The 144,179-nt window shown below is 43.9% G+C and overlaps 5 protein-coding genes and 2 long non-coding RNA genes across 15 annotated transcripts in view; 3 read left to right on the top strand and 4 right to left on the bottom strand.

Moving 5' to 3' along the window:
- The window catches only part of pcbp4 (poly(rC) binding protein 4), a 195,710-nt gene extending 165,217 nt beyond the window's left edge, over positions 1–30,493 (top strand). For all 7 annotated transcript variants that reach the window (XM_076884382.1, XM_076884386.1, XM_076884381.1 and 4 more), the window contains 5 exons: positions 72–113; positions 195–273; positions 3,304–3,359; positions 15,707–15,876; positions 21,693–30,493. In XM_076884382.1, the coding sequence (XP_076740497.1) occupies positions 72–113; positions 195–273; positions 3,304–3,359; positions 15,707–15,876; positions 21,693–22,134 (789 nt within the window). In that variant the 3' untranslated portion in view covers positions 22,135–30,493. The remainder of the gene's footprint in view (positions 1–71; positions 114–194; positions 274–3,303; positions 3,360–15,706; positions 15,877–21,692) is intronic.
- Positions 30,494–50,990: 20,497 nt separating this feature from the next.
- On the bottom strand, positions 50,991–55,858 carry rbm15b (RNA binding motif protein 15B). Its single transcript, XM_004558982.6, has one exon. The coding sequence runs from the start codon at positions 55,577–55,579 to the stop codon at positions 53,039–53,041; it is 2,541 nt and encodes an 846-aa protein (XP_004559039.3). The 5' UTR covers positions 55,580–55,858; the 3' UTR covers positions 50,991–53,038.
- A 568-nt stretch (positions 55,859–56,426) lies between these two features.
- manf (mesencephalic astrocyte-derived neurotrophic factor) lies at positions 56,427–62,952 on the bottom strand. The gene is made up of 4 exons (XM_004558984.4): positions 62,742–62,952; positions 61,086–61,213; positions 58,597–58,738; positions 56,427–58,199 (listed from the first exon to the last, which is right to left on the bottom strand). The coding sequence occupies exons 1-4, from the start codon at positions 62,827–62,829 to the stop codon at positions 58,015–58,017; spliced, it is 543 nt and encodes a 180-aa protein (XP_004559041.1). The 5' UTR covers positions 62,830–62,952; the 3' UTR covers positions 56,427–58,014.
- LOC143418685 (uncharacterized) lies at positions 59,108–60,416 on the top strand. Its single transcript, XR_013098726.1, has 2 exons — positions 59,108–59,873; positions 59,992–60,416. It is a non-coding gene; the product is annotated as an uncharacterized LOC143418685 (long non-coding RNA).
- Positions 62,953–64,555: 1,603 nt separating the features above from the next.
- Positions 64,556–69,568, bottom strand: oser1 (oxidative stress responsive serine-rich 1). The gene is made up of 4 exons (XM_004558983.3): positions 69,201–69,568; positions 68,014–68,123; positions 67,744–67,860; positions 64,556–66,830 (listed from the first exon to the last, which is right to left on the bottom strand). The coding sequence occupies exons 2-4, from the start codon at positions 68,088–68,090 to the stop codon at positions 65,951–65,953; spliced, it is 1,074 nt and encodes a 357-aa protein (XP_004559040.2). The 5' UTR covers positions 68,091–68,123; positions 69,201–69,568; the 3' UTR covers positions 64,556–65,950.
- Positions 69,569–85,114: 15,546 nt separating this feature from the next.
- On the top strand, positions 85,115–88,244 carry LOC101470733 (uncharacterized). 2 transcript variants are annotated; one of them, XR_013098784.1, is made up of 4 exons: positions 85,115–85,501; positions 85,744–85,981; positions 86,934–87,096; positions 87,263–88,244. It is a non-coding gene; the product is annotated as an uncharacterized LOC101470733 (long non-coding RNA). The 2 variants fall into 2 exon arrangements; XR_191379.6 differs by lacking the exon at positions 85,744–85,981 and having other exon boundaries at positions 85,117–85,501.
- A 16,488-nt stretch (positions 88,245–104,732) lies between these two features.
- On the bottom strand, positions 104,733–119,481 carry sdc4 (syndecan 4). 2 transcript variants are annotated; one of them, XM_004558985.3, is made up of 5 exons: positions 119,177–119,481; positions 108,137–108,329; positions 108,008–108,045; positions 107,723–107,915; positions 104,733–107,397 (listed from the first exon to the last, which is right to left on the bottom strand). In XM_004558985.3, the coding sequence occupies exons 1-5, from the start codon at positions 119,231–119,233 to the stop codon at positions 107,246–107,248; spliced, it is 633 nt and encodes a 210-aa protein (XP_004559042.2). In that variant the 5' UTR covers positions 119,234–119,481; the 3' UTR covers positions 104,733–107,245. The 2 variants fall into 2 exon arrangements, with proteins under 2 accessions (XP_004559042.2, XP_004559043.2); XM_004558986.4 differs by having other exon boundaries at positions 108,137–108,326; positions 119,177–119,479.
- Positions 119,482–144,179: the final 24,698 nt, after the last annotated feature.

Below are 144,179 nucleotides of genomic sequence, written 5' to 3'. Positions count from 1 at the left end.
CCTCATGATGAACTCCAGGCTGGATGGATAATGAGGTGATAACATCAACCTTCTGTATTTTTCTGTTTCAGACGTATGCAGTACAGAGCCACTACGGCATTCCTCACTCAGAGGTAAACAGCTGCTTTATTCACTCTGCTCATCTTTGATATCGTCGCTTGTTTCTGTCTGATTTCCATCTCTGTTCCTGTCAGTTAGCAAAGCTGCACCAGCTGTCGATGCAGCAGCAAGGCCTGGCCCCCATCAGCCAATCAGCTACACAAGTACTGCCTGGTATGTGCACGCACACACACACACACACACACACACACACACACACACACACACACACACACACACACACACAAGGAATTACAGGTAACCTCTTATTTCCAGCTCAATATTTGGATTCTTAGATTCTGCTCAAGCAGCTTTGCATGAGTCCCAGTTCAAAATAATCCTTCTTTATCTGACACTGGGGCTTCCCCCTCCATCCTTAGCCCGACTCTCTTCTGATCGGAGTCTACCACAAACTAATCTACTGATCAAACACATTCCAAGAGTCATTAACTTCTGATATAAGAGCTTTTCTCCCACACACTGATGGAGCTGCTTTAGCAGATGTTCTCTGGGTGAATCTGACAGCTGGATTTATTACAAAGAAGTACGACCTGTGTAAACCTGATATCTGTGTTAGATAAACATATACCTGTAGTAAATATTTAGCCTCAGAGCGATCTGCTCGTTAACATCTCTTTTCCCCCGCATGTCTGAATCTGCAGGTGTTTACAAGTCAAGACAAAGAGCGACTCACAGTCTCGGTGTCCGGCTCGGATTAATAGTTCAATATGTCGTATAATAAATCAGACTCCACAGAGAGGTTAACAAAATAAGTTTGTGTTGCCACAGAGCGGTTTGTGATCTGTGAAATAAAAGAGCCACAGAGGCTTTTGTGCTCACTGTAGTTTCATTATTGACTGATCTCCTCAGTGAAACCTGAAACCCTGCAAACCACTGTGCTTCCTGGAAAACGTCCATTTAACAGGAACTGCCTTTAATCTATACGCCTCCATGTGTCCTGTGTTGCCAGACGATTCCCACCTCCCTCTGACGCGATAACGTCTGCTCTCTGAGGCTGAGCGCTAAAGACTCAGGAGTCAGAGTGTGATAATGGTTCCCTCTGTCATTCCAAAGGAAATTAAGAGCCCAGCTCACTGATGCAGTCACACAAAGCGTACAATAAAACCATAACACTGCTGCAAACCTGAGCCTAAAACCTCAAACAGCCACTCGAGATTCTGGGAACTCTGAGCGATTTGACCGTCGTGTGCATGCAGCACATGTTGGTGACGTGCACGTGAGCGCGAGAGAGACGAGCTGTCAGCAGACGCATACGTGTTCAGTCTGCACACATTCGACTTTGAATCAAAGGACTAAAAACAGACGTCAAAGTCTGCAGCCTCTTAAAAAAAACAGACGGATTTATTCAAAAACCTTATTTTCATTTTGGAAAAGTCATTACGTCGAGTTTCATCATTCTCTTTATCAAAAACAACAGAGATGTTTGTAAAAATGTGTGAATGTTATCAGACATCCTCCGAGTTCAGCCTTTAAAATGCACAATGCTCTCTCTCCTGTCTGCGTCTCTGTTTGTGGGACAACTTTTCAAGTACATAATGAGGTAATGAATGCTGCACGAGCTTCATTCTGCAGCGCGGCTCTGAATTAGAATCTGTGCCTGGTGGCTTTGATTTGGAGCATCCAGCTGAACTTACAGGCCGACTGCAGAGCAGCTCTCTGTACTCGAACCTGGCCGGCAGATTTCTGGCTGCATCGGTGAGGCTCCACGCCGCTCTGCAGAACGGCTCCGCTAATCGACTAAAAGGTGGAAATCAAAGGTGTGACTGAGCAAACAGCTGATTGTGTTGGCCTCGTTAATAATAAGACCGCAGAGATGGCATCGTTAAAACAATTCAATTCAGGAAATTGAATAATTTGTCACAGATGCGGTTTTTGTAGCAAGGGAGAGAACTCCACCTCCACCTCTTCAGAGGAGCCAATCAGGTTCTGACGTTCCTCAAGGAGGGAAAGCAGCAACTATATAAGAGGACAAGGGACCAGAGGACAGAAGTGAAAGACAGAAAAGAGGTAGGAGAAAAAAGACAAAAGGACAGAGAAGAAGAATAGAATAGAATAAAATAGCCAGTTTTTTGTCAGTGTACATGTACAACGAAGATAAAGAAAAGGAGAAAATGGAAAGAAGGAAATGAGAGAAAGAACAGAAGAACCAGAGAGGAAACAGATGGAAAACATGAGTGCGTGAGGCATGGGGAACAAGGAAAATGAAAGAGATTTAAGAATGAAAACTAAGGCAGGGAGGGAGGAAAAGATGAGAAAGGATGAAGAAAAAGGAAAGAAAGAAAAGCGGAAGCAGCAAAAAGAACCATCGACGAGAGAGTCGTCACGTGGGGGCGACTGATTATTTCAACCCAGTCCAGGTAGAAAACTTATCAGACGTGGTTGGACGGGTGTCTCACACACTCACACTCACACACAGAGTTTCAGAGCGATCAAACCTTTCTGCAGCAAAGGACGTAAACGAGGGGAAGGTCCGGGTAAAGCGTATCAGTTTTTTGGCTCCTCGTTAGCCGGTTGGATAGAATCATCCAGGGCACAAATATATCGGTACTGCAAACCGTGGTCAGCGAGTCCTGATCGCAGGGACGATAAACTGGACAACAGGAAGTTTTAACCCTGACAGAAACTTTCCTTCTGAAAGTCATGAAAGCAGCAGGAAGAAAGGAGAGTATGTATGTACAGTAAGTAACGCTGACCACCCATCCTGACTCCAGCTGTGCTCACCAAATCAGAAACAGTGTTATTAAAGCGCAAACAGAGATTCCTTCATTTTCTATTAATGGGGTAAAATAAAAATATGATTTGTTGAAACGTTTTTCCTTCTTTGTTCTAGCTTTGTTCTCCTTTGTCCCACACGCCATCAGACTGTTTAACTCCTCTCTGGAGGGGAGAGGGAGGGGAAACAGGAGGACAAAGGAGGGGGGAACAACTAAGCTGTAGTGCCTCTTCACCTCACTGTGAATCCCGAGGGATTAATAAAGTTCTATCTAATCTAATCTAATCTAGCTTTGCCCTTCTTTCAGTTTTCCTCCCACTTTGCTCTTATCAAAGTCAAACTAAGTCCCCGTTTGTGGAGGACGGTGATGAAAAAGAAGCCATTGGGGGTTTGTTGTGTTTTGATCCCTGATGATTTGGACGTTTTCTAATCATTCAAAATGAATTTTCTCTTTCTTCTCTCTCTCCCAGGAGGGATGGAGGCTAATTCCCAAACCACGTCTCAGGAGTTGCTCATTCCCAACGATGTGAGTAAGAGAGAGCTCAGCTCCAGAGGAGGCGTGTTTGCTGTTCTAAGTTTGTGAGTGAAAGTGTAGCGTGACTCCGGCCGCTAATCTCCTTCTACCTACACAAAAACACATGCCTACAGGTCAGCTCGTGCTCACTCCTACACGAGCGTCCTCATCCTCTTCAGCGTTTCTCCTCCTCTCAGCCCACTCCGGCTTTCTGTGGTTTTGAACTGCTGATCTTATCGAGAGCAGCTCCTCCTCCTCCTTTATTGAGCTAGAACAGCAGCTTTACAGTGTGTAACGATGTTAGCGCGAACGTGATGCTGAAGTCGGTCGGTGTGTTTGCATTCCCCGTTTGTCTCTCCGAACATTCAAACTCCACGCCAACCTCCAGCCGCGGAGATGAAGCTTCGTCTGAAAAATGAAATCAATGCTGCTCCTCTGCCTCTTCATACATTTATATTTCTGCTGCTTTGTCAGATGTAAACATGCAGCTCCAAACTTTTCAGAGATTTGAGTCTGAAATTGTGCGGCTGCAGTTTTTGGTTGCTGTGAAGTGCTGCAGATAACACAGAGTGCAAATGAATGGTTTTAGTGGTTTCAGTGGGCAGATGTGTGGCACACGCTGGCTTCAGTCACAGCTTCTTCTCAGCTTTAATTAAGCTAACGAGTTGATATTTTCCCATCATTAGAAAACGTGTGTTCAGTTCAAGGTTGCGTTTAGATTTTATATCATGTTTTGTGAGTGTAATCAGCACCTGGACCTGGAGGGGTGTTGCAGTATATCATCAGCTGTGTTCTCCCACAACCCCCACCCCCCCGACTGCTGGCCCCGCCCCCGCCCGGTTCCTCTCTGTGAGCAGCCCTGCAGAGCTCCCAGTGGCTTTTTTTCAGACACTTAACAGTTCAGTATCGTGCTCAAGGACGTGTGACGTTTGATGGACGTGTCGACTGTTTCGAGGTCAAAGCGGCGACCTTTTGTTCCTGTGACAGCTTCTGGCCACCCAGCCTCCCCCCCTCCCCCCTCAGCCTAAGCTCAGCCGTTTGATGCTTCGCCCTCTCTTTGGTTTGGCTGTGTTTACACACCATGATCCAGCTCATTAAGCTGTTTACATGCTTCTGTAATAGGACTCCATGCCCGATCATTGGCTTACAGCTGACATGTACTTTGTGTGAGTGTTCAAACTCGCATGATAAAAGGAAAATTATGACAACATAACGTGACTCACACTGAGCTGTGGAGCTCTCTCTGTGGTTAGCAGGTCAGGATTAACTTACTCAAACACAGTGTTTTAAGCACCTGGATGAAATGTCTGTCCGTCTGTCTCAGCAATGAGCTCATTAGAATTTGGTGCTCAAAGGTCAGAGTCGTCTAAGGAGCTTGCAAAGAAAAGCGTCTGGACTTGTTTGAGTTGCTTGAAGACGTTTCACCTTCATCTGAGAAGCTTCTTCAGTTCTAAGGTCAAATGGTGGAGAGTCCCAGATTTAAACCCAGTGGGAGTTTCCCCCCAAAGAGGGACAAAGGACCCCCTGATGATCCTCTACCTAATCACATGAGCCAAGATCAGAGTCTGTGACCTCAGACATTAACGTTGCTCATTTAGTCCGATCACGACAGTTTTCTGACTGCTGTTTGCATCTCTTATATTTGGTGGCACGGGTCTGTTTCTGCGACCTCACTGCCTTTTCTATGCACATCGAGGTGGGTTGCAAAGAGGCTTGCAGCTAGAGCATACCTGTAGGGAGGCTAAAGCCTCGAATGTAACCTGTTGTGGAAACTGGAGAACCAACGGCTGACTAGTTATTCCTGTTAAATCCTTTGAAGTCTGCTGCCTGAGATGAAGTTGGTGCCTCATAATGGACGTTTTCTGAAAACGTGAAGCCAGGCTGTATATTAATATTAAGCTTTTAAAATATTTGCATTGTTTTTAATCAATATTGATGTTTTATAGACCATGTGAGATTGTCCATGATTTTGGACAATCACGGTAACAATGTATGCTGAAGAGACTGAATGAACAGAAGTGATGGACGTGTCTACAGACACTTTCCTGCTACTCTCCGAGTTGTAGGGAAACTGTGAAAAATGCAACACAAACGGGAAATGGGGACATGTTGGTTTTACTTTGAAATGTCTTTATTTCCATTTTTTAACTATTAGTTTTTGGACTTTTCTACTCAAATCTGAGGACACACAAGATGTTTTTGTTCTTCCGTGACCTACGTCCCCCAGGATTGAGCCACTGCCCTTCTGATTGGTAGATGACCTGCTCTACCTCCTGACCTGCGAGCTACCTTCACTTTACTCTTGTCCACTTCACGGGTTTAAGGCTGTTGACCAGCAGCAACAAGCTGACTGTGTGTGCTCAGCATGAACGTTCATAAAAAGCACCAAACGCTGGTTTAGATGTGGTTCACTGACTATCTGCACGTACACGGTGCTAAATAGGAGAATGTGAGCGGGAGGAGCCCGAGCACAGCCAGACAGTGTGTTTTTCCCATTGACACAGTGAGAGTATATATATTCCCTCTTTCTGCCTCACTTGACTCTTCCTCCACTTTGCCTCTCTCGGCATCCATCAGCGAGTGTTAGCCAGTCATTCAGTCTGTCACACATCAGCTGCTTAGAGCTGCCGTCGGCTCTGTCTGCACACACACACACACACACACACACACACACACACACACACACACACACTAATATGAGGACAACAAATTCAAGCGAACCCTTTACATCCACTGGGTGTCAGGGATGATTAACAGGAAACAGGCTCTGGGTCTTCACAGTGCTTCACTTTAAATGTCTGACATCCTGTCAGCAGCTGGATCACTTTAAATAACTTTATTAACTTCAGTTTAAAAAGTGATTTTTTTTAAACAAGTGAATGCATCACTGTTCAAACGAACTCCAGTTTACATTTCCCTGCACGAATCATTCATATTCATAGTGTGCATACTGAGACGGCAACGTTCACATGGCCGGACGGACGTTTCTGGACCGTCACTAACACGTCAGCTTTTTGGAGCCATGAATGACCTGATATCTGCCAATCAGTATTCAGCAACATCCAAATGAAATCCTTGAATCTCACTCCCTGAAACTGGAGCTCAGACTTCTGAGATTGTCTCTTAGTACCGTTAACTCCACAGCAGCCATATTATTGATCAGATAATTGGATTAAAAATGCTCCAGAAGGTCCAGAGGTCCAGCTCAGGGACTCCAGTAACTGAGGGAGGCTAGCAGCTACTGCCGCCTGTGTCTGCTCTGAAGTTCAGGGTTTTAACGCAGGAGACTTTGGGCACTGACTCACTGCTGGAGCCTCGAGTGGACGTTAGAGGAACTGCAGTTTTTGGCACTAGTGCCTTGGCTCAGTTTTGCAGCTCTAGAGGTTGCTCCTTGGCCGGTGACTGAGAGGTCGAGCAAACTACAGTATAAACCTGCAGATGGCACTTCGCTCTCTCGATATTTTTGTCCTCGTCAGTGCTTCTGAAAAAGGCTGATGTGTAGCTGCTATCAGCCTGCTGTGATCTGTTTATCAAGAGAAGATCTTTAATATCTGCTTGTGAATACAAAGATGTGCCAAAGGAGCAAAGGAGCAGCAGGTTCATTCAAAGCAGTAATTATTAGTGAGGAGGGTTAAAGATGAGATGTTTCTGCACCTGGATAATAGTCTGTGATGAGGGCCGGCGTTAGTAAAGAAATAACACTATCTTTATCCATGCCTCATTGCCTAACAGGAGACTTGATTTCTCCTGAGGAATTCACACAGTCGTGTTCAGTCACACTGGCCTCTCTGTGGCTTCAGCTCGAGAAAAGAAAAACAGCAGCGCGAGGTCATTTCTTTCCCGGAAACTCTCCATCTCCATTCTGACAAGATAATCAACACCTCCGCAGGTGCCGTCACCTTCCAGGTTTAAATGAAGTCGCAGTTTCGAGGCCTCTCGGGGCCTCCATTCATGCCTTTGTGTGCCGTTAGCGTGGACAGACTCGTGCAGAGAAACGCATCAGACGTGCAGCCCCGCTCGTGTGCGTTGACGACTGGCCGGAGAGAATAAGACGCACAAAAGCACACAGCAGAGAGGAGCTTAAGACCCGGCGCATGCAAGTGTGTGATATGTTTGTGAGTCACTGAGCAGAGCCAAGCAGAGCAGCTTAATGACATCCTATAGCTCACAGTTAGCGATTTAACAACAGCAGTCTCCCCCCTCTCTCCTTCAGTAAACCTCTCCAAATTACAGGGGCAGCAGGGAATCGCCCAAAAATAGCCCTCGCCCTGTCCTCGTCCTCCCCTGCGCTTCGGCTTCAAGCTGATTTTACCCACCAGCTCTTACACAAAGCTGCTCGCTGGGGAACACGGCATCCTGTGAAAACCACACATTTCCAGAGCAACCAACCTTGGAGACGGAGCAAAAAACAAACCTCGTCTCCCCAGTCGCCCCGCGCTCATCCTTCCCGTCACGTCATTTTTATTTACATTGAAGATCAAATATGAGCAATATTTTAAGTACTTAGTTCGTGAGTTAGGTGTCATCAGTGGTTCGGGCACCGTACCAGACAGGAGGCTTTCCACTCCCCAATCATTCGACGTCTTCATTTAGTCCAGAGTTTTGGCATGAAAGAAGGAAATCCCAGGATCATCTCATTCCTGAAAATAACAGCAGGTCTTTAGCCACCAGTATACTCACCGTGCTGGTCACCTCATCACTGCCACATTCATTAAGGTTCGGCATTATGGCGCAGGTAGTATTCGCCTGAACGACAGGCATCGTCAACACTTTCACATCAAGGTTCAAGGTTCTTCATCAGTGCAGATATAAGAGGAGGAGACGTCAAAGCCACATGCAAAGAAATTGCTTTGTTTCAAGTTAGAATAGAATAGAATTCAACTTTATTGTCATTGCACATGCACAGGTACAGGGCAACGAAATGCAGTTTGCATCCATCCAGAAGTGCTTTAGTGATATAGATATATTACAATATATATTAGCAATAATATAGATATGTGAGTATATTACAGAAATGGGTCTATTATGGTATGTTATAATGTACACGGTATGAAGTATGTTGTGAATATTCTATAACTATAAGTATGTACAGGCTGTAGTGAGTACAAGCTATGTACAGGATATGAACAGGATATAAATATGAAAAACTATACAGAATATGAAATAAATAACTTTACAGAATCTGGGATATACAGCTATACAGAAATGGGAACTATGCAAGTTGTAAACAGTTGTAGGATTAAAGATTATCGAATGTACAGAATGATTATTTACACAGAGCTATACAGTAGTGCAGTTAAGATAAGTGAGGGTGTAGATAGTTTCTACAGAGGCTATATAAAGTGCTAGTGGTTGTGAGTGGTGGTTCAGTCCATGTTATTATTGTGTTTGAGGGTACAGTTGTCCATTGTGGGTGTGTGTATGTTCAGTCCATGAGTTTAACGTGGGTCAGATGTCAGGAGGCAGAGTTCAGGAGTCTGACAGCTGTGGGGAAGAAGCTGTTCCGGTACCTGGTGGTCTTAGTCCGGAGGCTCCTGTGGCGCCTCCCAGAGGGCAGTTGTTGAGGCGTGCGTGACCGCCAGAACCATGGTTTGCATCCACTTTGTTGTTCACTGCTTCTACCAGGAGCTGCATGAGCTGCTTGGCGGGCTGTCGGCGAGCTGAAGCATTCATGTAAATTCTCCATGTTATCCATAATGCCAGAATTCTTGGATTTACTTTTGGCATGGAAGACATGACCAAAGAGCCTCGCAGGATGAAGGCCAAGTAATGACAAACATGAAAATAACACAAACCAAACAGAAAACATAAGGTGTATTATCCAGTGTGAAAAGCCGTCTCCGAATCTGACGAGGAGGTTTATGTAATAGACACGGGCGTCTCCGTCACCTTCAGACGAGCAGATGGTCTCGAGTTTCTGGTGTGAAGAGCTAGACTTTAATCTAGACGAAGCTAAGCAGCTGGTTTTTAGGTCCAAGTCTACAAGTGCTGAAAGCTACAAAGAACAAAATGCAGTGATTTTAGTTCTTACTAAGTGAGTCATCACATCACTGAAGGCTGTCACAGAGCGTGCGAGTGTAGAAGTGTGAGCCTGGCTCCACTCGAGGTTGTTAAAAGGGGGTTTTTCCTTCCCACTGTCGCCAAGTGCTTGTTCATAACCATAGTCTGATGGTTGGGGTTTTCTCTGCATTATTGTCTTTACCTCACAGTGTAAAGCACCATAGGCCAACTATCTGGTCGTTAAGTGATGACGCGACGAATCCTACTTCCGGGTCTAAAGTAGTCTGCGTTTAATATGGCTTTTGTGTTGTTAACATGTTTAATGTTTTGTATTTTCTTCTATTTAATCTCAAAAAGCTCCTAAAACAGTCAGTGATCACTGTTGACCTCCCTCGGCTTTTATTACCGCTAATCATTTATTTAAGCTCAGTTTTTAAAACCTTAGGGTGTAACTACAGCCCAGCCCATGCAGCAGTATATGAATGACTAACCTCGTATTGTGGATGGATTATCTCAGTTGTTCTCCTGGCTGAAGTTTGGTCCTTTTACAGTATCCTGCCATGCGATTACATTTGTTCCTGACCACCGAGAACACTCACCTTAACTTTTATCCAGTGGAAAAAAAGTTAGCTTGTTTATATTATGCTAACATAGCTGTGTCGCTAGTGATCACGTAGCACATCGTTATATACCAGCTAGCCCAACTTCAGTAACCCTACAAACGTCACTGCTGTTTAGTTTTCTGTCTTCATTTATGCTGGAAGTGATAACAGAGCTGTACGTTTTAATTTGTTTCCAAAACCCCGCAGCCAGGACATGCTATATTGCAGAGGTGGGACCAAGTCATTGTTTTGCAAGTCTCAAGTAAGTCTCAAGTCTTTATCCTCAAGTCTCAAGTCAAGTCTCAAGTAATGTCAGGCAAGTCAGAGTCGAGTCTCAAGTCACTGGTGTAAAAGTCCAAGTAAAGTCACAAGTCTGAAATTTTGAATTTCAAGTCCTTTCGAGTCTTTAAAAAAAAAAACGAAAAAAAGCATGTTGCAGTTTTATGCTAAATGTAAATATTAGACCATGTAATTTTTAAATCTGTGTTTTTCTCAACACATGACAAAATAGTGAACTTAGAAAATATACACAAATTGTGAAATTGCACCTCTTTAAAATGCAGCTCAATTAAACCTAGCTCCAAGAATAATTTTCACCGACAGTTCTGAGATAAGCTGCATGTTATTCTTGGATGCGCTTGTAGGACCGGCTTTAAAATCGCATGACAAAAATATCATACATAAATAAATGATATTTTAAAAAAAATATAATTTAAAAAAAAACTGCATCACCAACGTAGCCTGGAAAACATTTGCTAGTTAGATGAAGTCAGCTATCTCATCGTAGCATATTTATATGCATATTTATAATCATACGGTTCTTGTGAGTGCATACACTCATGAAGTTTAGTAACTTCCGGTCACTGCAACAAGCCCAGGTACAGTTTACCGACGGATGGGTGCAGGACCTTGAAATGCACCGTGTAGAACGAAAGACCATCGTACGTATCATAAGTTTACCAGTCTCACAAATCGTCGTCATAAATACACATTCGTTAACCGTTTATTAATAGGACCTTTGAGCTCAACGGTAGTTAATTAGCAGTGGAAATAATTTCTGGTAGCATCACAGAAATGTAGCAGTGACAATAATATTGTATGCTGTAATCGCACTGGACAATTAGTGATACAAAACAACTGTTTTATCCTGTGAATAAAAGTATATGTTTTTGTCAATGTACCATAATAACAGAAGCGAAACGCAATATTGTGTCAGGACAATTCACTATTTATGCACAATAAATAAAGGAGCATAGCGCGACAATTTCTGTTCAGCGCCAGACTTGCTTGTAACCTATATCACCAATTATGTTAAGAAAAATGACGCATTAACTACAACAGCAGACTGACCTTCGTGTAAATGCTTGGAGCAGACTAACCTGTGAGCTGGAGTGTTCTGGGACGTTATAATTGGTCTTTGAATGGCTGCAATCCAGTCGCGTCTTTGTTACTTCGGAAACATGGCTCGAACAATTTCTCTTCAACGACGTAATCCGATAACAACCGATCTCTTTACCCGTCGGCTTCCCGTGGCTGTCATGCGACCGGCTATTGCAGTTAATAATACAACAGCTTCTTGACATTTTTGTGTTTCTTTTTATCGCTGTGTGACTGGTTTCAATTGAAAGCCTGCGTGCGCTAGTACCGCTTGCCACGAGTTCCCAGAATCCTTTGCGGTTCTACCCGTGAATGACGTCACATTTTCAATCTCTATATAATATGCATGTTAAATTTTATATTTGGGGTGAAATATCAAGTCTTTTCAAGTAAACCGGTTCAAGTCCAATTCAAGTCCCAAGTCATTGGTGTAAAAGTCCAAGTCAAGTCACAAGTCTTAGAACATTTTTTCAAGTCAAGTCTAAAGTCATAAAATTAATGACTCGAGTCCAAGTCATGTGACTCGAGTCCACACCTCTGCTATATTGTATTTAGATAGAAGCTAGCGAGCTAACTCCCTGCTAACTTCTAACTCCGTTAAATGTCATAAATTCCGTTTTCATGGATGCCTGGATGTTAAACTCAATTGTTACACCTGGTAGAGCAGAACGCTGATCATTTTATTAAAGATGAAAGACTTTAGACAGTTTTCAACTCTCAGTAATGCCATAGTGATCGTTTGATATATGGACCTGCAGCGGAGTTTAGGCCCAGACACGGCTAGTGACGTCAGACTGAACGACCGGATTGTTGTTGGTGCTATATAATCAGTGTTGAGGAGTAACGGAATACATGTACCGCCGTTACGTATTCAGAATACAAAATATGAGTAACTGTATTCCGTTACAGTTACCGTTTAAAAAGGTGGTATTCAGAATACAGTTACTTAGTTGAAATAAATGGATTACACTGCGGTACTTTCCTGTTTCATATTGTCGCGGGTCAGGACTGTTTGGGTTTTGTTTGACAGCTACGTTCTTTCGTTCCAGGCGGCAGCGTTACGGTTGCCATGGTTACAGGGCGACGCTCTCTCTCTCTTTCTGCGACTGTGTGTTTCCTGGGTGAGAGAGCGCCTTTTCGTTGTTGTTGTTGTTGTGCTAAGCTAACAGGCAGAATGCTACAAGCATAGCTCTAAAGAATGTAGCATCATGGGCAGTGTAGCCCGTGTTGCAGGGAGAATGGACTGCCACACACATTATGTGTCTGTGAGCGCGAGGAGGGAGAAAAAGGGGAGTGGAAAGGTACGAGTTGTCGTCGAGGAAAAACGGGAGCTGGAAACATGTAAATATAATAATAACCACTGCAGCCAAGAAGAGTGCCTGACGAGCCCAGTTGTAAGTAAGCTATTAAGACTCGACTGTACGCCGTGTTCGTGTTTTCCTCCGAAACAATAAGTTCCGTTGGAGCAGCCTTTCAACGCCTCTCTCTGTCTCTCGCAAGAAAAATTGACCCACACAACAAAGTAAAGCTATTTTTCGGCTACGAGCCGACAGGGACCCCGCCGTATTAGTCAGAGGTCCCTTTACTACAGTTCGGAGTCGCGGACCTTCAGTAATAGTAATAAATCACACAGCAATAGTACATTCACGTTGTTGTAAAAAGCACGATAATATATTAAGTAATCCAAAGTATTCAGAATACGTTACTCTCATTGAGTAACGTAACACGTTACAGAATACATTTTGGGGCATGTATTCTGTATTCTGTAACGGAATACATTTTAAAAGTAACCTTCCCAACACTGTATATAATAAAAACTGAATTTAAGCTAAACTCAAGGGAAGCAGGCTGATAGCAACTCTCAGGTTAGCCAGCAAAATAAAAAAACCCTGAGCTAGAAAAAGTGCTACAGTCTCACCAATAAGAAACTTTTTGCAGTTTTTCAAAATAAAAGTGAAAATTTTCTGCGTGTCTTCATGCTGACTGATGACCCCTGATGTACGAACATATTTAACCAGTATTCAGTGAGTCTGTGCACAGACGTCTTCATCCACAGGTAGTCACGCACCTGTATGACTTTAAACTGTGTTAATACTTGTTCAGCAATCAGAGATGGAGACATTTAAAGGTTAGTGTGTGTGTACATCTTTGTTTCCCTGGATATCTGCCAGTCTGCTGGTGGTGACTCACAGGAGGACGGTAATTATTCAATGAGCACGTTTGTGAGGTCAAACAGCAGCTAAGAGGGATCTCATGCAAATGGTTGTAACCCGGTTGTCATTGGCCAGCACTTTATTTGTCAGTGTCTCTAATGCGCACGCACACAGACACACACTTAAATTATCAAAGACCTTTCTGAGAATACCTCTCTACAGTGCAGATCTACTCACTCTTTCGTGCACAGAGGAACAGAAAGAGGCCGTTACAGGGAGGCAATAAAGCAACGAATGAGATGAAGGCAAAAAGTGACTAAAGGGAAGCTCGGGGTCGTTAGTGGATTAAAGTGAGAAGCCGAGAGCAGCGATGAGTCATGCTTTAAAAAGAAGAGGATGGTGGTGGCTCAGCAGAGAGAGGAGCTTCTGTCCACATGTCAAACAGAGGGCTGCTTTAATCCGAGGCATTAAAGGAGATGCTCCTGATGGTTCATCAGTGCTTCAAGTAATAACCCAAACTTTAAATTACATAGAAATGCATCCCATATCAATTCTGCCCATTTTCAGTGAGCTGATACAAGTGATGCTTTTAAAGAATAATTGTTCCCAGTTGAGTCTGCAGCAACAACAGAGCTTATTTTTCAGACAGCATTTCTCCATTTCATAGATTGACCAGAATCGCGTCTTATGGCTTTAGCTGGTTTTGAAGATGCGCTCTGGAACGGAAGGAACACGACAGGAAACGCTCCTTCGCGTGCCGCCGTCGTTCCCGTCAAAACGAGTTCGCTGAAGTCAGGACTTCAGAAGAAACTTCCTGTCATAACAAGTCATTAACCTGAAATGACACATATACATAATCTGTAATATATGAGCAAACAATTCACTGCAGATGATAAAGTTAATCAATTATACATCTTCTGCTGTGATCAATTTCAGGCCAATCAGCTGTGCCGAGGGTTAATTGGCTCATTCTTTACCAGTTTCCACAGTGGGCATCATATTGGTGTTATGTTTTTAATTGGATGACACCAACAGCCTGCACGCTGACATTAGTCTTCATTATCTCCTTTGCATAACTTTTATATCCTCCAAATACGCCTGACCTCGTCTGCTCCTCATTTTTAGAGCTGAAAGAGAAAATATCAGCAGGAAGAACAAGTCTTTAAAATGCTTTGTCTAAAAATATTCAGAGCCAGGCTTTGGTTTGATCTTTTTTATCTGTTCCTTAAAAGGAAGCAGGTGATCTGGGATTGTCACAGGTCCGGGGAGCTTCTGTTTAATGGCTCAGAGGAACTTTATAGATACTTTACACGAGAGTTGAAGAAAGAAGTGATGGCAAAGTTTTCACAGTTGTGAAATGTGAGTCCTCTTTACTTACTGAGGGTAGCGCTCGTTGTTCATCTGTTCAGAGCTGCACTTTTACCTCCTCTGGAACAAACTTTTATAGCTGGAAACCCCCCCCCCGTCTGTTCCAGCCCTGACCTCTCAGTCCTCGTCTTATAATTAGGATAAACAAGTCTTGTAATTACAAAATCTTTCAGTTACCTCCCAACTTTTTTTGCCTTCTTAACTGCAAAAATGCATCAGACAGAACAGTTTCATTTCTTATAAATTTAGCTCCAGATGCATAGCTGGCACCGTGCAGACATGCTGCCACCTGACAAGCCTGCCGTCTTAAAAAAAAATAATGACACACATTTACTGACACAGAGGTGAGCTCAGTAACTACCTGTCTGTGGTTGCTGTGACACCTACTGTGTGACAAACCCCCGCTGAGACCAGGATAGCTCACACCGGGACCCTCGCCCAGCTCACGGCAGGCAGATGAGTCAGAGTTCACCGCCTGGTGCTGTCCCATATTATTAGACACCAGCAGATAACAAGATGGAAGGATGGAAAATAAACTGAAGGCAGAGAACGAAGGCTGGAGGTTCATGTGGGGAAGTTAGAAGGTCTACGAGCCGTGAGTTTTTTAACCCGTCACACCAGATGTAAAGGCAGACTGAGGGTCTGACAGCAAGTGCAGGGAAACAAAAAACAGACCTCAAACTGGTAAGTAAGCTGAGCTTCCAGTTACATGCTGTCAACAAGTGAGAAAATCATCACATTAAGGCTCACAGACAACCAAGTGCTTTGAAAGTCTTTGCATTTGCCACCGTCAGAGTTCACTGAAGCCACGGTCCACCTGTAAAAGCCTCTAATCCTCTCCGTGTCTCCCTCCTCACAGCTGATTGGCTCAATCATCGGCCGCCAGGGCACCAAGATAAACGAGATCCGGCAGGTATCGGGGGCTCAGATCAAGATCGGCAGTCAGATCGACAGCACCAGCGACCGCCACGTCACCATCAGCGGCACGCCGATCGCCATCAACCTGGCTCAGTATTTAATCACTTCATGGTAAGCATCCGGAGGAAGAGGCGGGTATGAGAAGCAACGAGTGCTGCAGGAGAGCACGAGGCTGTAGACAAACGCCTCACATTAGACCGCTCCTTCTTCCCCAAATCAGCACTTTGATTCGCTGCTTTATTAACAGCAGCTGTAGGTACAAGAGTCAGGCTGTTGTCACGCCACAGAGAGAGGTGTGTCATTATATACCTTAATGTTTGGTGGGTAAATGGCAAAAGGCGAGCAGCACTCTCACAGGAAGTGCAGCAGTCGAGCAAATGTAAATGAGTTTGATCCTCTCGCCAGTTAGAGCAGCGTCGCAGTGTTCTCTCCTCCTCTGCCGTGCATGCACCGTCAGGTACATCTGCAGGATGCATCACATGACAATTACTGCCTGATAAGAAAGAAATCGAGCTCTATATCGAACGCAGCGGACACGTCGGTCTCGCCTTCTCCTCGCCATTTAATCAGAAATATAAGCGACATGTGGTACGCACCGCCAGCTCGCTTTAATACAAGTAACCACCAGCATGAATATGCAAATTGGTCATTGGACTCTGGATGAAATTGATATTTGACTTACCACTCAGCCTGCCACCGACAGCGGGGAGAATAGGCAAGTGACACACACATAAATACTGACAGCTCACGCACACGCGCACACACACACACACACACACACACACACACACACACACACACACACACACACACACACGGGTCAGCCTCGGTCAGTCTGAAATGTCAGGTCAGAGAAGGTGAGAGCAGCCGCTGGAGAATCCCTGACAAATTTGCTCTTTTCTATTATTTCTTTAATCGGTTACACACGGACACGGCGATCTGCCCGAGCTCATCCAATCTCCGTCCTCCTTCAGCGGGTCGCTCGCAGGTTGACGGGAAAAAGATGGAACTCAGACTCCGGCTTCTCTGTGGAGCTTTTCTTCCAACACAACCCGCACCTTTATAAGCCGTCGTCTCCCACCTGAGCAGTTCCTGCGCTTCTTTTTTGGAGTTTTCTTCTGTAGAAGAATTCTGAAGCTTTATGGTAAACCTGAGTTTCTCCAGTCTGTGGGAGAAACGCATCTTTGTGCTTTCACGGGACAGGGAGGGGGGGATGTGAGCTCCTTGAACAGTTAACCAGGTCAGGATCACGTTCACCTCCTGCGTTTACTTAAATTGCTGCATCACATGGAAAAGCTGTAGATTGCACTGCGCGACGCGGTCACGGCGCTCCACCCTACGTCTTTGTTTTGTGCTGAACGGAGGATGATCGCTCTGATGTGAACGGGACTCGATCGCTCACGCCTTGGAGCGCGCTCCCTATGGACCTCTTATGCAATCAGAAAACCCGCCGAACATGAACCCAACGAGACACAACAAGTGTTTCCGTCCCTATGTTCAGTCAGCTGATGCTTTCAAGATGGCTGCCAGCAAATAATGAAGCCTTATTCAAATATTAACAAACGCAGAGATACAAACTTTGATGCTTACATTACAGTATATCTGAATATTGTCTTTATGAGCAGTAAAACCTTGGCAGGAGGGAGAACAAAATATTTCATATCCTCCAAGGTTCCTTAGATATGAAATGGATTCTTTAAAAAAACCAAAGTAGTTAAACTGACAGATATTGTGGAACGTCCCATAAACTAAAAGACAGTACACATGAACTCAAAAGGAGTCCAAACCGCAAAAGAAGCGCGTATTCTCGGAAAAGTGGTTGCAGGAGGTGAGCTGGCTTCAAACAAATGATGAACGCACAGAGATGTGGTGCAGAATGTGCCGTGAAAATCCCACTCTAGCGGACAAAAACAGTGCCTTTTATATGTACTCAAACATGCTTCTTATCTGGTGCGTGTCTTTTATTTTGACACCTGTGGATCACTTATGTGCACCCCTGTCTATACAGATAGCCGGCTGCATCCCAGAAACATCAGCCTGTCAGACTGTGTGAATCCAGCAATATAGACATATATGTCTATATATACACTGTATTTTCCGCACTATAAGGCGCACTTAAAATCCTTTAATTTTCTCAAAAATCGACAGTGTGCCTTATAATCCGGTGTGCCTTATGTATGAACTCTGGTTGTACTTACTGACCTTGAAACCGATTTTATGTGCTACACGGCGCTCAGAAATCTGTCAAAAATGTTTTAGTACGACTTTGGTAAGCTACGAAGCCGCACCGCTTGATGGATTGTTGGAGCATTACAGAGTTAAAAACTGTCTAAATTCTTTCATCTTTAATAAAATGATCAGCGTTGCTGCTTTACCAGGTGTAACAATGAAGTTTAACATCCAGGCATCCATGAAAACAGGATTTATTACATTTAACAGAGTTAGAAGTTAACAGGAAGTTAGCTCGCTAGCTTCCACCTAAACATGATGTAGCATGTTCTGACTGAGAGATTTCTGAAACATTAAAACGTACAGCTCTGCTGTCACTTCCAACATAAATGAAGACAGAAAACTAAACAGCAGTGACGTTTGTAGGGTTACTGAAGTTGGACTAGCTGGTATATAATGATATGCTACGTGGTGGCTAGCTAACAGCTAAGTTAGCATAAACACAGTAAAGCTGGAGGATGAACGCTAACTTTTTTCCACTCGATAAAAGTTAACGTGAAGGTTCCTGATGGTTGGGGACAAATGCAATCGCATGGCAGGATGCTGTAAATGGCCCAACCTTCAGTCAGGAGAACAACTGAGATAATCCATCCACAATACCAGGTTAGTCATTAATATACTGCAACAATATGGGAATAGAGCAGCCGTGAGAGAATTCAACATTAATGAATCAATGGTACAGAAGTGGAGGAAGCAAGAAGAATGAGCTGAGTAAAGTTTGACTTATCTGACTGTTTTGTTTCGCTTAATGTGCCTTATGGTCTGAAAAATACGGTATATAGATATGTGAGGGTATCAGGTACGATCAGAGCTCTGCAGTAAAAAGGTGTGACAGGGGTGCATCTGTCAAATGATCTACCCTCCGATTGTTTCACTTACACAGTAGTGAAGTCACATTGAAACAATGCTTCCTGCACAGCTTGATATTGAGTCTCTGTAACGGACACGGTCACTGCCTGAGTGTGATCAACTTTAAGCTTTTAGAAAGAAAGAAAGAAAGTGTACTTTATTGGTCCCCGTGGGGAAAATCCCTCTCTGCATTTAACCCATTCACTCAGCGAAGCAGTGGGCAGCCACTGGGCGCCCGGGGAGCAGTGTGTAGGGACGGTACCTTGCTCAGGGGTACCTCAGGGTAGTTGTTCAGGGGAATCGAACCCCCGACCTTCCGATCATGGGGCCACCACTCTACCTACTGAGCTATCCCTGCCCTTTTTATAACGCTGTCAGGTTCTAATCGGGACCACACCATGAGCAACAACCTTTACAGATTGAACTTGTAATTGTACAATATCTGTCGTTGTAACCACTTCTGCAGTGAAATATGTGTAAACATGAATCAGTTTCATATGTGGGCGACGTTAGAGAATATGAAATCACTGCTTTGTTCTGCCTCCTGTGAGGCCTAGCACTACTTTTTAGGTTTCCACTGCATGACTACACTTCAAGGAAATCCAGATACAAGCCTGTGTTTAAATAACAGAGACACAACAACACACAGAATGGAAAATCCATCCAAGTAAATACAAAGACAGAATGTGTCCGTGAGCACAGACAGATTGTTTACGCCATGAGACCCGGCTGTCTTTTTTGTGGCTGGTCTTGCCGAAGCGAACACGATGCCAAACACAGTCTGAACTCCTGCAGCTGAATCTGCAGTACAAGAGGAGCTAATGTAATGTAACGGGTGTCCGCCTATTAAAAACAGCTGGAGCGTCCTAAAGCGGCAGAGGAGGCCTCTGCGTGTTAAGCAGCTGAAAGTTGTCTCACATCAAGCAAGAACAGGAAACTACAGCCGCTGCTCTCCTGAGGACGCTCAGTGTTGTTAAACGAGGAAGTGATGATGCAACTCAGAGGCAAACATGTTCCTGTCAAACTTTTCTGAATCGAGTTCAAAATGAGCAGTTCTCAGTTTAACATCGACATGTTGCCTTAACTGTAGTGTTTAAATGGGGGGCATCACCTATTGATGGAGCTGTGCATTGAAGGAAGTCTTTCAGAGGATAAGGTCTCAGTGACCTGGGAGTTTTCCTCCCGGTGACATGAACCACTGCTGACTTTCAAACAGGGAGTGTAACATAAGCCTTCAAAAGCAAACTCTTCACAGCATTCTTCGTTTAATAGTACTCGATTCCACTTCATTGCTTCGTTTAGTCGTTTAACTGAAAGTGTCACCCATACACCTTCAAGAAACTTTAGAGCAGGGGTCTCAAACTCCAGTCCTCGAGGGCCGGTGTCCTGCAACTTTTCCATGTGCCCCTGGTGCAGTACACCTGAATACAATTAGCATGCTGAAGTGGTAACCCCTAACCCTTCTCAAGTAAATGTAAGTTCGTAAGTGTTTGAAAAATGTACTCCTAAAAGTACTTTTATTGCACCGTGTTCATTCACTCATGAGCTGCTGTAACATGAATCAAATGGCTGAATTGCCACCTCAGCATGCAGTCAAGTTCTATAGAGTCTTTCTAGTGACCTACTAATTGTATTCAGGTGTGTTGCAACAGGGACACATGGAAAAGTTGCAGGACACCGGCCCTCGAGGACTGGAGTTTGAGACCCCTGCTTTAGAGTGAGCAGACGTTTTGGCCTTTGTTGGTGTTCCTGTGCACTCGGGAATGTTTAACAGTACGTTTCTAATGCCGGGAACACTCCAGCTTCATGTTTGACCTGCTGTCTGATAGTTTCATGAACACATTTACATTGTGTGTGTGAATGGGTGGACGACTGGGTGTGTAAAGCGCTTTGGGGTTCCTAGGGGGGGGGACTAGTAAAAGCGCTATACAAATACAGGCCATTTACCATTTACATTTAATAACCAGTGAAATAATTGTGTTAAAAGCAGAAAAGCTACAGTTTGAATCACATTTAGAGTCTCAGCTGTGCAAATACATGCGATAACATTCAAACACAAAGACAGGAACAGTTGCCGTGCAGCGTTGCCCCAAGGCAACTACAAGAAAAACTCGAGTATTCAACATGCGAGGAAATAAAAACCTTTAAAAATACTGACACACACACACACACACACACTTATTTACAGTTCATGTCATTTTAAATAAGATTTTAAGTGAAAGTCCTGCCTTTGAATCATGCTTGTTAGTGATTCAAACAGCTGATTGGATTATGTTTTCAGCTGGTTGCACTGATTTAGGAAATATGAAGAGGACGCGGGGCTGCGTGCCCGCCCACCTCTCACTGTTTTATGGTGATTGATGCTAAAATGTGCAGAACATTTCTTTTAGTTAAAACATGAGGTGAGAAGCTCCCACAGAGATGAGCACAGACCCGCACAAAGGATTTCTTTCCTGTTTTTGAAGCAGCGTCCTGTCTGACGGAGCGTCCATGCTAATTTTTCTGATGGTTTTGTTCCCTCCTCCCTAAGCCCCCTCCCAAGCCATCACCCCAACTTATACAGCACACCCCCCATCTGTACAGCGAACTCCCCTACAATAATCTGTTGCAACCTCCAGCCAAACACGCCCGTCTTATGATTTGAGTTTTGTCAGATTTCCGTTTGTTCATTTTTACAGATCCTGTTTTTTTTTGGTTTTTTTTCCCGTTTTTACTCTGATTTTTTTTAACATGTCTTTTATTTAACCCTCTAACCCTTCTCCATCCAAAATTCCCTCTCCTTGACCCCCTCCCCTCCTCCACCCTCCTTCCCCCCCTTCCCTCCCCTCCACCTCCCCCTCCCCCTCCAGTTTAGAGACCGCCAAATCCACCGCCCAGTCCTCCTCCATGCCGTCTCCCGTTGATCTGACCATGAGCTTCACCCAGCCCTCCCCCCCTGTCTCCGCCTCGTCCTCCTCCTCCTCCCCCCTGGCAGCGATGGGCGCCGCACTGCCCCATGCTCAAATCCTGGGCGCTCCCTACGCCTTCCCCCTCTCCAGCCTCCTGGGAGTGAAATCCATCCCCTACCTGGCACTCTCCACCCCTCCCGCCTCAGCAGCGGCAGCAGCGGCGGCGGCCGCAGCGGCCATCGGGGCTCCAATGCTACCAGCGTCAGTGCAGACGGCAGCGGCGACGGCAGCCGTTCCGGTTCAAGCTCACGCGGCGGCGGCCCTGGCGTCCTACACAGCCAAGATCTCGTCCTCAACCAATGGAATGAAGAAGCCGGAGAGACAGAAGTTTGCGCCGTACTAAACAAAGAGGTAGCTCCTGGCCGGGTTTAGACGTTAAGGGCCGTTTTTGGTTTTTCTTTTAGCACATTACTCATTGACTTGTTTGCCTCTCCACTTCTTCCTCTTCTTCTTCTTCTTTTTTTTCTGACTGCCTAAAAGAATCAAAGTGGGATCGTTGGAACATGAATGATGTTGAATCATCCATGGAAGGCGTGCACGGCAGCAAACAAGCTTTTCTCTTTGGCTGTGGGGTTAGTGACGTCAAAAGTTTAAAGCTTGCAGTTCAGCTAACCGTGTCTCTGCGCTGTGGTCATAACCAAACCCTAAACCAGGGGTACAGCAGGTTCGTGTCTTGGACAAGTTTTTGTTCCATCACGTCTTCACATTGCGAGCAGTTCAAAGTGTTTAGTCGGTGCCGGGTCTTTTATTTTGGACCCAGCTCTTTACCGGCTGTCCTGTGTCTGACTTCCTGCCCTCCTCATATGCTTTCTGCAGCTTGATGTGGCTTCTGTCAAGAAATAAAAAGACCTGGTGCTATTCTGAGTGATGTGGAGCAGAGACCTGCTTCTCGGACACTTGTGAACCACTCCACGGTGGATTTACTGGGATTGCAATCATTGTCCTGAGTGACCGCAAGTAGCTCTGGTTGCTACCCTGGTATTGGAACATTGTGCAACCAGGTTGGGTGTATTCCCAGGATAAACCGATTTGACAAAGTCTTGGAAATCAAGGGGAAAAATAACAATTTTAACACAAGTTTCCTCAAACAGTGTTTCTGGGTTAAAATCATTCTGCTGTTTGTGTGGATCAGCAGCTATAGACCAAATAAACAGACCAGTGTAAAGTTAGCTGCATAACTAAAAACCACGACTGAGGGTCTTATTTACTGTCATGAAAGGATCGGGAGGACGACGGTCTCTCAGCAGATTTCGCCCAGTTTCCCCAAAGCACTGACGACTTGCATGTCAGACAGCATGTTTGTGCAATTAGACCAAAACCCACTGCCAAACATGATGTATGTGTAAGTTTGCAACCAGTGTCATGCTACCAAGGTGACAATGCACCAACAAGATCACTTTTACAAATATAACTGAGCACTATTGCAAAGGCTAACTCAACTACACCTCGAGCTAATAGGAAAAATCCCCAAAACAGAGCTGCACGCTCTCTGTAAATTCAAAAGTTTCTTATTGAATCATAAACGCTGAATAATTAACTCAGAACCTGCTGAGGGACTCTGACAGACTGCAGCGGCTCCAGTCACGGCTTTCAGAAATCAAATAAAGGAGGATTTCTGATTTTCATGCAGATATCCGTCTCAACTCCACAGAGTGGGAAATAAATTAAAGAAAAACAAATACAGGATGACGAATAACACTCTTCACCTTGCTTCTTTAACCTTTTTATATACCCAACAGCTTTTTCTTTCTTTGAGTAGCACTTTTAAAAACAAAGTTTCAGAACCTTTGAACACCTCAAAGCGAGGCATGTAGGACCAGAATGAAAAACACCAAAAGCAAAATAGGACAATCCTGTACAGCAGCTCTCTAAGGCTGATGGCTCACCACGTACAAACGACTCAGGGTCAATGGCTCCTCAATACTTCACCTGTCACTCAAACACAGACACAGCTGGAAAAAGTTCAGGAAAAAATTTTTGCTATACAGTCAGACAAACCTATGGATGCTTTAATGTCTCTGTCCCAGCCCGGATCCCGGACAAGCCCCCAAACGTTAGTTTTCCCAGTGGATGGAGGACAGTTGTTATTTCAATAGAAAACCAAGCAAAGATGAGAGAACAGTGCAAACTTTAAATTCATCCACTGATTGTTTGTGGGCACCACTGCAGAAGCAGAACTTTTACTTCAGATACTTTGGATGTGATAATACTTTATGGATTTTGAAAGCGAGACTTACTTGGCTCGTCGTTATTCCACATCCGACCACATAAAAACAGCTTTAAGGATGTTCCAGTCTGCTCCTTGATGTGGAAGTGTTCTTCTTGTTGTTAAATAATTTGAGACATTAACAGAAATTCATCTATTTGTCTGATTTTTAAAATTAAAAGTCAGGATCAGCAGGTCTGAGTCATCATTTTCCAACAATCCCACTTCTAAAAGTCCACCCCGACTTTATTTTTCCTCGCGTCTTTTTGCAGCTCGGCCCTTTTCCGAGTTCAGAGGGTTGGTGGGTGTTTGCAGCCCCTGATATTTAAGGTCATTTGGGCCACAAAGCCTGTAAAAGCCATAGAGACTATTCTGCTTTCCCCTCCTAGTCTGTGTCCTGCTCTTTTTGTCCCCTGCTCTTCGTCCTATTGTATACTCGCATATTTATTAACTATTGTGGAATATTCCCTCAGAGTTTATAATCACTGGTCACTAACACTGAGCTGAAAACTCTGCTTTTGTATACGATGATGTCGACTTGTAAATGACTATTTTGCGTTTGCTTCCTGTCTGGTTTTCCTTCAGTATTTGTTGTGTAGTTTTTTTTAAAGACATACAACAGATAAAAGGGTTCTTTTTTTGTTTTTTGCATATGTTCTCTTTCAAAATGTGTTGTTTAAATTATTTTTTAACTTATTGAGAGGAGTATTACAGTTTTAGAAGAGTTCATTTCCCAACATGGCTGCAGGTAAAGACTGTAAAACTGTATTTTAGTTTCTGTATGTTCTGTATGTAGAGTGAACAAAACTGATTATTTTCTTTTTGGGGGATAAAAAAAATATCACTGTACCATTATTGCTAATAACCAGGTGTTTTGTTAGAAGAGTAGTGTTTTCACTTGTGAGCTCCAACTGGCCATTTTATGTCTCTCTCTCTCTCTCTCTCTCTCTCTCTCTCTCTCTCACACACACACACACACACTTTCTAACTGGGATATCTGTTTATAAATGTCTGCCCTGCTTCTCACCTTTCAGCATCCACAGAACTAGAATAAAAGAACTGTTTTTTAAAATGGGCAATCTTTGAACGTGTACAGTGAGGAGCTTTGGAAAAGCCAGTTTCTGATAGCCACACGTTTGAAGTCATTACTGGGTGAGTACCACAGATCGATAACCCTGGCAGCTCTAAGCAGATATATCGGGGACACGCTCTGATAAGCAGGCCAAAATCCAGCTCGGCACCAGGAGTCGATCCATCCGTCAGAAAGTACCGAGTCAACATTTTGTCACATGCAGTTGAGCTTTAAGTGGACCTGTTGTGCACTTTTGCTCATCTCCTGTTCCTGTGGTGGATGCTCATATAAAACATGACCAGAGTCTCTAATGATGAGCTCAGTGTGAGTACAACTGTATCTAATCCCTGTGGGCCAAAAGCTCAGGCTCAGAGTGCTCTGAACACTCTTGGCTCTCTGTGATGTCATTTAGAGTCGATGTCCCTAATGTAGTCATTTCACAGTAACTGTCTGTGAACCAATTAGAAGAAAGATGGCTTGAAGGTAGACAACAGAGCAGCGTTTTTATTCTTGGACTCTGCCAGACTAGCTTTGCATGATTCAAAGTTCAAAATAATCCTGGTTTACTTCATACTTGGTGCATCACCCAGGGCTGGACTGGGACAAAAAATTATAGGAAAACCCATAAAGCCTTTGAATGATCTTCAACAATCTTTGGTTGTAAGATTTAGATAATTATTTAATAAAAGTGAGACGTTTTTAAATGAGAATAAGAAAGAAAAGTATTTCTTTGTGCCCCCCTCTCCCTGTTAATGCCCTACCTGGCCCCCTGGCAAAACTTTGCTAGATCCGCCCCTGCACAGTTACCAGCTGTCAGCTACTTAGAAAAGGATCCTGGTGTTATTTGTCTCTCAGAAACAGTTCATAACTTCAACTCATTCATGTCACCTAAAAGGTAAACCTGTTTCTCCATCACCTGTTCAGCTCTGATGATTCAGTAAGGACATCTCCTGGTTTCATCCTCATGTTTCCCTCTCACCACATATCCAAACCGACATCATGACCAGCAGCTTCACAGCTGTGGCTCCAGCAAACATCAGCTGATACTAGAAATTAATATTAAATACATTCTAACAACAGCTGATCAAGCTTTAACGTGCTGCTGTTGTTTAACGCGACATCCGGCGGTTTCCTCTTTCTGGCACAAAGTGAGAGATAAACAAGAGAGAAAAGCTGATCATTGATCAGTTTCATGATTGAAGTAGCAACAGGAGAGGGAGGGGGGAGAATGAGAGAAGAAGAGGCAGCTGTGCAGTAAAGACACAGAATAACTCCATCTTTGTGTCTTTTCCATTCTAGCTGAAGTTCGGGACAAACTGTTTCTTTTCACCTCAATACGAAACGCGTAATATTTTCTCTGAATACGAGACGATTTCGTTTTTTACGGGACGGTTGGCAACTATTTTATTCATAAGGTTAGTTAGAGAACTTTACTATCAGTAACATCATAGCACCCGCCCAGCCCAGAAACTCCGTCATGCTAGCTAGCACGCAGTACGAGTTATTGTAACTGACAGTAAAAAGTCAGCACAACGAAAATAAACTCCACCTAAACTTGGTTTATATCTGACCCAGATACACTGCAGGTCATAACTTCTTACCTGAAGTTCAGTTCACCTGACACTCGGACCGGCGGGCACCTCGGGTCTCTCCTCCTCCTGCCTCCCCTTTCCCTCATCCACCTGCTGGCCTCTGTGGAAGCTCCACCATAGCCACCACCAAACAACTGAGTTATTTTTACACATTGACCTGCATCTGGCCAATCCACCACCAGTCCAGCTATGGCATCACCTCATCCCATCAACTGTCTGTGTTAGCTCCTCTCCCATTGGTTGCCCCTCTGAAACAGAATGTGTGAACAGATCATGTAAGGACACACCCCTGTATGACATCACAGGCAGTCTGCAGCCGAGCTGTGGGCTCTCAGAGATTACTGTCCATACACTGACCTCATGATCGTGTTTGAATGAACGCCCGCCTCTGGAACAGAAGTATATGAGAGAGAAATTAGATTTTTACCAAATCTGAATTCTGAATCTGGATCCAGAAGTTGGAACAGATTCCTTCATGTATTACTGTGTTACCTCTGAGAACAGCTTCCTGTTGTAACCAAAACACCATCAGAGCCGAGTCAGAGTAAAGATGCTACGCTGGCTGTGAGGTTCTCTACAACGAGCAGGCGTGTTATAGACAAACTTGTGATTAAAGCAGAAGTCAGTCATTAGTTTTACTCTGATGATCAACTACAAAGTCTGCAGACGCGTTTCCAGGAAGCTAATCAGTACCGATGACCAAAAATATTGAAGTGTAAGGTCATCCATCCACAAACATTTAGATGATCAGAGGCTGTTTATCAGAGATGGACGTAGCCACCTAAAGCATGAAGCTGAACGTTTTCACCAAGTCGGTGTTTTGAAACCGGATAGTTTAACATCGGTCTGGACACCAGTTTACAAAATGAACATCATGTGTTAAATCCCATTTCAGATTAATGTTCAGGCCATCGAGTCGTTGGGGAAGTCTGAAGTCACGACAGTATGAGAGCAGTCGCCCCCTGCTGGACATTATACGGTGCATCTTTTATGCTAGTCTGTGGCAGCGGCTGACGAGATCTGTTAGAAATGTGTGAGTGTGCTTTTTGTAGTTCTGTAGCAGAGCTTGTGCAATTTTTAAAGAGTTTATTTGATTTTAATTTATTTTGTTCAGATTAAACTGACGCCCAGAGTGTCAGAGACTAATGCTGCATGTTTGACTGGCCTCACTAACACGCACACAAACATGTAAATACACACAAATATGACCAAGAAATTAGTGTAACACACACAGGCCTCGGTCTTTGCACTGGCAGTGTGAACTCAAAGCAATACTAAACAGAGCCGTACGAGTAGCTACACATTGCAGAGCAACAGCAGCGGCTAATCTGGGTGTGTGTACTTTCCAGCTGTAACAAATACATCAACGTTCAACTCGATGGGGTGTCGACGCTTCCCTGTTCCTTCTGTTTGTTTCTAAAAAGACTGATGACGATGATGATGTGGTATATTTAACAAGCTCACTTATTTTTATAAATAATGTTGATGAACTGAACTGTGGACACCCGTCTCCTCACATTCGTCCTCTCGACACCACTTTTTTCTTTAACTTTCGTCGTCCTTGCTTTTCATCGTCCACGTGTCCTTCATCCATTTGCATGAGTCTGACTTGAATTGATGTCTATGCAAACTCATCTCTGTGCGGTTCAGCGCTGAACCCTGCGTGGGTTCACGCGGACGCCGTGCTGGTAACGTGCAGCTGAAGTGAAAGGGCTACAGCAGACTACGGCTCTGACTGGCAACGCACCCGCCCTGAAGAGTAACTGACAGACTCTGGTACTCTGAATGATGTCTGGAGCAAGGTTATTATCGTTAACGAAAACTACCGAAATAACGAAAACTAGAAGTGAAAAAACATTTTCGTTAACGGAAATAAAAATAAAAACAAAAAAAGGAAAACTAACTAAAACTGTAATGAGTGTTCACAAAACTAACTAAAATTAACTGAATTTATAGCAAAAATGTGTTTAGTTTCATTGATGTGTGCGTGTCCTACAAGAGTCGAGGGTGAAAATGAAGTTTAGTTTCCAGATTTTTTCTTGCTGTCTCATTATGCCAGCAGGTGGCAGCACGTTAGTCGAGTCGTCTGTGTTGTTGCTCCGTCCACGCGCAGAATCATGTCAGGAGAAAGCGCCAGAGTCCAATTTGGGATTACTTTGAATATGACTGTTTTGGATAAAGCAAGTGTCTTGTAGTGGAAAGAGACAAATTATGAGGGACATTTCTAAAGGGAAAAAATCCCACAAACCTTAAAGTGCACTTGAAAAGCTCACACAAGAAGGCTAACCTAGCTTACCTTGAGAAGGGAGCACACTCAACCCTCAATCCCAGAAACAGAAGCTAACCCAGGCAAGGCAGCGTGATTTCTGTCTCTGCGTGTTAGCCCTGCAGCAGACAGGCGACCTGTGCAGGGTGCAGGGTATGGTAGCTGGAATAGCAACATACCCAAGGATGAGCAGAAGAGCATGACTGATATGATGACACTGGGATTTTGTTGCACTTAATTATTGCAAACACAACTAAAACTATAACTGAAACTAATCAAAACTAAACTGAAACTAAGGATTTTCAAAAAAAATAAAAACTAAACTAGCAAACAAATGATAAAAACTAATTAAAACTGATATAAAATTGAAAATCTGAAGTCAAAACTAAATAAAAATAAAAACTAATGAAAATTGCAAAACTATTAAAACCCTGGTCTGGAGGGGTTCTTTACATTTGGGGCACCAAGTAGAAGTAGACGAGGGATGTGCAGGGAAAAACAGGACATATTCCTCAGTGCACCGTAAACAAGGCGGAATCAAAAAGTTCTGAGAACATGAAACTCGTGAACCGCCCTCGATTTGAATTTGGCTGATCTTTTCTTTAAAGTAAGAATTTTAACCACTTTCATTTAAAAATGCACAAACTTTTATTTTTAATTGTATCCTCATATTTCCTCATCAACTAAAAAAACAGATGGAACCAAAAATTATTCAATTTGCATGAATATGAATCAGCTCTTGGCCCATAACAAAAATATATATATAAAAAAAACCCTCCAGACATCATTTTAAGACACATTAAAAGAGACTGAGCTGAAGAATAATTTGTACCAGATTAATTTTTCCTTTAACAAAAAACTCATTTTTGGAGTAATAATTAGAAACAAAATGTTTTGGAAGAACATCAGGAGCAGACGTGTTGAGTCCTGGAGTCTTAAACACAAAGACCAGAATCCACAGCAGCTCCTTAGATTAACAAAAAAAGATTTATTTTCAGGAACACCGACGCAGATTTTAGCCGAGCATCCATCCTTTGAGGGAGACTTAATTCCACTTCTGCTCTGAAGTGAACATTAACAACACATTCTTTAACGAAACACATTTTTCACTCTTATTAAAATTCAAAGTCTGTGACGTTTTTCCAGAGAGAAAAATCACGTCGTCAGGTCTCCTGGGAAACAAAACAGAGTCAAGTTCTTGCTCTTCGGGGTGAATGTGTTGGACACTCAGACCGTGGAGGCGGACGTTCCTGCGACGTGCTCCGAGACTTTGTCCAGATGAAGCTCGCTTCATAAAAATGCTCTCGTTGGAGGCTGTACGACAAACACACACGGCGACACGCTCGCTCGCCCTGAACCCACGGCTGAACGGTTGTGAATATTGTATTGCACTCGAACATGAAAAATCCATTATGACGACATATTCTTCCATCTTTTTGGTTTTCATTTCTGCTTCCTGTAAAGACAGGATGTTTTGCTCTTTGTATATCAGCCTGATGTGTTTGTGACTGTTTTCTTTCCATCCATGCCATGTTCTAATAAATTAAACCCACACTGAAGATGAAACTGTCGACTGCTTTCTGCTTTAAAACTGATGATTCTCTGTGCGTGACGTTAGTTTTAGAGTGCACACCTGCAGGGCAGACGCGTACACAGTGCATTTATGCACATCTGCAGGTGTGTAATTATCTAAAAAGCAGTCGCAGATGAGTATCAGAATATAAACTGCACAGTGAGGTTGACCTCTGACTTTCACCTTCAAGGCAACTCCTCGTTCCAGCAAACATCTGATGAAGCTGCATCGAGTCTGAGGAGGGAAAAAAAACCTTTGCACAAAAACAAATATGAAGACAAAACTTCAGTGAACCTTCAACGTGAAAGACGTCGTCTGCCGACACTGCAGGCTAATGTTGGATGATTGTATGCGATGGGTAAATGGACTCATTCTTACATGTACACAACATGCCACATTCACCCAGTTTCTTAGTGCTTCCTAACTACCATTCACACTCGTGGACACATCGGAGAGCAATTTAGGGTTAGTATGTTGCCCAAGGATACTTGGCATGCAAACTGGAGGAACCAGGGATCGAACCACGAACCTTGCGATCAGTAGATGACCTGCTCTACCTCCTACAGCCACCCTGGCAGGTGGGCACAGATCCCACCTCGAAATTCATCTCAAGTCCTAAAAGAATCCACATACGGACAAAATGATGTTTTCACAGTCAGTGGAGTTAGGTTGAGATGAAGACGTAAATGCTGCATTTGGGTTTAAATATCTTTGTGTTTCACATCCTGAAAGAGTAGAGCTGTGAAAGAAAACAGGACTAGCCGTTCATGTCCACAAATGACTGCACAATAAGTCATTCATCAGTGCAAAGCTCAGATTTACAGGGAATCACTGACTTACATCAGTTTACTGCTGCGTCATATGAACTACATGGCTGATGTACAGTACTGTGCAAAGGTTTCAGGCAGGCATGAAAGAAAGCTTTCAGAAATATAAATGATTGTTTACTGGCCCCACATGTATTCTGAAGCAGGACAACGGCCCCAAACATACAGCCAAAGTCACTGAAGTACTGGAAGTGATGGTCCGGCCCCCACAGAGCCCGGATCTCAGCATCATCGAGTGTGTCAGGATTACACGAAGAGACAGAAGGATGTGAGGAAGCCGACATCCACAGAAGATCTGTGGTTATTTCTCCAAGATGTTTGGAACAACGTACCTGCCTCCTTTGCTGGCCACACCAAATATTGATGCGATTTAGATTTCTCTTTTCTTCAGTTGCTGCATTTTGTTGATAGATGAAAATAAATGATTAACACTTTTATTTTTCAAAAGCATTCTTTCTCTACATCACGTGTAGTCCATCCCATCCAAAGTCTTCAGATTTAAAAACAGCAGAAAGGTTTCCTTGGGAAGTCTCAGCTCCCTGCTGTCATTAGATTTCTCAAAATATATAAATAAAAATTTCCAAGCAAAGGATGACAGCAGGACTGCTTTAGATCGTTTTCTAGCCTCATGTTTTTCATGAGCCATTTTGAAATGATATTATCTACAAATTTCAAGATGTTTTGAGGACCCCCCACTGAGGTGAATTTCCCCACAGCAGGGGGCTGATACTTCATACAAAAGGCCCAGAATATTTAAAACAGTCCAGATCAGCTGAGTGCTTTCACACATATTCAAGCCTAAACATGGAAGACACTTCACCCGTTGCCTACTGGTGGTAGTCAGAGGGCCCGGTGGCGCCAGTGTCCGGCAGCCGCAGGGCGGCTGTGGCTACAATCACCATCACCAGTGTGTGAATGTGTGGGTGGATGACTGGATGTGTGAAGCGCTTTGGGGTCCTTAGGACCAAGTAAAGCACTATACAAATACAGGCTGTTTACCATTTACTTCAGTGGGAATCACACAGTGTGCTGGATCCGGCTTCATGGTGACAGAAAGAGCTTCTGTCTCAGGCAAATACAACAGGTCCTCATATTTCACTGATGTTTTTTCTTCTTTCTAAATATCATGAATTGAGATGAAAAGAAGCCCCGCCCACTTGTGTTCCTGTAATGCTGGGCTCACACTGTGCGATTTTTTCATGCGCGCGATTCAGCTCCTGTTCAAACTGTACGATTGACTCACAGGGGTTAGAAGTTCATAGGTCACGATGCAGGGTCACACTATACCGCCCGATGCTCTGATGCGACCTGAGTGCTCACACTGTGCCTCCATAAAATGAAGGTTATAACAGAAAATCTGTCGCTCTCTCTCTCAGTCTTTCACTCACACAGACACACACCACCACCATCAACTTTGCTAAATTGCTAATGAAAAACATGATCAGGCAGCTGTGATTGAGCAGCAGTGTAAATCCAACTATTTTCAAGGTTGTTGTGGTCGTGATAATTTTGTGATGCCACATCGAAAAGGCTCGGATGAGCTTTCCAAAGTTCTACAAGTTGTGCCTCCATCGCTTGTGTCCAGATCACACGCTGCACTGCCGTGCTCTCGTTACCCCACGTATACTACACGACGCACGACGAAGGCCAAAATCGGGCCGATCGCCAAAACGGTCGCACGACTCAAAAATCGGCTCAAAATGGGCCAAAAATCGCACAGCATTACTTTATTTGATCATATTGTTTAATCAGAATACTTTATTGATCCCTGGGGGAAATTCTTTTTCGTTACAGTGCTACATTATAAACAACCATTAACAAAGACAATACACTAAGAATAGCACAATATATACAGGCATGTATATACATAAAGGTCACTTGTTAATAAATAGTTGGAAAAGAAACATGTGTAGCTGTAGCAGTAAACAGTGTGTTAGGTGGAGCAGTTGTACAGGGAGCCACAGGCAGGAATGATTTCCTGTGTCGTTCAGTGGTGCTTTTCGGTAATCTCAGTCTCTCACTGAACGAGCTCCTGTGACTGACCAGCACGTCATGGAGTGGGTGGGAGGTGTTATCCAACATTGTCTTTATCTTGGACAGCATCCGCCTCTCCGACACCACCTTGAGGGAGTCCAGCTCCATCCCCACAACATTACTGGCCTTACGGATCAGTTTATCGAGTTAAATCGAGTTAATTATCTTTGTATTACTTTTTATTGGCTCGTTGCATATAGATTATCAGCACACTGGCCCCTCTTACAGTTCAAACCTTCTGTTTGTGACAGACAACCAATCAGAAGAAAACTGCCTTAAAGGGGGAGGAGCTAAAACAGCTAGTTTCAGACTGAAAGATAACTGGAAAGGCTCAGGATAAGATGAAGGATTATTCTGAAGAGTGAATGAACCTGCAAATGCATCTTTGAAATGTTCAATTTTTATTTTCTGCTTTTATTTAAACTGTTTCCTCCCCCGAGCGGCGCAGCTGCTGAAAATCCCAAAGTTGTAAAATGACAAATAAAAACACCACTAATCACTGTATCCACCGAGGTTTTTTTAAGTAATTACCGATCATTTTATGAGGCAGCGACCCGAAACATGAACAGAAGCATATTCTCTGTAGGTGGTGAAACAACAGCCACTTCAGAGAGATTACAGTGTTACAGCGACAGAGCTCGGAGACATGAGACGCTCTGCAGGAAAAGAAGAACCGGAAGGTCGGTCAGTAACAAAGAGTCCGAGTCATTGAACTGCAACCACAGTGAACTCTGTCCGGGAGCACGCTGGACCTGATGCTGAACTTCATTCCACTCCCAGCGTGCCCGTCATTGTGCCACGCCGCACCGTCACTCTGATGAGTATAATGGAAAGCAGCTGTGCAGCCTCCCTCAAACGAGTGGTTTCAAAATGCAAATGGGGCGTTTAATGGGCAAGAAGCACACAAAAGAAAACACAAATGAGGAGAGACAGGACAACAAGCTTTCATAACACACGCACGACGCACACACGTGACGTCTTTACTTCCAAATAAGTTGTTGCTGTTTTCTGTGGCTGCTAACCATGAAGAACCACAACCTGCAGTCTAACATCCACAGGAAGGAGTCTGTCACCACCAACGTCATGTTAAACTTTACAGCAGAAACAAACCACTTTACAGCCTGCTGTAAAACACAGGTGTTTTAATTTAACTCAGTTCATCTAAATCTGGTCACGTCTGCCTCTGAAAAACAAACATGGCGAAAGTGTAAATGCTACAATTCAGACTTCAGAAAAGCAAAGCGGTGCGTGACTGTTCCCACCTGTTACACTTCAATTAGTTTAAACAATCCTGCAAACTCGTTTTGAGACTGTTAATCACATTCAGCCCAAAGTTGCTGCACACCTGCAAGCTGCTTTGCAACCCAGCTCCTCACTGTCACATTCGTCGTCATCACCTGCTGTGCCCCGTGAGGCCGTCCTGCTGCTGCTGCCCTCCAGAGTCAAACCAACAAATAGAAATGACCAGAAATGGAAATATTAATGTTCTGAACAGGAGTCTTTACTGAAATGCACATTAAACCTCAGCACACGATTGCATGTACTTTCTTCTACTGCGCCTATACACGATCTAGAGTCACATTAATTTGCACACACACACACACACACACACACACACACACACACACACACACACACACACACACACACACAGCCAGCAGTTCTGCATGTGTGTGTGCACATGTATGTATATATTGTCATACTGTTTCTCTGAGGGTTTGTACATCTTGAACTGCATGTTTACCTCTTCCACAGTGTGTGTGTGTGTGTGCGTGTGTGAGTGTGTGTAGGCACAAACATGACGGTGATCTATTGCAAAATGAAAAGCTCTTGTGTAGTCTGCCTCATCAAAGCGCGCACACACACACACACACACACACACACACACACACACACACTTACTTCTCTGTCTCTCTCTCTCACCAACCAAACAGATAAGGGCGAGCGAGTCGGGGACAGCAGTAATTACACAGAGATCGGTGCTAGCCGGTGTTTTAAACAACAATTAAAGCAGCCTGTTCACACGAGGACCCTTAACTGACACAAAGCACCTCGACCGCTGGAGATAATTATACAGATGTCACGTCTGCGTCACACCAGCAGCAGCGGGGGAGGGACAACGATGGGCTCAAGGGGAAATCAGCTGCTAGGCTTTAATTTTCTTTGAGTATTTACAATTTTACAGATGTGTTCTTTACTTCTCCTGCACACAGCTGATGCACCTGCATTCACCACACCCTGATACAGATAACAGCCCTGGTACTCGTGCGACGCTCTCAGAGCGCTCAATATAATCTGATTTTTTAACAATTAGTTTCAGTATACGTGTATCTTTTTATCTCTTAAGTGCTTATAAGTTAATTAACAGAGAAGCTGATTGTACCTCGTTTCTAACCATCTGATTTTTTTCCACCAGCTGCTGGAAGTTCTGAATGCTTTACTGCAGTTAAACAGCCAAAAAAAATCTTATTTATAGAGAAAATAATCCATCAGATTTAATCTGATTCCTCGGGCTGCGACGGGGAGACTGCAGCGCCGTCGGGACGGTTTTGTGATTTTTGCTGGAAGAATGTGAATGTAGGAAATTAATTTTAATGATTGTTGGGAGAGAGACGAGACATGAGCCCCAACATGGAAGTTTTCATGCATTCCTGAACTTTCTGGAAATCTGGAGGAGACCCACCTGTGTCCTCAAAGCTCAGGACCATAACTGAGGAACCCAAACAAAACGCTGTGTAAGAGCTGGGCAGTTGTGACAGGGGAAGTTAAAATAAAGAACCAGTGCATGCAAACTGCTTATTAAGTCTGACATCACTATCCATTTGATCCAGATTCAGTGTGGCCGCTCTCACAGTTTGTACAATAAATTTTAACTTCCAGGCGTTCATGAAAAAGAGGATTTACAAGGTTTCGCATTAGCTAGCTAGTTTCCATCTAAAGATGACAGACTCTGTTCTGACTGAACTACGAAGCAAAAGCCTCAATCCCGAGCTTCACGTTTACACTGAAATACCAAAGAATGGTCGTCCCTGCCTTAAACACCACCTGAATCATAACTGATGGGTTTATGTACTGAACAGTAATTCTGCTTTTCCTCACTTCCTGTCTCTCAGCTCCTGCTCCAATCATGGATGCTCATATGAAACATGATTAAAGTTTCACAAAATGAGGTTGACATGCGTGCAAGTAATCCCCGAGAGAGGAAAACATAAAACATCTGCTCTAAACGCTATTTTTGGATCGTATGATGTCATAGAGAGAATCGCAGACACACATTTGGGGGGGGGGCAAAGATGACTTGACACACCAAGACCCCATGTGAGGATTATTCTAAACTGTGAATCATGCAAAGCTACTCTCGGAGAGCCTGAGAACAAAAAGCACGTCCAATCATCTGCTCATGTCACAACTGACAGCCTCGACTTAAACACAAACAGAGCTGTTAAACAGCACAGCCACTCAGAAAATTACTGCCGGCGACATTTATAAGTCGATATGGATCAATAAGAAGAGACTGAGCGCTGCTGTCGGTTTCAAACCAACGGCGAGGAAGAAAAATGTGGCCAATTAACACGCAGCAACATGGTACCCTGCAAAATAAGAAAGTCCATATCCGGAGCTCTGCACAGAAGATACAGGACACGGTAACACACACGGTAACACACACACACACTATGTGAGCAGGGCTTGGCTTGACTGGGGCTGCTTTGTTCATCCATACGGCCCTTCTGCCTGTAAAAGCAATCCAATCAACATGCGCACACACACACAGAGTCAGATGCTCCAAAGGTCTGACTATGCAATCACAAGACCTTATCCATCAAAAATGACAGGAGGAGGTGGTGGAGGAGGGAGATATGAGGGGAGGATGTGATATATAGGGTTAGTAATAAAAGTGGGGAGGGAAGGGTGGGAATGCTGGTGTGGGTGAGGGCAGCCACGACCTCCTGCTGATTTCCCTCACACGGATGCTGCACTGGAAAAAAAAAAGTCTTTATCTTTAAAATGTTGCTGCTCTGGAGGGAGACGCAGTGGCTGCTCATATACAGCACGCCCAGCAGGGGAGATTACTACTGTGTGTGACATTTGCTTTGATATACAGATGCCAAGTTATAAAGAAGAGGATGAACACATACAGGAAGGAGGAAAGAGACGGACAACACAAACTCTTATAAATATCACGTGAAATCCAGGATCATCAGTCACTGCTAAAGGGCGCAGAAAGAAGCTGAACAAGGAGAAAAACTCGTTGAACACAGAGGAAAAATAAAAACTGCTTTTAAGTTGCTGCTTCACTGCTTCGACTGAAGTCCTGCTCCTCACATACAAGGTCTTAAATAATCAGGCCCCATCTTATCTTAATGACCTTGTAGTACCATATCACCCTATCAGAGCACTTGGCTCTCGCTCTGCAGGCCTACTTGTTGTTCCTAGAGTATTTAAAAGTAGAATGGGAGGCAGAGCCTTCAGTTTTCAGGCCCCTCTTCTGTGGAACCAGCTTCCAGTTTGGATTCAGGAGACAGACACTATCTCTACTTTCAAGATTAGGCTTCAAACTTTCCTTTTTGCTAAAGCATATAGTTAGGGCTGGACCAGGTGACCCTGAATCCTCCCTTAGTTATGCTGCAATAGGCTGCCGGGTGATTCCCATGATGCATTGAGTTTTTCCTTTCCACTGTCGCCAAAGTGCTGCTCAGAGGGGGTCATATGATTGTTGGGTTTTCTCTGAATCTATTATTGTACGATCGCCTTGAGGCGACTGCTGTTGTGATTTGGCGCTATATAAATAAAATTGAAGTGAATTGGAGCTCTGAAGGCCTCGGCGGTCCAACAATCGTCCACCAAGCAACATCAAGTTAACATTTTTAGCTTTTCTAGACAAAATCAAAGTCTGAACAGAATTAGAATAAAAGCTCTACATGTTTTTTTCACTTTGTCAGTCTACTGAAACTGTTTTGAGACAAAATAAAAAAGAAACAAAGAAAACAGACTATCGTGGTCTCCTGCTTTCAATTTCAATATGTCATCATCAGAAGGAAGAAAACCAACATCATCTCCATCAGTTCCAGCTGTAACCATCACAGCAGAAGCTCACTGTGGCAGAGAAAAGGTGTGCAACACTAAAGGTGAGGTCAGGAGTTCAAACAGGTGTCATCAGATCACAAAGACACATCCAGCCGTGGAGCATCACAGGGACAGATACTGCAGATGTGCCATTATTTGGAGAGTAAACGGATGCTAAGAAACGATTTGCAGGAGGAGCAGAGGAGAGGACTGAGCTGCTGGATTAAGAGACGATGGATGTTTGGCCTCTCAAGCCAGCAGTTCCTCCTCTAAGCTGCCATCTGTCGGCACAGTGCCTCAGCCTCAGGCTGGAGGGTATTACTGACCAAAGGATCTGACCTCAAACACTTTTCCAACCAAATAAATGACCCAAAAAGCTCCACACTTTGCAATTAGATCTCAAATCCACATTAAAACACACTTCAGCCTTCAGAGGAAGAGGTCTGTTCACCTTGATGGAGGATCCACCGACCCACAGCAGTGCATGATCGCACCGACAGCCACCGTATCCTGAAGCCTGACAGCTGAGCAGGTAAAATGCAGAAAACACAATTTCCAAGTTCCTCATTTTGTCCCGCTCAGAGACATGTGAGGCACCTGGAGCACTTCCACCAAAGCAGCATCAGGATCAGCTCATCTCCAGCATGAAAAGACGTAAACTTACATAAAACAGGAAGTTCGTTACTTACTTATGCATGTGCATCTGCTGCTCCTGTAACCTCCATTTACAGGCAGCCAGTTTAGAAACACCTGAGTCAAGTAACCTCTTGATTTAATCACCTCTGCCTGGTTGGCAACAGCGCTGCGCCCCCCTGTGGTGGGAGGTTTACCAACCAAAGCAGCTGTGAGGCTTTTCTTATTTCTCTCATTGGTGCCTCCTCCTCTCCTCCTACCTGTGCTCAGGAGGACAGATATGACCAGGCTGTGGGAAACTTCCCCGTCTCGATCCCAGAGAAGCTTTTATGTTCCTAATCCTTTTACACTTTCAGAGGCGATGCCTCCACATGCCGTCTGTTTAGCGCTCATGTATTTTCACCTAAATTTAAAAATAACTCTTTAAAAAAGGAATTTAAAAACCCTCTCAGACTCCTCATCTACCTGCTTCACCCAGTTAGAGGAGCTTCCCAGTCTTTGCTCTTAAGCTGCACTGACGATGCATCATCTCGGCTCCTGTCATCGTCACATTATCGGACTGTTGGCTGTATTTGCCAAAGTTTACTGAAACACAGGATCGCCTGCTTTCCTTCCACTCAGCTCCAATGCGTCCTGTTAGCGTGCTCTGCCCTCGTGTGGCCTGAAAGACTGACAACATGCAGGAAACCCCCAAAATCCATAAGCAGCAGTTAAAGCGATGGAGCTGCAGGCGGTTTCAGACAAAATGTGGAACAGATTAAAAATAAATAAAGACGAAGCCATCGTCACGAATGAACCTCAAACATAAATTGCTACTGTGTAAAAATATAAGAGATGAAAATGAACACAGTGCTAACTTTATTTATCAGGCCCTTTATTAATACCGCTGCATCCGCCCTGTGAAAAGATTTCCTCTGCACATCGTCGGCCTCGCACTGAGGTAATGACAGTACGGGTGCAATGACTCTTTCAGATCCCGCGAAGGATTCTCGGAGCTCTAATGTGCAGCGGGAAATTGTATTCATGGGGGAAAATGGTCTGGAAAAGCTCAAACGTTTATTACGTCTCATATAACGACTCGTAATGGATGGCAGTGCGGTTCTGCAAGCCTGTGAGCCTCACTGTGTTTTCCCTGTGCTCTCAGTGAAATGATGTTAAGAGAGGAGCGCTCCACTGTTTACAGATGTCTGAAGCATTAATGGTGCATCATTAGAGCAGAGACGAATCCGGTGATATCATTTCAGAAGCTTTTAAGCTTCTTCTGCATGTGTAACAGGAAGAAGACACATTTCTACTCTTCCTCGTGTGTCATCGTCTTCCAAGCTAAGCTGTGGAAGCTGTGGAACATCTCAGCGAGAACCAGGAGCTCCATCTTAGGATGCTCAGGTCCAAGTCTGTCGTGGTGCTGGGTCGTTGATCCAGTGCTCTTGACTAAACATTAAGGCGTTCCTAGAGTGATTCATATTTCCTGGTTTCGTTTTTCTTGTTGTTCATCCCTGGTGGTTCTTGTTGTCCCGTCCACTGTAGTCTTCGTCTCTATGTTGTGTCTTTAGCACGCTCCTCTGTGTTTCCCTCTCCTATTGTTAAGCTTGCATGTCTTTGTCTGGGTCTCACGGTGGGCGTCACTTCCTGTTTTATTTTGAAGCTACCTGGTCTCAGGTGTGCTATGTTCAGTTTTGCTTCCCCTGTTCCATCAGTCAGATTTGTTCCTGCTGTGTTTCCACCTGTTGTCCATCCTCTGTGTATTTAAGTCTCCAGTTTATATCTGTTCCTCGTCACATCGTCAGTCTTCATGCCCTCCCACCATGTCATGGTTCAATTTCAATGGACTAAACAAGTATTAGCAGCCAATCACAAGCTTGGCCTCTGATTCAGAGACAGGAAGTACAAACGCAAAACCATAAAAGGAGTAAATCAAAAATCAAAGGCGGGTCTTATAAGGTCAGAAAAGCCACATTTAACCAGCAGTCATCACCAGCTTCATTCATCTCCTTGCAGGCTGCTCAGAAACCTCCGTTGTTCTGACTGAACACCATGCTGTGAGCAGGTGGTCACCAGCTCCTTCCGCTTCCTCCCAACAACCGCCTCCTCTTCCTCATCTTTCCATGCCCTCACTTCTCCACAGCCTGTCAGCTCCAGCTTTGATCACCACGCTCAGTCCTTCTCCCAGCTTTTCTTGCACTCCTCCTCCTCCTTCATCCTCCAAGCTCCTCCTCTCAGACAGCTGTGATATTTAACCACCATTCATCAGCGGCTTGGCCTGCTGAGAAATCTGTGCTGTTGTTTTGTCGGTACGCCACGCTGTGAGCGATCAGCCTCCCTCTCCCACTCCTTATTTTCCTCCTTCTCGCCAGCATCTTGCTCCCTTCTTCCTTCCCTCCTCTGATGCTTTCCCAACCCCACCCATTAATCTCCATTTTTATTCCTTTGAAGTCTGTTCTCCTTCCTTCTTTCCTGCAACTCATCTTTCTGCAAACTAAATGTTTCTTTGTGCTCAAACCTCGTTTCCAAGTTTCCATGAAAGGAGATCTGGGAAACCTCTCGCCCCTTAAAAACACAGCTGCAGCACATCTATGTGGAGCCTGGTTGGTGCACTGTGTGGCCTCTCTGCTTCATGATATATCAGTCCAGCATTGACTATGCTGAGTGCCACTTTTGTCCTTATGTGGTGTTCCAGTCATTTGTGTTATCTTTGATTTAAGAGAAACACCCAAAGCGCCTTAAAAACTATTCGGTGGTCATTCTCGGCCTCTCCAGGTTTCTCTCAGCGCTCTTCGTGTAAAAGACTTTTCACAGCGACAGATCGAAAACCCACAGCAGCAGATTAATGACCAACCTCGTGGATCATGTCAGACGTTCTCTTGAATGACGTTTGCTTCTTCTTCCTGCTGCACGATGGCATTTATCTACACTGTGTCCAGTCATAAGACGGTGTATACGTTACCCTCTTTTTCACAGATGCCTGCATGTTTAGAGCCAATCATCAACAGCGAGGTGTCCATTTGTTCGTCCACAGAATTCAGTCAAACTTCAGTCATCATCCAGCAGGTGTTTGCCTGAACTGTGCTCGACGAAACATTTGTCATTTTACGGTAACCTGTGAACTGTGATGAGATGTTACTGATATTCGGTTGTGTGTTCATGCTAGCGATCAGTGGACTCTGTCTGTAAGCTAACGTTAGCCAGTGTTGCTCACTGACGCTGACTTCCATGCACTGGGAAGTGTGAGCGTCACAGGGTTTCATGGGAAACCTGATCCGAGTCCTTTAGGCAGACGTCTGTTAGAGGCAGACTGTGCTTTTTTTAGATGGTGGTAATAAAGACATGACATTATGAATGAATACATGAAAATCTGTGTTCTGTTGCTTGTTTGTCTTGTTGAGCTTCACGATATATCCTGATTTATAAGTGAGCAATAAAAACCTCATCACTGCTGCGCAGGACAGGAATCTGTGTTCATTTTGGTTCATTTTAGCCAGTTTGATCCATTAAAATCAGCCTGAATTATGTTCCTTGTTCCTCTATGACGATCGCGTCTCTTCATCTTCATCTCGACTCTGGGTAGTTTTCCTTCATCCTGCTTACATCCTCTCCAGCGTCTTCCTCCTCCTGCTTTTCCCTGGCACAGGCTTGCTGTTTCTCTCTCTCCTTCTGCTCTGGCACTTTGATCAGCAGACATCCGCCCTCCTCTTCCTCCTCCCACTCCTCATGTCTGCCTTTTAAGTCTCATCCTTCTACCTCATAGCACAGCCTCGTGTTTTTTTCATGCACTATATATCCTGCTCTATTCCCGACTTCCCTGCTCTTCTTATTCTCCTTAAACCTGTTCAGCTGTCTTTTCTTCTCCTCATATCAAAATGTTTTTAGTTTCCATCGTCTCGTAACTAGCACCGCCTCCTCCATCACCCTGTGCTCTGCACGGCAGACAGCTGTGATATTTAGGGAGCATTCATCAGCATCAGCAGTGAGCTCATCCCTCTTCAGGGCTTGTTAGAAATCTCTTGTGCTGCTCCGTGTGTGCACCGTGCTGTCGAGCACGTCGCTTCTCTGCTCGCAGCAACGTTTCAGATGAAACATGAATTCTGAAAATGTCTCCCACTGTCCACTTCACTTGTGTCATTCATAGATTTACCTCACTTTGTTTACAGCTGGATAAGAGGCCCAGATACGGAAGCTGTTTGATTCTCCTTCGAATGAAATGGTAAATGGCCTGTATTTGTTTAGCGCTCTTACTAGTCCCGCCTAGGGACCCCAAAGCGCTTTACACACCCAGTCATCCACCCATTCACACACTGGTGGAGGCAGCTACAGTTGTAGCCACAGCTGCCCTGGGGCAGACTGACAGAGGCGAGGCTGCCATATCGCGCCATCGGCCCCTCTGGCCATCACCAGTAGGTGAAGTGTCTTGCCCAAGGACACAACGACCGAGACTGTCCGAGCCGGGGCTTGAACCGGCAACCTTCCGATTACAAGGCGAACACCCAACTCTTGAGCCACGATCGCCCAGAAAGCAGCTCTATTCTCCTAAAGCTCTCACAGACATGTTCTGTCACATTCAGTTTGATTCCAGCTGCCACAATCCAGATGTGAGACCACTACCCCTGCACGGACGAGTTCAACAGAAGCTTTCGGGGCATTTTAACCCTCTGAAAGTAACGTTGTTGGGAGAAATGTGAAGGTATGTGGTTTATTATTACACGTTCTGAATGAGGAGGGTCAGAGTTAGGTTGTCAGCGATGTGTGTGGTTCAGAATTGTTTACAACACTTCGAAGTAACTGTTGTTGTTAATTGGTGCTATATCATTAAACTGAATTCAACTGAACAGACCCTACAATATTAAAGATATGACAGGACAAAGATACGCTGTCGAGGAGAGCCACAGATTAATAATAACTAATGATTAAAAGCAGAGCGGCGTATAAACACATAGTGAGTGAAGAAGAAACGCCCAGTGCATCATGGGAATCCCCAGCAGCCTACACCTACTGCAGCATCACTAAGGGAGGATTCAGGGTCACCTGGTCCAACCCTAACTATGAGCTAAGTGTTGATGGAGAAGTTTACAGAAGGTTAGACGGAGCTTCACTGTGTCTTTGTGGATCAGAGAAAGCAGATGATTGTCTGCAGAGAGAGGAACTGTGGTACTGCGAGAGGAAGTCAGGAGTGGCAGAGAAGTGTGTGAGCGTGGTGCAGGTGTACGAGGACAGAGAGACAGGTTGAGGTGTGGAGCGGGTGGAGACGACTGTCTGGTGATGTGTGACAGAAGGAGAGCAGCAAGAGTGAAAGGAAGGTTTAAAGATGGTGGTGAGAGCTGCTGTGGTGGTTGGGAGAGGGTGGAGGCCGAGCTGAAGATGTTCAGATGTTCACTGAGCAGCATGGATCAGAAATGAGAAGAATGGGTGTAGTGAAGGACATCCAGAGGGTTGGTGTAACAGAGGAGGATGCTGGGATAGGAGGAGATGGAGGCAGATGATCCCTAAAAGGAGGAGCTAAAATAATAATAATAATAATAATAATAATAAAGAGAAGAAGAAGCTATTGTTGGAGTAGCTGAGAACCACAGAAAGAAGAACAGAGAACAGTCGATGTTTCCAACACTCTGACTTTCACAGAGCTCGTCTGGCATTTCTTACTCGTTCCCTGAATGGATTTCATTGAATCTCCAGAGACTCCACATTAACATTTCATCGGGCCTCCGTTTCCCGCCTGTATCGCAAAACCCTGCAGAAGCAGCTGATGGTGGTGCTGTCAGAGAGACCGAGCAGGACTGATAACGAGAGGAAACCAGGGAGATATTTTTCAGCCGCCGGCACAATCTGGAGAAACTCAGAATCACCTGCGGAGCAACAGATGAGCTGAATTTAGTCGATAGATTCCACAGCAGCCGCTGCACAGAGCAGACGATGATGCACAAGTTAGTAAAGAAATAGGTCGAGTGTTCCCAACATGGACCGTTTTGTAAAGGACAGACAAAACTGGAGTTACTGCTCTGTAGATTAAATAAGCCTGACTTACTTATCATGATCCTTTCACTGTACTCGTGCCTGCTGTGTTATAAATTATAACCTGTCGGCTAAAACGAATCATTTAGTTTGAGAATAGAGAATCATGACCTCATCAGATGGGATCATTCGTGCTGTGGGACGTGAATTTTCTCCTTCTCGTCATCACGATCTTTCCACTCTCGTGTCTCACTCACGCCCATGTGTGACCGAGCAGAAAGACGAGGATGATGGTGTAAAAAGCCCTTTTTAATTGGATGAACACATTGGAACAATTTCCATCTAGAAGAGTGTAATGAAATCCTAAACAGAGCTCAGCCCAAAACGAGGTCAGCAAAACAAAACCTCATTAAAGATTAACGTATCTGACCTAACAGACACGGGTGGATGTATAACACGAGCTAACCCTCACCTCGCACAAAAACAAACACAACAAATAGTCATGTCCCCTGCTTTCAGTCCACTGATGGATTCTTCCATTTCCTGCTCATCTTCTGTATAAAATGAAATATGTGCACCCATCTCAAACAACAGTGACATGAAAATATGTGAATATTTTAGTGTGAAAGATACTAAAGAAATACCAACACTGAAGGGCAGAGGTGGATGAAGTGTAACATATGAGCTGTGGACGGGAAAGAAAGATGTGACAGTTTCCGGTAGCAGGAAACAGCTTGAATATCTAAGAGCACACGCCAAAGGAGAGGAAGCACGGGACTGATCACACAGGCGTGAACAGCAAGGGATCATCACACAGGAGGGACAATAAGAGCCACCCTGGAGGAGGTGATCAGCGACAGACTGCCTGTCCTCCATAACACACCGGACAATCTGAAGAGCAGTTTCAGCAACAGGTTCCTTCAACCTGACTGTCGGGAACGTTACAGGACGTCGTTCCTTCTGCTGCTGTCAGACGGGTCAGATCCACAAATGTGGAACAGGATTAATCACAGTGCATCCTGTCACTTTGTACAACACATACTTTTATATTTATATGTATATTTCTGTATTTATCTCTTTATCTTAATATGTATCTATCATAACTCTGTAACTCTCATTTTATATGAATGCTTGTTGTTTGTTGTATACTTGCTGCTATGACAACTCGATTTCCCTCTGGGATCAATAACGTTTCTCTGATTCTGAACAGGATGTAAACCTCATCAGAAAAATACGCTTCAAAATAAAACCGAAAATAAAAGATGTTACACGGAGACACAAACCAGAAGAACACGCGAGGAAAAAGTGTTTCGACCGAACAGGGAGGGAACACGGAATAAACCACAGAAGAAGAAACGATCAGCTTCAGACACGTGAGGTCAAAAACCACAGAAGAAGAAACGATCAGCTTCAGACACGTGAGGTCAAAAACCACAGAAGAAGAAACGATCAGCTTCAGACACGTGAGGTTGTGCTGAAAAGGATGAGACCAAACAAGGCAAGTAAACAGTTTTTAAAGGTGAGATGCAGAAGAAAATCACAAGCAGTCAAAACAGCCAATTACACCCTGGACCCCAGAAGGTTAAACACTTTTTTAAAGTAACACAATAGTTACTTTTCCTAGTAATTAGTTACTTTTATAATACCGTAACTCAGTTACTTTTTTGAAAAAGTACCTAGTAACTATAACTAATTACTTTTTAAAAGTAACTTGCCCAACACTGCTCGCGGGTGGCTGAAGTCATAGATTTTCTGCGACTGCACTTTATTTCTTGTGCAAGTAAAGAAAATCCTGAGACGATGATATAAGCGGGCCGCTCTTCATGGCTCGTCCTCTCAGAGTCCCCAAACACAAAAGCTGCCCTCACGGTTTGGACACAAAATGAAACAAAAAGGTGAAAGTGCCACCAACATGATGGGCAGTAGGACCCAGAGCGTCTCTCTCTAAACTAATGAGATATGAAAACCGAGCTGACAGAACAAATTCGACTTCCAGGACTTCCAGCACAAAAGGCGAGACAATAAATCCCCGCAAAGACGCAGGGATCTGGGCATGCAGGGAGGCTGCATGCCCCCATCCTCCTTTATGTTGGGACAGGAGAGACATCGATGAGTCCACCTGGTACACCTGAGAGCGAGAGAGGGTGGAGCAGAAAAGTAGTAGAAGGAAAGAGGAAAGATGGGGAGGATTCCTCGGGGTTGGTTTCTGGGATCAAACCTGAGCTCGAGCTCATTTTTCTGGCTCGTATTAACAAACACTGGCGCGGTCTCCAACCCCAGCGGCCTGCAGGCTGCGTCTCGCAGCAAAATCCCGTCTTAAGTGGATGAAGCCGGCTAATTCAGCCAAACTGGCGCCGCTGATCTGGTCGCCTGGCCGCACATCTTCAGTTTATTTTAGCAGCAAACAGCGACCCAAACATCACCACATTTTTCTCCTTTCACTGTTTTACCCGTTAATATCAAACTAAATGAATGAAAATAATCACACTGATTTGTGATAAACAGGAAAATCAGGAACGTGTCCTGACAGCTTTCATGTTTTTACTGCAGGGTAACAGGATCTGTTCCCTGAGTCTTCACTGACATCCACCCCGATGCTTCGGGCTAACGCACCATCAACATTTCTAGTTTTTCAGCACTGGGAATGTTTGAGGCGTGTTTGCACCAGCAGCAGCTTCCTGGCTGCCCCCCGTGTTCAGAGTCTGGGCTCAGACGAATCCCTGCGGACGCCTCGGATGTCGGGGAAGGATCAGAGTGTCTGAGTCCAGCCCACCTCGGCCTTTTCTGTGCTCGTGCTGCCTCCTTGTGTTCAGATATTGTTCTTCTTTCATTCAAGACGGTGAAACAGTGACCTGTGAAACCCTGTTTGACTAAGTGAGAATTCCTGGGTCAGTAAATACACGGAGCACAAAAGGAAGCTAAACTCCAGCCTGACCTGCTCTCTCTTTCTCCCTAACGTAATTCAAACGCTCGTTTCAGCAGCTGCTTTGTGATGATTTGAGTTTCAGTGCAGATGCTTCTGCTCATTTTTCTCTCATTGGGGAGAATTTTAGGTGATTTATTAGAATTTATTATAATCTCTGGCTGCCGAACAAACGTGTGGGTGACGAGCAAGAACAGCATCACAGATTTCAGTTCTACTAACAGTAACTCAACTTTCTGATAAATGTCTTAAAAATGTCGGACGGGCCTTCCTGAGCAGGAACCCTGCATCACGGCGTGGCGTGTTACCGCTCGTCTTCTCGGCGATTGTGGTCAAACATGCCTTTGAATCATTAACAAGCTCCTGCCACGTAGTTTTGGGCCGATACGCCACCTTTCTCATGGCCATCCTTGAATGTAGCTCCAGGCCGAGGACGATCGATGGGCGTTCACATTTCTCCATTTCTGAATAATCACACCAACAGTTGCCACCTTCTCATCGGGCTTGTCGCTGACGGTCCTGTTCTCCATCCCAGCCTCGTGCAGGTCTTTGCTTCGTGACTCGTCCCTGACGTCCTTCCACAGCTCGGTGGTTTTGCTCACAGTGGCAGAGAGCATGGAAGAAACCGATTCTGTGAACAGCTGTGCTTTATGCAGACAATGAGTTAAGATCAGGAGGCTGTCACAAGGTCATGGAGGAACAATTCTGACTGGTTTTAAAGGATCAAGCACTTATTTCACTCAGTCGTACAGAATTCAGTTTATAACTCTTATGTAACGTCTCCATTAAAATAAAACTCCCATAAAAACGAGAGAATGTTCGTTTCTAAAGTCACAAATTCACCAGATGATCAAATGAATATTTCACCCACTGTATAGGATTCAAAAACCTTTCTCTTTTTGGCATAAATAGGCTTCCATACACGGCTAATTGTTCTAAAGAGGTGCACTGACAGACCAACAGCTGGGTTACATGTAAACACTCTAAAAGGGACTAAAAAGGAAAATAAACCATAACATTAAAGACTTTATTTCTTTTAATAATAATAACACCTCACTGAGTGCTGACATGTGATTTTTGCCATTTCCTGTTTCTTATTAATACTGTAAAAAAATCTGAAGATAATTTGATAACAGGAATAATTATTAAAATGAGTTTTAACATAAACTTTTGGTGATTTAGGACTCAAACATAAACGGGTAATGATGGCTCTAATATGCTGACATGCATTTGATTCATTTAAGGCTGTCACATTGATGAGAGTCACATCTGAACATCAAATTTCAATATCACACCAATAATGTGTTTAACGTGGTCGTTTGTTCACTTTTGGCACTATTTTCAGTTTATTTCCAAAAAGGGCGACACACACTGAACAAAGTATTACTGCTAATTTGATCATAATGATCACGCGTTATATTTTAACCATGAGAATTATAAAGTAAAATTCTTCGTAAATGTGCTGGACGTACTGCATCACAGTCATTTATTCTGGGAGGTGTGGAAAATATTTACAGTGGACATGGACATCGTAACGTCCAGATTACCAGGAGCTGTCTTCACGGCACAGAGCGACAAACCCACCTTCTTCAAATCAAATAAACTTGATGCCAAACGTTTGTACTACGTTTAATAAAAGTTTCCAGAGGTCATTCAGGCCACATCTTCACTGTGAAAAAGGTTGTGAAACATAAACCAATACTGGATATTTTTTATCATCATCACTCTGTAAAAGTAAAAAACGAAGTTAACTTATAATAGTTAAAATATGTTTTCTGTCAGAGAACAAAACTTTATTTGCAACATACAAAACTATCAGAACAACGTAAGCATGTTTCCTGTTAGCAAAGCTAAATGCATGAACCGTCGAGCCTCAAGTTTAAAACTATTTTTTCAAAATAAAAAATAATAGCTAGTTCAGCACCTTGACCTTGGATGACCTTTAGAAACGTACTAATATCTTTAAAATGACAGCAGCACAAATGTATGACATCAATTTTGTTTGATTTAAAGAAAGGAGGGGGGGGGGCATCTTCACTCACATCACAAACCTTTAAGGGAAACTCAAACAAGTGAAATCTGATCAATTCTTTTCATTGATTGACTTATTTGTTTATTCATATGTTACAGTTTTCAAGCTGTTTTTTAAGGAAGTGTTCAAATAATATTCAAAGGTGCATCCTGGAGAGTTTGAAATGTTCCCGCCATAATTTTTTAATTAACGCTTGGAAAGACTAAAAGTACGGAAGCCCATGAATGTCAAGAAAAGACAAACTAAAACAGAAAACAGAAGCTGTCAATTCATTTTCTTCCAATTCAGCACTGCATGGAGGCTAACCATCATTATTAAATATATACAAATTTATTTTTATTTTATTTACAAGAAAGATATTTTATCTTTTAGTTTAGAAAGTCAAGCTTGTGACTTAATTACAATTTAGTTTTAAGTCAAAATTTAAAAAAACAAAAACATAAGAACAGTTATTGCCATGATTTTCTTGCCGTGATATATAAAAATCATGAACAAACGTCAAAGAAGTGGAAACTGAAAAAATATAATTTTTTCAGCACAACTTTGATTTTTTTATTTTTATTTTTTTATCAAAATGAGAGAAAATACCAGAATTTAAACAACACACCGAATCATTTAATTATTTAAAAATAAAACTCATGCGTTGGGTCATAAAGCCAAAGTTAATTTCACTCTTTAACATTTTCATTATGACTTTGGACATGACCGAAAACGAGTAAACAAAAAAATAAAATCACGGCTAATCTTCATCCTAATTTTTTGTCTTACTGGCATTAACAGGCTTCCTTATATTTGTGCTTTTCTTCATCATCATTAAAGCATAAACACGGACCGAGTCGCTCTCACACCATCGAGCTGTATAAGAAACTCAGTTCAGCTCAACTCAAAGCTTCTTTACTTTTTCAACTGTTTATTCTAATTACTGTAATTTACTGGCTTCATTATTTATTCCGCCACATTTTCACCTCTCACATAATTTAGTGTCAAACTGTTTTACTCATTACATCTGAATGGTCTTAAAATCAGCCCTTGAATCATTGGTTAAAAGGTTTTATTTGACTAAAATTGACCAGAAAAATGACAATTTAAGGGAGAAAACATAAAAACAAAGAAGCAGGTGTGGATAACAGATGGACTGATGTATTAAAATCCAATAAAAGGTATAAATGTGTACAATATAAAACCAGTAATATGATCAAACATCAGCAGCTTCCTGGAGAAGCTGGCGTTTCTTTTTGTTTTGTTGACTGACAAAACCAAACTTTTTTTCCTGCATGCAACATCGAACACACTCGTACAGCTTCCAAACAAAACACCTGGAATGATTTTAAATTGATAAAAACACTAACTAACATGAACTTTACAGCGGTGGGGACGGAGGGTTGGGAATCCACCGGCCTCACTTAACCAAAAAAAGTCCCAGAAGAAGCCAACAGGGGGAGACAAAGTGCCGCTTCCCCCTCGGTTTACAGTACTCTGAATAAAACCACCCGGTGCTGCTCGGCTCGGACATTCGGGGCAGCTCGGTACAGTTCAGAGAGCGCACGAAGACTCCTGTCGGGGTTTAGTGTTGTGTGTAACAGCTTAGAATAGAAAAAGTGCTGCTCTGAGCGATAAGTGTGTGTACTCGTATCGTGAGAAATGACAGTTTAGTCTGAGGGTACTTCCTGCTCTCAGTGTCCTACTTGTGCAGATGTGCTCAACAGCTGGCGGCGACTAGACGATGTGAAAACTGAGCAGTTCGAAGAAGAGCACGAAGCAGAAAAAGCCTCAGTAATTATTAAAATAAATCCTCATCATTAACAAACAATAAGAACACTAAGAAGTAGAATAACCAAACGTGCTTCCTGACGTCACATTTATGATTCTCAAAGCAAATCTAATGATATTAAAAGTCAAAAAGGAGTAAAATGCAGTTTTGATAAAAATAAAATGTTTGAATTAAATTAGATGAGGCCTCAGTTTAGTCAATCAGATGTGAAAGTCTGGAGAGAAACATCAGATTTTACATTTTACTACTATATATAAAATCCATACATTTCAAATCTTTAGACTCTGATGATTTAACGTCGGCTTGTTCCGTTATCGTGACTCCAGATAATCATGAAAAAAGGGTTTTTTTGTGTTCTTGTCTTTAATATTTTATCTCTGAGCTTCTGCTCTTCTTGAAGCACACGTTTAAAAAGGCGCAGCTTTTGTTTTGAAGGGGACCTTTGTCTGTTTCCTGTTTGTATTGTATTTTCTCATCATTTAAGGATACTGAAGTGATCAGAGGATGAGGGCGGGGTCAGCCGACACCTGAGCTCTGAGGGGGCGTGGCCTTTATCACATTCAAGATAAGGACAGAAATACATGAAGTCAAAAATGTGCTTTTAATCTTAAATATCAAAGTGACGCATGGATTTTAGAAACATTACTTTCCAAATCTAAAACTTCACTTTTTTATTTAAACATCCTACTTTATGTTCTGTACCTTTGACACATAAACCACAATAATTTATAGAAATAATGATCAAACTTTTTAAAGATAATTTTTATGCTGTGGTTTTACAGCAAAGTTTGACTTTTTTAACTTTGTGACTTTAATATTAAACTTTGGTTTTATGTGTTCAACAAGTCAAACATCCAGTTTCTGTATTAATTCGGACTTTTTTTAGTCGTGACCTTTAAGATCGTTTTGGTTCACTGCTTCATGATTATGTCTTATTAGAAGTGAATATTTATTGTAATATTTTTCCTGCTTTATTCTGTCTGGCAGTCGGCTGGGTCAAGTTTCCCCGTCGATAAGGTGGCGGCGGCGTGTTTATAATCGCACGGACACGTGTAACAAACGGGCATTTCTCACGATACGACTTCCACAATAAACTCTACTTCCTGCCGGGACCAAGCACTGCCTGCGTGCAGCGTTTTAGCCTCATTTAAGTGTTTTATAATAACGCATTTTCCACGAGCCCCCGAGGGCGCCGCAGACGTAGTGTAGCTCGCCGTGTTTCATTCATAACATACTGAGTAAAACAATAATAATGCTTTTCTGTCTAAAAACAACATGGAAGTATTCCTCTGCGCTCACACCTGTGCAGGTTCAGTTAGTGTCATTGACGATCACAATAACCATGTGCTCCTCGTCCAGGTTACCCACAGTCCTTTTGGCAGCCTGCAGGTACTGCTGCGAGAACTCGCCGGGCGGAAAGGCGTACAGCATGGCCCCCGGCGCGCCCTCCTTTACAGCGGGGAGGCTCACGACTCCAGCAGCTTCTTTGTTCCGCAGGTACGTCACCAGGTGACGGAGCAAGCGCACCTGCAGGCCCGGCTCGGGGGCGGGGGCCTGGCGGTCGACGGGGCCCTGGAGGGCCAGCAGGATGGCGAAGTTGTCCGGGCGGCCTAGTTTGATGCGGCGCGACACCTCGTCGAGCCGGGTCTGGTCCATGCGGAGCCGCTGGGCGATCTTTAGCTGGCTGGGCTGGTTCTGCAGCTTCGGGCTGTCCTTCATCACGGCGCTGAAGAACGCCGCCCCGCCCTCCAGCAGGTACAGGTCGGTGGGGAAACTACTGTTCTTCAAGGCGAAGAAGCCGTGCCACGTCTTGGAGAGCGCCGTCTGGGCGAACTCAGACAGCGTGCTCGGGGGGGAGGTGGTGTTGGTGTGGATGGCAGCGGGGGAGCCGGTGGTGATGATCTCGCTGTTTCGATGGTGGTGGTGGTTGTTGTTGTTGTTGTTGACATGGTCGCTGGAGGACCTCTTGCTGTGGTGGCGGCCAGACGGGGGATCTTCTTCACTGGCAGCAGTGGCTGCGGTGGAGTGCCGCACCCCTCCGCCGCTGTCAGGGGAGTGGTCTCGTGGCTCCGTGGTGGAGTCCGGCGCTCTGACCCGAGCTCGGTCTGGGCTCGCATCAGGAGAGACGGTGCCTAGTGGACCGCGAACCCTGGACCTCACCCTCTCCTTCTCCCGCTCCTCCGTCTGCCTCTCAGCGGACACGCTCCTGCTCCGGCTTCTTCTCCGGCTCCTCCTCTCCTCCCGCTCCTTGAGCCAGCGCTCCCTACTCCTGCTGCGGCTCCTGGCTCCTCGCCCGCTCCTCCCGAACGCTTCCACGCCTGCCGTCCTCCTCTCCAGGCTTCGTGTGGGGCTGGTGGGGTAGTCTCTCTCCAGCAGGGCCCTCTCCCGCTCCCGGAGGGAGAGGAGGCTGTGAGAGGGCGGCGACAGGCGGTCCCTGGCCCCCCTCAGCTCCCGCTCCAGGCTGCGATGGCGGCTGTATGCCTCCCCGAGCAGGTCGTAGTGAGAGGGCAGCGCCACGGGAGGCTGGTAGCCAGGAGGAAACGGACGAGAGGGGCTCTCCTCCACTTTGGCGAAGTCCACCCTGAGGCGGCGCTCGGGGCCCCCCAGAGGAAAGCCCCTCATCTGTGTGCAGGCGGCCTGAGCGGCGTCCAGACTCTCGTACTGAATGTAAGCAAAGCTGTCCCCCTTCACATAGTCTATGTTCCTAATGCTTCCGAAACGGTCAAACTCCCGAGCCAGGGCGGCCAGAGAGTTCCCGGGCCCCAGCCCGCCCACCCACAGCCGGGTGGTGGGGTTGGCTTTGCCATAGCCAATTTTTATGGGGTTGCCTCCGATCAGCCGCCCCTGCATGGCTACTTTGGCCCTGTGCGCCATGTCCAGATTTTGAAACTTCACAAAAGCGTAAGCCCCGCCCTGCCCACGTGAAGGACGTTTAATCACCACATCCTCTATGATGCCATACTTGTCAAAGCCCCTCCTGAGTTCGGCCTCTGTGACGTTACCGTCCAGGTTTCCAATAAACAGGTTGCTGGTGGCCCTCTGGTCGTCCTCAGGTTTTAAATCCTCCACCACGGGCATGGGGGGGAAGCCGTAGGGCCGACCCCGCTCATCCAGCATGCCGTAATAATCCAGCAGCCTCTCCCTCTCCCGGCTCAGGCCCAGCTGCTCCAGGGCGTAGTGGCGGGCCCGGAGGTCCCTGATGTTGCTCACGCCGGGCACGGGAGGGGACAGGGAGCGCTGTCGGTACGGGTAGGGCGCGTGCACAGGTAAATACCCGACGTCGGGCGGCGTGGCGCTCCGCCTCCTCACGTACATGGGTTCGATTTTAAGCTGCCGATCTCCCAGCACTAACCTGGAGGACTTGGCGTGCCGGGCCTCCTTGGCGTCCTCCGGGTGTCGGAAATTGACGTAGGCGATCCGGCCCAGCTCGGGGGTGTGCGACAGCTTCACGCTGACGTCCCCGAACTTCTTAAACTCGTGGAATAGCGCGTCCTCCACGTCCTCGTCTGACACCTGCGAGCCCAGGTTGCTGATGAGGAGCGTCTTGTACTCCAGCGTGCCCGGGCGGGAGGCTGGAAGCTCGGCCGCGGCGGTGCGGAGGGGCGGCCGGCCGAGCAGGCTGAGTTCGTGCCGGTGGTGGAGCTCCAGGGCGGTAGCCCGCTCCTCCCGGAGCCGCGGCTTCTCCCGCTCGCGGCTGCGGCTCCGGCGGTGGTATCCCCGGCTGTCTGCCAGCAGCAGGGCCAGCGGTGGGGGCGGCGGTGGAACCTCTTCTCTCCGCGCACTCTCCCGCTCCCGTATCCGCTTGGCGGCGGCCCTGGACGGGCTCGCCTCTCTCCCGGCCTGCCGCTTCATTTTCAAAGGATGATGGAGCTCAAACTTTTCGGAGCCTGCGATGGGAATCCGGGCCCGGGCAGCGAAGTCCAGGCCTGTTAGCGACGCTGAGGCTGCAGACGGCAGCTACGGCAAACACACGCTTCTCCCCGGGCCGCTGGGTGACCGCACACACGCCGAGAAACGAGCACAAAGTCGGTTAAAAACATATCAGCGTCGGAGGGTCTGCACCAGCGCCGCCATCTTGGACAATAGGAATGTGCGCGTTCCCTCTGGAGGGCGGAGACGTGATGACGCAACCGTGGCGGACGTCATGACGCCGGACGCGTTATTATGGAATACAAAGTCGGGGCTAATTTTATCCTGCTGTAAACTGCACTTCTTACATATTTATTGGATTTTATATTTAATTTTCTCTCTTCTCCACTAAGCAATTACAACATTCATGAGTATCACTAAAAATGGCGATTCTTTGTGGCCAATACTTTATATCATTCATGCACCTTTATTTCTCTGCTTTGTTGCTTGTTGGGATGTGCACAAGATCTTTGTTCTGTAATTTTCTGTTTGAAATAAAGACATTTTGGGGGGTAATTTTCCAGCGTATTCCCAAATATCCAGGAGTGATACAGGGAGTAGTAGTTCATAGCTAATGAGAGACATGCTTTCATGTTTTAAACTAAGTCAGTGGAAAGTGTTCGATCATGCTCAGGAGAGAAGAACAAACTCATGTTTTTCTGCTTGTGACTGGTTTTCCTCCAGCTTCCTTCCAAAGGCAGCCATTAGGCTTTTTCAGAAGCAGCGGTGTGGAGTGTGAGACGTAGACAAAGTGCTACACAGGTGTGAGTGCATCACAGAGAGCAGGGCCTGGAGCTTTTCATATTTTAATGAAAAAGTAGAATAGTACAGTTGTAACAAATGACACTGCCTTACATGAAAAGTCACTGTGAGACAACAGCATATTTTAAGTTTTCATTTTTCATATGAAGCATCACACACAGCTTTTATCACCACCTTTAGCTACAGGTCATCCGTTTATGTCAAACAAAACAAGTTTCATCCAGCGTCCATCGAGACGCCGCCGCAGTCCAGAGTGGAGGGGCAGTTCAGTTCCACCACATGTGAGAGAGAACACGGTAAATGGTTTTTTCCCAACGTTTAGGGACCACGAACACATGAAGTGTCTGAGTGAGCGACATCAAAGGTGGATGTAAAAAAGTCAGAAACTGTATTTATTTATTAGAAATTGAAGAGAAAAAACCCTTAAATATTATCCTAAATAAAGTTTCCTGCTTTGCTGACAGTCACCCACACTTGTCATCGGTGGTTTGAAGTTTTGTGCTAATCTTTTTCCAAGAGCCGTGAAGTCCAGCGCCGCACTCGACCCGGGGCCACTCGTAAATCCTAACAAACCCGAGCGGCAAGCACAAATGATCCAAACAGCGCAGTAGAAGTGGGAACGTTCCAGGGAAAAGCAGGGTTTTTTCTGTACTTGACACCAGAGAGGATGGTGGAGGAGGGAGGGGCCTGAACAGTCATTTTAACCTGAGGGAGGCGGAGCTTTCTCACTGGCCGAGAAGGTGACGGGACGATTCTGCAGAGACCTTCAATCTAACGAGAACAGAAACACAAACTGTAGCTTTCCTGAAACAGATCACGGCAGGGTGGAGCTGAACAAACACTCAGTATGTCAGGATCACCCACAAGTCTCAGTACATCCACCCGTCCTGCAGTCACCATGGAAACAGCGGAGCTCATGTCAGAGGGGATCTGTGGGAGGAGCTTCTCCGACCAGAAACTTTAAACGTCTCCTCCTCAGGAAAACTTCCAGGTGACATCATCTCCCCGTGTTCTCCTCCTCTCCGCCACATGAGCCTAGCTCTGGTATCTTTTCTGTATCTGAGTATTTTCCCCAATTTAAAGGAAACGCCGCTCTGAGCACCTGTTTGGGAACCAATACGATGGCAACGATCAGGAGATCCAAACCCAATCATCTTATTTTAGTCTGGATTTATTATTTTTTGACATTTAGACAAATGAAAAGTAGCCGAATTCTCCATCAGCAGCTCCTGTTTTGATCTTCACATAAATGTACAGGTAACTCGTTACAGGTTTCTCCATGTTTGGCTCCTCGGTCACTCCAGGCTCCTCTTACTGTTTGAATTTCCCTCATCACGGCTCAGTCGCACACACTTAGAATTTATAAACATCCGAGTCAATGTGGTGAAGAAAACTGGAGGTCTTATTTAGGCAGTCACTGTGAAGATTATTAACTACAGCTGCTGCTGGCTCTCCCTCACTTAGAAGTACAGATCAGGACTACGCTAACATCTATACTTCTGAAACTGCCTCTTCAAATATTAAAAAAACAAAACAAGCATGCCCAACAAAACTCCCGCTCCGCCTTCTTCTCTGCGCTGGATTGCAGTCTGATCAGAGTCCATATATTTATGTTTTTACAGGTCTGTCCGTGCGTTGGCGGCTGCCGGCGCGTACTTGGGCATCAGCTCTGTGATTTTGCGGATGAAGTCGGACTTTTCAGCGCAGCCCTTGCACGACTCGCCCCACTCCTCCAGGATCTTCTTCAGGTCCTTCACTTTAAGCTTTTTCAGGTCCACTGAGGTCAGGTCCAACTGTTTATCTGCAAGGAAAGCAAGAAAAAAAAAATCAATAAGACTGAAATAATCAGAGCACGGCTGATTCATGTGGATTCATGAGTCCACGTGTTGTCTACGAGCAGCTGCGCCGTCTCTGTGAGCGACAGTTTATTCACGTCAGCCGTTTTTAAATCATCTCAGACACTCACCGCTCTTATTTTGAAGGGTCGGTACTCATCGATCAGCCACAGTTAAATTGATGATTTCATGTATCAAACAAAGGACGTATTTTCTTAAAGCTGGTTTATAAATAAAATATAATTCTATAAATAATACACCAGCTAAGCTACTATTATTGTTTTTTATTATTATTGTTGACTTCCTGAACTGTGGGGCTCAACCGTTTGTTAGGCGAGAAGATCCGCACTCTTCCCTCCTCACCGTATTTCAGCTCACAGATCTGGCCGTCCTTCTTCTTGAGCTTCTCGCAGATCTTCTCCACGGGGACGTGGTAGCTGAGCGGTTTGGAAACCTCATTGATCATCTTGGTTGCCGCGTCACTCGTTGCACCGATGTAGTAACACTGAACACAGAACAGGGAGGAGAAATCAAAAAGTTAAAGACGAATGAAACACGAGCGGCTTCGGTCACTCTGCTGGATTCTGCTGCGTCACGTGCTAAAATAGAAAACGTCTGCTTCAAACGGTTCATCATAAGAGTCCATTTACAAAAACCAAACACAGGAAGGTCTCTGTCCCAGGGAGCAGCGCTGCACCCCCTAGTGGTGGCAAGCTGCCCAAACACAACATGACTGAACTCAAACATTTTCATATAAACTGCGATCACATTCACTTACACCAGGGGTGTCCAAACTCCGGCCCGCGGACCAACTGCGGCCCGTGATCCATTTTTAATTGGCCCGCAAGTAATTTCATAAATAGAATAGAATATGGCCGCACTTCAACTTTTGCTTGAGTGCATTGCACTTCTTAGTTTTAACACCAGGGGGAGCTGCTGTTGATCAAGGCAGTTGCTCCACCAAAAAGGACATCACAGAAGAAATTTACCCCCAAGTTACTAAACATGGCAGAACCAAAGAAGCGAAAAGTAGAAAAGTGAGTGCAGAACATTTCAGACACGGTGGGAGAGTGAAGATTTCTTCAAAGAACTCAAGGGGAAGTGTGTCTGTTTGATCTGCACTGAAACTGTGGCAGTTATGAAAGAGGATAATGTACGACGTCATTATGAAACCAAACATCAGGCCTGTGCATCCGACACTGGTGCCGAGCCAGAGCAGAAATTAAAGCAAAGCGTAGCTCTCCTGCAGGGTCAGCAGCAGTATTTATTTCGTGCTCAAAAAGTCCAGGAAAAGGCTCCAATAGCGAGCTGTGAGGTCGCCCAACTCATCGCGAGACATGGCGAGCCTTTTTCAGATGGAGACCTCATAAAACACGGCCTCATTAAAGTCACCGAAATAATGAGCCCGGAAAAAGTGCAGGACTTCAACAACGTCAGCGTGTCCAGAAATCCAGTCGTGCGACGCACTGAAGACTCGTCAGCCAACATTAAACTGCAGCTGTCTGATGAAGCTGCGCTTTTGATTTTTACTCCATTGCATGCGATGAGAGCACCGATGCCACAGACGCCGCACAGCTGCTATTTTTTTGCGGGGAGTGGACGAGAGCACGAGCGCTTTAAAAATATATTCCACAGTACCCGTGTGTTAATAAGCATGCATGTGCACATGCTTCAAATATCAATAATACGCATGAGTCTTGTCACTACTCTGCTTTTGTGCACCACTTTCTTATATGCGTTTTTCTTGTTAACACGCAGAGTACACACCGCTGTGCACAGCGCACGCACACGTAGTCAGCTGATCTCATCTGATGCAGATCTGCTCCTTGATCAAGAAACATTTGTCCGGATTTTTGGCACGAGTGGCGTCGGATCAGCACCGCAGCTGGACGGCCCGATTTACATACCCAGCGCAGCTGATACTCACCAGAAGAATTTACTAAAATGATGCACTCCTGTTATTAAGTCCAGTTCAGTCTGTTAATGTCGATAATGGTTTCAAACGAACGTTCATAGGTGTGTTGCTGAGCCTAATAACTTGAAATGTACCCGTCCCATCTTTATTGGTTTTTCTCTGTGCTGTAAATCTTCTGTCTAAGAAGAAATCTGAGGCTGTTGTGAGAACGAGCTGCCAAAGCTTTTTCTGAATAAATCAATAAAGATCCATTTATGGAAAGCTGTGATGAAGGCAGTTTTGTCTTTAATTATATTCAACAATATAACATATTCGACCACTTTTAAGTGATTTTTCTAACTTTAATACACTAAAGTTAAGGTTATATATCTAATTTCTAGTAAGTGGCCCAGACCCTCCTATATTTTTATGTATGTGGCCCTCAGTGAAAAAAGTTTGGACACCCCTGACTTGCACTGTCTGGGTGTTTAAACAGGAGAAAACTAGTCTGAAAGTCAGAAAACCAGCAAAAAAGATTCAGCTCACAGACACTTTCCACATCAGAGAGCTGCAGGTGCTGATCCTGACACCCGGGCTGTGGCAGGTGACATCAAACCATGGTGATAAAATTTGAATAATTCGTTTAACTGACCAGGATTATGGTTGTGGGGGGAGGGGGGGCATTTAATCACACTCATTCCTGTAGCTTGTACTGCAAAACCTTAGAGGACCATCTGCCTCCATCTCGGCACATCCTCCTTCACTACATCCATGAATCTTTAACATTTCCACCATCCCTCCTCTGCACAAACCATCTCAGCCTCGCCTCTCTAACATTTCATCTCCTCACTCTCATTCACACACACCTGTTCTGACATGTTGAATCTCCAGCTCAGGTTCATTTTAATCGATCCAACCACCTCCAGCTTCCAGAAACATGTAAACGCGTTTTACTCACAAAGCGATTTTCTTTGCCTTTGGTGTCTTTGCAGCTCGCCGTGAGCGCCTTCTCGATGTCTGCGCTGTTAAACTTTACATCCTTGTCCTTCAGCGACTGATAAAACTTCCCCAGGAAGGTCACGCACACTGAAACAGGAAAACAAAAGTCAACTCGACGAGCGGTTAAATCTTTGTGTAGAAAGAAAAACACAAGCCAGTCACAACAAAGTCCCTCATCTTATTAAATATGTAGTACCGTACAATCGATATATAGATTAGATTTTCCTTTATTTAAAAAATAATTAGGATGTTTAAAATGTGACGACTTCTTATTCATTTTTTCCCTCATTGAATAAAAACTGAATTTGACACTTTGTCAGATAAAAACTTAGATTTATGTTTTTCACAAACAGTCTGTCATCATACAGAAATGACAACGGACGTACGGAGCCATCTGCAACCTGAAAGAGTAACTGAAAGCAGCAGAGATTTACGATAGAAACAACTTATTCCATATCAGGAATGAAGGAGAACAACTAGATGCAAATACTGACACTCGCAGACTTTCTGAAAAGACCCTGCGCACTTTAATTGGAATTTGCTGGGAGACTGAAAGTTAAATTCAACAGTCAGTGAGAAATAAAACCTGCATGTCTAGAATATCCAGTCAGAGCTGATTAAAACACAAATAAGGTTTAAAAGAGCTTATTTTATTTAAGTTAGACCACCACCAGACCTCAGGATGATTCCCACTGGTGGGTCAAAAAGTGATTTCCAGTATTTAAACTACTCTAAATGACTTGTTGGCCTACAACCTCTGAACCATATGTCAAACACACCTCTCCTGATAGAAACAGAGAAGCTCCATCAGTCTCTGTCAAAGCGACTCTAATATATTCTTTATTTATAAATGTAAAACTCTCATTGACATTAAAAAGAGAGATCAAGCCAAGAGGGCAGCAGGAAGTAGAACAAATGTAACATAACAGTTATATTGAGATAGTTTAAGTGGCCAAGAAGGACTGGCTTGTTTATAATGTGGAACAGTATGTACAATAGTTATAAAGTCATAATGATACCTGCAAAACACTTCATTTTATTTTATATCCAACCTATTGGCACATCCTGTTGATGCTGACTATTTATAAATATGAGCAAAGATATTAGACTTAAAAAAAAACTCACTTTGTGGCACAAACTGGGGTCCTGATAGGCCCCTGACTTTAAGGCTCGTTGGTTTTTACACTTCATTTACATGTTCTCAAACACAAGGTCACTTTTTAAGGTGATTTCCAACCTGGCTACAACAGCCAATCCAACCATTTCACAGGTGAAGCTTCAGACTTTTACATCCTGATGTTTGATTCTGTGTCAGCCTGCAGATATCCCGTCTGTGGCTCGCGCTCACAGGATGCTGCCAGGTGTGTCTGCAGGTGAGTTTTGGTTTACTGGAAGTGATGAAGCTCGTTATTCTGGTAACACGGGAACATTAGCTCTGGATGCTTCCTCCCCCCTCTTTTTGGAATAGTGACACCCCTGTAAACACCAGCTCCGCTCCCTTCGCCACGGTAACCCTGGCAGTGGACTTTAGACCGCTTTCGGGTGGAGGTCTTTGAAAAGTTGTTGAACCCTGGTCGCTGTAGCTAAGCTAACTGAAGCTAGCACACGGACCTACCTTCACAGTCTCCTTCCTTCAAGGCTTCGGAGGAACCCGGCACGAGAGCGAGGGCGAGCGCCACCGACAACCCGCTCAAACACAACATTTCTGCGAGGATAAACACTCAGAATGCCGCCCGGTTAACCGCTGTTGGACAGGGAGACTCCGCACTCATGGACCGCAGCCGCTTCTGCACAGACGCCGGTAAAGTGAACGATCAGTGTGGTCTTTCCGGCGCCACGTCACGCTACGCCAGCACCTCATTGGTCGAGAAGTCCGACTCGTTCCGGAGTCCTCCACGCATTCGTCTCTGATTGGACGGAGACAGAGCATTCCGGGGACAGCGTCCAGTTGGCGCCGGCTGATTGGTCCACACCCTCACCGTGCTCCCATAATGTATGTCAGCGGAAGGCGACTAGAGGCCCGTTATGGAGGACAAACAATGCCACATTTACGAATAAATACACAACTAGCTTTATAAAAACGACATTGTTAGTGTAAAGGGACAATCACAATACCGTTATCTTACTTTAGGAAATAAATAAATAAATTACAAAACAGCCTGACAAAAATGAAACTGGTGAAATATAGAGACACATTTTGATTTCATCATTTTTATTATGAAAGTTTGTATTTAAGATTTTCATTGTTAGTCTTGACATTTATCCAAGTATTTATTAGTCTATTTATATCATTTTTCATCCTCCATGGCTCAGATGTATCTGTGATATTAAATCCCAGTTTACATCTTCTATTTTATGATTAAAAATATGATGAAACTCTTCTGTTGGGCAGAATCGGGTAAGCATAGAAAGTAATCTCTCCTACAACAAAATACTGGCCCAACCCAGTTTTAGCCAGAGGCAAAATTGTAGTGCAAAAGCTGTGGTTTGGTTGCAGGTAGGTCAGAGAAAAATGAAAAATGAATGGCTTGGTAAATGGCCTGTATTTGTATAGCGCTTTACTAGTCCCTAAGGACCCCAAAGCGCTTTACACAACCTGTCATCCACCCATTCACACACTGGCTTCATCAACAGTTCACAGTGTTTACTGTTTACAGTCAGAGACTGTGTTCTGAGAGCTTCCTGATATAAACATGGCTTTTTACCTGGCTATATCACCTTGGTAACACAGTAATACATCACCTGGTCTGGAGCGAGGTAGGTTCATTTCTATCTTAAAATCAACTGAAAGTGCCACATTTTCCCTGATTGGTACAGCAGCTCAAACTGTGCCTCACACTGTCACTGGAGATTACATGTATTATTTTGGTGAAGCAGGAAATATAGAATGTTTTTATAGTTTACTCACACAGACTATCTATTCAATCAGATAAATTTCCCTTTAATCTGTGACAGAAGCATTTTTCACGTTTGGGTTTTTAGACTGTGGGACTTTTAAATGGATCCAGCTTAAACTCTAATGTGAGGCTGGAGTTAAATTGTTTTAGTGTGCCAAAACACACGTTTAGCATTTTTATGGAACAATAATTTGTCATATTGCTGCAGTGTTGCATTTACTGTTACTTTTATTATGTTCTTTATAGATTTTAGACACCATTTTATCATGATATAACTAATCACTCAAGCAGGTGACACTCATGGGGATCAATTTGTGCACAAGACACGGGAAACGCCCCTTTTTTGTGAGCGTGCCCAGAGCCTAAAGCAGAGAGCATGGTTTAAGAGACAGTTGTTGATAACTGCCATCTGTGACTGTGACTGGGGCTTCAGGGTTTGTGTTGAAATTATTTTATTACTCCCTGTAAACTCCGTGCGAGCATGTTAGAAAAATCTCTGATTAGCTTCATTGACACGAGTGAAGACGACGAATTCTCCATTTTTTACTTCTTTATTGAGTGAAATTAAATCCAGACGGGCGACTCCTGAGGTCGCCACAAACACCAAAAACAGAATCACACTTGGCATGACAAGTTCGCGTGTTCCTGTCTTCTGCAAGACCCAGCACCAGGAGCTTTGGCAACTTCATTTGTAAACCGAAAACAAACAAAGAAAGAAAAGTGATCCACAGGGCACAAAGAGAAAGGCGAAACTAAAGCGAAACAGCTGGCTGTGACGAGTTTCTGTCAGATTTAGTAAAAATCACAGAAAGACAAACAGAAACATTAAACGTGGGTTAGTCTATTCTGTGGCCATCAGCCACAACATTAAAGCCGCCTGCCTGACACGGTCTGCACACCTACTGACAGTCAGGCTCCAAAATACGACAGCTTCTGGTTATCAGAGTTACTGGATACGAAGCATCTTTAAACAAATCTGAGAGAGCGTGCTATCAAAACACGTTGGATTCAAATATAATCCACTTCAACACGTTTGAAGCGCAGTCGAAGGCTCTGGGCCTCATTTCTGGATTATTTTTGTCACATTAATCTCACCGTCTTGTAGTTAGTATCAATTTTTTTCCTACATTTGTAGGTATGTGTCCTTTCACTCACCCGAAGAAAAAAGAAAGACAAAAAAAAAAGTTGAATTTTTATAACTTAATGATTTTTCTAACATTCAAAAGTCACACCCTCCCCTACTGCAGGCACAGCGGGCAGCCGTGCACCTCTGGTTGTGGGTTTACAGGCTGACACTGTGTCACTGACCCACTAAACCAAACTTATACTGAATTTATGACAATTATTCAGAATAACGTTTAATCTTCATGCAAATTTATGAGAATTTCATGAGAAAAACAGCAACCTGTCTCTGTGCATTAGCCCTGTGACAGACCTGCCTCTGGCCCTATGTCAGCTGGAAAAGCCTCCAGCCCCCCGGCTCCACCTCCAGAAAGGTGGGTTAAAGTTAACGCTAGCAGAGCGCTAGCAGGATGTGCTTGGACCAGCTTTGAAACGGCAGCCTGTGGCCCCCGGGGCTGGTTCCTATGGGCTCAGGGGCCTCTGTGAATTGGGCTCCCACAGACCCTCGATCGGGCCAGGAGCTGTTTTGTTTTGCTGCTGTAACAGAGCGTGGGAATATAACAGACGTGGATTAACAGAACGTCACAACTTAACATGTGGATCTCACCTATGAGTGGTTCTAATGTTGTGGCCAACCTTTGTCCATTTAAATGAAACTTTTATTCCTAACTCTTCCTTCTACTAGCACCTTTCCTACTTTCCTCCAAGGCCAACTTTTCTCTCATCGACAGAAAAAAATACCCTTGTTACCGTCTTATCATTTTCCTTATCTGACATAATAATAGTGGTAATAATAAATCTGACTCTAAGTGTACATCATCTCGGCCATGTGCGACATCTTTTTGGGGATGTATAAATAATACTCCATGTAGCCAGAAAGGTCCTCTATTGTGATGTCATCCACGTAGGCGCGCGCCTGCTCTGAGCAGGAGCGAGGGGAGCCTGACGACAGCGCCGGAGACGCCGCCGCGTTACAGCTGAGAGTTCTGGATGCTTCCTCGCTGCTCGGCAGGCTCCTCTCACACTCCGATATGACGTTGCGGAGCCCCGTGAAGGAGTAGACTTCCACACCGTGCCAGCCTTGATGATGGCACTGACACTCGACCCCCTGCTTGCCGTCCTCTTGAGACTCTGAGCTGCTTCTCTGGGCACAGGAACAGGCGGCGTGGGGACCCTCGGCAGACCTGCCACTGTGGAGTTCGGACAGAGCTCGGAAGTCAGCAGCCTCTGCCGGTCTGGATCTCGGGGATGTTCCCGTTCGGGTTTCGCTGCTCTGCGGGCTGCTGTCCTCACTCGACTTTCCTCCGGCCAGCCCGGACGTAGCGGTGATGATAGTGGGGATCTCTTGTGAGGACTGTGGGGAAGCCACGCTTCTAATATGCGTCTCATAAGCAGCACAGGATCCAAAAACCAGAGTGGGGACATGCCCGGGTGAGCCTGGAGAGGAGTGCTCTTTTGGGACCGGGATGGCCACGGGCGAGGCAGCTAGTCCGTCTGCTGCCGGACGAGGTGGGGCAGGCTCAGGCGCGGCCAGGCGCTGGTGCTTCGGGCAACCACTAGGGGGCGACAGTGCAGACGCTCCGGAGGTGCTGCAGTAGGTGAACTTTGGTGGGTGGAGGATGGGCGACTTGGACCTGCGACGGCGCTGTGTTCTGGACGCTCCTCTGGAAGTTTTCCTCATGCAGCTAAAAGGACGAGAGAGAAAATCAAATATCACAAAGAAGAACTCCAAAATAAACACTCAACGAGAAAAGAGGCGTCACCTGAAAGACACAACACAAAGTCTGACCTTAGAAAAAACCCTCGCTCTTATTTTTCAGTCCAGATGTTTGCTGACCTCTGAGCTACAATTCCACCCAACCCCTGATGTCAGACAGACTTTTATCTCCATCAGCCTGGATCACAGCTAGCATCTGCAGTCCTGGTTCTGTTCTGAGGATCTGCTCTGAGATCAAGAGCCACTGTAACCAGAACCTGCAGCAGGCGGAGCGCCGGTGCCACTGTGCCGAGCTCACAGATGCTGCACATCAGAAGAAAGGCCACCAGCTGGAGAGGCAGCTGGTTACTGCTCTGTTAGTCAGTTTCATTTAATCATTTACTCTTTGCTGTAAAAACCAAAAAGTCACCAGTGTTGGAATATCACTGGCATGAATGAATACTTCTCCACAGACTGCCACATCTTAACATTCACAACCTTCACAGGTTGTTTTTAGAACAAAAAACAAAACAAAACACTAAACACGAGGGTTAGATCTCCTCCTCACGTGTTCACGTATTTATTAAACAAGCAAACAATGCCTGACTTAAACTTTATGACTCAGCTTAGAGTTAAAATAACCAGTTTAGCCTGTTTTTTTCCTAATGACGCTGAATAAAAACCATTACACTCCACTGGATTAGAACAGTTAAAGCATCCACCAGTTAAGAAAAGTCAAACCAGAGTGTCTGAGTCCTGAGGCTGTGTTTAGGATGGAACTGATAGAACGAAACGTGCCTCCTCTTCTTTTCTGACTCAGTGGAAAAAAGCTCACAATGATGGACACAAGTATCCACACTGTCTGTTCCTGTGATCGAGCGTCTCCCAGAGAATCAGCCTACCTGTGCCAGTTGTCTTTCGGGCAGCCGAGTTTGGGCTTCGCTCCGCTTGAGTCGAGACAAGCTCGCGATGTTGCTCTGGAAGTTACCGCCTCCGAAACACTCACAGCTCCGGGCAAACTGGAAGGAGAGAGGAAAGCAGAGTTACTGCCATGTGATTCGCTAAATAGACAAGGAGTCAAACAGGTGAACCTAATAAAGTGGCCTGTGGGGGTTTTAATTTAAAAAAATCATTTTAAAATAAATTAAAAACTTTTTTTGGCCTGTGTTTACCTCTCAGCATCAACCCTCAGCTTCTTGAACGCCATCTGCAGCGTCTCCTCCTCACAGTCCTTCCCTCCTGCCTCCATGGTGGGAGGAGGCCGCTCTGACCAGCCACCCAGCTACAAAATAGAAACACACAACAGTGTTTTGCAGATAAAGCCACACAGGTAAGTGCGCATCACGGTTTCCTTCACAGAGATTCCAATTTTAATTAAAAGTCACATCTGTTATCAAGCGGCGCTGAGAATATGCTGCTTAGTGGGAGCAGCTGTTCAAAGAGTCAGTATAATGAAAACACTGGACGAGTAAACAATATCAGAAAATTAACTAGAACTAGTCTTTAATCAAATCACACACACACACACACACACACACACACACACACACACACACACACACACACAGAAGATGAGAAAGACAAATAATTTCAGCTCCTTAAAGAGGCATTTCTGTGTTTTCTGAGTCAACATTTTTTTATTAATTTCCAAGTAAATTAAATATCAGACAGACCTAAGTGGTCATAAGAAGGTATTTTCTGCCTTTCTAAAAAAATTACCAACTACTACTCCAGTAATGAAAAAATTCAATTAAAAATAAAGGCCATATTCGCTGATCCAAGGAGCTAAAATCAATTCTAAAATAAACAATAAATCAACAAACACTGAACTTTTGAGATTGTTGATATGTTATTGATCGATCAGCTGGGCTATAGATAATCCAATCAGATCGGCAGACGTGATAAACGTGACAGCAAACTCGGAAAAAACACGACAGCAGGGGTTCCGTTTCTGAAGGAAATATGAGTGCTATCCACCGTTAACTGAGACATTACAACTAATAACTCAGAGATCACTCCACAATGACACGCAGAGTTCTGTGAATGAGTTTAGCAGGCCTCTAGTTAAAGACGAGCGGAGCCGCTGCCAATAAAAACACATTACTTGAGATAAACCGAATAAATGAAATGAAACGTGACACCGAGAGATTAATGCACGTCTGTCGAGCTTTCGCAGTAAAATTAGACTTAGTTAATGCCTGAAACGCTGAAAATCTCTGCATGTAAAGAGCGTGTTTTCAAACCTTTTGCACTAATGCTAGCAGGCTGCTAGGCTAACTAGCTAGTTCGGCATTGGAGGTCATATTAACTGCTGTTAAAATGCTTGCAACACCTCTAAAATACAGGAGGGCATACTTACGGTTCAGGATATCCCAGTCACGGTGAAGGGAGAGAGGTGCCCAGGGCATAGAGGGGCTTTTCCTCTGAACGGGCCCTCAGATGTTGGTTAGCCAGGTAGGCTATCCAGAGCTACGCTAAGCTAAGCTAGCTTCAGGGTCTGAACGTTTTTGAGCGACTCTTTCTCCGGGACAACGAGATCTGTTCCTTCGGGGGGAGAGTGAGCACGGACGGTTACATGGAACCGGACACGGATGAATACGAGCCGTGATGAACTAACGGAGATAACAGCGCAGACATTCGGACTCAGTTCGAGACGTTTCTCTGTCCTCGGCTTGTTTACAGTCGAACCGTCGCAGTGACTCTGCAACAACGCACCCGCTGACGTCACGCTCCCGACAGCGAGCTGACGTCACTCTTCAAAATAAAACTATTTTATTTATAGAAAAAGTGTTCACCCTCATTTCTTTATATTTGCTTCCAGGGAGCCAGAGTGTATTTAAAGCTTCACAGCGCTCCAGCTTTATGATGGACGGTTAAGGCTCTTGTTTAGGCATTGGCTGCTTTTTACCCGCAAAGAAAGCTCCACAACACAATCTGGTACTTTCATTGTTGTAGTAACAGTTTTTATTATGCAGAGTATGTGTAAAGTAAACGGAGTTTCGGTAACAACAGGCCTGCAGATGTGCATCTGTACTCTCTGAATGCATCAATGAAAGCGACCACTGAGAGGCAGCCTCTGCTTTGGTTTCGCCGCCCGAACCGCAGCTCCGTATTTGCTCTCGGGGACTGCACAGTTGACTTTCTGCATGACCTGGGATTATTCATCTGGGTGTGTCATCTTCTGTTCAGCGCCCGGGGATGAAAAGGATCGTGAACTAAAGCAATCAAACCAGTTTTGGACCAAAGGAAACAAAAGGGGGGGAAACACAGCTGTTTTCAGGGCAGCCTGTTTGCAGTGATTTCACAATCTGTGGATTTCTCTCTCGTGTCGTCACTTACAGCGTGCAATAACACAGGCTGATAGTGTTTTTTTGTTTGTTTTTTTGTGGTTGGTTTGTTTGCTTGTTTTTAAATCAGCAATTCACCGTCAGAGGGATAAATAATATCCTTAGCATATGAGTAACTTGGAAAAACAGAGGTTGTTATGATCAACATGGTAAAAAAGGAACAAAGTGCATTCACTCAAGCAGGATCACCTTTCTAAAAACCAGCCCGTGGGAACACAAACTTGTGTCTGGAAATGAGACTAATTTGTGGTGCGAGTCGGACTCTGAGGTTTGGGGAACAAAGATCGAGGCTGAAAGCTGCTGTGACCACAAACCAGCAAAGTCTGTAAACAACACGAACCAATGGCTGAAAACACTGCGACTGCCAAACCTGCAGCTCTTCACCGACTTTCAGAGCTACTGTACAGCCCCCATTCTCTCAGATTACACCGAGAAATAAAACATCGTATAGACCTGGTTTCATCCAGCTCCCAAGCAGCCTGTACAAACTAGAAATGAAGCCTCCAACATGCATTCTTATAAAGGCCAGCAGGGGGCGACTCGTGTGGAATCAGATTGTATGGGAATGTTTGGGAAAAGAAATCTATTTCTAACTTGACTTATGAGGATAATAAAGACTTTCCAGATGTGAGGTTATGGTTTTAAGTTCCAGTTTTGGGTTTAAATCAATACAATGTGAGACCAGTTTTGTAAACAAGTATGATTTGGGAAGTGTGCTGTTACCATAGTATAGTTTTGAAAATATAAACAGCACATTTATGCTGTTTATGTATATCTTTGTATAAATTATCTATGATTTGTTTTTAAATGATAAAATCTCTGGTGCACCGTGCTCAGCATCTCAGTCAAGTGTGATAAGAAATTAGATTAATTAGATTCATTTGTTGTTCTAAATTGCGCGTTATTGTGTGTCTCTCTGTGTTAGCCTGGCGACCTGTCCAGGGTGTATCCTGCCTCTCGACAGCAGGATCAGACTCCAGCCCCCCTGCGTCCCTGAATGGGATAAGTGAAATAAAATGCAGAGATGAATGAGATATAAACCTACTCTAGTAAGAACGTGACGCAGTGTTTTCATGATTTTCACAACTTCAAATTTTGAATTTTGTCTCTGTTAAGACTGGTCGTCAGGGAGACCCTGCAGATTATTACTGAATGTAAATGCTGGCTGAGTGAGTGTGCAGCATCCTCTGTTCATCAGTCACATTTCACTGTCTAATGGTCCTTCAGCTAGCCAGCCACACAATTTTAGTAGCATTAACCTGAGCAAGCATGCTACTGTTAGCTACCTAGCCGTAACTTTGCTACACTGCATGAGTCTGGTGATGGTTAGCTCGTAGCACTAACTCAATTCCATTTTATTTATATAGCATGTCTTCATGTTTTCATTTATGTTGGAAGTGATAGCAGAGCTGTACGTTTGAATTTTGTCAGAAATCTCTCAGTCAGAACATGCTATATCATATTTAGGTGGAAGCTAGCGAGCTAACTCCCTGCTAACTTCTAACTCTGTTAAACATCATAAATCCTGTTTTCATGGATGCCTGCATGTTAAACTCAATTGTTACACCTGGTAAAGCAGCAACGCTGATCATTTTATTAAAGATGAAAGAATTTAGACAGTTTTTAACTCTCAGTGATGCTGCAGTGTTCGTTTGACTTTGGGATCTGAAGCGGAGTTTGGACCCAGAAACGGCTAACGACGGCAGACTTGAAGGCCAGATACTGTATGGCCCTGAGCTGAAACATCATTAAAATGGTGGGACAAATGACACGATCGTACCCTCGTGCCTTCAACCCAGCGCAACACGCCAAGTTACGAACTTGAAAGGCGCACACCTGGATGCTGCACCACAAAGACTGTGTCCTGCGACACGTGTTGTGATATGAAAATTGGCTCGCTACTCCCACGACACAGGCGACACAGTGAGCATGACGGCAATGTTAAGGAACAATAAGAGTATTTTAAAGACGTATGTGGCATGATAGACTTCCTGTACGTGTCCTTAAATCAGTCTGTGAAGAAGAAGCTCCATCGTCTGTCCACAAGGTAAATGAACCTCTTCTTATGATGGTCATCTTTCATATACAGTCAGTGCTTTTTCAGTACAAAAAACATAAATTCAATTTACAAATGTATAAACAATAAAAGTGAAAAAATGTTTAGTGATTTATTCAAACACATACAGACATTTGTCTTTAACAAACATTTAAAAAGTGTTTTGAAGTTTCTTGCATAGTAGAAAAATAAAATGAGATTTAAACACTGTGTGTGTGTGTTTGTAGGTGTGTCTGTGTCTGTGTGTGTGTATGCAGGTGTGTGTGTGTGTGTCTGTGTGTGTGAGTGTGTGTGTGTGTGTGTGTGCAGGTGTGTGTGTGTGCAGGTGTGTGTATGTGTGTGTGTGTGTGTGCAGGTGTGTGTGTGTGTGTGTGTGTGTGTGACTTTTCCCGTCACTGACTCTGCACCTGTTGCATTAGTTTCTCAAAGTTTACAGCCTTAAACATGAGAGCAGCGTTTGCTCTGCAGCAGTTACAGTCGGCGGGTTTTCACAGAGCAGAGACAGGAAGTCTGACTGTAAACGCTGACAGCCTGATGTCTGTGGCTGCTGCTCCGGTTTTCTCACTAAGACAACGAGGGGGAACTCCACACAGAAGCCCACCGTCGTGCAAACATCCTCTAAGTCAAACCTCACCGATCAGAAGCAGCCAGGATCTTGTCTTCCTCTGTGATGTAGCTGCAGCACTTAAAGAAATAAACTCACGAACGGCACAGGCGGAATTTTTCTCAGCAAAAAGGTGAAAACCACACAGAGACCATCAAAGACGCGCTTCATACTCTCCGCTGCTTTCTAGAAACATCCTTCTTCAGAAGCAGCTCAGAGTGAATCTCATTTATGAGAACGGAGGGGAAAGTACTCCGACCCTGCTGAAAGTGAAAGATGCTGAATTTAGAATCAGAATCAGAATACTTTATTGATCCCTGGGGGAAATTATTTTTTGTTACAGTGCTCCATTTTAAACCAACATTAAGACAAGACAGACAATACGCTAACTAAGAATAGTACAATATATACATATATATACATACATACATACATAAGTCACTTATAAATAAATAGTTGGAAAAGAAACATGTGTAGCTGTAGCAGCAAACAGTGTGTTAAGTGGATGCGTTGTACAGGGAGATGGCCACAGGCAGGAATGATTTCCTGTGTCGTTCAGTGGTGCTTTTCGGTAATCTCAGTCTCTCACTGAACGAGCTCCTGTGACTGACCAACATGTCAATTAAAGAACATTTTGCAGTCGTACTTTGAGTCGGAAACTTTTGGTGCCAGCTGTGCTGCACACCGCAAACTGGCTGCACTAAGCATCAAAATGGAGCAGTTCACTGCAGTTATTTGGCAAGTACACAAACATCCAAGATACAAGTACAAAAACAGAATAGTAGAAACACACACACACCTTTGTCTTTGTGTGTGTAAAGATAAAGATAAGATAAAGATTCCTCTATTGTCACTGTGCTCGGGCGCTGTACAGTGAAACTGGAGCAGAGCTTATGTTTCAGCAGACTAACATACAGGATATAATAAATATAGCAAGTATAAAAGTGTAAATACACACAAACACAATCCTGCTAAAAATGTGGCAGCACGGTGGCACGGTGGTTAGCACTGTTGCCGCACAGCAAGAAGGTCCTGAGTTCAATTCCACCATCAGGCCGGGGTCTTTCTGTGTGGAGTTTGCATGTTCTCCCCGTGTTTGCGTGGGTTCTCTCCGGGTACTCCGGCTTCCTCCCACCGTCCAAAGACATGCAGCTTGTGGGGATAGGTTAATTGGATAATCCAAATTGTCACTAGGTGTGAGTGGTTGTCTGTCCCTGTGTGTTGGCCCTGCGACAGACTGGTGACCTGTCCAGGGTGTACCCCGCCTTTCGCCCTATGACAGCTGGGATAGGCTCCAGCGACCCTGAAAAGGATAAGCGAATGGATGGATGGATGGATATTACACTGGTTGAAGGCAGCAGCAGCACATTCACTAACCCGACCAGTATGAGTCCAGCAAAGCCCAGTCCTGCTGTGCATACACTGTATATAAAAGATGGACGTGGCTATCACACTTTCGCCTGTTGGTTTTGGAAACAGAGAGGGTCAAGTGCTAAGTTACACCCACCTGTTATACCTGTATTAGGCCACGCCCCAAATGCAGATTTGAATACAATTTAAAGAGGTCAGTTACAAAAGCCTTCTGCACCCGTACAGCTGTGTATCAGGCTGTAAACATGTTTATTTCTGCTGTAAAGCGTTAACATGGGGACCGACTCACTGCTGGTCTCACCCTGCAGGCTGGAAACAAATACTGAAAAAGTTCCTTCATGTTTACTTTAGATTCTGTTTAGTTTTGGCAAAAATAACATCCTGAAGGAGACATTTGGATGTCGTCAAGTCATAAAAATGTAAAATAATACAGAAGAAGCAGTTACAAAGTCTTTCATCTTTAATCTAGAGTCGTTGATATAATCACTTCGATTAACCACACCTGCAGGTCTGAACTTTTTCTTTGGCTGATTTCCCAAAGCTGAGTAAAACTGAGAGAGTAGAGAGTCGACTTCACCCGAGAGGAATCTCGAGCGATCGCTCTGTCACGTTCTCTGCTCACGATTAATTCAGTCGCGTATGTGCCCGTACCTGATGATCTAACCTTTTGACCTTTTCAAGTCTTTATTTGATCGATGTTCTGCCAAACATGTGGACATCTGGCGTTTACTCGGGACGCGTTTCGCTCAACAATCAGGATAAAAATATGAAACAAACTCTTGAAAACTTCTTTCAGGTCTTTGGATGAGGGCTGAGCTCTTTTCCATTATGCAAACATCTTTCTTTGCTGCTGTTGGCCTCAGTCCGGGGCCTGTAGAGGGCCGCACAGAGCCTGGGACAAACTGTTAAAGCTAGCTGCATAAACACTTTGACTGGCTCGCCCATCTTTGGGTAACTGCTGCTGGTTTTTCATCAGTCGTTGCACAAATAAACTGATTTAGGAAGCAAACATACTGAGAAAAAAACATCCGCTGATGAGGCTGTTCATTTAGATTCCTGTGACAGCTGCAGCCATCTTTTATCTTGTCTGCGTGCAAGATTAAACTGGTTTAACAAGAAAACCGTTGCGAGTCCTACATAAGAATCATAATGCAGCAGGTACAGCAGCCGAGCTTTAATAAATCAGCGATGTTTCCCTGCAGGGGACTGGATCTTTAAATGGGCTGTGACTGATGGAACAAAGGAATCAGAAAAGTTTAGAAAAATCATAATTAAATATAATCTGCAGCCTGGTTCCAGCCTTGAACATGTTTTATTATCCTGTTCCAAAGAACAATGTCTCAGGCATCCTTTGTTTGGAGTTTGCAGAGTGTGCAACATCCCACTGTGAGCCGGAGGACAGGAGCTGGTTTGTGCTTTGCATCGATGCTAGCTCGAGTGTTTGGTGCAAACATGTAATTAGGTTTCCCATGATGCACTGAGGAGGACAACAGGGGATCCACACTTCCTTACACCCCCAATAATCTGCACCCACAGTTACACTGATATAGCTCTGAAGTCTGTACTGAAATCTGAGTTTCCTTGAATTCCCACCATTGTTATCGCCATGCGTTCGATTCATGTGGCTGAAATCTTTCCACTGGCTTGTTATCCCTCGCTGCCTGCCCTCGCTCTCGCTCTCCGTCTTTGTTTGCAGGAATGCGGGACGTCAGATCGGGTTCCTGTAATGTCACCGATGAAAAGAGGGAGGCAGATTCTGTTACCAGAGCCGAGCTAAAGAGAGAGGAAACAAAGAGGAATGAGGCGCAGCTGAGAAACAGATGACACGCGTTGTGGAACAGGAAGACAAAAGGTTATGATTATTCTTGACCTTTGAACCCTCATAATGACATGACACTCGGACTGTTAGGTGTTTAGAGAACGTCTGACACGACTGCTAATTCACTGTTTTGACATGTGGTTGGACTGAGGAAAGGTCAGGGGTCAGAGAGGTTTCTCTCACCACCAACTTAAAGAGTCTTTACATCTGCATATATCATATTTTATATATTTATGTATATTTATATGTGCATATAGATTCAAGGCAGTCCAATAAAGAGGCGAAGCTGCAAATAACCATCACTTTTACAAAATGTTAGATATTTGTTTCCTTGTTGATGTGACATTAAATACTTTTCTAGGAAGCACTTCTGGAAATCTGATGTTTTGCTGACATTTCTTGTAATGTTCACAGTGTCTGACTCTCCCAAACACAAAGACGCTCAGTCTGAATGTCAAAGCTGTGTCAAAATGCTGACGCTGAGGCTTTTGTATGCCGTCCATCTTTTTATACAGTCTATGCCAAAAACAAAGACATCAAACAACAACATTCCCTGATTGCTCCCTCTGTGTATTTAAGCCCTGTGTTTCAGTAGTCAGTGTTGTGATCTACCCTCATCTAGCTGTGTGTTCTGGCTGTGTAAGTGTGTTTTGTAGTCTTAGTTTTGTTGCCCTTTTGAGTTCACGTTCTGCCTCCGAGTGTCTGCACATTGGGTCCTCCTCCTACCACTTCTGCTTGCACACAGCCTTCACATAACACAAAGTCAGTGTGATGCTGTCCCTGTTACCCACGGTAACCCTGGTGGGCACAAGAAGCAGCATCAGAAGTTGAGCAGCAGTAAATGATGATCGGCCAGATCGACTTCTCAAGATTAAAATTTTGCTGCTTTTCCTTTAAATTATTCACATTATTTGATACATTTATCATAAAAGTTGTAAACAAGACTTTCGAGTAATCAACAGCCGACTCCATGGAGACGAGCCAGCTTCACGCAGTCGCTCACAGACCGGTGAAGCGCACTCTTGTTCTCTCCCGTGTTGCCCTCTGGTCGTCAGGTTTGCTGGCGGCTGTTTGTTTCTGGGAGGCCTGGACTCCATCCTGAGTCTTTGACCTCTGACCTCTTTGCCCGGGTTCACAGCCCTCTCAGGGTGGTGTTCTGGGGTGACGGAGGACACGGTGATTTGGGGCTGCCACCTCTAAATGCTTCCACATGCTTCTGCTTGTGCGTTCGGGACGACTGAGGGCCAGATCTGTGGGAAACGGCTCCTGTCGGCTCTGTGGTACGTCGTATTTATTTACCACGACTCCTTCTGTCTTTGTTCAAACGAAGTTCCCAGAGCTGAAAATTCATCTCAACTAAAGTGATCGGAAAATAAATATGAGAAACATAAATATGTAAAGATGCTGGCACGTCTTTAGGTATGTGATGTGGGTCTGCATCACAGAAAGTGCGTCATTGTTTAGATTAACTCATATTTTGACTCTTTAAAGGTTTAAAGTGTATCAACGAAACAACTGAAATCAGTTCTAAACTAAAATACACCATAAAAACTTTAAATACTGCAGGGTTGTTACACAGTAACTGTATTTTATTATTATTATTGTTAAAAACGTTATTAAAAATGGCAGTTTCTCCTTGAGATCGAGATCTATTTTCTAGAGAGACCTGAAAACAAAAACTATGTATAAATTAAAACAGCTAAGAAATAAAAGGACGAACGATCACAGGTGAAGAAAAACATGTGCACGAGGATCAGCAGAGCGTAATATTTATGAGCAGCAAAGTGTTTACATTTTTTCCAGCTTCAGTGTGAAGAAGAAATCAGCTAACGTTAAAATGTAGCTTAATTAGAAGTAAATATTTTGATGAAGACTGCCAGGAATCAAACTGAGGCCTGCTGTGCTATAAATACACTGTGTGTGTGTGTGTGTGTGTGTGTGTGCATGTGTGTGCGTGTGTGTGTGCATGTGTGTGCGTGTGTGTGCGCGCGCGTGTGTGCGTGCGTGTGTGCGTGTGTGTGTGCGTGTGCGTGTGTGTGTGTGCGTGCGTGCGTGCGCGCGCGCGCGTGTGCGTGCGTGTGTGCGTGCGTGTGTGCGTGTGTGCGTGTGTGCGTGTGTGTGTGCGTGTGTGTGTGTGTGTGTGTGCGTGTGTGTGCGTTACTGTGAGCATCTGTTCTTATTTGTGTCACAGGACAGAGTATGATTTATTACTAACACAGATATAAAGTTTTGAAGCAGAGTTGTGAATTATTGCCCAGTTTTTCAACGAGTGGATCAACAGAATAACAGACGTTTATTAATAATTAAAGTCATACGGCAGTCTGAGGACACTGTGCTGCAGAACTTCAGAGAGGCTCTGTCTTGTTACAGGGTCGAGTCCAGGAGACCAGACATGCGAGCGCTCATCAAAGATGAGCGTGCAGAGCTGGCCTCAGCTGCCGAGGTTCTCTCTCCAGCAGCTTCTTCGTGGCTTTGAGCTCCGAGTCGATCTCCTGCAGCACAGAGTGCAGCGATGCTGCTGTGGGCTCAGTGGGAAATGAGGCTGTCATCCTTCCACGGGCCTCGTCAATCAGGACTTTGTTCAGTCTGTTTACTCACCATCACCACTTCTGGGAAGACAAGCTTCTTTTTCAGGTCACTAGCATCTACTTTCATTAGTAAACTGAGACGCATGATCTTTCCAGCAGGTCCTAAGAATATTGCAGTTCTCCTGGGAGTGGGACGTGCCCAACTCCCCACAGCCAGGAAGCATACAGGAAGCATGCAGAATGCTGTACACCGAGTCCCTCCTGAGATCCTCGCCCTCCCTCTGATCCTGACACCCACAGTCAATTCAATTCAATTTTATTTACACAGCGCCAAATCACAACAGTCGCCTCAAGGCGCTTTATACTGTAAGGCAGACCCTACAATAATACATACAGAGAAAAACCCAACAATCATATGAGCCCCTCTGAGCAGCACTTTAGCAACAGTGCTTGATCATAACAGGAAGAAACCTCCGGCAGAACCAGGCTCAGGGAGGGGCGGGGCCATCTGCTGTGATTGGTTGGGGTGAGAGAAGGAAGACAGGATGAAGACATGCTGTGGAAGAGAGACAGAGGTTAATAACAGATATGATTCAATGCAGAGAGGTCTGTTAATACATAGTGAGTGAGAAAGGTGACTGGAAAGGAAAAACTCAATGCATCATGGGAATCCCCGGCAGCCTACGTCTATTGCAGCATAACTAAGGGAGGATTCAGGGTCACCTGGTCCAGCCCTAACTATATGCTTTAGCAAAAAGGAAAGTTTGAAGCCTAATCTTGAAAGTAGAGATAGTGTCTGTCTCCTGAATCCAAACTGGAAGCTGGTTCCACAGAAGAGGGGCCTGAAAACTGAAGGCTCTGTGTCAGCCTTTCTAATTTGAACCTTTTAAAATCCACAGCAACCCACCAAGACACACGTTTAACAGCTGAAAGACTGCATCATTTATTTTTTTGAAAGGTTTTCTATTTAGCAGCCAAAAACACAGACAGAGTGTTTTTAAATATTTCATATTGTAACTGAAAGATCAGTTTTATTTCCATAGCACCAGGAGCCGGTGTATAAGCTCCACAGCTCCGTGTTTAATTTCCACAAGAACTTCATTAATCTCCCGATTCATCGTAAGACACTGAGCAAGCATGCGTCCTCAAATGCCAACTGCTTCCTTTACGTTTCCTCAACTGACATAAAAACTGTAAACTGTCCAACACGCAGACACGCTCACAGCCCGACCCGGTTTGGAGGAATTTGCTGCTTTAAGGGGAAAAACCAGGAAAAGTCTGAAACACGTGACTGAAAGTCTGCGGCCGCTGGATTTTCTCCTGGTGCTGGCGGGTATTTGTACAGGAGAGGGAGAGAGTTCTCTGACCTCCTCTGTTTCATGATAATGCTCCACAAACTGTGTTACTGCATGGAAATGAGCTCCTTTTAAACAGAATAAATCAAAGATAATTAAGACAAAACACAAAGTTACAATATCGCTACGTTTAAATATCAAAGTCTGGCCTGTTCAGTCTGATAACAGACTCGCCATTTAAAGGCTGAATAAAAAGCAGAGTCTCCATTTTCACGATGGCGTCCCTTTAGCATCCTCGGACGTGTGGTGCTGAACGTGCAGCTCCTGTGGAAACATCTCACTGACCACTGATATTAATTTATCGTAGGTTAACACGATGCCTGAAAATAACGACACAAACAAGCGTCCAGAGGATTTTAGAGATGGCTGCTAACTGTGAGACGTTCTTCAGTTCCAGGGATGAAGGGTTGGATCTTTGAGTCCAACTAACCTCTGAGAATAAAGTTATTTTAGATGTGAGAAAACACACAGAAAGGTGTGCATATTTATGCTAACGGAGAATATTTTGTGTCAAAGTGCTAAACTGGGATTTCCCTTCATTTGTTTTACTCTGTGTTCTTTTAACTTGATGCATTTGGTATTTTCTCTTTGACATTTTCATTTTTTGGAGGAACTGAAGCAGCTTCAGCGCTGACCAGAAGAGAAAGTTCTCAGTGAGCTGCAGATGTGGAGTCCATCATTTTCTGTGTGACAGCTGATGAAGACGGATGAAGCTCAAACTCAACATCAGAATGAGGAAGCAAAGTGATTTAGGGCGGCTTTGACATGATTGTTGGTGAGTATTTCAGAAACTGCTGATCTGCTGGGACTTTCTCACACAACCATCTCAGAGGAGAGAATGTCAGCCTGTCGATGCTGACCCTGTCCGTCCCTTTATGACCGCAGTCTCCCTCTTCTGATGGCTCAGATGGTTTCCTGAACACGACTCTCTGACGTTCTTTCTTTTGAAATATGTGACCAGGAGCTGCGTGTGAGCAAAAACAAAAGGTATGAAACTAAATCATCGACTCTCGGGTCAAACCGACGCCTATGACGATGGCTGCAGCCTCAAAGATGAAAAGATCAAAAGTGAGACTAAAATGTTGCCGAACGTAACGGAAGAAAAATACAAAACACTCGAACTAAATCAGCATCAGGTGGCAAAACTAAGCATTGGTATTCAGTCATATTCACGGTCATGCACGCATCACATGTGAGACACATGAAGCCGGGCTGCCACACTGTGAAACATGATTGCACATATATAACAGCGAGGCCGGGACAGAAAGAAAGGGAATCGTATTACTTTGACTCCATACATAAAGTCCCCCCCCCCCCCCCCCCCCCCCCCCGAGGGCGGGGACTCTTGAAGGGCTTTTAGCCAGCTTAACATTTATCCCCCCCTCCCTAAAATGAAGCCGGGGGCAGCGCGCTGGATTTACTGTACCTTCAAACACACATGGAGCTGATTTAGCTCGAGCCGCATGGAAAAGTCCCAAACGTCTCATTCCTCCTCCGGCCTGTCAAACACATCAGAGCCTCCCGTCTGCAGGAGAGCTCGCTGTCAGGCCGGATCTTTCTATAACATCAGCAGTCTCTGAAATAGAGAAAAACCGTGAGTATGCACGTCGCAGCTGCTGTAGGCGAGCATTTCGGCACAGGGATCACCTTCTTCTTCATTTTGATGCAGGTTTGCTCAAACACCTCACCCTCTCAGGACTTTTCCACACTGTGATTTGATTGGTTAGCAGCAGGAGTATTGGAATAAAGGCGACTTCACTGGCTGACGCAACCCCAGCCAGCATGTGTGATCAAACCATTTCTAGTTGACCCCAAGCATCTTCTTATGTGTTAAGTCTTTGATGGTAGGCGAAATATCAAGCCTCACAGTTCACGTGACGCCAACACGTCGGAAGTGAATGAGAAGCAGGACCATCAAAGAATCCCGAACAGGAACAGGGAAGCTGGCGACTGACCGTGAGACACACCAGCCAATCATGTTGTTACACACTTGAGAGGTTCACAACGACTTCAGCAGAACAAATATGTCGTTTTAATGTTGTTGTGTTGGGAGCAGTGTAGGTGAGCGTATGACTGTGTGTTTCTGTGCGCTTGCTCTTTGTGCATTGCTTGGCAGGTCACACCGCCATGTAAGCTGATCCTCACGGAGCTCAGGCTGATTTGGGGAACAATGCAGGAGGCGGAACACGTCCGCGTTGTTTCTGACGGCTCGAACGAGCCGCTGGAGAGCCTGAGAACGTGATCCTCATTACTGCAAACAGCTCACATGGACTCAGGTCCAGGCCAAACACAGAGGAGTCATTAAAAGAGCGGGACCAAGACTAAACATGAGTTTGTGATCATTCTGTCAGTGTTCATTCGCAGCGTTCCTACGGGAAAGTAACGGTAATCTAATTACTGTTTTTGCAATAGTAATCCCTTACTTTACTCATTACTTGAAAAAAGTAATTGGATTACAGTAACGCGTTACTGCCCATCTCTGCTGATGAGAGACATAGGATTAAATCGGTCCGTAAGGTTACGTAACTCCTGCAAATGCTGTTAGTAAAAGTGATGACACTGTCTGTAATAATTAAGTAAGATGTGAGATCAAAAATAATGAATAATGAATTTAATACGGGTGACATAAAACGCAATAGTTCTGCTTTGAATTCGCTGCAGGAAGAGTAAATATGTGCAGCTCATCTGGGTGCTGTGCAGAAAAACATTCAGGTTGATGAGAAAGAAAATGTCATCAGCAAAGAAGTGGGGCAAACGTTGCACATTATTGAAGAACACAATGTTCTGTGTGTGTTTAGAAAGGTTAGAGAAGGAGGGCGGAGAGGGAAACAGAGAGTGGAACGAGCGAGTCCAAAGTTCAGGTGGGTGTGATGTTCGCTTCCCTCCCCCTTTCACCTCCCATTAGTCAGCGAGCCACTACAAAAATACAACACAAAGGGCTAAAGCAGAAAGAGAGGCGCAGTTACAGGAAGGCTGTATGAGTGAACAAAGAGATGATGGATGGGAAAAGAAAAAAGAGGCAATGAAAGACAACTTACAGTGCACGAAAGGGTCAAATATGAACTTATTGATCAGATATTCAGAGATGTAGCTTTGAGCATTTGAGAGAAAACATGTCAGCAAACTAAAAGTACAATAATGAAAACAGAGGAAATGAAGCTTGCTCTGATGGCTAATCTGACTGCTGCACTGGAGAAGATGAAAGTAGAAAAATAGAAAATAGATCTCTACACATGATGCAGTATACAGATAATAAAAGAGGCCGAAAACAGAAACATCATTCACATCATCCAAGTCTTCAACAGGCCTTGAAAAGCACTTTAATAACAGCCTAATTGAATTTTTAAAGTTGCTTTATGCAATTTTAATTATTATTACTACTTTTAACAGGAAGAAGCCTCCGGCAGAACCAGGCGGGGGGGGGGGGGGGGGGGGGGGGGGGGGGGCGGCTATCTGCCGCGACCGGACACATTAAGTAATAAATGAACACATTAGAAGCTGTGTCTATTTCCCAGATTGATGTGAGCGTGTACAGTCCTGATATTAGTGCTGAGCTGTAACCGTCTGAATCTTTAGGTGGAATTTCAGAGGGCGGAGCTTTGCACCAGCCAGTGACAGTGATTGTTCTCTTAAGAGGTCCCAAATAAAGTGACAAAATCAAAGCCGAAAAAGTGAAGCTAGAGTGCCACAACCTGCAGTTACTCTAATGTCCACCAGAGGCTCCAGCAGTCAGGCATTCCCCATTGACTCCCATGTTAAAACATCCAATTTTACAGCAGAAAAAAACACTTTTACAGTCTGATACAAAAACTGTTCAGGCCTCTGTGGATATTTTCCTCTTCATGATAACTGTACATTTTTATCATTCACCTGTTTGGACTGCATAACAGCTTCAGATTAAGGCTTAAAGTAGACTTCACCTCTCCATCACTGTATTGTTGGAGCCTTTTGTAGCATTTTTAATTAAATACAAATCCTTGGGAAATAAGAGAGCAGCCAAAAGTAGAAGGAAATGATCAATAATAGGGTTTACTGTGAAGTGAGAGGAGACAAAATGATAGGTGGGAGAGTGTAGTAGGTACTGAAATACCTGACCAACTGATTGAACAAAGGTGTGGTAGAAACAAGGTGTGAAACAGAATAAAGTCTGGAGGTAGATCCAGCTGAAGTGTGTGGCAGCATTTCAAAATAAAACAGGAAATGACAGAAACTCCACATCAGCCTGGGATTGGTGGGTGACTGAAAGGATGCTTAGTGGTGTGGAACCAGCTGAGTAGTGAGGAGGGGCAAGTCATGAGACTCTGCTGGTGCGAAGAGATAGTCAGGCTGAGGTTTGAAACAACCACAGAAATGAAGCACAGGAGCAGAAAAACCACCGTCATCCAGAGTTTACAGATGACTGAAAGAAAAAACAGTTCTGTGATGAAACTGCAGGATGGAGCGAAGCCTCAGCACACTTCATTAGAAAGAAAAGGAGGATTATTAGATTAAAGCTGATGTCTCATAGTGACTGACCCTACAGACAGAAACCAGGGTGGAAAAGTCTGTGCCTGTGAAGGCGAGCAGGTGTGACTCACTCAGGTGTAACAGCAGCTCCTGTTATTTCAGACTGGATAATGGTGTTATTGCAGACGCCTCGTCACTCTTTCCACCATCATGAAATTAGACTGCAAAGAAACCCGCTGTGCAACGAGGCAACAACCATCGCATTCACACCCTCACACACACTGAATAAAATAACTCCCCAGAGTTTAAGACATGATTTTAGCATGAAAAATGTTCCGTGTTTGCTCAGCCGTCCACTGTTAGTGGAGAAGTAATGATGCGTAACGATGCTACGGTCAGTTTATTAGATTTGGGTACACACACACACACACACACACACACACACACACACACACACACACACACACGTTGGTGTTTGTATATGTGTGAGAACTCTCGCTCACACGTCACACACATTCTGGCCCCTCAAACCTAATTCAACTTTTCTGCACTTTCTATTAAAAAGAAGTTACGGCAAGTTTGTGAGTCACTGAAATTCAGTATTTCACAAGATTAATTATGTTTGCAGATAAAATTTCAATATTAACTCAGCCCAGAATCAGAATATTTCATCCCCGTGTCCTCAGTGGTAACTTTTTTGGTAGGTAATTAAACATGTTAAGTAACTAAAGTTAATGAATTCAGCACTTTTCAAGAACAAGTCACAAAGTGCTTCATGATGTAAATAAGATGAAATGGTATACAGGAGGACTGCACAGGTCTGCTTTCCACGCTTGTCCATCCTATGACGGTCTTGTGTGCGTCGTGTTGAGTTCTACGTCTCCTGTCTCATTAACCCTGATTTGTTGCCGATGTGTTTCCTGGTGTTTCCCATCTCCCTAATTACCCGGAGTCTATATGTTCCCCATGTCCTCCCCACTAGGTAGTGTGCTTCCCTCCTCTTCTGATTCTCAGTTTTTAGTTGTGTAGCTCCATCTCAGCTGTGTTTGATTTAACAAATATTAATAAATCCACCCTTTGAGTTTATATTCCATCTCTGGAGTACTGCACTGGGCTCTTATTGCTGCCCTAAAAGTAAGTCAAGTAAAAATTGCAGTTCTTCTTTGATAATAGTAAAAAAGTTTAGCATTGAAATACACTTACAGGAACAAAAACCACACTTTGCAGTACATTTGACCACTAACATGCCTGCTGTGTGGATAATTGTATTAACAGACTGTCCAAAAAGTCTGAGCTCCAGTTTGGGGAGTGATATTGATTTGGATGTAACTGAGCACTAACTAGCCAGGCTCTGTGTCTGTGATGCTCCCATACAGTCTGTGGATGCAGTTTAAAGTAAAGACTTAGATTGGCCCCATAGAACAACACTGACTAAACCTGTGACACTGGAGTATAAAACCAGTAGGCGACGTCATCGTGGCCACATCCATATTTTATCAACTGTCTGTGGTTGGACGTGATGGCCTCAGAGGATGTTCCTGCTTTCACACAAAGGCTCTGCAAACATAAAGGCCTGTCACTGAGCGGGAAGCAGCTTGAGGCGAAGCCGAGCAGGTACGCACACAGGCATGCAGCTCTGCAGAAACTGGGTTACCTGACTGTGCGCTGTCTCTGAGGGAGCTTTGTGCCTGAGTCGACGCTAAAATTTCAAACGCTTTGCAGGTGTCCCGTCACCAAAATACCCGCCATTGTTCTGCGCGGCTGTAAAAACTAAATGTTTGACTGCTGATATAAATTTTACAGCCGCTGTCTTATGTAAGCAGGCAGAAACACAGACACACGGCCCTGTGTGAGACACTGCGTTTGTGTAGTTTGACCTTTGCTAAACTTTGTTGTTAAATATAACTGAGATGATCCTGGCAAAAGATTCTACTGAATAAACTATTAAAAGTTAGAAAACAGGAAGCACGAGGACCTGACCTCGACTGAATCCAGCTGAGACGTGTGTTTATATTAGTGGAAGTAATAAGTGTTGAAAATTGATTGTAGAAGGAAAAAAATGGATTCATGGGAAGAAAGGATTACAAAATAAAACAGGAAATGGCTCTTTTAGGCTCTTTGTGCTGGTCTTTTTAAATTCAATGTTACTTTTATAATAACAGTCTTAATGTGCAAAGTTCTGTCCGGGTTGTAGTGGATCAAATACTTATTTCAGTCAGTGAAATGCAAATCAGTTTGTAACTTTTATGTGGTGTTACTGTGGAGCGCTGGCTGGTATTCTGCCTCGCTGCGTTAAGATAAAGCTACTATAGAAATAGAAAAGCTCATTTCTTTGTGAGTAAACTTCAGACGGGGATCAAATGCTTTCCTCCACTGTGTGGTTGTATGAACTGGCCGGCTGTGTGTGGTGGGAGAGGAAAAACTTTATTTTGGGTAAAATCTACAAACGTTTTCATGGACTTCCTTCTAGAAGAACTTAAATTGCACTGAATTTAAAGCTCGATGTTATGTTACTGCACGCTAACGTGCTTCTTTTCTTTTGTCTCTGTATTTTTTTATTCTTTAGGATTTATCGTTCTTTTGTGTGCCTTTTGTGTAGCACTTTACACAGATGATCCAAGGCCTCACTTTGGTCCAGGTCACCCTAACAGACTGATGATGTAACTAAATATAAAACTGGGAGGAGCAAAAAAATATGACATCATGATTGGCTCATTGTGTGTTTTCTGGTAAGGCCATTACGGGTTTTTTTTTTCTTTTTTATTTGAACAGTGTGCGCTATTAAAGAGATCTTAAATGTCTTAACGTTAATCTGGTGTAAATCTGCAGAAAATCTGCTGTAATTCATCAAATCTTTTATCTCCGCTCACTTCCTGCTCTTCTCTGCCTCTTCAGTTTTCACAGCCTTCAACCTTTTGGCTTTAAGCAGCTGAAACAAAAACAAAACTCAAGTCAGGTTCCTCTGAAGACATGCAGCCCTTTGTCCTTGGATCATGTGGTGGTGTGTTTCTGCATGCGTGTGCATTGTGGGAGATCACACACACACACACACAGTGCAGCTGCCGGCCTCCTTGACTACCAGCCGTCAAACAAAAAAAATCTTTTCAAAACCAGCCTCAGGAACCGACGGAGAGATGATTAAATTCTCCATGCAAGGAGTTCAAAAGCAATAAAAAATGAAATGAAAACACGGGCGGTGTGCAACACAAAGACCTCATTGTTGCTGCGCAAAGGAATGCCTACAAGTGTGTGTGTGTGTGTGTGTGTGTGTGTGTGTGTGTGTGTGTGTGTGTGTGTGTGTGTCTGTGGGCAGAGGCCATGAGGAATGTGAGTTTTTGCATGGAGACAAAAGGTGGCCTATGACTGGGAGAGAGGCAGCGAGGAAGAGGCACAGAGAGGGAAACAGAGGAAGAAACAGACAGAAGGCAGGAGCTGCTCTCATTTCTATGCTAATACGTTAGCTTACACTTGTGTTAGCGTTTGCAAAGAAAGGCGACGAGTTAATCTCAAAGTTGTGTTTTGCTTTGCTTAGAATGAGCTACATGTTTAATATTTTTTTACTAATGTTAATAAAGATTGCTCCTCTGTAAGTGATGAAGTATGAAACCTGCTTCTGTGTTTATTAAGGCTGTTGTGTTTTTAACATGTTTTAAAGCTTTGGATCTTGTTCTATTTAATCTGAACAAGCCCCTAAAAAGAGCCAAAAATGACACAATCCAGAATGAAACTGCTTGTTTGATGGAGGACAGGTACGTGGCAACAAGCAAACGATGGCTTTAAACTCAGGAACTTGCAGAAACACAGAGCAACGAGGTTCCCAATCACGATGCAGACGGCCTGATGACAACTGAGAGCTGAAGCTGGTCCTTAAATACTGACAGAAGGGTCGCCACTATAAAAATGATGATCTCGCCAAAAATAAATTACTTATTTTTGATGATCCCTAACAAACCATCACAAGATTGGTTCAGATCTCTGGATTCATATATTTCCAAATTCCTTTGGAAAGATAAACCCCCGCGTATCAGCTTAAAAACGCTACAAAGAACCAAGGATAGAGGAGGATTAGATCTGCCTAATTTTCACCAATACTTCTTAGCCAACAGGCTTCAGTTCATCTCAGAATGGTTAAAACATACCTTCTTAGTTGAGCCCTGGCTAGATGTTGAACAGGCACTATGCAAGGATCTAGAGATTTCAGACCTACCATTTATTAGCTCAAACATCAAAAGACATGAATGCTTTAAAAGTATCAACATCAGCTTTTCTCTAACAGCATGGTGGGAGTTTCTAAAAATAACGGAGTCTTCATTAATCCCATGCAAACGTACACCTATCTGGAATAACCCTGACATATTACAAAATAATAATATGATTAATTTCCCAGAATGGAGTTGTAGCAGCCACCAGGCCCAGGCTCGTCCAGCAGCCACTAGGCCCAGGATCCTCCTGCTCCACCAGGCCCAGGATCCTCCAGCAGCCACCAGGCCCAGGCTCGTCCAGCAGCCACTAGGCCCAGGATCCTCCTGCTCCACCAGGCCCAGGATCCTCCAGCAGCCACCAGGCCCAGGCTCTTCCAGCAGCCACTAGGCCCAGGATCCTCCTGCTCCACCAGGCCCAGGAGCGTTAAGATGCCGCCTAAGAGGAGCAACGTTAATGAGGAGGAACTGGAGGACATAAAGAAATCCCTAAACTTTAGGTCTAAAGAAATAACAACAATTTCAAAACAACAAAAACTGATACTCAATTTAATGGATGATATTAAAGAACTAAGAAGGCAGAGCGAGGAAAAGGACAAGAAGATTGCTATGCTGGAAGGACGGGTGTCAGATCTGGAACAATATTCAAGAGTAAATGATGTGATAGTGACAGGAATGGAAACCAAGCATCAGACATACGCATGGGTAGCAGCAGCAGAGAGAGGGGAGCCACCCGAGCAAGAGCTACGCTCTTTGGAAGAGCAGGTAATGGCCTTCTTTAAAAGCAAAGGTATAGAAATGGACAGGAAAAATATTGAGGGATGCCATCCTCTTCCGAGAAAAAATCAAATACCTGCCATTATCATTCGTTTTGTTAATAGAAAACAGAAAAAAGAACTGTTCAAGCAAGGAAGAAAGCTAAAAGGTACAAATGTTTATTTAAATGAACACCTAATCAAGAAAAATGCAGACATTGCAAGACAAGCAAGAATATTAAGAAAACAGAAGAAAATACAGTCAACTTGGACGTCAGACTGTAAAATATTCATTAAGTTAAATGGAACACCAGAGCAGGCTAAGGTTCTAGTCATCAAAGAGATGACGGAACTAGAAAAATATAACTGATAAATGCAAAGCAGTGCTAAATATGATGGGACCGTCCAAGTGCACAACCAACGCAGATGTCTGACGATTTTCAACTAACAACTCATATAGATATTGAAAATAAGACATTGATGTATGACAGCAACATAGATCCTGATTGTAATTTCTTTAACAATAAGACAAATGAATGCAATTATTATACAAATGAGCAACTTAAAAAGGAATTCAAGGTAGAACAGGGTATAACAATGGTTCACTTTAATAGTCGAAGCTTATATGCAAACTTTCAATCCATCAAAGACTACATAACAGTTTGAACAGCCATTCAATGTGATAGCCATATCGGAGACCTGGATAACTCCTGGAAAAGAAGAAGACTTTAAAATAAATGGATATGAATTCCTTCATGTAGACAGGATCAACAAGAAAGGAGGTGGGGTGGCACTTTACATTGATAAAAACCTAAAGTACAAAAGAATGGGAAGAATGACAACTGTTATTGATGGAGTGATGGAATGTTTATCAGTGGAAATAAGTATAGAAAAAAGGAAAAACCTAATTGTCAGTTGTATATATAGAACACCAGGATCTAAGATTGAGATATTTAAGGATAATATGGAGGACTTATTTACAAATATAAATCAGAAAAGAATGTTTATTTGTGGGGACTTTAATATTGACTTATTGAATCCAAATCATAATAAGAGTACAGAAGAATTTATTGATTCCATGTACAGCATAGGTTTATTTCCACTGATAACAAGACCGACCAGAATAACATCTCATTGTGCAACTCTATTAGATAATATATTTACAAATATAATAGAAGGAAAGATAAAAAGTGGGCTGTTAATCAATGATATAAGTGACCATTTACCAGTCTTTGCATCGTATAATTGCCATTATAAAGTGAACAACGATGGACATAAGATTATTTACAAAAGAATAAGAACAGAAAAGACCTTAAATTGTCTTAGAAATGAACTTTTAAAGCAAGATTGGAATATTGTATATGAACAAACAGAAGTTAATAAAGCTTACGAAGGATTTTTAAGAACATTTAACACATTACTTGATAAAAACTGCCCAGTAATTGAAATCAATAGGAAACACAACTATGCAGGAAGACCATGGATGACAAAAGGACTACAAAATGCCAGCAAAAAAAAGAATACCTTATATCGAGAATTCATAAAAAAGAGAACAATAGAAACTGAAATGAAGTATAAAACTTACAAAAATAAATTAACTAATATAATGAGATCCTGTAAAAGAGAGTATTACATTAAAAGGTTAGAACACAATAAAGATAACACAAGAGATATATGGAATGTATTAAACAGAATAATCAAAAATGAATCAAGGAATAATGATTACCCTGGGTACTTTATAGAAGGGACAAGAAGTATTAATAACATGGAGGAGATAGTAAATGGCTTTAATGAATTCTTCGTAAACATAGGGCCAAAACTGGAAGAAGAAATAAAGGTTGATGGAACAGAAAGGGACACTGGTGAAAATATTAAAAGGAATAGTAGCTCAATGTTTTTAAGAGCAGTGGAAGAGAAAGAGATTTATGACATGGTTAGAGGACTTAAGAACAAAACCAGTACAGACTGGAATGATATTGATATGGTAACAGTAAAGACAGTTATTGATGGTATCGTAAAACCATTAAAATATATATTCAACTTGTCGTTTCAAAAAGGAGTTTTTCCACAAAAAATGAAAGTTGCTAAAGTTATTCCCATTTACAAAACCGGTGAAAGACATCATTTTACAAACTATAGACCAGTGTCAATACTCTCCCAGTTCTCTAAGATACTGGAAAAACTCTTCATAAAAAGATTTGACAGTTTTGTGGAAAAATATGAATTAATGACAGATAGTCAGTATGGGTTCAGAAGCAACAGATCAACAGCTTTGGCACTGATAGATTTAATGGAAAAGATAACGGAATGTATGGATAATAAGAGGTATGCGCTCGGAGTTTTCTTAGATCTAAAGAAGGCGTTTGATACTGTTAATCATGAAATTCTATTAAAAAAACTGGAAAAGTACGGGTTTAGGGGAGTGGTTTTGGAATGGTTAAAAAGCTATGTAGGGAATAGGCAACAATATGTACAAATAAATGAATATAAATCTAATTTGATGGATATAGCTTGTGGAGTACCTCAAGGTTCAGTACTGGGTCCAAAAATGTTTATTATGTACTTAAATGATATCTGCAGAGTATCGGAGAATTTAAAGTTTGTAATATTTGCAGATGACACAAATATACTGTGTTCAGGTGGGGAGTTGCCACAGGTTTTGGAAATGATCACACAGGAATTAACGATATTAAAGAAGTGGTTTGATATAAATAAATTATCATTGAATCTCGATAAAACCAAATTTATGTTGTTTGGAAACCAAAAGAAAAACATCGAAGTAGAAATATGTGTTGACAATGTATATTTAGAAAGAGTAAATGAAATAAAATTTCTTGGGGTGATCATTGACCACAAGCTCTGTTGGAAGCCACACATTACTTATGTTCGGGGGAAATTGGCACGGGGCATTGCCGTCCTGGGAAAAGCAAAGCATATGTTGGATCAGAAAGCACTGCACATTTTATACTGTGCTTTACTACTGCCATATATGAGCTACTGTGTAGAGGTCTGGGGAAACACATACAAAAGTAACACACAAACAATAACTATAATACAGAAAAGGGCCATTAGATTAATAAATAATGTAGGGTACAGGGACCATACAAATGCACTCTTTGTCAAAATGCAAGCTATTAAATTCCAAGACTTGGTGAAGCTTAAAACAGCGCAAATAATGTATAAAGTCAGAAATAAATTGCTTCCCAAAGAAATCTGTAAATTGTTCATAGAAAGAGAAGGTGGGTATAACTTAAGAGGGAAATGGAATTTAAAAATACAAAGTGCTAGAACAACTTTAAGAACTATGTCAATCTCAATTGCAGGAGTTAAATTATGGAACAGTCTAACAGAAGAAATAAAAGACAGTCAAAACATAAAACAGTTTAAAGTAAAATATAAAAACCTAATTTTAAATAAGTATAAGAATGAAGAAAACGGGGTTAACCCAGGACGGTAATGTTGCTGGTAATGGTGTTGCGGTTCTTTTTTGGTTGTTTTTTTGTTTTTTTGTTTTGTTTTGGTTTGTTGTTTTTCCATAACTTGTGTATCTGCAAATATACACATTCTGTATTTTTCATATGAAAGAAACTATACTGTGGTGGGGCTTGCTAATTTCTTGTTTTTGATTTATGTATGTTATGTTTTGTTTTACTTCATATGTTTATATGTTTCATATGTTGTTTGTTTAATTTAAGACAAAAAAAAATTAAATGAATGAGAGGTAAAACTTGAAGGGGTAGGGACAAATAAGTAAATACTTCAGCCTACTCCTTTTCAAACAAATAATGGAATGATATTTTGTAATGATTGTGAAGGCACATGTTTGAAATGTTTGAAATAAAAATGAACTGAACTGAACTGAACTAAAGGAATTAAATACTTAGAACATATATTAGAGGGAACAGAATTTATTCCATTTGACAGACTAGTTGCACAATATGGGATCAACAAGACAAGATTTTTAGAATATCAACAAATTAAATCCATAGTAAAAAAGAAATTTAACCTCAGTCAAGTTGAATTACAAACACCACTAAGTGCGGATTATCTTTCTTACTCTTAAATCCCCCAAATTATTATCTAAAATATACAGAACACTTTCTAAATTAGATGAATCAATATCCCTTCCTATTGCAAAGTGGGAAGCAGATTTATCAGTCAACCTAGACCAAAACTTCTGGTCTCAGATTTGCTTAAAAACCTTTAAATTAATTAAAAATCCAAGTCTGCAATTAATACAATACAAAATACTACATAGAGTGCACTATACAGGTCATCGGATGTTCAAGATGGGCTTTACATCTTCCAACAACTGCTCACACTGTCAAGGCAATACACCAGACAATTACATCCACGCTCTTTGGTTCTGTCCACCAGTGCAAAAGTTTTGGCGCGAGATATGTGAAGACTTATCGAAGTGTCTGAAATGTAACATTCCAACCTCCCCCTTAGTGTGTTTACTGGGCAGCTTAGATAATGTCACTTCAGAAAAGAATATAGCCCATATGGTTTTCACTGCCCTATGCATAGCCAAGAAAACAGTCCTCGTGAACTGGAAAAATAAAAATAATCTTAATTCTAACCAATATAGAAATTATCTATTAGATTACATTAGTCTTGATACAGCCTCTGCCACCACATCAGATCAATTGCTCTGGACTCCTTTGATCAGCTCCATCACCTAGTGGGGGTGGGGGGTCATAATTTGGTCCCACCTTCACTGTTGTGATTGGTGTGGGGGTAGGGACAGGCTTAGGGCGTCGGGGGGTTCCCCGGAGGCATCTTCCTTGGGGGGCTCAACCCGGGGTAGCGGTCATGTCCGGTTGGGGGCTCTGTTGGCTCTCAGGTGACTGTTTCCTCGCGGCTGCGTGCAGCGGGGCTAGGGGAGGGTCTGTGCTGACGGACGTGGGTTACTGACCTGGTAGCCTGGCTGGCCCTGGGTGGGTCCGGGATGGGCGTGGGGTTCTGGGGGCGCTCCGTCTCTGGGCTGGGACCCGGGCCGGGCCTCGGGGGCTTGGATCCTGGTTGGTGTGTTGCCGGGGTTGTGGGCGGGTGGGTGCATGGGGGCCCAGCCCTGGAGCAGGGTGCCGCCGGTGCGTCGAACCGCCTGGGGGGCTCTTCAACTGGTGGGGGAGATGGTCACATCTTGCAGGAGCTTTCCTCTCTTCAGGAGCTCTCTGCAGGAGGGGGAGATACAGGAGAGGTGGAGGAAGATCTCAGCCTGGGTGTTTATTGTCTTATGTAGTCTGGAAGATGAGTGGATGGTGGGGTGGGTGCAGTTTTCTCTGTGGTGGGGTTGGGTGGACTGTCCCGGGCTCTGTGGGGCCGGGGGGCGCTGCTGCACTGGGCCCCGGTCTGGATGGGCCTGGGCCCCCTTTCCCTGGCGGGTCGCGGAGTGTGGGAGTGCCTACTGGGGTCAGCGGGGGAGCTGGCCCCAGGGAGGGGTCACTTGCCCCTCCCTTCCTTCCCTCCCCATCTCCAGCTGCCTCCCTCTTCCCGCTCCACCACAACCACCCACACATGCAGGGCCTTGGAGTAGGGGTATGTCACCAGGGTGCAGAGGAGGCTACCCCCCCCCCCCCCCCCCCCCCCGTCCCCTTCTGGCTGCCTCTGCCTCAATTTTATCCCACAACTTAGACATTCACATTACTCACACCCTCATTACACATACATATAGGATCTTGGGGGTGGGCACGATACACGGAGTCCAAAGTACCATCAGGGTGTACACCCCACCCCTGGCATCGTTGCCCACCTCTCAATTTTAAATACACTTAGACATTGAGGGCTAGCAGGAGGGACTATGCGCTTACCTGCTGCTCCTTGGCAGGTAGCTCCATGCCCTCCTGGGTTTTAATTGCACCTTAGAACACACATGCATCAACACTACAATGAGCGGGTGGAGGGAGGTTTGGAGTCTTCTCCCACCCCCATTCTCTGCGGCCTGCTGGAGCGGGAGGGCTAGTAGGTGGAGTTGGCCGTCCGACTGCGGTCTGGAGTGTGGGGCCTCCCTGCTGCTACGGAGTCGGGGCGGTCTGCCTCCCCCCACCGCAGGGAAAAGGGTAACACCACCTGGGTCTGGGTGCAGTTCCCCCCTCCAGGGGCAAGGGTACCTAGACCCGGTTTGTAGAGTACGCTTGGGGAGTGTGATCGTGTGTACAGCGTCTCTTTATGTCTGTCTCCACGTTGGTTGAGTGTGGAGTGAGTGCATATGAGAGCATGAGGGTGGGAATGGATGTTTGTGTCTGTGTGTGCCTGTATGTCTGTGTCTATATGTCAGGTTGGGTATCAGACGCCACCTCTCTGGGGACACCTCAGGCCCTCCAAGGTTTGGAGGCCTATCTCCACCCACCACCACTTCCCCTGCCGGTGGCGGACTCCCTCAGGTGTCGGTGCGTTGGTGGTTCTTTGTGTCTGGGGGTGGGCGTCCAGGTACACACCGGCTCACTCCTTGGCGGCTGCTTATCGGGGCCTGGAGCCTGGGGCTCGCTCGGGCCCCTTCGGGGGTGGGGTGCCCTGGGGCTCGGTCACTCAGGCGCAGCTGGCTGCCGGCGGAGCTCACGGGCGCGTCACTGCAACTCCCCCTGGCTTCTGCTCCGCGGCTGCTGAGTGAGCCCTCATCTGGGACTCTCCTCAGCTCTTTCTGGGACAGTGGCGCGGCTGCCCCTCTGTTGGTCTTCCATGGTTTCTTGTGTTCTGGGGGCCTCTGGATGTCTGAAGTTTTGATCTCCTCCATACCTGCTTCACACCCCGGAGGACGGGGCTGTGGCCCCCCCACACCCTCTAGCAGATCATTACATGGAGAAACCTTTGGAATACAAGCGCGCTGATCCACACAGGTATGCACACGGGTGTTCACTGCTCGTAGACCCAAATTACACCTTTCTTGGCTGCTACTTCGAAGCACATCTGTCCTGCGTGCTGCACAACAACATTGAATATTTAGTATTTACTGCTGTTTACACTTAGCTAGATTAATGCGATGGTGTTGTGTTTAGTATGTTGCTTTGTTTTTTGTTTTTTTTGTCTTTTTTTGCTTGTTTTCTATTCTTCTCTCAACAGGTGATCCAGGAGATTTTTATTTTTTTTCTCCCCCCCTTTCTCACTGTCCCTCTCCCCTTCTGTTTTTCTTTTCCTTCCTCTTTCTTTCTCCCTTTCCTATCTCTCACTCATGTCTGTCCCGTCTGTAACATCTGAAAATAAAATATAATAAATAATAAAAACAAAGATCGACCAAATGGACCAATACGGCAATGCCACGATGATCCATTTGGCAAAGTAAATCCATTGGGTATCCTTGTTGGTCTTCAGACAACAATTCTGATGGCTAAAGAACCAAATGGGACAGGCGAAAAAAAAAAAAAAATACTGACAGATGATGAGTTTGATGAGGAACAGGTGTGGCGGCTGACGAGCGGGACTCTGGGGCTCCACCCACGGGCATATCTTGACCTCCCCAACGTGGCCTAGACTCCGAGAGAATGGAAAAGCACCAGGACAGCAGACGGATGACAGCAATGACAGTGTTGCTGACTAATAATAATAATTTTCCCATTTCAGAGACCACAGTGGGACACTGGTGAGATGGTGGTGACATTAGCTGCAGGCTAATCACTGGGAGAAGCTGACTGTCAGCAGCTTTATTCTTTCGACTTTAGTTCTTCTTCTATTTTTGAATTTGGACATTTCTGCAAACATGTTCTTAATTACGTTTTAGATCAAACAAAAGAAAACAGAAAAGCAGATTTTTGAAAACTATTTATTTGTTTGTTTATTTTTATATTTAATGCCACAACATATATAAAATATAGAGCTGTTAAATCTGAAACTGGTCTTGTTCGATAGTTTCCAGGCTTCTGGAAGTGCTTCAAATGTTTTCTTTGCCCATTGGCTGTTTTTCCCTCTTTATCAGTCCCGTCCTCGTACCTGACGACTGTCAGAGGCGTGTTTGTTTGTTTGTTTGCTAAACCATGTAAAGCTCAATGGGTGTCCCAGTTGTCGTGTTTACACAGACTTATTTAGGTGCCTTGAGGTGACTGTTGGCATAAATAACACTGAAGTGAATTTAACCAACTTTAAGCTGTATGTTTAGGCTCTTTGTTACCAGCAGCCTGTCGTGTCCTGCAGTATCTTTATTTGAAAAATGTCAAAATAACACAATTTAAAAGACATAAAACTATATTTTTGCAGCAATAAGGTGATTTCCTTGTGATTAAATGAAACTTGGCTCATTGCTGGAAACTAGACGAGAGGACAAAAGAAGGCAGGTCAGTGCAGATAAACAGTATCTGAACGTCATGTGCTTCAGAAATAAGATGTGACACAGGACCTGAGAGATGATCCACTCTGCTGAAGAATAAAGGCGCTCGTACCAAATATTGACTGTTAACAAACTTTGCAATTGTACAAACTCCTCTTTGCCTTATATCCTGTATCTGCATATGTTTGCACATGTTTCAATAAATCACGCCACCATTTTTTAAGTAGACATGTTTATGAGACTTCCTGCAAAAAATGACTGCAGCTGCTAAAGCCGTTTAAATACAGAGTTTGCCGAGCATCTGCGAAGGGTGTTAACAGCACTTTATATGCAAACAAATCCCAGTCAAGCCATTAATTGTTATACACAAGAGGCTGAGCACGGAGACTAATTCTGCACTTCTGAGTAACACACTGGACATTTTCATTTCTCTGTGAATTACAAGACCATTTTTTCTTGCATCCAAACAGATTTTCAAACATTTAACTCTTTATTTTAGTATTTTATTCATTTTGTGGGGAAAAAACAGTTTAGACCTTGACCTGAGGGGGAATAACGGGCAGAAAATTTATATAAACATGGAAACTGAGCGACTTTATGTTAAGGGGCTGTAATCAAGTCACAAAACACACACACTGATCCATCAGGCCGCACGCACACACTTTCTGAGGACCTTGGTTCCTGTAATCTGTCGTCACCTGACCTCTGACCCTTTGTGAGTGTGCTGACAGATTTAAGAGCCCCGGCTTCCTCTCAGTTTGTGTGATCTGCTTTGTGGAGGGGGTCTCGCCCACTCGAGAGCCTAGCAGGAGATTTTAAACGATTACATCAAAAGTAAAAATGTCACAGATTTCTAGGGGAGGTCGTTCTGTGGCCAAAAAGACAAAACTTAGAACATCCAGACAGATTTTAACAGCACAAAACGCACAAGACATCAACTTTATGGAGTGAAAAGACCCTAAAGTGAGTTTCACAGCCTCCCACAGAGCCTGAGGAGGTGGATGGTTTGTGAATCTTCCAATGTTAAACGAGTTTGTGTGATCATTCTCCAACATTTAAAGGTGGATTTTAGCCCAGATATTTGGGTTTTTTAAAGTTACTTATTTACCTGCGTTAACTCGGCTACTTCCTGTTTTAAAATTAAAGTGTAACCTGACCTGCTTCACCTGCATGGCTGCTTGGTATGTGCACTGCAGACAAGTGACACAGGCTGCTTACACTGGATCATTTTATTTACCTGAAAGCTTCTACAAAGTGTTGAGAGTGTGTGTGCCAGATAAAGGTAAAACAATCCAGACATGCCGATCTATAAACTGTAAAAATGTCAGATTTCAAACACCTGTGTGTGTCTGCAAAACAAAAGAAGAGAATAAAAGATAGAGACCACACACACACACACACACACACACACACACACACACACACACACACACACGTGGGTGTCCATATTATTTTGACTTATTCAGACATATTACTGTGATGTGTGCTCATCCAGAAGAAAATAGCTGATAGCTTGAGAGCGTCCTGAGCTACAACACATTGAGAGATGAAGGACTCACCTGCGTGATGAGGCTGAACCTCATATATAACCCAGCTATATATATATAATGTTATCGTTGAACCTAAAGCAGCCCTCACATGCTGCTGCTTTTCTAAAGCTTACTCTGACCCACTTATGGAACAAAAAGTCCCTGTGACGACAAAAACTTTTAACATATTCATAAGATAAAGGAAATAAAAACAACAAAAAGCATAAAGAGCACAGGCAGAGGATCAGGAAGTGTTAATGCTTAATCCCATCGATGCAATGAATCGATTGCAACTGGAACAACGTTGGCGTCAGGTCAGAGCTGGCTGAACAATGCTGTCAGTTTAACTTCCTCCCAACATTCAAATGGAGTAAACGGAAGAAGGAAGACGTTTATGCAGATGAGGTCGGGAGAAGGAAACAGTGGAAACATGTCGGCTGCTTTCAGATGACGTCCAGGTCAAGGTTTTCAAGTTGAACATCTGGCATGAACGAACTTGCCCACAGTTTCATATGCAAAATAGAACATGAATACAACAGATAAGTGAGTTTAAATGCAAAAATCATCTGGTCCTCAGCAGGTTCTATATCTGTTTAAATACAACCTCAAAAAAACAATAACACATATTACACATATATGAATCCGACTAAATTTACATTATTTAAACAATTTTTAATTGTTTTGTCTTATTAACACCAAACAGCATTCAGTAATTTAAAGACAAGATTGCTGGTTTGAAATGTGCCTATATTAAAACTGACATCCATGTATGATCTGTGCACAGTGGTGCAGTCACATGCTAACATGTCATTAGCGTGAAAGTGAAGCTAAAGAAGCAAAGTTTATTGTAAAGTGCAAAGAACTGTCACAAAAACGTTCAACAAACCTAATCAGACTTAAATCATCCATTTCAAAGAAGCTAACACAGCAAAACGGCTAAAGCTAAAGCTAGCAGCCTCAGTATGAGCAAAGGATCAAAACAGTTATGAGGGAAATTACAGAGACAAATGAAAAAGAGTCGACGTCCTTTTATCTGGTGAAGTTACAAACATACTGGAACATGTTTTGTCCCTGAGCCTGGTTCTGCTGGAGGTTTCTTCCTGTTAAAAGGGAGTTTTTCCTTCCCACTGTCGCCAGAGTGGTTGCTCATAGGGGGTCATATGATTGTTGGGTTTTTCTCTGTACCTTACAATATAAAGCGCATTGAGGTGCTTTATATTGTAAGGTGTATTTGTATCATTTCATTCCAGTAGCAGAGTCTTACTGTTTCATGTTGTTTTAGTGGGAAAAATATCCTGTAACTTACTGCAGTTTGGGGGGTAATGTAAAGTTTAAATGCTTTTTATGATTATAATTCCATTTTTAATTGATTTATTTTTTGATATGCTGTCTGTTATAATTCATTGAAAGAAATCTGAAATTGATAAAAATCGTTATTGGCAGGACTCACTTTTAAAAGAATGACAATCAGTGCATATCTGATGATAAACAAGAACCCTCAATATCAGACGCAATGACGTCACTTTGGCACCGACGTGAGGAGGAGGAAGTGTTGATGCTTTAATTCCATCAATGCAGCAAACAGGCAGATGCAAATATGACCACACATTAGTGGAATGTGATAACAGCTACACTGGAACATCAGCAGAGTTTCCATTTTATGCCAAACCAGTCAGGCCTGGCTGAATAACGCTGTTGTTGACCTTTAACTTCCTCTGGTTCAAAAACTCCAGAACCAGACCAAAGGTCATGTGGTTCCCCTGTTTTCCTTTAAAGAGCTCTGATGCAATAATGGAATAACCTTTTCTGCATGGCTGTATTGTATAGCTGTCACAAATTCCTAAAGCATAGGAATTTGTGTAGAGTAGTTGGGAACAACTACTCCACTACTCTCATCCAAGAGGCTAAAAAGCAAAAGGTGGAGGTGCAAACACTGACAGCACCTACAGCAGGCTCCGTATGTAGCGGATGTTGTTGACGTCTGTCTGCAATGTCCAAAGATGGACTACAAAGAGCTCATCTTTGATGCTTGTGACAGTAACTTCTCAATGGCTTAATGAGCTGCCATTGAGAGGTGCAGATTAAAGCTCAAACTGCATCTGACACAAAAGGTTTCAGAGCTGATCCAATAATTAATCCCTCTGATTCCTCTAAAGGGAACTTTAACATTTTAATAGCGTTAAATGTTTGACCACACCGCTAACAGGCTCTGAACTGCTCCAAAAAACAGAAATCAAGATCTTGCGGATGATAATTTTTCATTTTGTTTCATTTGAATCCACAACTCAGTGTCAGATGTTATCTCTTTCTTTATATAAACAAAGAAACCATAGCAGAGATGCAGAGCGATAAGTGTGCAGAGAGATGTTGAAATCTTCTTTTGCAACCGTTGGTTCATTGATTTGAGTCTCAGAGGATAAAAGACAAAAGAGCCAGTAACACCCTGCCTGGTGCAACACGTCTTGGAAGTTCCCGTAAATGTTCCTAAAGACACAGCGAAGGTTGTGTGTGAAGGTGTGTGGACATGAAAAGGACTGCCAGAACAACAGATAAGAAAAGAATGTGTTTTCTGTGCAGCACAAAGCAGTTCAGGATACATCTGCAGACTCTGTGCTCTATATTTGGGCTCAAGGAAGTTTATATCTGTGCTTACCTGATTAGGTTAATGACTCAGTACCGAGGAAAAACCATGTTTACTTCATTCAGTTCCACGGAAAACATTTCCTAAAATAACACAGAAAACCTGAATGACACTATAAACCCAGGCCCCTACACTGTAATCACTCATTAACCAGTTAGACCTACTGATATTTTAATGATACTAAAATGACTTCCTCAACTTTGTGGGTCCCCACAAAGCTACTAAAACTCAACAGTCATGTTAGTGCCATATCTGTGTTTAAATCACACTCTCCTAAAATAACCTGAACACATCACGTCGTCCTCTGCAACAGAAAAATTAAGCTAACCCAGAAGCGCGAAAGGCTGTAGTTCCTGCAGTGTCCACATGAGGCTCCAGCATGAGTCGGTCCCTGTAGACTCCCAGGTTAAAACTTTACAGTAGAAATAAACACGTTTACATGTTTTTGGCTTCATTTGTGTTTCACATATTCAAGTTTCGTCGTGGAGGAGACACACATCAGGAGGGCATCGGGCACAAACAAACAACAACAAAAACAACAACAAAAACAACATCTCATCCTTTCATCCATTTTCAGCCGTTTATCTGGTTTATAAGCCCAGACTTCCCTCAGCCCAGCCTCCTTTTCTAGCTCATCCAGGGAGAGCACCAAGTTGTTCCCATCCCAGCCAAGAGATATAATTTCCCCAGGGAGTCCTGGGTCTGCCCCGGGGCCTAAGGAAGCTGGGGATCAGAGCACCAGGACCGCGGCGCCCGGCTGGGCTCCATAGGCACGGCCACCTGACGCTTGCCCTTATCCTGGGTCTGGTCTGAGATCCTGTTCCGGGCAGGATGGACCCTGTTCCAGGTAAACTGGAACCTTGATTTATTTTATTTTTAGATTTGCTCTGTGTGGCCCCACACCGAGGACCAGTTTGTTACGGGGGACCCTATCAGGGGCCAGTTTACCCTCACAACATTTTTATTTGAATAATAAATGACCTGTTTAAACTGTATTAAGTTTGAATTATCAGGTGGCTGGAGTCCCTGATCTCTGGATTCCCAAACACGCTTGCTGTAATATGATGGACCACCAGGTCCTTGAAGATATTGCTATTTTGAGTTATTTTTAACATTTTTGAGCATTAAAAAAAGGAACTGAGTGACCAGCCCCCTTTAAATTACAGCTTAAAATCTGGAAACTTGGTCTTTGCACTGAAACTACTGCCTGTGAAAACCAGCCGTTGTTACAGATTACCAGCTGAAACTTAGAAACCTCACAGTGACGTTACACAGTCTGGTTTCTGGTTTTATCTGACTCCATCTGACATCCTGTGCTTGATCATTTTCTGCCTTTGCAGTTCTCGTTAGCAAAACCTCATCCTGTGACCTGTAGATCTTTAGTTATGAATGTCTACTGACTGTTTGCATTCAAACAGAGGAACGATCACTCCTATGATATCCAGGTCATAGTAATCTAAAGAAAAGACTTGTTTAAGTTTCTTGAAGGTTGCATTTCTTCCCGAGCTCCTTAGATGATTATTATTACTATGAGCATTTATTCCTGCAGCCCTTTTTAGTGGCAGTGTGACAATTAACTGCGAGAAGCTGCCTCCTAATCTTGCAAGTATGATTCAGTTTAGCAAAGGTATTGTGATGCTTCTACATGCTTTATATACAGAGCATCCAGAAAGTTTTCACAGAGCTTCACTTGTTCTACATTTTGTCCTGTTACAGCCTTATTCCAAAACTGATCACATATAATGTTACATCAAAATTGTGCTAATTAATGAGGGCTGCTGTCCGGTTGGCAGATGAATCCCGATCGCTCCAGAGCATCATCAGTGATGTCTGCGCACATATCGGCATTCCCGTGACCTCTCCCTTCCCTTTGACCTCGACTAGTCTTCCAGTTCCTGCAGCTGCACAACATTCCCACAGCAAGATGTTAGCACCACCATGCTTCCCCGTAGGGGATATTTGTTCAATCAGACCAGAGAGTTTTATTTCTCGTGGTCTGAGAGTCTTTCATGTGCCTTTTGGCAAACTCCAGGCAGGCTGTCTGTGCCTCCATGTAGTCACATCTCACTCTCCCACCCAGTAAGAAAAAAGTCGTAGAAACGGCCGTGCTTCTGGAGCTGTACGTTGGAGCATGTTGGCAGTTGCCCCCTTCTGTTTTTATGCAGGCACATCTGTATTTAAACCAAATAAAAATAACCGGGGGAACTTTATCAGGACCAAATTTGTGAAAGGAAAGTCCCCATTCAGACCTGATGCAAAGCACGCACACTTCACCTGCTCAGCATCCAGCAGGAGCAGACAGGTGGAGCTGGATCAAAGAGGATTTAAAAAAAAGTGGCACTTTAACCTTCGCCTGTTCTTGTTTTTGAACAAATAGGTCCAGTGCAAAGTGCCCCCGCCAGCACCCCCACCTGCGCGGCCGTGTGCTTGGTTATGAAAGCGTGTGTGAAGGATAATGTTTGAATATGTGTGTGCTGGAATGTGTGCGCCCCTCCCAGCAGAGCTGCATTCGTCAGTGTTTTGGCGTTTAGTGGAGTGTGTTTTTCCCGGCTGCGCTGAAGCTGGCAGGCAACGGCTTGTCAGTTCGATCCGACACACACACACACACACACACACACACACACACACACACACACACACACACACACCTGGACTCTCTTTGACAGTGAAAGCAGCTCCTCAGTTACTCGAAGTACATTTGTTATCATCTGCCTTTCCTTCATGCCGAACACAAAATAAATCGTGCTAAAAAGGTTTTGTGCATTTAAACTGTGCTCGTCTCCTTGGCAACAACGCCTGCACTGTTTGTGCAACACAAAATACTAAGAAAGCAAAGATAGCAGGAGTCCTACGCTGTCAGAGTAACAACTAGAAAGAAAACTGCTGAGGGGGAATTTACCCCCTGTGATCAGGTGAAGTGACAAGTGTCTCTTTAAGTCATCTTTCCCTCAGGAAATAAAACAAAACACACATTTAAAATGTTAATGTGCATAAAAATAACTTTATTTTCAATAAATCGGAACCAGCATTGAGAAACCAATGATTCATTGGCTCCACTCCAATGATTCACGTGTGGTATTTGTGACATTAAGCAGCAGAACATACCCTCCCATGTTTACCGACTCAGACCTGGGGCCGACGACAGACTGCTTTTTGAAATATTCTTTTTTAAACTCGTGTAATCTGATCAGATTTACTCCTCTGCCCGAGTCAGAGGTCAGCTCGTTCCTCCCGGCACACCAGAGGACACGGGCAGCAGCATTGTGTCAGTTATCAGGCCTCGAGTGTTTTCGTAACTGTGCGGCTGCTCGCGTCGCCGGTCGTGTTCAGATTTACAAAAGTGAGTCGCCAAGAATCGACCCGAGGTCTGCTGACGGCAACGTGGCTCATCGACACAACATCCCTCGAACGAAGAGACGTACAGCAACCACATAATCAATCCTTCTACAAAAAACAAAACCATAAATACAAAAGCAAAAAGTCTAAAAGATAATAGACACTCTTACCAAATAAGTTTCAAAACTATTTGCTGGAAATCTGAAACTAGTGTATATAAAACTTTTAAAAATCACATATACAACAGCTTAAGGGTGAACACCCGAACCTGAAGGAAGGCAATAAAATAATTTGACAGTTAAATTAATTAAAAATAATAACGGAGGGGAACTAGTTGATCTACAGGAGGGAAAATAAAACACTGGAGGACATTAGAGGCGTTAGTATTAGCATCGGTAGTATCAAAACTTACATTTACAGTAAATCACATGAAGGTTACTGCAGGACACCAAAGAGCAAAAACAAAACAATTTGGCATTTAAATATTTGGTAGATATTTCTGTTGCCAGAACACGGCTGAGTACCAAGTTAATATATTTAAGCTTTTTTTAAAAATTGATATTTAATGACTATGTACAAATCCTTGGTAGAGCAGTCTGGATGCATTGGACCGGCTTACGACGGCGTCGGCGATTGCTCCGAGAACTGTGACTGAAAATATAAAAACTAAACAGCAAACAGTCGTGTAGCTTATCGAGAGAAGCATCAACCCCATGATTGAGAAAAAATATATATATATATCAAAGAAAGAAAAAAGTACTGTTTCTGCAATCACAGAGCTCAACTTTTACACGGATTAGCACCTCAGTGCTGAAAGAACTGAAGGAATTACAATTTTAATTTGGCAAGTTTTAGAAAAGATATAAGCCACTCACGTTTGGTCAAAATTACATTAGAGTTAGCTTAGCACAAATAAATCAGCTAGCTAGATTAATTAAAAAAAAGAAAAAAAAAAAAAAAGCAGCTAACGGAATTACCGAAGACCACATTTACGCTTCATTTCTTTCATCTTAATTTATGAAAAACTGGGGAAAAAAAAGCCCCAAATGTTACATTAGCGTTGCTACGCTACTGTAGCATAGCATTAGCTGAGGAAACCCGACTTTAAATGCTGCCATCAGACTGACTTTATGCTTAAAAAGGTGGTTAAACCCAAATCTGCACATTATATGTCGAGAACATTAATTTGATGAGTTTACAGCTACTTCACACATAATAGCCTTTAGCTGTATTAGCTTTGGCTAATGCTTTTCACTTTGTAAGCTAAGCTAACCAGCTATTCGGATATAGCTTCGTATCCTCGAACTCTCTGCAGGAAAGTGAGCGAGTCTACATCCGAAAGTGTCGACGCCTGGCGCGATGCTGAGGAGTGCAGCAACGCCTCGCCGCTATGACGTGCTGGTGAATAACCCGGGGTCCTCCAACGTTTGCAAATTCCTTTCAGGGATTGGTACGACTCGTCTGGTGCTATGTGCTGAGGAGAAACCAAACATACCAGGAGCTTTGAAGGGAAATAAAAAGCCTTTTAAGGTCATTTTAATGAACTCTGCTGCATCTGAAGGTTTACAGAACAGGAAGTGATCGTTTTACAGTGCAGAAACAACACTTCTATACAGGGTCACTTCTAACGGAGCATGAAACCGCTGCACAACTTTCAGATTAAAACCAACTTTGTTTTTCTCATTATGGCATTAAAAAAAAAATCTCATGAAAACCTCGTTAGTCTTTAGAAGTTGCAGGTTCAGAGGAGAGAATAAATAACTGGACCGATAAAAGTACCGTTTTAGTGTTTTTAAAGGAAAGAAGGGAGGAGTCTTGTCCTGTTTGAGAGGAAGTGAGGTCATGGCAGCTGAGACAGTCCACTCCTGTCGCTCATTTTCCTTTTCTGAGAAAGCGAAGCCTCTGATTGGTTCAGAGAGCGTCGGTAATAAAGCGCACATCAGGGAGGAGCCAGTCTGTCGATTGTGTTGTCGGGGCTTCTCTTCTGATTTACCCAGCATCGCTCCGCTGGAGGAAAGTGAGGAGGAGGAGGAGGTATGATGATGATGATGATGAGGCATGGCAAGGCCAGACGCCGGCCCTGATTGGGTTTTTAAGGGAGTGAGGTGTGTGATTGTGTGTGGTTGTGAAAGGAGGAGGAGCAGGAGGAGGTCGGGGTCTATGCGTAGATCTCTGTGGTGGGGGCCTTCTTGTAGATGGGCTTCTTCGACAGATCGTAGCTGCCCTCGTCCTTTTTCTTCATGCGATAGATGAGGAAGAGGATGAGGAGGACGGCGAGCACCAGGCTGACGGCGAGGGTCGCGGTCAGAGCTGGAAGAGAAAGTAAAGCGACAGATGAGACTTTTTAAGCTGTGACAGTGATTCCTACTCCTTCCACCCAGACAGGAGCCTCCTCCTGCTCCTCTGGGGAGGGAGCTCTGAAGCTCCTCGTCAGCCCTACACTTTAGAAATCACGTCATCTGACATCGTGTACGAGCTCTACCGTGCTCTTGTTCTTAGTTTAAGTTTATCACAGCTTAGGGAAATTTTCCTGCGTCTGATGTTAAAACTTGGGCAGCATTTCCATCTTTGGACATTTAAAAACTCAAAGTTACGTTTTGGCTGCTTCAAAGATGTTTGTAAGAGCACGACTGACCTGCAAGGAACTCCGTCTTGCTCGTGATGCTCTCGTTGCCGGTGTGGGACATGAGGACATTGGACAGGTTGTCTTCTCTGCGATCGTCGTTGCCCAGCACAGGGATCTCGTTCTTCTCAACGATATCTCTCTCGTTGACGGTTGGTCGCACCGGGCGCTCTGGCTCGGGGATCTTATTGTCAATAATGTCGAGCTGTAAATGAAGAGAAAAGAGTTGGTGAAGCCTCTGCTGCATGGTTGAGGGTTTAAGTATTTAAGGAGACTCCACGTGCAGACGCTTCTCACCTTCACTGTTGTCGTCTCGTCAGGTGACATGGGCGTGTCTGTGGAAAGAAGCAGATTCTTCATTTAATCTTACAGATTCTACGTAAACGTCAGAAATCGCTGCGCTGAGTGTTTCTCGTCAGGACCGACCTGCGTCACCAGATCCAGAGAAGTCGTTGTAGTCTTCATCGTCGTACGTGTAATTGTCAGCGTCGTCGTCTGTGAAGCCGAAGTCTGAGCCAATCGGGGCGTCTCCAGACGCCTCCAGATCGCCGCCACGTGTCGACACGCCGGCCGTCTGCGAGCTCTTCATGGGCATCCATGTCTCCGTCTCCCTCACCTGCTGGGACATCAGACGGAGGCTCAGAGGGACTTTATCTCACTAACACTCCTTCGGTCTGATAGGCCGACATGCTTCCAGTTTCTCTGTAACTTTTTGGTCAAGCCTGCCCAATCAGGCCCCTTCAATCAGCCCAGTCGCCATGGTTACCATCCCTATCAAAGCTTAACATGGTGAGGGCACATCAGCCACATTTAATCACATTACAAGAGTTTATTTCAGTGACCATTTGCCCGCTAAGCTGCAGGAATGGGATTAACACCCCCTCCCCAAATCCATCACCTAATCATTAACTCACACTCACACACACACACACACACACACACACACACTGAGACGGGACATGAGCCTGATGTGTTTTACAGCACCGAACGCGATGCAGACGAGGAGGAGCCCAGGTGATGTTTGTGTCCGACAGGAAGCAGCCAATCGAGTTTCCAGGAAAAGAAGAGTGGTGATTATGTTGTCGGGAAAACTGGAACAAGCTTTTATTTTTCTGAGCTTTCCATTTAGCGAGAACAAAAGCAGACCACAAATCACACTGGAAAGCTTCCCGGATGTCCCACAAACATCCTCGTCCACTCTCTCACAGATCGAGTCGTGTACGTCACGAGGCTCTTAATTACTTCCATCCCAGTCTTCATTTAAGGGTTAACCCAGCCCGCCCGGGGCCTCCCTGTTTGTGTGTTCTCGGCCGCTCGGCGTGGTAACGACGTGTTTGAAGGTAATCCTCTCAGCCGCTGCCTTTAAAAAGCAGAGAAGAAAGAGGGGAGGGGATGCCCCATTGTGCCTGCACAGAGCTTTCAAACAAAGGCGGCCATTTTACCGCGACTCCTTCGCAACAAGGTGGGCTCGCGAGGACTCGCCGCTCCTGCTCCAATTTGTTTGGTTTCCTACACTTTCAGGCCTCCTTTGTGTGCGTTCCCTTGCACTTTACTCCATTTCTTCCCGTCTGAGTCCCTCTTTCCTGGCTTTCCTTACAGAGCTGTATTTAAAAATCCAGGAGCAAACATCAAATTTGAAAGAGTTTGCGGCTCCTTAAAGGTGAACAACTTGTTGTTGTTTATGTTTTTATGCTTCGTGACAACAATCTTTGGGTTTGAGGGCAGCTGAACTAAACAGGACACTTAAATCATTTAAAAGTGCTTGAAAACATTCACAGTCTGTGTCCTTGAAGCAGAAACATCCAAACCGATAACAGCTGGAAACAGCTGCAGCTAAAGGTTTGTACTGCATCCATTTCCACACAAATTTGATCTTTTCTTCTCTCTTCATGTCTTTTCATGTCCGTCCTGAAAGCTGTGGCGGTAGTAGCCCGGCTGAGGATCGCTGCTCTATTATGTCCTCATTTAAAGCCCTTACATGTGCAGCAGGGAGCCGTGATCCTGTATGTGTGCATTCATGCCTGCCTGCCTGTCTTTGTCAGTAATCCCGAGCCGAAAAGTGGTGACTGCTGGCTCTTCATTTCCTCGCAACCATTCAGTCCTGCTGCAACACGTCCTCTGAGTCACATTAGAGGAATTACGCTCATTCAAGCCTCCGTGTGGACCCGTATGAGTCAGGCTGATTCAATCAGGTAAACCAGCAGGACTCACAGCCCTTCATTTTGTTATATTTGACATCATTCCCCCCCGAGGCTCGTTTTACTTCGATTTGCGGTTACAGATGGTTTTAAAAGCCCAGAAAACCTGATTTCTCTGCTTCTTGCTACAAAAACACGTTTTCTTGCCTCACTCGAGGGATTTCAGTGATTTATTGGCGGGTTTTATGCGTTTAGTCACCGTCTCCTGTCAAACTTAAGGAACGTTAATGACCCGAACCTTAGTCTGTGGAGTGGGTGTGGGCCTTTTTCTAAAAACAGGAACACTTTGCATTTTTCAAGTTCCACACAAACAAAAAAGTAAGAGTACGTTTTGTCCTTCTGTGTCCTGGGGTGTTGAAAACGCTCCCCTTCCCGGTTCCTCTGACCTTTAACCCCTGCGTGGTGTAACTTGGACGCTTGCGTCCCGGAGGGCTAAAAGAAAAGAAGCGTACGCCTCTCAGGCTGACTGAGGCCTGTCCCGGCAGGCCCGGCGTATTCGGGAGAACAGAAAAGATCAAAAGCTCGAGGCTTGCGTTACATAAGGCCTCCGATGTTACCGTCACATGTGCGACATATTCTACTTTTACTATAATTTCCCGGAGCTGGGACGGGGTTCAGGCCAAGTCCCAACAAAAACAACAACGGTGTTCCAAATCCAGGAAAAACAAACAGAGCCAAGGATGAGCGCCGGAAGCCTCAGTTTCTGTAAAAACTGTCCAACGTCAGCCTGAAAACAGATCGGTAGGGAACACAGCGTGTGTGTGTGTGTGTGTGTGTGTGTGTGTGTGTGTGTGTGTGTGTGTAAACATCTTCTAAACCAGCACGGACCGGCAAACAGAGGACAGAGGAGCGCCCGAGCTGAGGTTACGTAACAAATCGACATGAAAATCAGCGCTCACTCATTTTACTGAGCGGTCCACTCAGTCACAGCCACACAGCACATGTTACACTGTTAGCAGGCACGCACTCATTTACTGTGTGAGTAATAAGAAAGACCCCGTCTGTCCTCCAGAGGGTACATAACACACCTGAAGCACTTTATATACCTGTAACTTAGTCTATAAGAATAGTCACAGTCTATTAGTTATATTTGAATCTATATCAGAACAAAGTTTATTTCCTGTTCTTACTAATTTTCAGTTATTGTAGCCATTTTAAGGTTTGTTTTATTTATTTGAACTTTTTCCTTTTTGCTTGTTATTTTCATTTGAACTGCATTACTCTGCCAGTGTCTGTTTCAAGGATTTACAGTTTTAAAGGTCCTGCGATACCTTTGTGATTTTTTTCTCTTCAAACAAACTTTCCGTTTCTCCACTTCAGCTCGCGTTAAAACTTAATTGAAAGCAGCCTTTATCTGCTTGGAAACACTGCCACAAACAGCCTGAGTGGACAGATTATCATTGTTCCTTCACATCAAGCCGAATGTGTTCATTACAAACAGCCTGAATGAGCTTCAGCGACACAAAGTCCGGCTACGTGCTTTACAGCAGAGCTCGCTGCGGTTCGGGGGGAGGCCGCAAACGCCTGCAAACGGCCTGGAAAACTCGGTGAAAGCTGAAGAGTGGAAGTCCCGAGAGTTTACAGACAGAAGAATCACAACCAGCCATTTTACAGCCTGTTAACAGATCCCCATTTTGTCCTCCATCAGTGATTCACAGCCTGGTATGTTTTGGGCCTAATGTGCAACAGCTGATAAGCAGCCGGATATGGATGGCAGCCAAACCAACCAACCAAATGGATTCAGTGGAAAGAAATATGGGATAAGATTTCTGTTCAAGGCTCCGCTTCTCATTCCCACAGAACCAAACATGGACTCGTTTAAGAAGAAAACAACAAAAAGCCTCCTCTCTCCGCTTTAACGTTTTATAACTCGTTCTATAAAAGCCTGACTCATCACAGCACTCACTCAGATAGAGCCAACACAGAGGTCAAAGGTCAGAGTCAATCCAGCAGCTGAACACAGCTGCCCTTTGTCTTATAAAAAGGCCCAAACTGCAGAGCTCCTTGTGCCACGTGGTTACAGTCTGAGGTTACCAACCATGTGACCCAGACAGTCCTCGCATGCAACAAAATCATCACGCGTGACAGAAAAGTCACATTAGTGATGCTGACATCTGTGAAACGACCCCGTCCATCAGCCAGCTGATTAACTGCTGTGCTTTGTTGTCATGTGACCTTTTCTGTTACTGTAAGCACAACAAAAGCCATCGGCTTTCTTTGATTAGCCTTTGAAAAGAGACGCCATCGCCCCCTCCCTGTAGACTCCATTCCTGCCCCATCAGACACGTCACACCTCCATCCCATCACACCCTTCTTTATCCTGCCCATTACAGCACGGAGGTCCTAAAACCCAAAACCCTCCAACTGCTCAGCTTCGCTTAAAAAAAAAAAAAAAAAAAAAAAAAAAAAAAAAAAAAAAAAAAAAAAAAAAAAAAGCAGTCTGCCAGGAGTCCTACCAACCAGCTTTAGGGCCCGTCCCTTCTACTGACACCAAACAATGCCAGTGGACGCCCCGAGAGCATATCAATGACCAAGGTAACTGGGCTAAGCCTCCAGCAGCCTCCCTTCATTAAACTCTGGAAACAATCCCTCCATCTGCCAGCACGGAGAGGGGCATCTGGTCCTTTCACACGGCCGACTGGAGGAGGTTCAACACGTGAAAAGACAGGAATGTGCTTCCTTATTCTTTGCCGTGTCCGGCATCTCACGAGCTTTGTCCAGAAAAGTCAGTTTTCAGAGGCCAAAGCAGTGCTCGTCTTCCTCAGTGTCTCCCATTTCTTCAGCCCCCCCGTTGATACTTGAGCCAGCAGGATTTGCACCAGCATTGTGTCACTTCATCTGCTGGTAAGATGTACTCCTGACCTCTGACGTAACCGCCAAAGAAATCCAAAGGCCACGGGAGGAGTGAAAATCATTGCTTCGTTAAAATCATAAAGCTGACCCATATCAGCTCAGCTGTTCCTTCAGGAGGCCTGAATGTGGTCATCCTCAAACACTAACCTACATTTTCCTCTCCGTACTGACAGCAGAGCTCCAGATTCCTCCTACCTACGCCGGATCTATCTATAGCGGAGTTCCCAGCACCAGACCAGCCACACTAAACTCCCTGGAAGTGGGTCTCCATCTATTCCAAGGAACTGGAAGAAGCCTTTTGTGCAAGTATTTCAGACTTTTCATCAGCACCTCTAACCCTGTCTGCATGTCATGGGTGAAGCTCCTAAAAACAAAGACAACCGTTATCATCCGTATCAGGCCCCTTCAGCCTGTGAGGCCAGAAGAGACCTGACAGCAGCCTCGCTGGTTTGGCCCGAGCTCCGAGTCGAGCGTCTGCGTGTGCTTAGAGTGCTTTGGCTTCACTGCGGATGAGGCAGGAATGTGGCGGCTGCATCGACGAGGTTTTGGCTTTTTGCCGAGCTGACCTATGTGGAGGAACACATTCCTCAGTCCGACACAACGCAACACACACACGGCTCGGAGGTGTGTAAGAGTCCGTCACCATTTACCTCGTTTCCCTGATGTTCAAAAACAATCAGTGCCTCCCTCCTGACTCTCCTCAGAAACAGCTGACCCTGAAAATAACTGGAGTAAAATTTTACCTTCATACTTCAAATATTTGCAAAGTTATGGGCTCTCAAAATACTTACTTGGGCTCATTTCTGGTCTCACATAAGCAGCATGGTTTCCAGAGTGAAACTCACTCTTTGATTACAGATCGTGTTCTCAGTGCGAGTTAGTTATTCATGCTGCGACTCAGAGCCGGATGAAGCTGGGCATTGAGACTGATCTGTTAATCAGCTGTGACTGTATGTTGACAGTGTGCTAATCAGTGAGGGACGGAGGTTTAATTTGACTGAGCGGTCTGATAAAGCTGACCTCAGATCTGCTTATGTCCAAATATAGCCAAAAGTTTCCTACAAATTCAAGTAAAAATATCTCAGATGTTTACTTAAATGCACAAAGAACAAATATGCTGATTTGTTTCTGATGGACATTTCCTGTTTCCTGCTGCCTGGGGGAGTGGCATTAAAGCGCTGGAAGATGGAGGACGCAAGCTTCAGTAAGAGCTCGAGACAATGCAGGCATCCGGCCTTTTTCACCATTAGTCGAGGATTCGGTCAGAGATGCGACAGGGTGAGCTCGGCAGCAGCAGGAAGGGACCAACAAAAGCTGCACAGATAAGATCAAACTCTCAGGAGGGGCTCATTAAAGCTCAATTAGCCCCATCAGCAGAGAATAAATCGCCCCAGTCTGCTGCACAGCTGGCTGATTGTACAGCCACCGTCTTATCTAAGAAGTCTCACAGAAAACAGGCTCTTTATCACACTGGATTTTAAGATTTGACTCATTTCACTAATATTTGTCTTTATTCATTGAAGGACAATAGTAACTGAGTCAAAGTGAAGCTTAGTGCTCTGGTGATTTCAGGAGTTTACTTTACGCTTGCTTCTTGACAAAAGAGGCAACATTTTAGGTTTCACAAAGACGTTTTTAATTATGCGGAGGGTAACACCTTTTCTTTTACAGAGATCGTGCCAACTCGTCCATTTCCAAACATTAAATCGAGCAGATGTCAGAAGCACAGTTTAATCAAAGCAGAAACATGCAGGTGTGTATGAAGGCAGTTGGTTATAATGCTTGAGGGTGACTGAAAGAGGAAGCGTACACAGTGGGAGTTTAATTTTACTCTTCATTTCTACAAGAGAGTTGTAGTGTTTTCAGTTCACAGCATGTGAAGTTGAGTTTCTTTCCTAAAACCCACAGTCAAAGGTCTTTTGTGGTCTGTGGGTTCACTAGAAGTCCAGAGACTCATTCAAACATCCAAAACTTCCAAAGTTAATCATTGATTAACTCAGTGGATTAGAAATGAATGTAGCATCCTGTGCAGGTAGTTAAAGGTTAATGTGACGGTTGCGGTCTACAGTCGCGAGGTAGACCTCACACACACCACATCAAAAAGGTGCTGTACTGCTGAAATGCATTCGAATAAGGGAAAACCCTCACGCCACCCAAAAGCAGCCTGCGAGCTCTGCTCAGTGGGTGGGTGCCGTTTGTGGAGTATCAACTGGGTTTCGTTTGTAAGAAGTAAATTTCCAGAAGCCGACAAACACAATGAGCCGTTATCAGAATCAGAATACTTTATTGATCCCTGGGGGAAATTATTTATCAAAAGAGAATCAGCAAAAATCCCCATAATCCTCACGTCTGTGAATAAAGGGCCAATTCAAAGTTTGGTGAAAGGATGATGGTTGCTACACTTCAGGGTAATGGTTATGCACACAGTTCAAGAAATCTTTGTTGTTTGACATTATCATCGCACGCCATTTCTAGCCCACTATGTTTGATTTTGATGGCGTCACCTCAGACTTCAGCCATCTGACCATCTTCTAACAACTAACAGGCTGATCAATAGTGAAAACAACGGGCAGAAGCAGCCACACATTAATAATCACCAAAAAAAAACAAAAAACAAAAAAACCCATTGCAGATACATTAGAAATATTGGGTCGATATCATTTGGATGTCTGCCTGCCTGCGGATGGTGTGCTTTGATTATCATTTCTCATGCCCAATACATGTGCTGTGGACGGGAGCTGATAGCTGGAAAGAGTCTGGCTTCAATCCTGAAACAAACGTGCAAAAGAACGAGGAGACTGAGACGGCACAGGCTGACATTAAAAGGCCTCCCTCCGAGGCTCGCCGTTCCCAGAGGAATCACAGCGAGGCTCACATTCCCCTGACATAAAAAAAATATATATATAAAAATAACAAAAAACCCCAAACTGGAGCGCTGTCCACGCATGCACCGCATAAACTCCCTCAGGACAACAACATGATCAGCATACAACCAGCTAGCTCCAGCCTTTCCCCGCTCTCGTTCCAGTAGGACCTCGCGAGTGACGTTTCGTTTGCTGGTGCTCATGTAGCGCTAAAGGTCTCCCAGCTCCACCATCACGGACTACAGCTGGTAATAAGAGTCCTTCCCCATCCAGTTTGCAAGAAAATCCCCAGAATAAAACAAGCCCTGCCAATTTTAGTCATAGACGATGAAGGAGCAGCAGGGGTTTGCTGTCATTTAATTAAAAATAATAAAAACACAACTTCCAGGCCCGAAAGCAATGTCTAAACTTCTCCAGTCGTTACAATGTAAGATTTTTGAAGTATTAAACACAAATTAATGGATTTTACTGTAACGCTGACCAGATGCATGAGTTTAAAGGCAGATAAACTGTTTTCCTGCACAACTTTAAATACTTTGGAGGTTGCATAAAGTCTGGAGCAGTTAAAATGTTGTCTGCAACATGTTTTATGATGACACTGGTGAAAGCCATAAGCTGAAATAGCTTGGTCAAGCAGATTTTATATGTGCAACAAGTGTTTCTGGAGCATAACCAGCTTTTCGCTTTACTTAACTATGTATATAAAATATAACTTTTTTTTGTGCTTAAAATCTGCAAGAGCCCCTGTTGAGAGTAACAGCACACAGCAGAGGCTTATAATCAGAGACTGCTCAGCATCTTTAAACTGCCTGTCTCTGTCTTAAAAAAAAAAAAAAAAGTCAGCTGAAAGTGATATAACCAGAATTGGAGGGTTTTTATGGTCGACTTCTGCCCTGAATGCATTCATATAGTTCCCGTTACAGCTGCCAGAGTATGCAGTGGTTGGAAAAGGGTGGAGGGAGTCCGGGGGATCGGATTCGACTGCACTCCGTCGTGGGCAGGAAGGACAAAAACCTCCTCTCTCTGTGTGCCAACATTCCTGGGCCCAAAGGGATTTTATAGACCAGCGGGCAGCAAAGCAGGAACCATTATTACATCCTAGTCATAGTATTTATCAAGCACCACCCTGCACCCCATCATGCAAAGGAGACAAAAAACTAGCCTTAAAAACCTGCTTCATTCTGGTGCAAATGATCGGGGGGGGAGGGGCTGCAAAACCAGTCACATTCCAACAAGTTCTAACAAATGGGCTCCAGAGGCAACAAGCTAAGGGTCTGATGGGGCAACATGGATTAACTCTGGGGCAAAGAAGACTTTTCTTACCCCGATTAACCACCACAATTTCAACTTCAAGGACATGTGTTAAATTAAATCATAAAAACTGGACTTCTACTTCCATAAAGATGAACGATACCCTTATTAAAGGCCAAACAAGCTCATCTTTCAGCCTGTTAAACAAGATGTTGTTTTATTCTGTCTTATATCATAATTGAAGGCATGTGTTTGGAGTTCTCTCAACATTTTTGACATTTCAGAAAAACGCCCTGCACATTAGCACAAACATTACACTGGGCTGGTCTTTCCTATCTTTTTCACCTTCACCCTTGGCTGGGCAGCGAAGGACCATACATGGGCAGAAAACGCTGAGGTCAATGGAAAATAAAAAGAACAGAGAACAGGGTTTGTTTGGCATGCCACGCTATCTTGAACAAACTGATAAAAACAGACAAGCTGACCAAAGCGAAATGGCACCAAGTTCCTGCTGGCATCCAAGTTGATATGAAATCCGACTCAATCCCGTGATAAAAACATTCCGATCGTGCCTGTGGCTCTCAAAAAACCCTTTTTCTGCATTCAGAGCATGTTCTATTGTCAGGTAAAAGAACATTGTTATCGATTAGCAGGGAATGCCAAACCCACATACCAATAATGACCTCGTGGGCAGAGAGGAAAGGCCACAAGGAGGCAAGTATTGTGATAGCTCAGAGGCCAAGTATGCATTAAAGGAAAGGACACGCGGGAGAGAAAGGGGTCAATATCTGGAGCTCGTTTAAGGAAGGAAAGGGGGAATGTTTTGGTGGGAAAGCTGTAGGTGTAACCACACTAGGCTAGCTGTGTTAAAGAAGTGGAGTGTCACCCCGAGGCCCCATTGAGACCCCATCAAGTGTGCAAAATCCCAGAGAGGGCCGGTCAAGGTCACCAAAGGTCACATACCAGAGGGGGGACCAAAAGAAAGAAGAGGAGGAGGAGGAGATACTTTGAGGAATGTAACAGACTGTAAGGCCCAATCAGGCCGCCATGTTTTGTTCCAACCCCTTCTCACACCAAAATGTGGAACGGTGGAATAGCCAGAACCCCGAATATAACCGTTATGCTGCTTAAACAGAGAACCGCTCCAGCCTACAAATGTGTCTACAAATGGTTGTGACGTGTTGCACAAACTAAAGCGTGATTGTACAGACAACAATCTGCTCTGAGATTAGCATCCTTTAACAAATCCTGCCGTATGTCAGACATGCAGTTAAACCAGCTCTTACTGCTTTTTGCTCATTCTCACCATTCGTATGGACCAACTGGCCTGAGTGGAGGGGGGCAGGGTGCATGTTTTTGTATGTGGGTGGCATCAAGCATTCAATGTTGATGTTAATCACACTAAAAATGATTAATCAGAGCAACAAAACAGAAGCAATGTAACGCATGTTTGGGCAAAACAATTAAAGACTTGTCTTTTTTGCATAATGTCTCCTCACATTTATGCCTAGAACAATCTAACTATCAAGAAAGGAAAACTTTCAATACAGTGTCTCTGGAACTTTAAAAATTATTTTATCGCCCAACTAAATCCAAATACATCCCGTTTGCAACACGTGTAGACATGAATCATCAGCAAATATGGATCTACCTACGCTGCAGGGCTTACCTAATCATGCTTGCAACACATCCAGCTCCCCTGGTCAGCTAATTCATAGACAGTTAATGGGAAAGCATCAGAATGGAAGGGGCGTAACATGGATCTCACTCAAACTGGGATTTGGTGCCTTCCAGCTCAGCGAGCCTCCTCATAACACACAAATCCTACTAATTAAAGTCAAATTCTGTTCTAACAACAACACATGGATTCACCATTTAAGTCTCAGTGGCTCCAAAAGGAGTCTGCACTCAGATTTCCCCATTAGCTCACACTGGCAACAACCTGGAGAAGGGTTCAAAGACACAAGAGAGTCTGGCGTGCATCTGTATTATTATCGGGGGCGGGAAACTGTCTCTTTGATCAAACAGGATTGATCCTCTTTGGGAAGTGTCTCTGGGATTCATCCTGGAAAAGTGACGACCCCCCCATTCGGGATAATAGCTGCCATATCCCAGGAGAAGCTAAGTGGCTAACAACTCTCATTTCCGTACTTAAACAGAGGGATAGGACAGGTAAATCACAGCCTTCCGGCTCCCGCTAACAGCACACAAACACAGGGCTAACCTCAGCAAGGTAGCGCTCCCGAAACAGAGATACACGAGTGTTTGAATTTGAGCTGCTCGCTGGAGAAACTACTTACCGACTCTGAGAAGACGGAGGCAGTGGATAACATCAACACGAGGCACAGGGTGAGCATGGCTGTTCTTCCAGGTAGTTCACAAAAACAAGCGGGAATGTCGCCCTAAACGTTAGCTTAACGGGGATTTGTAGCTTTAAAAAAAACAGCGAGCTGAGCGTCTTCAGTGTCCCGCCGCTGTGTTCCAGTATAGTCCAGCAAATAACACACAGTACAGCCGTCCGCCTCTCGGTACCGTCACCGTTTCTCCCGTAAAGTTTCTTTCGTTCGCTGCTGCTGCGCTTACTGAATAGCCGCCGGCCTGTCTGGTCTTTTTTACTTGAGTCTGTAAACCAATCATCGGCCAGCGTACGTATGACGTGTGGAAATCAGCACATTCCACAGGCTAGGCTTGTCCGCTGGCTCCGCCCATTTCACCTTTTCTTTTATTGTTTACCTCAGTTATTTTTTTTAAAACGCCATTTTTAAGTGAATGCATGAATGTAAAACTCAGTACAAATATATTTAAAACGAGAAAAACAAAAATATATTAACAGTGATAATAAAACGTAATGAATCAAATAATTATAAATAAGTAAAAAACATAATATTCACTTTGTTTTCTTTCTTTTAGTTCTTTTTTGTGTATTACTTTTACACATATTTATAAATATTCATTTTTTAAAGAAACACAACAGGGACTGGAAAATAAAATAAGCGCTGAATGAATGAATATTACTTATTTTTTTAAATGAATAATTCTAAAGGATTTGTAAGCGCAGCTTTTGTCTTTCATGTTTAAATACTGAAAAAGTGTATTCATATTCGTGTTTGATCTTTCCTTACTGAAGATAGCTGTGTAAAGGGTGTCTGTGGCTAAAGTGGGTCGTAGATAAATCGGTGATTTGATTACTCTATCTGCATGTGGTACAATGAATGCTGACAAAGGCTCATATTTATCAGCTGGGCATCTATAAATCATGGAGCTAGTGATAACTAGTGTATAACGGCGTCATTGCAGTTATAGTGTTTTATGTTTTATGTTGTGGTTAACAATGACACAAGTTGACGTCCCCAAAGTCACAAAGACAGAAATCACAAAAGTGACCAAATGGTTGAAACTCTGGAGCAAAGACGCTGAAGAGGACACAGCTGAATGGTGTCCATTTTCAAAATTCAAGAAGCAAATGGGGTTTTTAGTTTCTCCGCGGGGACAAATACACACATCCTGTTGTTTTTATCCACTTTTGTTCCATTTATCTGCTACATCTGCTAAGTGTCTCTGCAAGAAAGATGCGGAGGGTTGCCGCCCTGAGAGATTTAAAATGGCTTCCTAATGTAAATCTGCAAAACATTTGGGGTAATTATCATCTCTGTGGTATCACCGAGAGATTTAGACAATCTAGATTAATCCTTGTGCGCCGAATCAATCAAAAAGAGGGTTTCAATCAACAGCTGCTGTCGTTCATCGTCATTAATTCCAAGATAAGAAGCTGATAATGAGCCATTGTATAACCACAGAGACCCACAGGGAGTCATCTTATCTGACACAGTGTGCTGAGGTCTGAGGGACTCAATAGGTCTGATTTGTGTTTTACACTTCCCGGTGCTCCAAACTTTTTCAAAACCATATTTGAAAGAAATTCAGACGCATTCATTCAGCGTTGAGCTTTGCTTGTTTCCAGTAAGGGGGCGTCGCTGCCAGCAGGGGCTTTCTGCTGCTTCATGGAAATCTCTGAGTGACGACATCTTCCGCTAAACTTCCTCCCTCCCCTTTCACTTTCTTTCCACGGGTCTCTCGAGGCTTAAAGCATAGATGAGTTCACTATTTCATCCTTGGAAACCGGTTCCGGGATTTCTAACCGTTTTCTTGTTGTCCTTTCGTGTCGAGGTTGTTTTATGACCTGTTGCGTTACACGTTTTCACTTTTCTTCCGGTTTGCAGTGTCGGGGACGAGCTTTGTGTGTAACAGAGCCTGAGCTTCATGTGTGTTTGCGTGTCGTGAAGTGATTTTTTATGATACTTTATGAATTTAAATCTAAAATTCCTCGTCAGAGTGTGAAAGTAAACTTCAGGCCTCATGTACTTCACACTACTGAGAAACTGAAAATGTTTTTGTTGTGTTTCGCACACATGGTTAGTTAGATTATTTTAACCCGGATAAAATTAAAATGTAAAAAAAACATTTATTTTCTATTTTATTTTTATTTTATATCTTGCGTAACTGTTTTAAAGGCTTCTCTGTTGCAGACTGCAGTGAAATGGAAAAACTTGCCACATGTCAATAAGTGAAGCACACATAGAGCTAAAAATGCTAAAAAAAAATGATGTGAATGTTAATGAGACATAAAACAGGTTTCATATTAATAAAAACATCAAGATTATCAGAGTGTGTGAGTCTCATTCTTGGAAATTACCCTGATGTTGTTTATGTTTGAAATCAGTTGTGGGGATTTCCTTGTGTTTTTGAAATGTTCTAACCCACTGAACAAAATTAAAGACGAAACAAAAGAAAGACACATTTCCAGATTAGAAAAGATAACACACACACACACACACACACACACACACACACACACACACACACACACACACATTTACAGACAGGCTGAACCGGGAAAACCCGGCCATGTGTGAAAGCTGTCTGCCTTTGTTTGCTCATATTTATGCAAATTTGATCAGGATATATTAGGTGCAGACACGGAGGAAAATTTTTAATATAGACGCTGTTAAAGATGCATTGTTTGGGTTAACTAAAACAGGAAGTGGGATTTTCCTGTTGGTGACGTTGGGTCAGCTCAGGATTGATGGATGGGTGAATGAATCCCCCATAAGTCTTTGAAAATTGAACCATTTACAAAGTGTGAGTCATATCTTTATCCAACTATCTAAGACTGTGGGTAAACTGTCGGTTTGGGGTTTTACTCACCTCACAGTCAGATCAGATCAGCAGCTGCATAAACAAGATAAAGCAGGTAAAGTCCTGCTCAGCAGGACCACAAGCAGCTGAGAATACACAACAAGCTTCTGTTAACACAGCCACACACAATGATATAGGTCTCCGTGTAAAAGACCCCAAAGCATCCTTCTTGGAGTTTTAGCATTTCTTTTTTGGGTTAGGGCTCATGTGGGACACAGACTAGAGATTATTTTTCCTTTATCAGTTATCAGATATTAGATTAGCTGACCGCACAGTCCTAAAATCTGTCAGTTTTACAACTGGACTTCTAGTTGTTCTGTGCTGACATCATCAGAAGAAGGCAATTTGGGGAAATTAATGGCAACCCGAGGTGCGTGTGTGATCAGCCTCGTCTCAAGGCAAACTGTGAAATAGTCTTCTTCAATGATGCACATTGTTGCTGTTTTGTGACAGATAATGCACCATAGGAGGTACAGTTTGTGTCTGCAGCACATAAGTTGTTAGCGCCTTTAGAAAAGACATGAAAATGTGACAACCAAGAACAGCAACGCAAGAAAAAATACCCCAAAAACAAAAATATGGCTGGAATGTTTCAAGTTGCCAAAATGGGTAAGGAGCAGGATGTATCTATACTATATATGTATATGTATCTCGTATACTATACAAGACAAACATTTAGAAGCTGAATCGCCATCAGCTGGTGAAAAATAACTCTAATGTAAAGTAATGTTGAGACGACATCAAGACGCTGTCTGGAAGTCCGTGTTAGACGTTCCGACAGGCGATGATCTGATCAGGCCTCTGATCTACGTGGAAAACATCTGTCCAGCTACGCTTCAGTTTTTCTTTGGTCACGCCCAGCTTTTTGAGGAAGATGATGTCAAGCTTTCAGCCAGTGTTTTCGAGCACTAACTGAACACAGATGTGGCACCAACAGGGCAGGAAAGGAAACAAAAGTAGGAATTATAATTAACCGAAGCCTGAGTGGAAATAGAGATAAAAAACTGAAACAGGAAATGACTTCACAAATCCGGGCTTTTGGCTCATACAGGCTAAACCAAACCGCACAGATCTTATTCACTAAAGCTAACCGAGTTCTGTCGACCTAAACGTAAAAGAAAAGGCGAGACCTTTAGTTGGCTCATGTAGAAGATGCACAATGAACATAGTCTAGTTCGGTAACTCGGCTGAACCACAGAAGAATACAACAATAAATGGTAAATGGCCTGTATTTATATAGCGCTTTACTAGTCCCTAAGGACCCCAAAGCGCTTTATACATCCAGTCATCCACCCATTCACACACACATTCACATAAGGGCTGAACGAACAAACACAAAGGACGAGAAAAAGGAAACAAGACCTCGACATCAAAAGAGACTAACCGTAAAAAAAATTAGAACAAAAGATTATCAGATCGAGGATTAACAAGAAGTCGCAGACAAACCACAAGCAAGACAGAGGAGCACAGCCTGACACTGACACTACAATAAAGGAATCCAAACAGGAAGCAAAACTCAGGACTTCAATTCAGTTTTATTTATATAGTGCCAAATCACAACAACAGTCATCTCAGAGCAATTTATACTGTAAAACTCCCTTTTAACGGAAAGAAGCCTCCAGCAGAACCAGGCTCAGGGAGGGGCGGCCATCCACCCCGAGCAGTTGGGGTGAAGGGAGGAGGACGGGTGTATAAACACATGGACGATCTGATATCAGATCGTGCATAAACACATAGTGAGTGAAAAAGGCGAGCGAAGAAGAAACACCAGGGCATCATGGGAATCCCCCAGCAAACTACACTTAATGCTTTAGCAAAAAGGAAAGTTTGAAGCCTAATCTTGAAAGTAGAGATAGTGTCTGTCTCCTGAATCCAAACTGGAAGCTGGTTCCACAGAAGAGGGGCCTGAAAACTGAAGGCTCTGCCTCCCATTCTACTTTGAAATACTCTAGGAACAACAAGTAGGCCTGCAGTGTGAGAGCTCAAGTTCAAGAAATAAAACACCACCTCACAAGGACAAGGAAACCTAATATGAATAATAATGAATTCCAAAGAGGAATTCAAAACTCAAAACAAAACCCTGCCTTTATCACCTGAACCTAACCAATTGTAACCAAGGTATGGATTGTTTTTTCATACATGATTTGCAAAACTGAAAATCCAAATGACAAAAATGGAAAAACCGAATTCTTCAGTGAAGTCCAGCACGTGAAAGAGGAAACTGTTCAAAGGACTGAAGGCAAGTCCGAGTGAACCTGCCCTCACGCGCCCGCACATCTGACATTTAGAAAGCTTCCATGATATCAGAGAGATGAGAAGTGAAAGACAAAGCCAGCTGTAATTATCCCATGATAAGGGGAAGCCCCAAAGGTCACATGCCGAAAACCACTAAGTCACAAGCAAGTTCTACAGGCCTGGTATTAAAAAAAGGAAGTGAAACACATTAATTCAGCAGGGGGGTGGACTTATATGCCCATGAAGAGAACGTGCGACAAAGAAGTGAGACTTAGTTAATCGTAAGGGGTTCCTCATAATAACAACCAAAGACTTTATCAGGTTAATGATCAAACGTTAACCTTTAAAAACTTCAGTCACAAAAAATAACAACAATTTCACTGCAGCCCCATAAAGTCACAACTTCTCTTTGATTCAACCTATAAAATTGTCACATTAAGATCATTAAAACATCAGATTCTCATTATTATCCTTTTAAATGCTAAACGTAGCATGCTAACATGCTAATAGGCTAATGTGAAACAGGAAATATGTTTAAATTCTGTTTAAACGTTCCTTCCAGTAACACCATTAGTGTTTTAATTATACATAATTATATAACAATGACTGATATTATATATTTAACATCTCCAGTCACTAAGATAACCAGATATCAAAAGTATTTCATTTTTATTAAAGGACATGTCTAAAATTAGCCTTAGCTAACGCTAACCACTAGCACAAAAAGGCTTATTGGATTTTAACTTTTACGTCTATTTTTAGCTTCCATTTTATTTTATGGATTTTGTTTATAGTGTGAGTTAATGATATAATTTATATAATTACAATTTCGATCAGAATGTTTAGTTACGTGTTTTGGCTTTGGAGGCCAGTTTACTGCCTGATTTTCACTGAGATTAATATTTGTAGTGAAAATTACCAGAAACACAATTATCTCTTTAATAAGTGATTTAAAAATATTTTGGAGCACTCTGGTGCTGACTTGTGCATTACTGGTGTGATCTTAGAAGGTGATGGAGAACTTTACACCGCTGGGCAGAAATCAATATTGAATAATCAGCAGACTTTTTAGTAACTTACTAAAACGAAATATATATACACGGTATAAATGACGTCTGTCTGCTTGACAGACTGGAAGAAAAATGTTTAAAAGACACTAAAAGCTGATGATACGACTCATCAAGTCAACAGCTTTAAAACATCAGTGAAAAAAGCAGGTTGGGTAAATTCTCTGAATAAAGACTTCTCATAAAAGTCAACTGCGGATAAAATCCGCACAAAGGCGAAGGGAAGAGTCTGAGCGGTGGCTCAGATTTTAAAGGAACTTCTGTCATTTTACATAATTTATGGGCCATAAAATGTATATTCAGACTTGGAAAACTCAAGAATCTGCGCTTTCACTTCTTGTGAAAACCACAAATGATGAGCAGCTGTTCAGCAGCTGTGCACTCTGGAGTCTTCAGTGGAGATTTTTCAGTATTGTGTAATGAGAAAGTTAAAGGCCGCAGGGCGGATGTTTTACTGAGGCTTTGGCGCCACCTGCTGGTCACAATTGAATACAACAGTTCATGAGTTGCATGAAAAAACATTTCACGTTCAGGACTGAGGTAGTTCCTCAGATGGAACATATCCGAGCCTTCTCAGGTTCCTGGAGGCTGGAGGGGAGATGGAGCCATGATCTGCTCGACCATCGAGCCTATCCCAGCTGTCATAGGACGAGAAGCGGGGTGCAACCTGGACAGGTCGACAGGTTGGATCAGAGGTAACACAATGAGGCAGACCAACTTTCACACCTCGATCCATTTAAAATGACCAATTAACCTAACATGGATGTGTTTGGAGCCAAACTCCACACAGAAAGAGCGCACACTGGATTTACAACCAAAAATAAAAGAAAGAAAGAAGAAAAGCAACGAATAAAAGAAACACCATCAACAGTTAAGGTGGTGTTTTTAGCTACTAACAGCTTGTGTCTTTACGTGATGTCATAGGCAGCATCATGCTGTCGAAGTTAAAACCAAACCGAAGTACCAATAAAATCTCTGATGGCCGCCAACTGTTGCATGATGTAACTTCCACAGCCGGTGAAAGTGCACTGATGTCCTCAGTGTACCTGGAGCAATGTGCTCAGGATGAGGCACCAACTTAGTTTCACATTAACATGATTTAAAAAAAGAAGTTCAAAGCACCAGTCAGCTCTCAGTGTCAGGTGTGGAGGGGAGAAGACAGCTTCATGCAGAAGAGAACAGTCATCATGATTTCTGAAGCGTCATGCAGCCCTGCAGCATCTTCATCATCAAGTCTCTCAGCAGTCCTGGTCGTACACAAAATTCTGATGTACTCCTCCCTGATATGCTTCAGCTGTGGCTGCGGTTTAGCTTTCAGCTCATCATGCACCACAGACCTGAGTCTTCTACGACGTACCTGCCACGTGAAAGCAGCTGGAGAAAATCAGCTTCTTAGCACCTGAACAAAGGGTAAACCTGAAGTTCTGCATACTGATAAGACTAAAAAGAAAAACCCTTCTTTATTTTCAGAGGTTTAACCCTCACAGGGCGCTGGGTTCATGCCTGGGATCCTCTGTATTGTTGTGTACATGCATGGTTGTTTGATCAGTTTTTTTTTCCTTTATTGCAGTTTTTCCTTTCAGTCTTTGAACTTTAAAAATGTTTTATTTGCATTTCTCATTCTTTTTTGTGCCTAATTATATTTTATTAACATTTAGAATATTTGATATTTTTGCATTTGTGTTCATATTTCTGACATTATTGTATTTACAGTTAAGTTCTCCAATCCAAACAAGATCTCACTTAAAATGAGTTAAATGTTTACAGAGGGTTCAGTCTTCTTTGACTCTTTATTTTGCAGATCTGTGCCTGCAGATGGCGCTGCGCTCCTGCAGTCAGCCTCAGAGGGGCCTCCCACAGCTTGTTTCCATCTCCTTAGTTTTACAAAAGAACCTGTTTAGTTAAATAGAGAACAATTGAAGTCACTGGACCTTAGCTCTTAATTCTCTTACTGGAGCAGGCAGCGATGTTTGTTTGTAGCACAACGGAGTGTGAATCAGTTGTTGGGAGGTCGGACAGCGCTGTGCAAGCATGCTGTGCTGGAAACTTGAAGACGTGTTCAAACACTTTACTGGTTTTTTTCATCTAATTTGGGGCAGACCTGTGCGTCATCAGATATTGTTGTAGATTCATTAATGCTCTGCACGACTGCTTGAGCACACAAAGCGCTTTACACAGCTACTAACAGCCACACTCAGAGAAAGAGTCTTGCCCAAGGACACTCCAGCAGTTACACTGAAAATGTGTCTGAAGCATAGACTGTACATTAAAGATGGGTGTAGCTGCTGTGGCCCCACTCACTGTGGTTAGTGAAGCTTTGCTTTGAAGCCCAACAAGTTGTTTCTTGGAACCAGAAGTGACCAAACGTGTTAGTGCTACTTGCTTATTAGCGCTCAGAACAACCAATTAGAATCTCAGAATTTCGCTCATCAGCATTGGAGCTCAGACTCCTTGGCCGGCCTGACGCACACAGCAGCATATTATTGGTCAGATAATTGTGTTCCAACAGCACAAGCATGGTCAACACGAAGTAACCCCCCCCCCCGTTGTGAATCACTTCCTGCCACCATATTTGTTATTTGCGTTAATACTTGTGTGATATCTGCTTTTGAATAAATCTTTGCCCGAGGCAGTAATTAACTCCTAACTAACGGCTCAACAATTGATCTCGCCTTGTGCTCGACCCCCTGAGAGTCATTAAGTGTCTGTGTGTAATAACAGATCTGCGCCCTCAGAGGAAAACCGCTGCCGGTAACTGCCGCGTAACTCGAGCCCGAAGCTTGCCAGAACAGATCCATCATCATTTACGTCGTGCTGAGCGCTGTTTGTCTCCACAGCTCCTCGACCGCCAAAGGTCAGCGCACGAGAGAGTGTTTAGTGGCTCCGAGCCGCGAATGAAAGGCGGGCCTTGAAAAGCCGAGTGAGTGTCTGCGAGGAAATGAGCGTGAAATGAATGTCACATTGAAATCAAAGGCAGGGAAGATGAATGAGAGGGGCGGGTGGAATTCACCTGGACTGAGCGATGGAAGGATGGATAGACGGATGGATGCAAGGAGGGAGGGAGCAGTAATTATTAGTGATTGAGCAGCCCCCCCTCCCCCGTGCGTTTCATTAGCAGCAGGCTGTTCACACACAATCTGGCCTCTGTTGAGCCACGCAGAGCCCCCGGTTTATTTGACCATCTGAAATCTTAACAGTTAATACCTGTATATTTCCAGCATAATATTGTCTCTGGCAGAGATCGCCAGAAAACATATCCCTGTGAAAATAAACGGCCACATTCACATGCCAGGTAATACAAGGGCCATGTGCCGAAAACAGAGGGGGCAGCTGGAGAGGGGCCGAGGGGAGGAGGTCACACAGGTGAGTCGAAGGAAAGGAGCTATGGAGAGAAACTTCAAAATCAGCTTCATGTTATAATATTTCTGAGGAAATAGAGTTATTGATGACAGTCTGACGTTAATCGCTGATCTCCAAAGCAATCGTGGATTGCTCCATTTAAAGCTGGATCCATATTCAGAGTGAAAACTCTGAGCAAACCAAAGAGCAAACTTCATTTAAAAAGCGGGGAAAAAAACTTCAAAAGAGGAACGACTGTACGATGGAGGAGAGGAGACAGAACTGGCTGATCAGCATCCAGTGTATAAATAGTCCAGCCAACCTAACATACGGCATGAAGGAAAACTAACCTTCAAAGTAGGAAAGTAACAAGATATCAATACAGATGTGAAGATAAACAGATGTGATTAACAAAGAAATGAGATGAGGATGAGGAAGAGCACACAGGGAAACCGAAGCTTACAGAAAAGAAATTTATCATATGAAGTAAAAACAGAAACCAAAATTATCCACACTCCCTAGGAATCCTAAACTGAGGGTCCGCTCTCTCTTCTTCGCTAAACTGTCCAATAAAAGTGAAAAGTCCCCAAATCAAAGGTGGAAAAGAGCCAGGGATGAAGGAAAGGCTACTGAAGGCCCTGTTTTCTCGTGTCTCCCCTGAAATCACTCAGCCCACTCAGACTGAAATATCTGAGAAACTAACTTCTGGACTGTCGATCGTCTGGCCAGCGAGCAGAGAGACGTGAAGAGCAAATGGGTGTCATAAACTGTATTCAAGGTCTGTCAGGCAGGATGTTCAGGACAGGTGTTGTTTGCACATGTTTGGTTTCATAAATCTTCAGAGTGAAGACGCAGCATGAGTGTGAAAGGCAAGCTCCAAATCACAATATTAAAAAGAGAAGAAGAAACTATAAGTGCTCACCCTATTAGAGCACTTGGCTCTCGCTCTGCAGGCCTACTTGTTGTTCCTAGAGTATTTAAAAGTAGAATGGGAGGCAGAGCCTTCAGTTTTCAGGCCCCTCTTCTGTGGAACCAGCTTCCAGTTTGGATTCAGGAGACAGACACTATCTCTACTTTCAAGATTAGGCTTCAAACTTTCCTTTTTGCTAAAGCATACAGTGGGGCAAAAAAGTATTTAGTCAGCCACCGATTGTGCAAGTTCCCCCACCTAAAATGATGACAGAGGTCAGTAATTTGCACCAGAGGTACACTTCAACTGTGAGAGACAGAATGTGAAAAAAAAAAAATCCATGAATCCACATGGTAGGATTTGTAAAGAATTTATTGGTAAATCAGGGTGGAAAATAAGTATTTGGTCAATAACAAAAATACAACTCAATACTTTGTAACATAACCTTTGTTGGCAATAACAGAGGTCAAACGTTTACTATAGGTCTTTACCAGGTTTGCACACACAGTAGCTGGTATTTTGGCCCATTCCTCCATGCAGATCTTCTCGAGAGCAGTGATGTTTTGGGGCTGTCGCCGAGCAACACGGACTTTCAACTCCCGCCACAGATTTTCTATGGGGTTGAGGTCTGGAGACTGGCTAGGCCACTCCAGGACTTTCAAATGCTTCTTACGGAGCCACTCCTTTGTTGCCCGGGCGGTGTGTTTTGGATCATTGTCATGTTGGAAGACCCAGCCTCGTTTCATCTTCAAAGTTCTCACTGATGGAAGGAGGTTTTGGCTCAAAATCTCACGATACATGGCCCCATTCATTCTGTCCTTAACACGGATCAGTCGTCCTGTCCCCTTGGCAGAAAAACAGCCCCATAGCATGATGTTTCCACCCCCATGCTTCACAGTAGGTATGGTGTTCTTGGGATGCAACTCAGTATTCTTCTTCCTCCAAACACGACGAGTTGAGTTTATACCAAAAAGTTCTACTTTGGTTTCATCTGACCACATGACATTCTCCCAATCCTCTGCTGTATCATCCATGTGCTCTCTGGCAAACTTCAGACGGGCCTGGACATGCACTGGCTTCAGCAGCGGAACACGTCTGGCACTGCGGGATTTGATTCCCTGCCGTTGTAGTGTGTTACTGATGGTGACCTTTGTTACTTTGGTCCCAGCTCTCTGCAGGTCATTCACCAGGTCCCCCCGTGTGGTTCTGGGATCTTTGCTCACCGTTCTCATGATCATTTTGACCCCACGGGATGAGATCTTGCGTGGAGCCCCAGATCCAGGGAGATTATCAGTGGTCTTGTATGTCTTCCATTTTCTGATGATTGCTCCCACAGTTGATTTTTTCACACCAAGCTGCTTGCCTATTGTAGATTCACTCTTCCCAGTCTGGTGCAGGTCTACAATACTTTTCCTGGTGTCCTTCGAAAGCTCTTTGGTCTTGGCCATGGCGGAGTTTGGAGTCTGACTGTTTGAGGCTGTGGACAGGTGTCTTTTATACAGATGATGAGTTCAAACAGGTGCCATTCATACAGGTAACGAGTGGGGGACAGAAAAGCTTCTTACAGAAGACGTTACAGGTCTGTGAGAGCCAGAGATTTTCCTTGTTTGAGGTGACCAAATACTTATTTTCCACCCTGATTTACCAATAAATTCTTTACAAATCCTACCATGTGGATTCATGGATTTTTTTTCACATTCTGTCTCTCACAGTTGAAGTGTACCTCTGGTGCAAATTACTGACCTCTGTCATCATTTTAGGTGGGGGAACTTGCACAATCGGTGGCTGACTAAATACTTTTTTGCCCCACTGTATAGTTAGGGCTGGACCAGGTGACCCTGAATCCTCCCTTAGTTATGCTGCAATAGACCGCCGGGTGATTCCCATGATGCACTGGGTGTTTCTTCTTCATGCACTGTGTTAACAGACCTCTCTGCACTGAATCATATCTGTTATTAACCTCTGTCTCTCTTCCACAGCATGTCTTTATCCTGTCTTCCTTCTCTCACTCCAACCAATCACAGCAGATGGCCCCGCCCCTCCCTGAGCCTGGTTCTGCTGGAGGTTTCTTCCTGTTAAAAGGGAGTTTTTCCTTCCCACTGTCGCCAAAGTGCTGCTCATAGGGGGTCATATGATTGTTGGGTTTTTCTCTGTATGTATTATTGTAGGGTCGACCTTACAATATAAAGTGCCTTGAGGTGACTGTTGTTGTGATTTGGTGCTCTCTAAATAAATAAAGTAAATAATAAAAATAACATCTACAAAACTAACATGAAACATTTAATAACTCACTGACATGTTGAGCCATCAAATAGTTCCACAAATCCATCCATAAATGTTTTATGTTTCTACAGACAGCAGAGGAGGAGAGAGGGTCACACACGGAGTTTGGGCTGGAAATCTAACCTCGTGTCTCTGATGGACTCTGGGTCTCCACCACTAAAACAAATTCTTCTTCTTTTGTTTTATTTTAATGGACGTTACCTGCTGATTCACAGAAATTATCATTAACTATCACTAACACAACAGATGACTTACACACAGCCCACAGTGCATCGTATCTGACACATACACAGTTTTTGACCTCTGCATCATCAGTTTGATTTTTAAACCCGCTTATTTGTTTTTGCTCGAGTCAGAAACAAACTGTGACAATAAATCGCTCAAAAAAAAGCCAAATGTAGCAAAAACAATAAAACATGAAAGATTTTATGTGCAAAATGATGTTCAACGTCTTTTAAAAATTTTCAGAAGACTCAATAAAAAAATCTGTCAGTTATATCATGACTCAGACTTTACAGGGTTAAAACCCAAACTGTGCTAACCTGAGCCTGAGTGTTGGATTCTGCAGAAAAGTAAAAAGTATAAACAGTCTTTGATTTGTTTCTGTTAAAATGATTTTTGTCCTGATTATGGCGCTCTGGGCAGGGATGCTGCTTTTGCTTCCTCTGTTTCCGGCTGAAACCTGTGCTGTCCCCCCGTGGTGCTGCCCCGCCCATAAATCACAAGGATAACTCAAGTACGAATTCAAGTCAAGTTTGTAAACAATCTGGGCCATAATTCTCTGCTGCATCAAGACGTTACTGCTCTCTCCTCTCTGGCAGGTTCCTGGTGACTCCCAGAGACGAGACTTACCTGTTTCTTAGCCTGAGAATTCAAATGTGCATTGGTCTTGAGTTCTGCTGTTCAGTCAGTTCATTCCTGTAATTATGACTCTTGGAAGAAATATGTTTAGTCCTCGTGGGGTTAGAAGACAGTCACCGTCTGTGGAAACACAGAAACACCTGCACGCTGTGATGCAGCATCATTATGTTACCGTGGCTGCGTTTAAAGGAAAAGGGGACTGCGATTGCCACCGTCGTCATCAGAGATGTGTTTACATACAGTTTATCGGGATGTAGAGTGGGATTTCTTTTTCCCGGAGCAGGCAGGTTTCAGGGAAGAGGAGAGGTGTGAGCAAACATTTCCTGAGTGAAGGTGAATGACGGCGCTGTAGAAAAGCACCTGTGGTTCAGGTGGAAAAGCAAAAAGGCCTCTGCCTCAGAGAAGGAGCTCTTTCTGTGAGGATCGACCCTCTCACCACACAGAATCTTAAAGGTTTATTACTGCTTTTAACGAATACCAGGACGGTCTCTGAAAACAAACTGCAGCAGATGAGGGAGGAGAATTATTAACAATACAGTGGACCTTTGGACACTACTGTGATACCACTCTGACCTTTCTTAGACTGAGTCACAGAGACGCCTTTCTCGTCCCTTTTGTTTCTCTTTGTGTTCTTTGGGTCGATTTTTGCTTTGCTCCACTGTTTAAGTGGACTCAGATGCAAACAGGAAGACACGGAGTGAAACTGGAGGATCAACAGAGGTGGCTTCTGACAGGAGAGGGCTAGCTTTAGGGGACAGATGGAGTGAGCATCAACATCTGGCAGCGACTGGATGAACGAGCTGATGTGTCCATAGTGAGGTCAGGTGTTTCGGCCCAGAGAAACTGGTTGCAGTGACTGAAGCATCACCCATTGGTTCTGTTATCATCTAATGCTAGCTAGACATGTACATACATGTGTGTATGCAGGTACCCGTGTCTGTGCATCACACACAAGGATAGGCCCTAATCAGAGCTCAGTAACGTGAGATGAACACATGGACACAGGTGAGATGGACACAGATGAGATGAACACAGGTGAGATGGACACAGGTGAGATGAACACAGGTGAGATGCACACAGGTGAGATGGACACAGTGGACACAGGTGAGATGGACACAGGTGAGATGGACACGGGTGAGATGGACACGGGTGAGATGGACACAAGTGAGATGCACACAAGTGAGATGAACACAGGTGAGATGAACACAGGTGAGATGGACACAGTGGACACAGGTGAGATGGACACAGGTGAGATGAACACAGGTGAGATGGACACAGGTGAGATGGACACAGGTGAGATGGACACAGTGGACACAGGTGAGATGGACACAGGTGAGATGCACACAGGTGAGATGCACACAGGTGAGATGGACACAGGTGAGATGGACACAGGTGAGATGGACACAGTGGACACAGGTGAGATGGACACAGTGGACACAGGTGAGATGCACACAGGTGAGATGGATACAGGTGAGATGGACACAGGTGAGATGCACACAGGTGAGATGGACACAGGTGAGATGGACACAGTGGACACAGGTGAGATGGACACAGGTGAGATGGACACAGGTGAGATGCACACAGGTGAGATGCACACAGGTGAGATGGACACAGGTGAGATGCACACAGGTGAGATGCACACAGGTGAGATGGACACAGTGGACACAGGTGAGATGGACACAGGTGAGATGAACACAAGTGAGATGCACACAGGTGAGATGGACACAGTGGACACAGGTGAGATGAACACAAGTGAGATGCACACAGGTGAGATGCACACAGGTGAGATGGAGACGGGTGAGATGGACACAGTGGACACAGGTGAGATGGAGACAAGTGAGATGGACACAGGTGAGATGAACACAGGTGAGATGAACACAGGTGAGATGGACACGGGTGAGATGGACACGGGTGAGATGAACACAGGTGACATGGACACAGGTGAGATGGACACAGGTGAGATGGACACAGGTGAGATGCACACAGGTGAGATGCACACAGGTGAGATGAACACAGGTGAGATGGACACAGTGGACACGGGTGAGATGGACACGGGTGAGATGGAGACAGGTGAGATGAACACAGGTGACATGGACACAGGTGAGATGGACACAAGTGAGATGGAGACAGGTGAGATGGACACAGGTGACATGGACACAGGTGAGATGGACACAGGTGTGAGCTGAAACCTTGCTGTGTGCTTTGGGCAAAGAAAACTCAGTGAAGCTGCTTTTTTGTAATTTCACTTAGCAGCTTTCACCAGCAGAGGGCAGCATTTTACCTGTGGGTATGTTGACGTGTTTTTAGGTGTGCATTGCTAGTTTTAATCTTTTTTTTTTTTTTTTTTTTTAGCCCCACCCCATTTTATCAAGTGGCTCTTTTTGTCACGTGTTCCATTACTAATCTTTTGGGGGACTGCACCTAAAATTAATGAGATGTTTTTAACCCTTTGACTTAAAGATGAAAGTCTGCACTTCAGTCTGATCGATTTAATGTTCACTGTGTTTGTGCAAAGAGGAAAAACTACAAAACGTGTGTCACTGTCCATATTCTCACAGTATGGATCTACCTGCATTTGCCAGCACAGGTGTTTCTCTGCACTGAGACATTTCAGATACATCACAAACATTTTAAGGTAAGACGTCTAAAGTGTTTCCAGCAAACATTAATCAGATTGAGCTGTGTATTACAGATGTTAGTGGATCATCCACCAATAAATTAGCTCATAAGCATATATTAACTGATGCCAAATACACACGATATTAACCAATAACCAGTAAGTGATTATAAATCATTTGATGCAAACAGAAAAGCTTCAGACGTTTACTACGTGACTTTTTGCAATGCGAGTTAAATTTAACATAACGTCCACTGTGGTGAACATGGCACAGCAATAAGGGAACAGCCATATTTGTGGCGTTTGGTTAAAAATAAAGAATCAAAGACTCATTAATAATATTTTGCGTGATGTCACAGCTCAGCTGATGGCAGCAGCAGAGCGACAGCGAGGACTTGAAATGAGACTCATAACAGAAAATCTTAAATTTGGCAGCATAAATAAGGATAAATGGGGAGTTACACTAAACACAATGTTATCATGTATGTTATCAAACTGATCCTGTATTACAGAATTAGTGTGTTTTATTAATACAAATCCATAGTAACTGAAGTCACACTGTAACATCAGCAGCTGATTAAATTCCATAATTTATTTTGGGTAAAAAAACCCCCATTAATCATCTCCTAGTGCATTATCTGCACAGGTGTGTATTATAATAATGAACATACACAGTAATCCAACTTGAAACCTGTTCATGTTCTAATTCAACATGCAGGAAATTACTGAATCTGTACAGTGGACCATTCATTTGTTTGAATATTTCATGTTTAAACTACGAAGGTCTTAAATAATCAGGCTCCATCTTATCTTAATGACCTTGTAGTACCATATCACCCTATTAGAGCACTTGGCTCTCGCTCTGCAGGCCTACTTGTTGTTCCTAGAGTATTTAAAAGTAGAATGGGAGGCAGAGCCTTCAGTTTTCAGGCCCCTCTTCTGTGGAACCAGCTTCCAGTTTGGATTCAGGAGACAGACACTATCTCTACTTTCAAGATTAGGCTTCAAACTTTCCTTTTTGCTAAAGCATATAGTTAGGGCTGAACCAGGTGACCCTGAATCCTCCCTCAGTTATGCTGCTCTGAGTCAATCTGCCATTCAGGTGACATCACTGACACTCACCTGTGTGTCTCCTTCAGGCCTCCGAAAGTCTTAAAACAAAGATGACTTTCAGTGTGAGTTATGGTGGGATTACTGAAATCACAATTAAGACAAAGTAGTAGGTAAGTGTCACTGTTAATAATGATCTTTGAATATTTCACTCACACATACACAAAGATTTAACTGCACATACTTTACTATGATATAAACACTAATATTGATCAGTGCATTTATTGGCAGCCAACTATGAAGAAACCGGCTTCTGTCTCTCTGTCGCACATTTCAATCGACCACTTGCTCTTGATCATGTGACCAGCCCACGTTCTGACCACCGCTGACGTGACTTCTACCGTTCGAAAGCTCCGGCACTTGATTCGGTTGGAGGTTTCTTCCACCCCGCCATCGCCAAATCATGCTCACAGGTCATAAATCGTGTTATTGTTGGAGTTGTTTTTCCATTCTTGTTGGTGCAGGTTCTTCACCTTTCAGTCTAAAGCACGTTGAAAGTCAGTGCTGCTGTAAAAAGTCTGCGTTACAGCTTCTTCTTCTTTTTTTGACAGATAAAACGATCTCAGATGTGGTCGGCTTTGCTGTAGACGATGTCTTGGACTACGTTGTCTCTTTGCCGTGAGTCGACCTCTCAGCCCGTCATAGCTTTTTAAATGACCGAGTAAAATTTGCAGAGCGCCTTTCTGAATGTGACGGCTGAACGGCTCGACGATGGCAACGACCAAACAAACTCCTTTTGACACACAACAGCCACCTCAGACATTTTCCAGGAAACAAGTCAGTCATAATGTCCGCTGAATAACTAAGATGTTCCCCCCGAACAACAACGCAGGCTGACGTAAATGTGGTCGTCTGATTGTACGTTTTGTTTTTACCTCTGACTTTTGTTTCCCACAGGAAAGCTCAGTGCTCTCTGCGAGGGTCACCACGAAAGCTTTACCGTTCACCCACCATATCCAGACCTGTCACACTTTCCATGTTACCGCTCTCTCTTTCTTCTTCTTTATCCGAGGACTTCACTGACTCAGCCGGGCCTCCGCCTCCCTTTTCCTGTGAGCGATGAAGAAAGGAATAAACAGACTCTCGCAGTGATCCGTATCACATTGTTTGGCCCACCTGCAACCTGTAAACTACTTGCTCGCTCGCCACAGAGAGGATGTTCTCAATTTGCTCCTCGCAGAAACCTGGACGAGCCCTGAAGGGGGCACTGGAAGAGCTGCCGACGTGAGCAGCACACATGAAAGCAGAGTGGCCTGTTCGGGTTTAAGTCCCAGAAACCTCTGGAGTGGGAGCAGAGCGTGTGTCAGGGAGCCAGGAAGGCTTTTAAAGTGCTCGAGTTCTCCGTGTCGTCGTTTTGGTTGATTTTGTTAAATGAAATGAAGATGCAGTTTATTGTCACATGCAAAGTAAAAAAAACTAACATACAAAATAAAAGTGTCTTAAAGCTGGAGTACTTCTGCCTCTTGCAAATACTGTAAGCAGACCTGCACAGATGAGGCAGAGCAGCAGAACATTATACTAATGCTGAAGTACTGATGCACAGGAGTGATGGAGGGGGAGGAGGGCAGTGCTAGCTGTCCTGCTCAGTCTGATGTGCTATGTGTTAGCCTCCTTTGAGCAGGCTGAGCTAGCAGTGTGTGCTGCCAATGGTGATGCTGTGGGCCCTGCCGATGACCCGGGTGGTGTAAATGTCCTGTAGTGACAGGAAGGCTGCTGCTGGGGTGAACCATGCAGTTTTTCAGTGGATGCTTCCTGAACACACCAGCTTTCAGGCTACGCTCAGACTGGATGAGAGACGCTCTCAGCTGTACATCTGTAGGAGGTCCACGTTTCCTCAGCCGTCCCTGTGAACGTCGAGACCAGGTGAGGGCTGATGCGTGTCCTGAGAACTTTTAAGGTCCTTGCCCTCTCCAGTGTTGGTCAAGTTACTTGAAAAAAGTAATCAGTAACTAATTACTGATTACTTCCCCCAAAAAGTAATCCCGTTACTTTACTGATTACTTATTTTCAAAAGTAATTAATTACTTAGTTACTTTTTAAAAACACGATTTACAACCTGAAGAGGTGATAAAGCGATAGATCTTTCAGCCCAATTCTACTTTTTCTACATAATCCATCATACAAAATGTAATCAAATGGAAAAGTCTCTTTTTTAAAACTTGTTTTATTAGTTTTAATCTTTTAACTTTATGCATCAAGCAAAAATTTAATTATATGCAACATTCTCTGACTGGAAGAAATTAGTTTAACATTGAAACCTATTTTCTGCACATTCCAGCACATAAAATAAAATATTTTGTGTGTTTACACTCAGTCTTTCAAATAGATGCAAGTAAAACACAGCAGAAAATAAATAAAGTCAAAGACTCAGCGGTCCTGTCCAAGTTTTCTTCCCACGCACAGCGGACACTAATGTTTTTGTCACTTTAAACGCTGCACGCTCATACTCTCTCTGCACTCGATATATGATCCATTGTTGATCTGCACACAGCTGTTGTCACGAACGGCGCACTCGCTTACGTCACTGTCATGAGACATTCTCGCAAAAAATCACGGTTTTAGTAACGCAGTAACGCAGAGTTCCTACGGGAAAGTAACGGTAATCTAATTACCGTTTTTGCAATAGTAATCCCTTACTTTACTCGTTACTTGAAAAAAGTAATCAGATTACTGCCCATCTCTGGCCCTCTCTACCTCCATCTAACTGGGGTGTACTGGGCAGTGCTTCTGCTGCCCAGTGCTGCAATCCCTAGTTTTAACAAACAAATACACAAAGCCTATCATGCAGTACAATAAGAGGAAAAAAACTACAAAGACTCAGCAGCCAACCAGAGCAAGTCTGAGGCCAAGTACACACCTGGGACTGAAGGGCACAGGTGAACTCATCCTGATGGTAATAAGGGCAGGAAAACAACAAAGGCAGGAAGTAAAAATAAGGAAAACCAAGGACGTAACCTTCAAAATAAAACAGGAAGTACCCTGAAAGAAGAACAGGAAGAAAACAGAAAAAAGTAAAGACTTCATTTCAAAGGCGTTCTCCCTCACATGTAGCAAAACGCAGCATCAAGTAGCATCATATGGAAGTACTCAGAGTACCTCAAAATGTGTTTGGGTACTGCAGCTTTTGAGTGATCTTTACAACACCGAATGTAAGCCGCTGTCAGTAAATGGACTTAAAGTGAAGCCTCAGCAGTACTTTGATCTGCTTCATTCATAACATGCAGATAAGTTTAACCTTTTCCTGCTGTTTCCTGTTTATGAGCCGAAGTTAACCACCTGTCGCCGTCACGCAGCGCCTCTCAGACCGACCGTTCAATCCCGTCTCGTTTCAGTCTGATCAAAGTGAGGTCTAGCAGAGTGACACCTGGAGAACACAGGCTTACATGGATGTACACACAGAGCTAACGCTGAGCAGATGATGTGCGGCTGAAGTCAGGGAAAAACGGGGACAGGAACCCTAAAGGGACATTTCACCAAAACAACCTGTAAAGGAGCTCTAAACAGGGCAAATATGTTTTTTATCTCCAGATTCAAGATGAGAAACTTTCCCCAGCCCAGATTTCCCCTCAGTCCTCCCCAAACTGCTTTCACAATCTGCTTACATTCACTTTGCATTATTTGTGACCTGCTGCTCCCACGGGAGGAGATGAGGTCACAGACTCACAGCTGCGGCAGCATCTTGTCCTGCTTTTGCAGATGATTTGGTCTTTTTGATTTCATCTAGCAATGTCGCCCGGCTGGTTAGGTGACCCTATTTAGTACCTGCCCACTTTACATCACCAACAGGTATTTTACCTGCTGCCAGGCAGGAGGAAACAAGGAAGACCTCAGAGGAGCTTCATGGTTCATGAAGGAGAGGGTTGGTGTGACAGAGGAGGATGCTGGGATAGGAGGAGATGGAGGAAGATGATCCACTGTGGAGACCTCTAAAAGGCACAGCTGAAAGTAGGAGAAGAAGAATCAGGTACCACCCGCTCCGAGACACGGCCCTGGAGTTAAAACACAGGAAGAGCAGACAGTTTGCTGAATAACAGGAAATGGTAATTGTTCAGATTCCAATCAAATCCTCCCGCCTGCCCAGCAGACACTATTCCAAAACTTACTCTGAAACGGGAATCAGTTTCCAGTGAAAATCGGTCTGCACATCCCCAAAGACGAGGAACACGTGTAACCTAAATCTATTTTTACATTCAGAACTCCATTAGCACAGTGTGACGAATATTTCCAATTATAAAATAAAAGCTGGGTGTTGGGCCTCCGACACCTGTGTCCAACCATAATATTCCATATTTCCCTCCATCCAAACAAACCTTTTCGTCCTATGGTTTTATAAACAGAGCGGCGGGTTTCCACAGAGCGTCAGTGACAGCAGGACCTGTCTCCCAGCTCGGCTCGCCGTGATGAAGGACGATGATGGCTGACAAATTGACTCTTTGTTTTATTGGTCTAACCTCACGGCAGACGTTGTCTGGCTGCGTGGTGGAGCAGTGTCACTCACCCCTGTCTGTCCAAATATCAGCCGACACACCCGCCTCCCTACAGCGTTAGTCCTGTTCCTGCACGTGGCAAAGACAGCAGCGCTTTAACCGTTCATCGCGATCTTCTCTGTCAGTGTGACGCTGCTCTGACATTTGAAGCCGTACTAAGAACAGAATATGATATATGGGACATGTGTCTTTACATATTAATGTGGAAAACCACACGTGTGTAACACGAGCAGGACAGGGGAGGCAAATAATATGTTGGCGCGTCTGCTGAAATGTTTGTTTTTTAATCTTTGATAAATCTTTGAGGTCTTAAAAGTCAAGCAATCTGAAGAAGCCAGTGAAACTTTAACCGTGCAGTCTTTCTAATGCCCAGCAGGGGGCGACACATCTGGTTGCAAAATAGTTGTCTATGATAAAAGGACCCTGCTGCTCACTTGACCTTTGACCTCACCAGTGGTGGGTAAGTTACTTTAAATTAGTAACTTAGTTACATTACTAGTTACTTCTATCAAAAGTAACTCAGTTACTTCAAATTACTCGTTGCTTTCAAAGTAACTAGTTACTAGGGAAAGTAACTTTGGTTTTACTCAGAATTCTCTTATTAATGTGTTGCTTCCCTGACTGAATGTGCACATTTCCACGAGAGGACTCCCACGCCTGGACCGTCGTCGACTGCCGCCATGATGCTAGCCTACGTCACGTGCACTTTTTATGTCCAACACGAAAACTGCAGTCGTGGTGCTTTCGATTGTACTCGGATCTTGGAAATTCTGCCTTCCGAGTAGGAAGATGTAGGTAACCCCAGACTGCAGATGAGCTGCAAATGTGTTTAGAAGTAATTTGTTTTTGTAGGCTAGCAAAACAACTGTTTTCGTGGGCAATGCCATATTGGATTCCCGACTTCTCTAACCAGAATGCAGTTTACTCGAGTGTGACATCATTCCCAGGTCCGTGTTCCGATTTCCGAGGTAAGCGAATGCAACGCACGAAGTAACGAATAACGAGCCTATCTAAATCCCAGTAACGATAAACCTGTTCCTGATTTTGGCATAATAACTAGTTACCGTGCTCGTTACCACAATAATAACCTAGTTACTGTAACGCGTTACTAAATAACACGTTAGTCCCAACACTGGACCTCACTAAAGCCTTTTCCTGGGGAGTTTATGGTTCAGTCGCTGGTTTCAGGTCTTGAGTAAAACATGATATGCATTTTTACAGTCCCCAGAACACCAATAGAAACGCTGGTTAACGAGCTTCCTTCTAATCGAAGCAGATATTAGAAGTTTTTGCTGTAAGTTCAGTTTTACTGATGATTTTAAAGAGCTGCACATCAGGAGGAACCAGCAGCTTGGGGTAAAGAAGCCTTATCTGCAGATTATCTGATTTAGTTAATGCTTGTAGATGTTAACAGTAATAACAAAAAATGAATGAACAATATCATTCTGCTCTTCTCATGACTTCCTGAGATTCTTTGAGGCATCCATGAATGAAAATGATCCAAAAAATCTTAAAAATACTTAAATCAAAATGTTTTAATGGTCAGATATCGCCTTGTCAGGGGCTCCGACTGGCTGAGAAACCTGTCCGCTGGATATAGGAAAGTGCAGAGGATGTAGTGACCTTAGTGACCTTTTGACCTCTAGCCCACAGCATCCCTGGCTGGTTAAGAAGCTCCCGATTGTTGCTTGAGCGTCCTTTCATGTAAAATCAGTCACATCCGTTCCCGCCTGACCTTCTTGGAAACAGCTGATCTTTTGCTTATATAATGAAGCCCTAAAAGAATTTGTCTTCATGTGATGAAACTTTTCTGACACACAAGCTTTTGAACGAAACACTGAGTCACACTTTTACATGTTTCACGTCACGGCAGCTTTTTTCGCACCATCAAAGGTGAAAAAGGATTTTTTTTGCCAGACAACAATATAATAATCATTGTCCACATCGGCTATATTACTGCAGCTGCAGTGCAGCTAATTAAAACCGCTGGGTATGACGTAACAGGAGCCTCTTCGTGCGCTGTAACGTGTTTTGGTAATGTGAACCTTGAAAGTTTACCCAGAATGCACTCTTTGAAGTGTTTTCCAGTGAATGGTCAGAAAAAAGATCAAACATCCGGAGTATCGATGCTTGTTTCTGCTCCTTCACGTCACATTAAACGTGTCCCGCGATGCAGCTGGTTACGGAGAAAGTCGTGCTGAACAAAAGCAGATCTTGGCCTCAGACTGTGACACTTGGAGCAGTGTGAAATTCTTTTGGCTGTATTTTTAATCAGATCCAAACTGTGAATTTTAGCCCAGAAAATTTCACATGGATGTCTGCGGTGCCGAATACTGGAAAAGACCGAGCTGAGTCAGAAAGGCCGTGAAGGGGTGGAACCATTCAAACCTTTACCACTGTTGGAGCTTCATCTGACTTTGAAGGGGTAAACTTTTGTAGATGATCTGAAGGATCCTGCAGAGAAAGAACTAGACTGATAATTACAGGACCTATGATATGATGTGAGGGCGACCTGAGCGAGGACTTCGGGAACACGCTGATATATTTACTGACAGTTGGAGCAGTCCCGTCCTTTGGCCTGTTGGTCTGGAGCTGATGGAGTCCCAGGGTGTGATGCTCACCGACTCCAAACGCTTGCAGTTTGTTATAAAATCATAACTTATGACAGACTGTTGATATGAGCGTCAGGATAAATCCCTCGCTGTGTCTTTGACATTCGCCAGAATAAAAAGCAGCGAGGCAGCTCTTCGCCTCGGAGCAGCTCCGCGTACTGGAAACGGTTGTTTGTCAGTTGGCTCGAATCAGACTCCATGTGCCTGGGATCCTCGTTGCATGTCTCAGACTCAGAAATGTCAACAACTTATCTTTCAGAATGAAATGTTCCCCGCGTCCTGCATGCCACACGAGCCAGACCTGCCAAAGGAAAACCACATTTTCTCCAAACTGTGTCCCAATCTGCTGCGCTCAACGTTTTCTGAAGCGAGACCGGTGGGTCCAGAGCAGGGATCCGAGGTCCGGGGGATCTGTTTACATTTCACGCTCAAACGCACACCCACGATTCCTCCGATACAGGAAGTGCCCTCAAATATACACAGGCTATAAAAAGTGTTCACACCCCCGCGGTGTCCATCGGGATTATTTCTGTACCACATTCAATCACAGCAGAACGCCTTCCTGAAAGCGTATGTAGCACCGGAG

The sequence above is a fragment of the Maylandia zebra genome, linkage group LG5 (genome assembly GCF_041146795.1).
Source record: "Maylandia zebra isolate NMK-2024a linkage group LG5, Mzebra_GT3a, whole genome shotgun sequence".
In the NCBI taxonomy this organism is placed as follows: Eukaryota; Metazoa; Chordata; class Actinopteri; order Cichliformes; family Cichlidae; genus Maylandia; species Maylandia zebra.
Note: the sequence above shows the minus strand (reverse complement) of the source record. Positions and strands in the feature narration are given on the sequence as shown.

Coding starts and splice junctions, on each gene's coding strand:
- rbm15b (XM_004558982.6), bottom strand. CDS start 55,579: ATGAAGCGGCAGGCCGGGAGAGAGGCGAGCCCGTCCAGGGCCGCCGCC.
- manf (XM_004558984.4), bottom strand. CDS start 62,829: ATGTTGTGTTTGAGCGGGTTGTCGGTGGCGCTCGCCCTCGCTCTCGTG. Junction 58,739..61,085: donor AAGGCAAAGAAAATCGCTTT/GTGAGTAAAACG, acceptor TTCTGTGTTCAG/TGTTACTACATCGGTGCAAC. Junction 58,200..58,596: donor GATCTGTGAGCTGAAATACG/GTGAGGAGGGAA, acceptor CTTTCCTTGCAG/ATAAACAGTTGGACCTGACC.
- oser1 (XM_004558983.3), bottom strand. CDS start 68,090: ATGGAGGCAGGAGGGAAGGACTGTGAGGAGGAGACGCTGCAGATGGCG. Junction 67,861..68,013: donor CTGAGGGTTGATGCTGAGAG/GTAAACACAGGC, acceptor CTCTCCTTCCAG/TTTGCCCGGAGCTGTGAGTG. Junction 66,831..67,743: donor CCGAAAGACAACTGGCACAG/GTAGGCTGATTC, acceptor TCGTCCTTTTAG/CTGCATGAGGAAAACTTCCA.
- sdc4 (XM_004558985.3), bottom strand. CDS start 119,233: ATGCTCACCCTGTGCCTCGTGTTGATGTTATCCACTGCCTCCGTCTTC. Junction 108,046..108,136: donor CTCTGGATCTGGTGACGCAG/GTCGGTCCTGAC, acceptor TTCTTTCCACAG/ACACGCCCATGTCACCTGAC. Junction 107,398..107,722: donor CAAGACGGAGTTCCTTGCAG/GTCAGTCGTGCT, acceptor TTTCTCTTCCAG/CTCTGACCGCGACCCTCGCC.